Source organism: Thunnus albacares, chromosome 12 (assembly GCF_914725855.1).
Source record: "Thunnus albacares chromosome 12, fThuAlb1.1, whole genome shotgun sequence".
Lineage (NCBI taxonomy): Eukaryota > Metazoa > Chordata > Actinopteri > Scombriformes > Scombridae > Thunnus > Thunnus albacares.
The window spans coordinates 14,810,581-14,941,883 of NC_058117.1; the positions used below are offsets into that span (position 1 = coordinate 14,810,581).

At 40.4% G+C, this 131,303-nt stretch overlaps 2 protein-coding genes and 1 long non-coding RNA gene across 6 annotated transcripts; 1 reads left to right on the forward strand and 2 right to left on the reverse strand.

Moving 5' to 3' along the window:
- Window positions 1–3,858: 3,858 nt before the first annotated feature.
- On the reverse strand, window positions 3,859–34,351 carry ptch2 (patched 2). The gene is made up of 23 exons (XM_044367794.1): window positions 33,739–34,351; window positions 31,895–32,087; window positions 22,254–22,443; window positions 22,099–22,168; window positions 21,900–21,991; window positions 19,362–19,470; window positions 19,171–19,257; window positions 18,921–19,042; window positions 17,782–17,929; window positions 16,761–16,892; window positions 16,510–16,665; window positions 16,248–16,340; window positions 16,027–16,152; window positions 14,772–15,159; window positions 14,132–14,656; window positions 13,409–13,551; window positions 13,101–13,281; window positions 12,718–12,998; window positions 11,068–11,205; window positions 10,276–10,418; window positions 6,589–6,994; window positions 5,936–6,482; window positions 3,859–5,720 (listed from the first exon to the last, which is right to left on the reverse strand). Exons 1-23 carry the CDS (start codon window positions 33,883–33,885, stop codon window positions 5,686–5,688), a joined length of 4,452 nt encoding a protein of 1,483 aa, XP_044223729.1. The 5' UTR covers window positions 33,886–34,351; the 3' UTR covers window positions 3,859–5,685.
- Window positions 28,807–54,948, forward strand: LOC122993545. Its single transcript, XR_006406403.1, has 5 exons — window positions 28,807–28,819; window positions 31,878–31,881; window positions 34,851–34,862; window positions 35,057–35,059; window positions 54,884–54,948. It is a non-coding gene; the product is annotated as an uncharacterized LOC122993545 (long non-coding RNA).
- eif2b3 (eukaryotic translation initiation factor 2B, subunit 3 gamma) lies at window positions 45,207–83,332 on the reverse strand. 4 transcript variants are annotated; one of them, XM_044367795.1, is made up of 13 exons: window positions 83,246–83,332; window positions 82,990–83,163; window positions 81,932–82,098; window positions 77,405–77,562; window positions 68,057–68,216; window positions 67,523–67,634; window positions 57,797–57,886; window positions 54,385–54,521; window positions 53,880–54,073; window positions 53,622–53,684; window positions 53,253–53,401; window positions 49,561–49,664; window positions 45,207–45,454 (listed from the first exon to the last, which is right to left on the reverse strand). In XM_044367795.1, exons 3-13 carry the CDS (start codon window positions 82,077–82,079, stop codon window positions 45,402–45,404), a joined length of 1,368 nt encoding a protein of 455 aa, XP_044223730.1. In that variant the 5' UTR covers window positions 82,080–82,098; window positions 82,990–83,163; window positions 83,246–83,332; the 3' UTR covers window positions 45,207–45,401. The 4 variants fall into 4 exon arrangements, with proteins under 4 accessions (XP_044223730.1, XP_044223732.1, XP_044223731.1 ...); XM_044367797.1 differs by having other exon boundaries at window positions 81,932–82,084; window positions 82,990–83,313; XM_044367796.1 differs by having other exon boundaries at window positions 81,932–82,087; window positions 82,990–83,313.
- Window positions 83,333–131,303: the final 47,971 nt, after the last annotated feature.

Sequence of the window (131,303 nt, forward strand, 5' to 3'; positions counted from 1 at the left end):
ATAGAGGAGACAGATAAAAATGATAGAGAGCAAAAATGCCAAGATAGACAGTACATCTGGAAAAGGTATTTTTTCTTTCTGTAATGTGCAAACAGCACAGATGCTTACAGGGTCATTTGTTCACCATTTGGATCATTTCTCTATGACATCAGATCGTTAGTGCGCAGTCATAACAAGAAATGAATTCCATGGATTTATGTGATAATGTGATCAAAACCATTTCACACACAATTAAATAAATGAGAATACAGATGGAGTATTAGACACATCTTGGGAGCTTCCCAACATGACACAACATTCATAACAAACAAACAAATTCGTGTGATGGAAGAAGATTTCCCAGGTCCTTTATGTAATATATACACAGCCAGGCAGTGTCTACACACTAACTGATTGACTCTCTTTATGCCTTCACCGGGCGTCAGAGGTCAAGCTTAGATATAGAACAGCATCCCTGGAGGGTTTCAGTGTTTTTCTTCACGAGAGGTGGATGCTTGATAGCAGGTTCTCCAGTTAAAGGATGATTTCCCCGTCTCCCTGTTGCCCTGTAACTATAACAAACCTGAACATCCTCTTCCTAACCCAAATGTAAAAAAAAAGGTTCAAGTCAGTCCCATAAAACTGTAAAGTTATCCCTTTTTTATCTGATACACCCCTGTACCTTTCTTTGTGCTTTTGTGAAATTTAATGATCCCAAAGTTATGTGTGTGTGTGTGTGTGTGTGTGTGTGTGTGTGTGTGTGTGTGCAGCCAGCCGGTGTAATCCCATTTGTTCTTGATTATTTCATTAATTTCTCTCTGGGACATTTCTAAGACAATTAATGGCTGTTTTAGGACTTTTATGTAACCACATAAAATGAGTAATTTTACTGTCAAGACACACATAAGAAAAGCTGATGTTTTTGCTCAAAGCTGTCTATATTAGTTTGAATCGTTGTTTACTTGCTTTTCACCCAGTGCATGCTGGGATAGGCTCCAGCCTCCCCCCGCCCCCCCCCATGACCCATAACCGGGCAGCATGTTTTCATTTCCTTGTCACTGAGCTGTAACATTAAATACAAGATGTGCTCCCTGGATGACATCACTCGGAGGGAAACTTTGTCCGCATTAATAAACTAAATGAATTTAGCCAATACTGTTTACAACACTGGGGTGTGTGTGTGTGTGTGAGATTACGTATCAATAAATGAAACTGTAGTTCTCACCTGGAAGTACAGTGGATTATCTCAGCTTTTGCTGCCCCAGTGTGTTGTGCAACACAGGCGGGGTTTGCATATTGTCTTGTGCTGTCTGCTTCTATGTATGTGTGTATGTGAGAGTGTATGAGGTTTGGTTTAGAGGCGGACGTGCATGACAGTAACTTCAAAAGGCTGAGGTATCAGATTCAGACATAGGCCGCTTTGCTTGGGCTGACAAACGAGGAGCTGTTGTGTGGGAAGCGAAAGGAATTTACAGCATCTACCTTTCATCTACACAGGTGGGCCTAATGTGTGTGTGTGTATGTGTGTGTATATTTGTGTATGGGGAGGTGAGGGAGTGTATATGTGTGCATGTGTATAAAGTTTGGTTTATGTTTGACTGTTTAAGAATTTGTAGCGCACATAAACATAGTAGTGATATTTGTGGTGTGTGTGTGTGTGTGTGTGTGTGTGTGTGTGTGTGCGTGCATGCGTGCACAATGGTGGAGATTTGGACAGACGAGTCACAACAATGGTCCAGGAAGCCAGTGATTCCAGAGCCTTTCCAGGTGGTTCAATGCTCTACTTCAGTGGTTCTCTGTGTTAATTCCTTGTTCATAAAGTAAAGACGTAATAATGGAAAGATGTTTTAAACAGCAACATACTGTAAGACAGTGCATATAACCACATGTTTGCATCTCTCAATATATAAGAAATTCTGTCAAACAAGTAAGAATGTGACAGTGTGTGAGGAGTTATTTCCAAACTCCAAACGGTTTGTGTGTCTCAGTGGGTGTCAGGTGACTGACAGGAAGCAGAGCGTAATGTTATGCTTGCACAATATGAACATTGGCACAACAGTAAAACAGAAACTAAAAATGAGAAAATAGTTATCTATTTTAATTACATCCTACCTAAATTATTTTAATGATGTTTCCTGGGCAGTTGTCCAGTCAGTAAAACATTTTTTCACACAACAAAAAAAAAAAGTTGGCAACTGGCTTTTCCGAAGGAGGAAGAAAAAAAACCCTCATACCTGCAATTACAGTGATCCTTATCCTTTAACATGAGTACAGCCCATACACTTAACATTGTCTGGATTTGTATGTCAGGCAAAATGAACCATTTAAGTGCTGGATGAACATGACAAATGTGGAATTCTAAGAGTCATATGAATAGTGGTGGGGTTCAAATTTATCTTGATGGTGGAGGTAGAGAAAAAGTCATGGGATCAGTAAAATCAAAGTCTTATGGAACATGAATATGCACAGAAAATTTCATGGCAATCTGCTATGAGATATCTTAGTATTTAGATTAGTATTTTGGCCAAGGGGTGGTGCTATAGGAAAAGTGTCCAAACTGCAACAGGTTCATCTTCTGGTGACCATGAACGTCCAAAGCAGGATTTAATGGAAATCTGCCCATTTACTTTCTTGACAACTTAACATGGATCAAGGTGTTTGCCAAGGAGATCAGGAGTGTTACCAAATTCATCATCTTCTTATCACTGTAACATCCATCTTACATTTCATGGCAGTCTGGCTGTATATGTTGAGATCTGTAACTCTGGGCTTTGCTGTAGTTTCCTGATCAAACTCCTTCTGATGATAGTTTTTAAGTAAAGCAGAAAAAGCTTGAGGTTGGAACAACCATTTTTCTGGAGTAACTTCACTCTTTTATGTGTTGAATATCAGTGGATCTCCTGGATTCCGAAATGTGATGAACAGAAATTCAGTTTTCAGCACATTAAAACATTAAAACAGCTCATTCACAGCAATATTCACCATGAAGAGATAATAATGCAGGTCCTTTTTTCCCTTAAATTATTAAAGGTGTTTATAAGTGTATATTATTATTCAATTTATAATAATCAGATGTCACTAGCTGCTCTCCTTGCAAGGATATACTGGTGCAATGATAAAGACCTACTGATCATTCATTGTGATTTGTCCTGTATAACTTTTGTTCAACGACATAGTTGTGTTTGTCCAAGATTAATGACACCGAGAGACCTTAATAAGGGTCATTTTGAGCATCTAGCAGTAAATTCACTTAAATGATAAGGATATCTTGGGGTTTAAATAATCAGCAGACTATAATCAAAGCTTTTGTTTGACATTCCCACAATGCAGCTTGATAAGTTAGAATAGGCTGTTTAAAGATATTTATCCAGCAAACACTGTCAGTTTGTAAGTTAGCTCATCTGTATTTGTGATAACACTGCTGACCCTTTACCTCTATGTAGGGTCACACACCAAACGCACACAGACACAGACAAACAAACACACACACACTAGAAAAGACTGGCAAAGACCACAGGGACACTTTTTTCATTCAATTTATTTTGTTAGTTAAATTTCTATAGCAGGTGAGGGAACATAACGGTCACACAAGGGTTTTTCTTGAGCATAGTTTTCAGAAGTCACAGTGTTTTAGACATGGACAAGAACATTTAAAAAAAAATGACAATGAAGAAAGAAGGGCCAAGAGGAAACTTAAAAACAAGGTGTAACAGTGACACATTCCTACACACCTTCTCCTTCATGGTCCTCCAACTGCCCCCAAACAAACAAACAAAAAAAAGGCCTCTGCTCTAAAGTGTTGTCAACCCCTCCCTCCCGTGAATCCCCCCATCCCAAAATGCAAACAGAACAAAACAACAAAACAAAATCAAACTCGGCAACAAATAGATATATTTATATATAATATATATTTACTCTTTAAAAATAGAACTTCAGTCTAGATACTAACATCTGTACAAACTACAAAAATAAAATTTTAATATAAATAATTTATATGGCATGACATTAACAATTTTTTTTGAAATAAACTACAAACCAATGCAGGAGCTCCCCCCTCAACCTCCTCCCTCTAAACTCCTCACCACTGTCTGACAACACCTCCTGGCTGTCTACGGTCAGATCAAACTGTAAATGGTGCTCTGTTCATTTTGCTTAATTATTCACAACTGCACAGTAGCTACTTAACCTTTCTTTCATATTTACAAAAGAAACCGAAGCTGCCACTTAAAGAAATGACATAAAAAAAAAAGATCCGCATGATTTTCCCTGCAATTTAACCTGGCAGTGATGAGACCAATACTGAAGAACAACATAAACTTTGTAAAGCAAAGCCTAAGGATGAAAGAAAACGTGGCATATATGAGGTTTGTATTAAAAAGACAAGTGAGACATTAGAAAGTGAGCGCGAGAAGATGAGTCAGAGCAGGTTGAAGCACTAAAAAGACTAAACTAACTCTGTTAGCCAGAGCTGGCTTGTATATTGTAATAAATGCAAATAATACCTATTATTATTATTATTATTATTATTATATTGATAATTGCACAGGGTCACAACAACATTAACATGTTACAACCCTAAAGCAGCCAGCAAAAGAAAAAAAAGAAAAATAATAGTAACATTTTAAAAATCACTCCCTTTGCATTGGATTTTATAATTCCCTTTAAAAATAATACAAGCTGATGAACAACACGTCTGTCAAACACAACCTGACAAATGTGAACTTCACCTGCTGTAGAGCTTAGAAAAACTGCAGAATAAAAAAAAATCTTATCACAGCTCCTTCAAGTAGTTTAAAACTGCAGAGGACATTGGGGCACCCAGACAGATGATGATGATGGTGAAAACTGACAAACACAAGTCTACTAGTGCTTCTTGACAAACATTCTGTGTCTGGACAAGACTGGGACAAAACAGGTAAAAACATATTTACACCAAAGCAAGAACATAATACTGAGCTCTGAATGCTGTGATAACAAGGAAAAGGGGACATATTGAAGGCACAACGGTTACTACTGTTAATAAAACAGTATCTGCTGTGTAATTCTCTGCTTTTTTTTCTTTACAGTGCACACCGTGACTGAGAACGTCTGTACTTTAAATGCAACAGAGAGTGTGTCAGAAGCAGAAGATCTCACAAAGTTAAAAGTATATATAGACATGAGGGGAGAAAGAGGGGGTACTGCATTTTTTAAGGCAAATCACTTAAAATTATTTTGAAGTGTAGCAGCAAAAAAAAAAACAAAAAAACAAAAAAAAACATAATAATACAAATAGAAATAAAACACTGACCATGTATGTTCAATAGCCTAATATCTTAATAACATCTCACTTTTTGTGGACACTTTTTACATATAGCACATTTCTTATTCTATACACTGTGGGGGACAAAAATCAACCGCCCCACGAAAAAAATAATCTTTTACATCTGAACTTTTACACGAGAGTATACCCAAGTTATACAGTACTCTTTTAAATAGCTTCCCTCTTTTTTAGTATTAAAATATATACTCATAGATTTATATAATTCTTAAAACAAGTCAATTTTCTTAATATGTCCTTGAAATAAATCCTCCTCTTTTTTTTTCTGTGTGAAGTCTATGTACAGTTTAGAGTTCAAGACGTGATGTGACGCCGTGCGGGCGCCAAGGTGCTCTGGGAAGCAGCCAGAGACTCAAAAAGAGAGAAGGCGTGGTGTGTGAGAGAGTCTAGCAATCTTTGGCTGCCTGGATCCTCAACCCACCTGCAGCAGAGAAACAGAGAAAAGAAAAAAGTGTTAGACATTGCCGAACAAACATCCAAACAATGAGAAATTAAAGCTAGAATATCTACAAATAGTATTATCTCAATGAAAAAACACATTTTTTCTTGATTTGCTGTTATGTTAAATGTCAGCTCTAAATATGCGTATTTGGAAGATTACAACCTAAACCTAAGATTGAATGGTTGCAGACTCACCTTGTGTCTTGTAGAGCTGATGCTCTGTCTGGCCCTGTGTTGCTTCCAAGTCCTGGAGCTCTAGAGAGTCTCTCTTACATGAAGAAAAGTTTGTTTTGTCACCACAAGTCCTCTTAGCAGCCTCAAAACAGTCCGACTCACTGTCTGTGTCAAAACCTTCATGCATGTAGCCCTGGTATGCCGCCCCTGGCAAGGTTGGATGCACAGCCACCGTCACGGAGGCTGTGGCCGTAACCATGGTAACAGGTCCCCCAGTGGAGCCTTGTTGCGTCGGCAGGGCGGAGTTGCTATTGCTATAGTTCGGCCCTTTAGTCCTGTTTGGCTGAGGCCCTCTGCCGTTCTGAGGCCTGGGGCCGCTTTGACAAGTCCTCCCAGGAAAGTGAGCTCTGTCGCTGGGCAAACGTTGGCCCTGCTGCTGCTGTTCCCGCTTGTTTCCATCCCAGCACATAACTTGGCAGCTTAGAGGTGACTGTGTGTTGTGTGATTCACTTGCTGGTTCTATCCTTCCACCAGTGCCTGTTGCGTTTTCTCTGAATGGCTTCACCACCTACAACAAATAAAAAAAAATCATCATTTACTTTCAGAAAAACACACGACTTTGGAGAGCACTTATATAAGAATCTCTATTTTGTCAGTGTGGTCATGCAGCGTACCGTGAGCTTGGGGAAGGTGGGGTTCTTGCTGGCTTCCAGCAGTATGTGAGATGTAGCAGGTGGAACGCTGGTGTGCGTTGCTATGTATGCGCTCCGGTCACAGTACTTATAATCCTCCTCCCCGATCCCTGACGTGGTGGTCATCTCCGAGTAATACTCAGAGTCTGACGACTCTGAAAAAGCTTGTTGGCGAGCTGACCGGGGGTTGTGATGGCCCGTGTAGTACCCATGGTGGGCCATTGGCGGAGGCAGAGGAGGTTCTGGGGAAGGTGTGGGCAGGCGGCTGGCATTGTCAACTGGCGTGACCTCAGCTGGAGGGCCCATCATGGACAGGAGGACTGGCAGGAGAACCAAGCCATTCAACATCCCCAAAACAGTCAAGATGGCCAGCACAGCAAAGAAATACCTGAGGGAAGGGGTAATGATGGCTGTTAGTTAAGTTTGAACATAAAACTAAAAAATCAAACCTACAGTAGCTGCTGGCATCTTGTTAGCTTTCTGAAAAAAAAAATCGTTAATATCTCTTTTTTTCTCTGAAACAATAAGTGAGCAGCAATTATAGTAAGAAAGAGTTACTGAGCAATGACAGCAATCACACCTTGCTTGTTAGCTGGTAGCAGGTAGCTGCTAATTGTTAACTCAGTTGCTGCTTGCTGAATTTTAGCTGAGGTCAGGCAATACCAAAGCACTTCTGTGTTTACACTGAACAGGTCTGCCAACCCTTCTCTTCTCTCCTGGCTTATTGCTTGCATCAGCTATATCACACACACACACAGCTACACACACATGCATTTAAAAGTGCATATGCATACACACACACTCAAACACTCATACAGTGCCACAATATATACATTCTCATTTTCTTTTGCATCTTAAGGTTTTTAGGGTTTTGCCTGCAGTTCAGATGTAACAAAGTGTAAAAAATTTGACATAAATGTTAATTTTATAGGTTTTTCCTGCTCAAATTTTCTTATTTATGTGACAAAAAACATGAAGGATCACAGTGATGTTTCATATGGACAAGAACAGAAATACACACATGCGCGCGCACGACTCCAAACACACACACATAGTTGGCACATGAGGAAGGGAAGTAGCTCAGGGGAAGAAGTCAGGGAAAGCCCAGTGTTTGTGTATCAAAGGCAGGGGGGGCAAATCTGATTCCCCACTCAGTCCAACTAAAACATGCTTTGATGCCTCCACTGTTGCTACAAGACTTTCTCTTGCTCTGTTTTTCACTCAGTGTGCATGAGTGTGTGTGAGCAGCGATTTTTTTTTTTTTTTTTTTTTTTTTTTTTATGCGTGTGCGTGCATCTCAGCGGAGCTCTGAGGAGGCCAGGGGTGGAGGCAGGCCACAAGAAAGAGCTCCCCAAGAAAATTAGAGAGGACTCCACTTAAACACTAACAGAAAGCAGAAAGAGAGAGACAGTGAGATGCTAACCACCAGCCAGACTTAAAGAAAAGAGAGAAGGGGAGAAAAAAAAAAAAAGATTGTTGGAATGAAGAAAAAAAAAAAAAAAAGGAAGCCAACAAGGACAGGGATAATAGCTGTGGAGTGTTATGGAAACATGCCTCTCTCCTCTGAATGGACTACTACAATGATTATTACTACTACTTAACTTGACAAAGGTCACTCTTCAGGAAAAAGTTCATGGTTTGCAAGTTGGGTGTGATTTCATTCTCTAGGAACCTCACCACCATTACGCATTTTAGCCCCCCTACTCTCTCTCACATATTTTCCCTTTCCCTCTCTAACCAGTGTCCTTGTTTTCTTCCTTTATCAGAAGCATAACGCATGTCATCCTAACCAGTTTTGACAAAACACTTCAGGGAGATATTTTCAATTTTTTACTCTGTCTGCTCAAACCATGCTTTCCTTAAAACCACACACAGATATTCAATCAGCGTGCTTGATTGAATTAAAGCTCATTCACGCGCAGGCGCTGAAATCACAAATGGGACATCATCATTTTTACAGCGTTTTTCACTCGCTTATCTTACTCCGAAACTACACAAAAACGAGGGAAGAGCGAGACAGAAAGAAAAAGAGCGAGACATTGGTGGGACCTCCAACAGCGTCTCACTGTTAGGAATTCTGTTGTTTATATAAACTGTAATCTTTTCCATTCGTTGTCAGAGCCTGGGGAGTCGTGTGTGTATGTGTGTGTGTGTGTGTGTGTGAGAAAGACAGCGTAAGTGTTTACATGCCTGTACATATGTGAATTTCTCCTTGTGTGTGTGTGTCTGTGTGCACGCATATGTGCCCGGCATGTGTGTGCATGCATGTAACTGTGTGTGTGTGTGTGTGAGAGGACTCTGCGCAGAGCTGAATTAGGCGTGCTGTTTATTCAGTGCATTACAAGGCCAGGAGATGTTTACAGCAGTATATTTATGCTACTCCCCAGCTAGCCAGCTCTGGCTTGCCCCATTCACCCGACCACAGCTACAGCTACAGCTAAACAAGACCTCCAACAGAGATACTAGACGCCTCTGTCTCCCTTTCTCGCCCCGTCCTCTGAAAATGATCTCTCACACAACGACGGCAGAAAAGAAGAAAAACAAAATGCTGAAAACGTTTTCTCGGACTCTCTTAATCTCAATCCAACTTCCCATTATTTCTGCATATTTACACCTCCTAATCAATCCCATCCAACACAGCGGAGGATCCGCTCATCTAACATCCATCCTCCCACCCACCAGGACCATGTATCCTTGCAAGGAAGCCACCCTCAGAGTACTTCTCCTCTCTCTCTCTGCTTCTGTCTCTGTTTCTGCAGAAAAAAAAACTGTGCTTTTTATGTCATGGAGGACTGCTGCAGTCTGTGAGCTCAAGGTTGTGGTTTCGGGTTTGGGCCGAGACCACATTCGGCTGAAAAACATCGAGCTATTTGCCTTTTTTCCACTCTGACCATGAAACAGTGGTAGAAAACACACACATACACATGCGAGTATACACACGCATACACACACACACACACAATCTACATGCACACACACATAGAGGGCAGTGATGTCTGTTGGTGGGCTACAGACCATCTGACTGGCTGACCAGTTCAAATTTAGCTCCATTTTTTATTACGGCACCCAACATGGAAGGAGAGAATGCCAAATGGATGATAGGAATTTTTACAGATTCCCCTGTGTGAGTGTGTGTGTGTGTGTGTGAAAGAGACAGAGAGCGAGTGAGAGAGAGAGAGCGAGAGACACCACCCAGTGGGTAGCAGAACACTTCCATGTTTACGAGCAGCTGCTACACACCCTTGATGTTTTCCCCATTTGTTTTGCTCTGAGGCTGGAGAGACGGTTGCGTGTGTGCCCAGATTGACAGAACCAGGTGCATATTTGTCACTGTGTGTGTCTGTGTGTGTGTGTGTGCATAAATAGGGGTATAGCATTTCCACCTGCATGCACCCCTGACCCCCCACAAGGCTTTCTCCCATCCCCTGAGTGAGGCTAGACAACTGGCCCCCCACACACACACACACACATACACACAATCACACAAACACCAATGGTGTAAAACCAAAACACTGCGTCTCCTGAGGGTAACACATGGGCTGTGGAGGGTGGTGTAAGTACTGTCACTCACACACACAAAGTGAGCACATGTGTATTTCACCTGACTTGTCAAATGCACATACAAAGCCACACACACACACACACAGAAGCAAATACACTGCATCTCACCTCATGATGAAGTCAAACTCTGACCCCGCCAGCATGAGAACGCCCAGCAGCGTAGAGATCGCTCCGTCAACCACTGGGGCAAACATGTGCTCCAGAGCCACTGCAGAGCGCTTGTTTCTGTTGCCAATCGCTGTCAGGAAACCCTGCAGCGGAGGGGGGGTGGGGGGGTGGAGGGGGGGGTGGGGAAGAGAAATGAGTTGGAAATCTTGCCGATCACACAAAACTTGTGCTTGCGGCGAGGCCTGGCACGCTTCAGGATTCCTGTATTTGGTTTTGTTGGGGATCACTACATTGTACTACAAGACAGCACACTAGGCTAGAAAGAAAGTTTGGAGCTGCCAGCATGAATCAGGAAGCCAGAATTCTAAGTTTCCTAGTAAATCTTTAATCACACGTATTTTACGTAAATCACTTTCTGTTTTAAGCAGAGCCACAGGAGCTTGTGTTTTGCACTGATTTTAAAACTAATAAAAATGATTGCTGAATATGGCTTATTGCCTTTATAAAATGGCAAAAGCAAATCATTGAGAAAATAAAACATTTAAGCAATAATTAAGAAATCATATTAATAATTAAGTGTAAATTTTCCCGCAAACAACACTTAGAAGTAGCCATACATTCGTGGTTTTAAATCATATTACCAGCAACTCTTTTGTAGTCACAGGTTGGTGATTATTAGGTATGAGGACCTGAAGTATCAGGTTTCAAGTAAAGAAGGTGTTTACTTGCGGGTGCTCAGTCCTTCTGACAGTTAATTCATGTGTGTGCTCTAACTTGTGCCTGTGGACTTACCAGCGCGATGTGAACGGTGAACTCCACTCCGATGCCCACCGAGGCGATCAGGATGACCACGGGGATGGCGCTCAGCTTGATGCCAATCAGACCCATGATGCCAAACAACTCCACCGTCATCATGGCCAAGATAAACACCTGATGAGAAGAAACAGAAAGAAATTGTTACATACCGAGTGGTTTTTTTAACCGCAGATATTTGAGCACAACAGCACGAGGAAGCGGAAAGCAAGTAAATAGTGAAATAAAAGTAAAAGCATGCAAACAGTAAAAGTGAATTTATGTGTTTCCTTAGTGACTGGAGTTGAGCTCTTTTGCCTCTTCACCCCACACAATCTTTGACCCTGTACTCAGGATCTCAACCACATAGCATCAAATTACCCACCCTAAGGCTAATACCTTCCCCTTCTCCCTCCCTGCCTCCCCCTCCTCGCTCCATGCTTCTTTTTCTCTTCTTCCTTCCCAGAGGTGGTCGAAATGATTGACAGAGCCTGAGACAACAGAGTGCGGGCACTCTGTCACTCCCATAACACCTCATGTACATCTTTCTGTTTGTGAAAATCCAATACTCTTATTCTTTCACAAGACAGCAGCCCGATATTACTTATTTTAGTGTTTCCGATATTTTAATGGAACATCTGAGTAATGCAGTGTTTCTTTTTGTTAATGTTTTAATAGTAAATGTGTGATGTTACTGTAAACCGCAATACAAACAGCAACAACAAGTCTTAGAGAACAAGGAGGAGAAAGCTGTTCCCGGCCAATGGGAGCGTTTGATCCCAGCAGGGCCTCCGAGCTGGGGCACGGTTAAATTGGAAATGATAAAAGCCGTTTTACTGCTCGACCGCATACAGGCTGGGTGAAACCCTCATAGGCAGGCTGATGCTTGGAAACCATACGTGCACGTAGCTGTGCCTCTCCCTCTGTCTGAGGAGATTGTGTTGTGTTGCTGTCTCAATCAGTGCAGCTAGAGACGGCTACTTAAATTAAAACACATTCCAACTGAAACTGGAACTGTTGTTGAGCTACACTTTAGCCCCCCAATGGTCGTGGATATGTGGATGTGTGTGCATTTGGGGGGCCACCGGTCCCACCAGCTTGTGTGTGAAATGTTTTCCAACCGCTGAACACTCAGACTGTCTCTTTCTCTCTCTCTCTCCCTCTCTCTCTCACACACACACACACACACACACACACATGCACACACATCTCTGATGGATGGGTTGAGCAGGCCAAGGTCGCAACTGGGCAGATCTGTCCTGTCCCCAAGTCTCTCCCTCTCCCTCTGACAAAAGCAGCAAGGGAGTTGGAGGTAGAGGCTTCAGGAGGGCAAAGCCTTTCTTGCTCCTTTGCATTTCCTTTTCTAAGGCCGGCCCAGCCTACATTAGAATGACAAAGGTCCCTGTGTGTGTGTGTGTGTGTGCGAGCGCGCGCACTGGCCCTCCGCAGAGAAAAAGGGGCCCCCTAGACAGCGTTATTGAGCTGTGCTAAGAGGGGTGAGAAGAAAGTGAGAGGAAGATGAGAGGGAGGAAGGGACTAATGATGTTGTTGAGGTAGCATGAGGTGGAAAATGTACGACAAATAGCAAAAGATGGAAAAGAAGAGGAGGATATGATGAAACATCATAGACGAAACTGATTGTTGACTTACAATAATGCCGGCGGTCCAGGGGTTGAGCAGGAGAATGGCACAGACCAGGAAGGTGCAGGCCAGCACCACGCTGATTGCCAGCAGGAACCAGTGTCTGAGGCCGATGTACTGCTCCCAGAATAGGAAGGGGTAGCCGTTGGGGTAGTTGAACACACCCTTTCGGCTGAACTCGTCGCAGATGGCCCGCACGCTCTCGATGGCTTCCACGAAGTCGCTGGCCTGCCGAAGGCCGTTCAGGTAGAAAGGGAACTGAGCAAACTCCAGGGGCTCTGCCGCCGGGACTGCAAGGAAGGAGGGAAAGGGAGGTGGTACAAAAAGTGAGTTGCAGGTGACAGAAAGTCAGCTTCTTCTGATTGCTGCTATACATGTGATGAGACACTTACTGCGCAGGTTTTCCCCCGTGGTGTCATACTTGTCGTGAATCCACTCTCTGGGATGGGGGTAGAAGTTGGCCTGAGAGGCAGCATAGCCCAGTGGATCATTACTGACCCAAACTGTCAGGTAAATGTAAAACACCTCCGGGGGGATCAAACCCTCTGCATCCACCAGCCGACGAGAAGTTAGCTAGAGAAAAATGATTCATTTGTTGAGTTTTTTTCTTCAGGATAAATAGTATAAAGACAGGTCCACATACAGTAAGAGTGACATGTGGATTCTGTTTTAAAGTGTTTTCTGTAGCTCTTGGACATACCTGGCTGTAGTTGAAAGGCTCTTTCTTGGAACCGGTCTGGATGAGGAGCTTGTATGCCAGAGCTCCGTCTTCTGTGCCATTACGATAGCTGTCAGAGGTAATCCTCCCCGCCAGCCAGTCAGCATCAAAAGCAGCCTGAAGACCTGCGTGAGAGGCAAAACAGAAAAAAAGGTTATTGTGGTTGTCATTTATAAATATTACCTCTTCTTTTATCATAACTAACTTTTATCATAACATCATAATTACAAGAGCTGTCTGTCTATGTGTGCAATGATGACGAAAGTGTGGAATATCAAGTTTCCTTTTCTGCCGCTTTTTTTCAGCTGGCTCTTATTGACCTGTTAGCTATTACTTCCTCCTGACTGGGCCTCTGACACGTCCTAGCCTGAGGACACACACACACACACACACACACTCTCACACACACACACATGCATAGATAACCTATGACCCCAACCCGTCTACTGCACCACCCCTGAGCCCAGGTGGATGAGGGTAAACAGTGTGACTGAACTTTCAGTCACCCTTTGCACATTCTCACCCCCATCCCACACATCCATTCACTCCTGTCTTTAGTAACCAGCACACCTGAAAAAACCTGTTGCACCCTCTACCGGATTCTGACATCATCAGATATCAGTAATCCTCAGGGGGGAAAAGAGTAAATTATCACCTGACTCACTCAAAAAAAAAAAAAAAACATTACTGAGCCTGTATTCTTACCTCTGAGCCAGTCCTGGAAGTAGTGCAGCCACATGCGGGGCAGTTTGTTGTCGCTGTCTCTGACCACGTATTTAACAGAGTTGAAGGCATTGTGCAGCTGGATCAGCAGCCGCTGTGACCTGGCGTAATCAAATCTATCCATGGTCACCAGGTACATGTTGTAGAAGGAGAAATACTTGAACTGGGCGTCGATGAAATCGTACTCCTTGGTGTCGCGTGGCACAATGTCGGTCAGGTAGAGGCCATCGTGCACCATGGTGGTCCCATATAGGCTGAGGCCCAGGAGGCCTAGGAAGAGGACAACCACGATGGCTTTGCTCTTGGGTTTGAGGAGTAGAGGGGCATATTTCTCCCTGGCAAAGCTTGCCAGATTCCAGTGCAGGAACGGGAGTGGGACACACTCCTTTCCTGATTTGGAGTCCTCCACCTGAGCTAGAAGGTCCCGAGTGGAGCTGGAGGTAGGGGTGAAGAGCTGGGAGCCATAGGGGTCTGGCACAGAGGTGGTGGTGGGGGAAGGTGTGATGGCTAGAGGGGGTAAACACAAGGAAGTGTCAAACGCTGATAAATAGAAGTACAAGTGGAGACTGGTGTTTTGGAATCATTACTATACTAAAACATAATTGTGAGAAGCTTTATTCACCTTGAGCCTGGGAAGTGGGGCAGAGGATGATGGAAGGAGGGCTGGTGGAGATCTGAGAGGTAGGCGGCAGGATCGTGACGATATGCTGGCCGGCTGCGTCGCACTGCGTGAACGCCTGCACCGTGGTGGTTATTTGGGTGCTGGTGGTGATGGTTGATCCCGCCGTGTACTGGTGCGTGTGCGCTGTTGCTGTCGTAGGCGTGTGCGGCTGCTCTCCGGCGTCCGACAACTCATGGGGAGAGAGGTGGATGACACGGTCAGAGCAGGGGCTGTACAGGCAGCAGAGGACGTCCAAACGCTTGTCTTCGCGCCGGTGGAGGTCCAAACTGAGGATGGCAGGGAAGATGAGCAGCACCATGGCGAAGTTAAACACGACCACAATGGCCGCCTAGGGAGAGAAATGCAGACAGAAAAAAAAGAGAAAAAAAAAACGAGGTGAGAAGAGACAGAGAACAGCATGTGAAATTACAGACACCCTACCCCAGCTGGGGAGATTCAGGGCTCCATTTTTTTTAGTATCTCAGACCACAGCCCAGAAAGTAAAGAAAAGCCTTACTCTAAATCACCAGCCAGGAATACTAAGCAAGCCAGGAGGGGAGAGGGATAGAGAGACTGAGAGAAAAGAAAGAAAAGAGGGCCAGAACGAAAGAACTGCTAGAAAGAATGAGAGAAAGAAGCAGGGAGGGGGTGGGGGGGTGGGGGGGGATATATATGTTGCGAGTCTGAGCAAAACCATCACCCTTCACCACCACCACCGCCGCCTCCCCACTCACCCCAGCCCCTGAAGCTGACATTCTAACTGGCTGTGGTTTCCAGTGTGTGTATGTCTATGTGTGCGTATTTGTGTGTGTGCTTGTGTGTTTTCGGACCACCCACAGTTAGTCACAGATCAGAGCAAACCGCCTTGACGGGCCAGTGATATACTGATCCACTCCTCCCTCCCTCTCCCTCTAGCTCTCTCTCTGTCTGTTCATCACTCTCTTTGCTCTGATTATTCCACATTACGCACATGCACACACACACACACACACACACACACACACTTAAGAACATACACACACACAAAAATGTTGGCCCTGTAGGTGCTGCGGCAATAAAACTGGGAACAAAGGCTTTCCTTGCTCTGAATAAATGTCACCTCTCTTAAGTTATCTCTTTCATTTTCAAAGGAGCCTCAGGCCTCTTGGTGTGTGATTGTGTACATGTGTTTATGTCTGCGCGCTTGTGTGTGTGAGAGAGTGCGTACAAAACATACCTGCAAAGAGAAAGCTCTCAAGGCCGGGATGGGTACGAGAGCAGCCATAAAGAAAGCGATCATGTTGTTGATGGAAGTCAGAGCCACGCTGGTGCCTGTACGACGCAAACAGTCTCCCGTCCGCTCCTTGAAGGCAAACACAAACACAAGTCAGAGGAGAGGAGAGGAGAGGAGAAGAGAGGAGATGAGAAGAGAGGAGAAGAAGAGACTCTTAAAGGTACCTTAAAGGGGATGTTACTTCCGGCCTCTGTGAAGGAGTGAGCCAACAAAAACATGTCATCCACACCAATCCCTAGTGCCAGGAAGGGAAGCACCTGGGATGGGAAACGATGGGAGAGCAAGAACAAAGGGTCAGAATGAACATTTGAAGTGTGTGACATCAAAACCCGGGCTTTAAATCAAAAGAGGACTCCCTCAAAGATCTAGCCTCCTAGTAAACTGCAGTACACTATATCATATATGTGGTTTTTCTTTGAGTTGTACCTGTGTGGTAGCAGCATTGAAAGAGAGGCCGAGCAGGGAGCAGAGACCCAGTCCTGCAGCCACTGACAGGGCCACCAACAGCACCCCGGCAAGTCCCACGGCCCCCTGGGACTTGGCACAGTCCCACCTTAGCATGGTCACACAGGCATAGGCCAGCTAGAGAGGACACATACATATAAAATTATTACTACTAATCACTGGAATAAAGGATACATTGTAAATATTTTCATTAACTCAATTATTATCCTCACCATGAGCAGGTATCCTCCGGCCACCCTGATGACGCTAACGTCAGAGAAGGATTTCATGATGTCGTTGAGGGTGGTGGTGGAGAAAGCGTGGATGGATTGGCTGGAGTTTGTTGGGATACTCTGGTGGACCACCTGAGGGATAAATATCAAAATAATGGTCATGAACGCCACTAAATACTCCCATATCCAAAATGTCAGACATACAACACTTGTTTTTTTTTCTTCCCATAGTCCCACTAGTGCTTCCTCAGTTCTCTCCTACCACCTCATATTTTAGGGCCCTAAAACAGAAAAAGCCCCCTGTCCCTTTGACATGTGTATGTGCGTGAGAGTAAGCACGAATGTGTGTTTTTACATGTGCTAGCTATGTGTGTGTGTGTGTGTGTATGCGTATAACAACTGAGGAGTAATGAGCACAGATGCCAGAGGTTGTGAGGTCAAAGGTGAAAAGGATGGGATCACATGGCTCAGGAGGCTGCTTTCTCTACTCAGTGCCATGAATGGGCCGACGCTATTTTACCTGTAGGCGTTTAGTCATCACTCACAATCTCGAATGGATCTGTTCTTGTTCTTTAATGTGTGCGGAGGAGGTCCTGTGTCTCTGTCGTATGAGTCTGATTGCCCTCCCTCCCTTTCCTCATGTCCCTCACTTTTCTCCCTCCCTCTTTCCTTACCCTCACCGTGGTGGGTGTCAGCTATCACAGCAACAGCTTGTTCCTATAACTAGTGCTCTGACAGAGAGAGATGATTGGCCCACCACACACACACACACACACACACACACACACACTTAACTGCCCTGCGATTCGCTTTACAAGGAAGCTGAAGACTGATGGAATTCAGACACAGCAGAGTAAGTCCCATGCAACATATATGTGTGTGTACACTAAAGCAAAACAAGCCTCCATAGGAACAGGGGAAAGCCTCCTCGTTTTTCTCATTTGTTCTCTGATTCTGTAGCTTTTCAGTGAGTCATGTGCATTCAGTAGTACGTGAAATGTGTATGTGTGTTCCTTCGTACCTCCACAAACTTCCTCTGCCAAGACTCCAGGATGGCAGTGGCCTTTTCTTCATTCCAGTTGATGTCATGAATCTCGTAGTCGTCTTTAAAGTGCTCATATAGCTGCTTAGGACTCATCAACAGGAACATGGTTTGGAGAGCCTCCGCGCTGCAAAACACCCACACACATACTGTAAGCTTGGGACACATGAGAAACGCAGGCTCGCCCTGCAAACGTGGTTTATTGTGTGTCGAGCTGAGACGAAACCTCAACTGCTTCATCCATCTCAAAACTAGCACATTAAAAATCATCCAGTCTGGCTGTTTAGACGTTCTTGGTATCCCTAACCCTTATAGCAGCATGGCTTTCTGTGAATGGCTAAAGGCAGGTGTCATTTCTTCTAGGATTTGTCCGCCTGCCCGCCTGCCTGTCTGTCTGCCAATGTAAACAGCTAAAAGCAGGTGTTATCTAATCTGTCTGTCTGACGTTCTCTCGGCTGCGATCCCAGATGTCCTCAGGTTTTCTTGGCCTGGGCAGAGTGAGTAGCAGTACTGCTCAAATTGTGAAAGAGATGATCATAAATCACATCCAAGAGTAAGTGTGGCTCTTGCAGATGGGACGGGAATCCTTTTTCATTCAAGGCTCTATTGGGCTTGTGTGGGTCATGATCTGGGCTCTGACCCAATGCTTGTCACTCCATTTGTATTGGCCATGCTCTCAAATCCACTTGAAGTCAATAAGAAAAAAACAAAGCTGTCTTATTAGGAGACTTCAGCTTCAGAAAAATGTAAGTTTGATTGTTTTCCTCCTTCTTTTTCTTCTTCAGTACCTTACACTACAAATGTGTAGCAGGGTAGCTTTATGTGGCTGTCAGTCATGTTTAATTGGTCTATCCTGGACCAGGGTCATGCAGGAAACCGATCCCTCTCGGTACAAGGCATTCCTAGCATGTGTCTGTTGGGTTATTAGGGGTTACACAGATTCCACAGTCACGGCGGCTCACAGACTGGCTGCCTGCTCGGCTGGTAGTAATCACACCCCCGCCTTACAACATCTTCCAATAAGACAAGAGGAAACCTACTGCATACTGCGTATAATCACCTGAAGCTGTTTCCTTACATTATGTCTTAAAATCTACATCCAATAAATACAAACACACCTCAGCAGAGTCTCCTGGCTGCTCTTTACTCGCCCTCCCAAGATCAGCTCCTCCTGCCAGTGCATGAACTTCCGGCTGAAACCATGGCAACCACCCTGGAGACGCCCAGCAATGTCAGGACTCTGCACAGAAGGACGGCAGCAGAGAAATATGTTAGATGTATTTGTACATTTTGAGCCACTTTCTTCACCTACTTACTGCAGATTTGTGTATATAATGACTGAAGTTGCATGCTTATGTGTGAGTTTACCTCTCCTTGCTCCTTGTTGGGTGCACTGAGAGGGCAGTCGGGGTCTGAGGGGTCTAGACAAGGCCTGTTCATGTAGGCATGGCCCACCTACAGAATCACACAAAAACATCAGTACATGGGGAAAAAGTATGCAAGTAGGTAAGTAACTAAGTCATTCATTCAGTAAATCAGTGTGAAGTTGTGTGTCTCACCTGTGCTTTGTCCAACATCTCCTTAAATCCTTCCAGTGAAGTGAACTGACTCAGTTCCTCCATTAGCTTGACTGGATCGAGATTCATCCACTGGATATCTGGCATACCCCTAGAGAGCAAAGACATACTTGTGATTATCATCAACCCAAACATATTCTATTCATAATATGAAGAAGAAACTGTAAATATGCTTTAGGCTCTGTGCTCTCTAATGTCACTATATGCCGGCTTTGAATTCCTGCTACTGTGTGCAAGAAAAGCTATGATTCTTTCAGTTCATTTTAATTCTCTCTCCCTCGTTGTGCTGAGTTACGCAGGAGCATAGCAGCAGATACAGGATAAAATAGCGTTTATTATCCTGTTTCACGCTGCCACAATGCCCAGGGAAAAGGCACGGTGGCTGCCTGCTCGCTTCCATTCCTCCATGTCCTGCACTGAGTCATAACGATTACCTCTGCCTCCCAAACATCTTGATAAGGAGGGAGGGAAGGGGCGAGGTTGGGAGGCTATAAGGGAGGGAAATAGGTAAGGGATGAGAGGAGAAGCAAAGAAGGGACTTTCATACTGTTTGTTAAGGGATGTCTGAGGCTACAATCCTCCTTCTTCTTATGATAAATTCAGAATTCGGTCTATAAATCTACACTAAACTATTAAACAGTTTTCAGATGCCTTTGGCTTTTAGAGTCTATCCACCGAAGTGAATAATGCTTTGAAGTTATCATAAATTTGTAGCTGTATATCATACTTTGGCCTACATCACTAGCTCTCTCTGTGGTTTGCAAAGCCTTGTTTTTACTGTGTTTATGAAATTTTCAAATCACAATTGAACTGATAAAGAGATGTTTCACCTGTCTACAGAATGGCAGGATTATCTTAAAGTGTCATTTTTTACCAGTTAAGGATTTGTACTTGAAGTAAAGCAAATAAGAGGATTCTGTGATTCGGTGCAAGAAAACACTTAAGGATGGATGGACGTTTTCTGCGGTGAGACAAAGTAAGACAGAAGTCAGCCAGAAAGAGAGAGGAATAAAAGAATCCCAAAGTATCTCAACTCTGGGCTCAATCTCCCTCCAATGGCTCATGAAGAGAGCTCCTCTCCTATTCCCACATACCAGGGTCCCTTTTGCTGCTGCTCGCAAAGACACACTCCTTTATCAGCTAGTTTTTGCTTGAGTGAACCGGGCCTGGGCCCTTTTGTTTTTTCATAGATTGCTGCTCTTTGTTCTCCCAAGTTTTTTCTCTCTCTCACTCACTCACTCTTCCTCATTCTCTTTCCCAATCTGCCTCTCTCCCTCTTCCCTCTCCCTCTTCCCCTTTCTCTCTCTCTATCTCGCTCTTCTTTTTTTTTTTTTTTTTTTTGCATTTAAAACCAGGGCTGAAGTGAAGCGGAAGCTGACTAGGGGGACACTGGCCTCAGTGACCACCCCCAGTTCTCTTCAGCTTTGCAAGAAAAAAAAAAGAGTAAAAAACTACAATTAATAAATAACAACAGATGTTGAGCACTTTGTGTGATTTAGTGGAATACTTGGAAGACGTGTGAATCATCAAAGACCCCATCTCCCACTCTTTCACTCTGCTTTCACACAAGCCAACTGGGAGATGCTAAGGATGGGAAACTTGTGTTTGTTTCTGTATGTGCTGGCTTGTCATGCAACATACCGCTGTCAGCTCTACACAGACATATCAACAAATAATTTGTTTGCAAAGAAACATCTGCTACGGTCTAAACTATCTTTTATAAATGAGGGCCTCAATTGAAATATCACTTCTGACGACAAAAAAAAGCTCTCTTTCAGTGACTCAATTTCTCAAGAGAACTTCGGCCCAAAAAAAGGAGAAGGAAAAAAAAAACCTGAATCCGCAAATGCCCAAATACGCCCAGACTCCACTGTTAACCGTCTTGTAGCCTCTCTCTGTCTTTCTCGGGGGACTTGAGGCTTGAATACTGCCCATTTTATTTGTTGGACAACTTGGGAGCTGGGAGCCCGGGGCATTACCATGAGAATGCCGAGTGTTAGCCGTGAGCTGACAAAGCCGGCCCCCCTCCCTCCTCCGGGGCCCCTGCGCTGATGGACACTCACTCGTAAACTGAAAGAATGCTTACCATTGTCTGACCCAAAGGGCTCCCCTGCCACCACCACCACCGCCGCCTCCCCGCCCTCCGTTCTACCAACCCACCACCCAGTTGCTGCTGCAGCCATCTCCTCTCTCTCCATCCCTCCCTCACTGGCTGCATCTCTCCGTCACTTTCTCTCTTTGAATTTCTCTGTCAGGGCACCCCCCCTCCAGTCCCTCTCTGGGCCCTAAAAGAACTCTATTACTGACCGCTGCTGTCAGTCACAGCACCCACTGACAGACTACTGAAAGCCCAACTGTATGTCTCCATCGAGCATGTGTTAAAAGTTACGGACCCCTCCAAAAGCTCTAGACTGCAACGTCAGATGGAAGCAATGACAGCAAAGGGAGAGCCAAGAGTTTCTATGAAATGTTTTAATATGAAAAAAAAAATGAAGTTGGGTCAAATATTCCAAGACTTACGGTAAATAGGCGGAGCCTCCCTGTAGTTTTGCCCCTTCCCAAAAACAGTCCAATGGGGTGATTATCATACAGGGGAATAGCTTGTCAATCATCTGGGATCAGGAAACAGAAGGGAAACATGATTAAACATCACAAATCTGAAGTTCCTGGAAATATTAAATCAATGACAAAAAATGTAAGTGTTCCTTTGTTAACTTACCCTTTCAATCATGACATTTTCTATAATAGGGACTCCTGATTTATAGCATATTTTGTTAAGATCCCACGATCTATGAAGAAGAAAACAATTTTTATCGTTGACAATAATGTATACACAAGAAAACTCTTTACGTAACATGTCTGTGGTCCACTTACTTCCCAAACAGAGACACCTGGACCTTGCTGGCTGACAGGGCAGCCTCCATGTGAACCAGCAAAGCGTCCTGGGTAAGAATATTGGTGCCCTCCTCTTTGGGGGTCTGGATGAGCATCTGTGAGGTAAACACTGACTCCTCTCCCTGCTTCTCCCTGGTGTAGCGAAGCTCCTGGCTCACCCGACTGCCAGCTAAAGGAAACAAAAAAATAAAGGATTAATGAATACCGAATCCTTGAGAGATATAGACAGACACACTGTATATTATGCTTACATTAATACAGAATTTCCTCAATGCTTCACGTACAAAGACACACACACATTTGGATCCTATAACAAAGTGTCTTGCGTGCGTACATATGCACACGCACTTACACAAGAACACACACATATATCGACCAACGCCCTTGGCCTTCGCCAGTGTTGGTTTTGAAGGCACTTCACACAAGTCAGCGTCTGGCCAAGAGAAATGAGTAATACAGCTTCTCATTGGCTCCTTCTGCGAAACAGATGTGCCCTGTTAGAAAACCAGCTTTCTGATGCCCCAAAACCCTTCAACACTCTACTTCAGGGTAGCAGATATGGACAAAGACATTATGAATAAACGGAAAATCATCATGTCGAGCACTTGACTTGCTGTTCCTCTATTTACTATGTTCATCCATGAGGCAGCTTAGATGTCAAAGCACAAAAAAGTCAACCTTAACAGCATCATTAAAGAAGAGAAGAGAAGAAGGAGGAAAAGGAGAAACTGAATACTTTTTACAGTGGCAGAGTTGGTCGAGGGGGAACGACGAGTGGCAGCGGTTATGATGCACAAGTTGAGAATGAAAGACATCAAAGCGCTTGGAGATAGAAAGAGTAAGGTAAATAGATTTATAGAGATTTATAGAGAGAAATATGGATGTCAGAGGTGGTCACGAACAGAAAAGAGAGAGAATAGGATGAAAAAAAAAACAGAGAGAGAGAGAGAGAGAGCTATGTTGTGCTGTGCGGTAGACTCCAGCCCCCTAATTACAGGAGGTTGCCCTGAAAAGAGTTTGCCAGCCGGGGGGATCTGTGCCTGTGCCAAGTGGACATGAAACATGCCGCGCTGGATCACAGAGGGCCCGTCTGCCCCTCTCGCTGTCCCACTACATGACAACCCCAGAGAGAGAAACAGAGGGAAGGGAAGGGGGGAGGTGGGGGAAGTTTGGAAACAAGGGCTACCTCCTTCTTAATTCTAACTCTCGTCACTCTTTTACTCACTTTCACCGTGCTGCGCTCAAATCCTGGCTTCACCTCTTTTAGCATCTATTCCTCCTCTTAATACTCTTCTCTACTCCTGCCTCTGTCTTTCTCTCTCGCTCTCTCTGTGTCTGTCTCCCCCTCTCTTTCTTTCTTTCTCTCTTTCCCTCACACTCTCTGCACCTCCCCCCAGCCTGGAGCAGGCTCCTATAATTGATGGGGAGAAAAGAAAAAACAAACTATTCAGCCTACGCCGCGAAAGTGTGAGATCAGGTTAGAACTCTGGGCCTTGGAGACACAGTCCAATATTTCTAGGCTTCGCTTTCAAGGCTTTAATTACCTACACAGGGGCTTGAGAAAATCAAGACACCTCGTTTATTTGCAGTCAGGGGTGTCTTTTTTAAAGTGCCTGGCTCAGTGCATCCCAGAAAGAAAATAACTCAAAACGGGGCAAGTTCTCGTCAAGTCTAGAAGTTCTCATTTCAAAGGAACCACAACAAGAAGATGTAAAATGAGTCATTTTCTCAACGCTTTTGAAGACTCCTCTGGTTTAGAAAATGAAACTATTTTTAAAACAAAGATTTCAAAACTGGTTCTTTGAGTTTATGTGACTTTTATTAAACCCTTTTTACACCCATTCTGCTGGATGAATTGAACTTTTGTTCATACCGTCAAGCACATGTACAAAGAATCTGACTCGATGTAGAAACAGTCCTTCAGACATACAGTTCCCCCACGATTCCGTTTGAGTTTCCTTGCCACACAGATTTCTAATCAAAAAAGGCTACTACAAAATGGAACCCTTTCCGTTCGTGGACCTCTTTGACATCTGTTAAACCTTTTTTGACATTTCGTATGTTAACCTCTGCAGCGTGGGGTTTTGATCCCAACAGGAACTGGGTGGCTCGGAGAGACTCTGGCCCTGTAATTACAGGCCTCCTGAAGTAAATTATAGCTATTTGTGTCTCGTTCCTCCCATCTGGACCACCCAGGCAGCCAGTCCTCTCTCTTCTCTCGCTCTCTTTCTCGCCTTCTCTCCTCAACCCCTGGTCCGGCCCCAACCACCCAACTCTGAGCCTCGCAACTACTCTGCTCAGCTCTGCTCTGCTCAGTTCACCGCTCGCTCCAGATGGAGGACTTGTCGTTTCTTTTTCGGTCTGCCCCTCTTTCAATCTCTCGGTTTCTCTTCTCCTTTTCCTCCCACTTTCTCTCTTTCTGCCTCTGTCTTTCTCTTTCTCACTCTTTTTCAATTCCCCCTACCCTCTCCCTGCACTCAGCCTGCGCTCCGCACAGCCTTAAAGAGACAGTTCCCGGAAATTTTCCCACCCTGGGAAGAAAGCTCCTTTGAATGAGGAAAAGGGGGTTCCAACACCCAAGTTGTAATATTAATATATGAGATGTTTTGTAACATGAAATATTAGTCCATGGTTGGCAACATGATCAAAAATGAGAAAAAAAAGAAATGATCACAAATTATAAAAACTCCTTTTAAATCACGTCCACAATCCTTTCATTTGGGTGTTTGAGAAACTCGACCACCATCTTACAAATTTTAGCAAACAACCTCACCCCGTTGGATGCAACATATGAATTCATTTACTAGCTTCACCACTAAAAGCACTTTCACAACAGTTACGACACTGGTAAAGTGAAAAGCAAGCGAAAAATGTCATAACAAGCCCTGACATGGTTTCATGGCTGTGGGTGTACATATATAATGTTTGTATGAATGTGTGTGTGTGCCTGTGTGTATGTGTATGTGTGCACCGGTGTGAACACTGGACCCTGTCTCCACCAACCTCAGTCATTTCCTCTCCACCTGACCCTTCCATCCCCAAAAGCCGAACACCCAGAATCCCCTAACTCGTTGAAATATGTGTGGCTTCTCACATCTGGCTTCTAGGACCGAGCCAAGGCCATGCACCTTTAAAAGTGCTGTGATTTGAACTTATTCTATTCTCTTCTATTCTTTTCTATTCTATTCTATTCTCATGGCTTACAGGCCTAGTCCCCGCTCCAGGCCATGCTAGGTCAGACCAGGCCACCTTCAAAGTTCAGTGTGGTAGATTAGCTGGATTAGGGGGCCTCTGAAAGGCCCCATGCTGCTATGGAGGAAGACCCAAGACGAAGAGGGCTGAAAGTGACATGTATGCTTTTACCTGCTACATAGTGATGCGCTACCAAGTGTGTAAGAAGTAACCATCTCCTGATGTACAAAGCACGGACAGTATGAGAAGAAATGCACAGCTGATTTCTGCACAGAACCTCCATTCATGAAAGATAGATTTAAGGAATAAAACAGATTTGACCACCTGAGTAGCAACAATATAAAAAAGGACAAAAAACTATCCCTTGGCTGCCATCTTCTATCCATCATTTACTTTTTATGTCAACCGTTTTTCCCCCCTACAATGTCCTGCAATAGAGGTCCTTTATATCTTTTCATTTTCAGCAAAGGAGCCAAATGAGAAATTCATTCTCTTGGCCTGGCACCCAGCATCAAAAAAAAACCTCTTGGTCCTTTTGTCAGATGTGGACCCACCAGAATCAGGACTGTGCCCCACTTTGGGTCCTCAGCCCGGCCCTGCCCTATGGCATTCCCGAGCCAGGGCACCGCCTAAAGCAGGCTGCCCCCAGCAGATGGGCTGTTCCTCCATACAATCCTTCAGTACAGCTCCAGACTGAATGCAGACCCTTTTGTCATTCAACCCTTCAATTTCATTCAGATGTTTCCCAACAAACAGCAGAATAAAATAAAGAGGGAACTTTTTTTTCACAACAAAAGCAAATGGACCAAAACTTTCCCAGCCTGTAAAACAATGCCAGAGTCGGCTGTGGGAGGGTGAGGCTGGGGGCAAGAAAGAGAAGCTGGCACTTTGGTATCTTACCTATAGAAATACAGTGTGTGTGTGTGTGTGTGTGTGTGTGTGTGTGTGTGTGTGTTTTTGTCTTCACAGACACGCTGTATATGTTCATTAATCGTCAAAGACAGTTGTATTATTTTAGGCGGAGAAAAAAACGAATCAATATGTGGATACGAGAAAACAAAATGATGAGTTTCAATGCTTTTAAATCATGCAGCTCTCGCCATCTTGAAAAAAAAAACAAGCACCCTGAGATCACACCTTAAAAACAGTACAAAACAGCGAAAAACAACATGAAAAATCAGTTTCACTTACATTCTATTCAGATGTGCCAGTGGTGTTAGCCACCACACATAAATTTCCACCAGGGTTGGCATTTAGGCACTTTCTATTTCCATATGTAAAGGCTTGCCTCTGCTAATTATGCTAATCATGGGCAGTGTTGGCCACTGTGAAAAATAGTCACATTAGACACTCCACTGACCGCTAATACTGCTTAATGTGTGGTTGAAACATACATTCATCCCTGCCTGAAAGGCAAAATTTTTCCACGTTGCTGGTCTCATTCAGACAAGAAATGAATTTATTGAGCCCAAGAACCATTTCTTTTTTCCCTCCCAAGTACCAAGAAAATGTTCAGTCTCTCTCCACCTCTCTCTCCCTTTACTTTTTATACTTTCATGGTGTAAAGACAGAGGCAAATGGTGCAAACTCTAAGGTGACTGGTGTCGCTTTATTTCGCGCAGACCAAAGACAAAGGTTGCTCTTCAGCTGAGAGAGAAAGGGTGCCACAGTATATTGATTGAGTTTTCATTCTCCTGTTTTTCGGTTGCTTTGCAGCCTTTCTCAGGATGCTGCATTCAATGTTGCAAAGAGTCTGACAGTCCGGTGCCCCTTTGATAAAAGCTTTGGGTCCAAAATAACAATATGAAGGTATGTTTTATGTTTTAACTGTAAATGTGGCTGTTACTCAATATCCAGTAAACATGATGAATACTTTTGTTTTAAATCAAAAAGACAGGCAGAGATCAGTTTGTGCGTTTCCTCTATCATTGAAGCTAAAGAAATGTGTCTGTCATATGAACATGTATGTATCTATAGCTGCTCAATGTATGTTTATTTGTTGGGGGGTGGTCCTGGTCTGACTTGAAGAGTGTGTGTGTTGGGGTGTGTGTGTGTGTGTGGGGGGGGGATGCTGAGAAAAGGGGATGGAATGAAGGAGACTTGGATTGCAGGATGGAGGGAAAAGGGGGGGTGAAATAAACATTTAGAAGTGACCCAGGTTGACTCTGGTCTTGTTTGTTCTCTCTACCAGTGAGGTCCTGGGCCCTGAGCGCTGGGAGTTTATTTATCTAGCTGGGGCACCACCGCGCACTATTCACCTCCAATAATGCCTCATAGAGCTCCCTTTCTCTGTCTGAACTGGGGCGCTGTGTGCGCTCTGATGAATTATAGCATTTACCTGCTGTGCCGCTCTGAGGTTTGTTTAGAGAAACTGCTCCAAACACCAAAATGCCCACGTGTGTATTTGCTCATTTGTGCAAACGCAGAAGTGTTTTCACTCATTCTCACTCTTTTAATCAATGTTTCTTGGTCCCTTCATGTCTACAACAGGCCATGTTCAATGCTAGCTGGCTATGCTAGCACTTCAGTCTCTATGCATTCATGCTATGTGGAGTCCTTACGGTCTTTACCTCCCCCTTTCCTATCCTCTTTCTACATGGCCTCTTTATGGGACATGTGGTGCGCCTGCTATCCGGATAGGCCTTGTCTCACTGCACTCATATCTGGACACCTTGAGTCTGTGTACATGTCTATCATGCCTCACCCAAACTCTGCCAAGAAGGATGAGTTTAGTTAATGTAATCGTAAACACCGGCACTTTTACATGTGCTCTCTTTCCCAAACAAGCTTTTCAAATGGCCCTTTGTAAGAGGGGAATAATCTGAGCCGTTTGATTCGTGACTTTAAACAATCATCCTAACACATTAAAGAAAAAATCCCTAGTTTCATAGATTTTAAGTTTAGGCAACCAACTTCTTTCTCTTTAAAATACTCCCTCTCACAGCCCTTTATGGTGATGAAAAAAAAAATACTATTACTATTTTTTCAAGTGAGACAGGCAAAAACGGGCACAAAAAGTGTCAGCTAGCCATAAACCTTCCACCCTGTTCCTGCCCCAACCCCCCAATGTCTACTCTCATCCCTCTCTTCTTCCTGCACCTCTTTTTACGATCTCTCTTTTCTGCTTGTAGACAATACAGACTCAAGTCACACGTTGCCTCGCTCGCATCAACTTTCACACTCTTAAAGGTGGGCAGGCTGTATAACCCTGTATAATGACTGTTTACAGTGTGCAAACTGTATTTACATTGAAATGAGAGAAATATCATATAATTCAGGCACTTCCCACCAAAATGATATATGCTGCTGAAGGAATAAGGAAAACATCTGCATATAGTGTTGATAAATCAAGTGTCATCTTACTCTGTGATACAACATTTAAAGAACAGCTTACAAAACGAGACCTATGTAAGTTATTGAAGTTATTTTGATGGGTGATGTCTGTCTCATATTCTCTCAATGACTGAGCAGTAAGCCAGAAATAGTCCTTAATCCCCTTGTCAGACTAAACACCCTGATACTGAGGCTTTTATTCTCACCTACACAGGTGTGAGGACTGAAGGCATGACTGAAGGCATGATTAACCCTTTTACTTCAGTTGCATGTCCTTCTGGGAAATGCACACAATGATAAATTCCACACAATAATCTTTAGGGCCAACAAAAAATGATTCAAATAAAGGTAAATACTCTAGAAGTATGTTTGCTTGGGAATGCACAGCACAGAAGCTAACTATACCGACCTCCCATTCTGTCTTTCTCTGTCTACTCTTTCTAGACACAGACTGCACTGCTGTGCTCTGCTACACAGTGTTTTGGTCCTGTAGGAGGGAGGAAGCAATTAAAAAAGCCCTGGTGGCCTGACTTCACAGAGCAGGCAGACAGACAGGTAGAAATATAAACAGACGCACACAAAGCACAGGCAGACAGACGGGCACGCAGTCAGGAAATTCAGACAGGAAGACAGACGGCCGGGCAGGCTGTACGCACCGAAGGTGGCAAAGATGACAAGTGTACGTGCGTGTGTGTGTTTGTGTGGGTAGCTGTGGGGGCAGCTTCTAGTATGAATATATGATGGGAAGCATATGCCACTAACACATCCACAAATACACACACACACACACACACACTTTCACACACAGCTTACACCGTGTTGGCAGAGTGTTAACACATACGGTGTCAATTCACAGCTATGATTTGACTTGTTGATTCTGAACAAATTAGGACACAAGTGGAAAAGCCTTGTTTATGCTGTGTTAGGAAAGAGCTGTTTCATAAGATTACTTGTCAAATATGATGAATATGTATTAGAAGTTCCTTTTAAGTAAAGATATACATGAAAAGATCATTCTTGCTTATAGTGCGCAGTTCATAAAATTGAATGGTTAATATAGAAAACTATTTTAATATGAAATCAGCTGTCTTATTAGCGAGCATATCATTCCTCCCTCTTGTGTTCTGGCTTATGTGCAATGGTGCATGTGTGTGTGTGTTTTACTGTGTTTGTGTGTGTGTGTGTGTGTGTGTGTGAGAGAGAGAGACAGAGAGAGAGAGGGAGAGGGAGAGACAGAGGGAGAACTAACCTCTCCTTGTTACCGAACCACTTTACTCTCCATTGAGGCCCTAGCAGCTTTGTCAATGGGCTATTGGTGGAAACAAGGCAGGCAGAAACTTTAGAAACATGGCCACGGCCTCTTAAAGGCACAGCATTCCTTTTCAACCCCCCAGTTCAACTCTCTCAATCCCACAGCAAAACAACTGGCACACAAACATCTAAACATCTCCTTTAAGCAATGGCTCTGCCAATTAGCTCAAGAGGTAATCCTGAAGCTTTACACTAACCAGAATGAAACCAAAGAAAAAAGGAAACTGTGAATATTAAAACTCTTGTTGCCTGTTTTTGTAGAAGGTTCAGCCTTTTCCTTCCAGCCTCTAACTAATAATTTAAGTGACTACATTAATGGAGATTGTTTTTTAAATTGTGCCCGACTGAGGGACTTATTTAAATTCCTGTGCAAGTGAAGCGCACACAGCCTCCAAACACTTCTCCTGACACCGGCGGTGTGTGATTTCTCTGACACCTCCACACAGCTCCTGTGGGAGCCGCCTGTCCCCGTCCTCTAGTGACATGGTGGGCTTAAAAAACCCTATAGAGTCTGTTTATATTCACCAACTGCTGTGGCGCTTTTAGAGCGTGCAAAACAGGTGGGTAAACTTCAGCTGCATTCACTTATATTTTTTCTTCTTGTGAGGAGGAGAGGAGGAGGGAGGGAGGGAGGGAGGGAAGGAGGGAGGGGGTTTAGGGAGGTGGTGCCTGCTTGCCTGCCTGCCTGCTTGCCTCTTGTTGAATGGAATCCAAGAATAGTTAGGGACCACACAGGGAGCCGAGGGGGGAGGGGTCAGAGCCCTCAAAGATGGCTAACCATTCACACAGTCCATCTGCTGCGGGGATCAGCCCCGGCACTGAAAGCCTGGGGGTTTAAAAGGAATTTGGCCAGTGTGAAAAACCAAATAAAGCTGCTGCTGCCCCCTGAAAATGTACAGATAACTTCAACGTAAAACGCAAAGGGGGAAGGAAAAAAAAGAGAGTAGTGTCAAATGTAAAGAGAATTTGTGAGTTAGCTCAGAATCACAAACACAGTCATGCCTAAAGCAAGAAAAAAGATAGCATATGTCTGTGTGCCAGAAGAGGAAGAGAGAACATTGTAATGATATAGTGTCAGAGGTGTTTCTCAAGTAAACTGTGATTCATTGAGAAATGAACAGACGTGAAGGAACAACAACACATACTCCAGTTCACAATGCTGAAGACACATACAGACACAAGCTACTGTTGAAAACAAAGTTGATACTCTTATCCACAAGCAAATTGTTATTTGTACTCCTATTATGTAGTGGCCATGATGTGAAAAATGTACAGAAATGTGCTCATTTTCATTCAGCCAAACATTAAAAAAACTACTACAAAACAGCTCCCATAAATCCTGCTCCATGTTGCTGCTCCAGTCAGCATTTCAGCCAAACAAGTAGTCAGTCTGTCAGTCACTGAACACCTAGTGCCCTCCCATGGCACTGAGATGACACTAACATGGCCACCCTGCATCTTCCCACCAGCCACTATTGTCATTCAAACTCCAATTACACCCGGTGGAAAAAAAAAAAAAAAATCAATGTTCAAAAACTTTGAGCTGACTAATGTGAACAGAAAAATCCAGCCACAAACGTAAGAGTGAACTCAGAATGGTGGCGTAAGTGGAAGATGTGATGTTGTATGTGTGTGTGTGTATGTGTGTGAAACAGTAACAACACCAGACTCTGGAGCAAAAAGAAAAAAAAAACGGCTCATGCTAAGAATTTGTACTGCTGCTTCACATGAATCTTTGCTTCAAAGCAACACATGCTACACCAACAGAGATGTCTCAAACTCACCTTCCACCCATAGCTGCTCGATGTCTGTTTCGATGGCTGCGACTCTGAGTCCCACAGAAAGAGCCCCGAATACTAAGAGTCCAATAAAGAGAACCTTCCCACAGTGCCTCTGGATGTGGCAGCCCAGAGAGAACAGGAGGGCCTGGAACCTCGCCCGGATCCACAGAGGAGCTTTCTGACCTACCGCCTTCCCCTGGATTGAAGCAGGAGGGAGGGCGAGAAAAGGACAGTATTGTTATTACCATGTTACCGTTTATTATACATAAAGAATGAATCATTGCACACCTGTCCACAAAGGCAGGTTACATAGCTTGTGTTTCTATTTGTGCCTTAAGTTTGTAGATTTTGGAGCTCAGTGAAACATCCAAAACACTGGATCACATGTATATCTGTTGTCAGAGAGAAAGAGCTGTCTTTCTGTAAAATGAAGTTTTGTATAACATGATGAAAAGTTAAGGTGCTAACTAGCTAAGCACAGCTTTAACACCAGAGCTGTCCTGCCTTGCGCGTGCTGTCAGACTCACGTCCATCAGCTGAACTTAGACCAGACCTAGGACAGGATCTCCCACGACACAACACATTTAAGATGATTTAGGCTGCACAGTTGTGGCAATAATCTGCACTAATATTAAGTTTGTTTTGGGAAACTAGTTCCAAGTGGGTTCAACTTACAGACTCCAGAGAAACAGCAATGAAAAGGTCTAATAAGAACCGGCCAAACATCATTTTCATCAGCCAAAAACAAACCCACAACTCAATGAAAGCTACAGTTAGAGATGATAGTTGCAGTCTAAAAGTTGCAAAAGTAACAATCCTGTCTAATCTAAAAGATGTCATTCTATATAGACACTCTCTTCATTGAGTATGTAGTACAAAGTCATCACTATACATGAACTGCTGTTGGAAAAAATATTGATAGTTAAGTTTTGTTGACATTTTGAGGGTAAATAGAAGCCTTGTTCCATCACTTTTTCATATCTTTACATATAAACTAATCCACACTCATGTTTACAAACGGAGTTTCAGCTGACATATATTTCACTACAGTAACCTACATTCTACACTTTTGCTCTAATCTTTAATACAACTAACTGTTCAAATCTCCACTTCAGGTAAAATCATTCAGTCCCTGTGATCAGGCTACAAATGTCACTCCTGCAGACGACATTGCACTGGTGTTGTGGTTTCTCTCAGCAGTGCTGAAACACGTCCAAGCATCCGGGCGGTCCAAAGATGCTTTGTCAGATCAAACTCAATCAGTGAATTCCTTTACAGGACCCACCACATTTCCAAACAGACCCCGGGCCAGTGCGCTCTGCGCTGCCTGCACAAAGCCAAAAACACGCACAACACGGCTGAGATATGTGGGAACAACCCCGCTCTCTCACTCCCTCACGGTGGAGAAATGAATGAGAATCTGATGTCCATTCAAACAAAACAGCGAGGTTAACATGCTGCCAAGTATGAAAACACTTTATTCTGTTTTTACATGTCATCCGTTTCGTCTCAGTAAACACAAAGTAGCCTGTATGGTTTCTGTTGTCAACCTCTGATGACAGTTTCTACTCTTTTTCTTTACATAAAGAGAAAATTAAAGTGAACTAGTTAAACTGCTCTACTCCTGGTTTCACTGTTGACTCCCTCAGGGAGCTCCGGTGGTCCCCGAACCCCGGTCTAGGAGCTGCTGCTTCAGCCTACCCCTACGTTCCCACATGCGCCCTCGCTTCCCGATTAGATAACGACTAAATCAAAAGCTCCCTTTGAAGACTTTTCATTCATAGTTGCCGACTGAATGAAAGCTGCCCTCATAGTAAATCCACACTAGACTGCGAGTATTGTATCACCTTTGAGATCTGTTTAAGTGCGAAAGCAGCGTGGCAGTAGCTGGGTCTCCGGAGCAGGTCTGGGTTCGCAGGCGGCTGGGAGCGCGTATAACTCGGGGGTAAATCTCCAAAGACGCCGGCCCCTGGGACCCCGCGATCCGAGGCCATAGTCCAAAGAGGGTGAACGGGGCGCAGAGCGAAGCGACAGAGAATCGGTGCGAGTTCAGAAAAAGCGACAATAATCCAACATAGAAGAGGAGCGCATCCAGCACCGCCGGCGACAAGTTAGAAGAACGTTTTCTAGTCTTCCTTGGAGCCAAACAAGTCTCGAAACTCCATCCCAACATTATGCGCCGAAATCCGTATAGATCCTTCAGTCTTCATTCGTCCAGATAGTTTATGAAACGACGTCTCAGAGAGGAGTAGTAGTTGTAGTAGTAGTAGTAGTAGTAGCCTATGTCTGAGCCGTCCGTGTCAAGTCTAACTCCGATCCCGTAGCGGTAACATTTGGAGAAGTTCGCCTCTCGGCAATTCCTGAAAAGGGAGGTTTGATGGAAAAGTGCTCCGGCTCCCATTGGCCAAGGAAGAGGCAAATTACTTTGCAAACATCGCCTATTATTAGCTGCTAAGCAACAGCTCACCAAAGTGGAGAGAGAGGGGGACCACCCAGGCTGCTGCTGCCTGGGCTGGAGGGGAGGGGAGGAGGAGGCGGAGGACGGGGAGGAGGGGGGAGGGAGAGAGGAACTCTTTCAATAAACTCCGCACAGCCGCGCGCACGCACGCACACATACAGACACACACACACACACACACACACACACACACACACACACACACACACACACACACACACACATGCGCGCACGCTCACGCACACAGCTTGCTGCCTGCCCGCCTCACTTGCTCTCTGAACATTATTCCCAGTGGCCTGGCCCTCCAGTTTGTAAGAAGCAATCGCACATGCCATCTATTGATACAACAGCGATAGGCACGCACGCACACAATTTTCAGAGTTTCTGTTTCATCAGCAAAGGCCAATCAGTGAAAGAAAAAAAAAAGTTAATTCAGCTTTTCAGCCATTTAGCAGGAATGTAAACATGTGATTCTCTTTTTTTTTTATAGTAGAATTACAGATCTTTCAACACGTTTCATATCACTTCAGGGTGTGTTTGATGAGTTTTTTAGAGCCTCATATTTGGTACACCTCAAAAATACATTTTTACCCTTTGAAATCTTTGCTGTGAGTGCAGTTTGTTCTAGGCAGCTGTGACATGAAGTGTGTAGGTTTTTAGCACCAACAGCTGTAACCTCACCTCTTATGGCCACAAGCTTCTAAAAGTAGGTTGATGGGTTTTCTGACACCTTAGAAAATATAACCCCGTGTCCCTATAAAATTACCATTAAAACATCACAGGAATTATTCCACATATGCATCTCTTTCAAAACACCTCGGAGCTGCCTGGCTCAGAGTGACACCCTTATCTCCGTGAAGACTTTTGGAAAGTTTCCATGTCTTGCCATGCATGATTTCGTGGGTTCAGAAAGCGGTTCACCTAAGAACTATACGCCATAAAATGAATGAAAGAAAGAAAGACAGAGGCTTCTCAGGTGAGTCTGTTTTCTAATCTCTAAAGAAAAAAAGAGGTTAGAAGTGTCTTGGTGGTTTGCTAATGTAAGCCCCCATTGGCCCCACTCATGACAGTATGAGGGTGAAGAACAAACACTTTACCAGATTTCACTGTCACTGCTGTGTGGAACATTTGTCAGGTGGTTGGTGCTAATTTGAGGCCCTTTGGGTGACTGTAAAACAATTTGAAGTTGAAGTGAAGCAATTTGAATACAGGTGTTGGTGCTGTAGGTTCATTCCAGTGTTGACAGCTAGGTCCAGGTCCAGTCCATGTGACAGCTTGTTGTTGAGCTGTTACGTCCATCATTATCACCCAGAGAGCGATAGAAGGATGTGATGTTGTATCTGATGTAGTTAATCATAATGATGGAAAAAAGGCGCAGTGAGAAGATTCACTTAATATTTACTGTTGCAACTGTGACGCCATGAAAAAAAATGGAAAGTGATATAAGGAATACATATTTAAGTTTAAGAGTAACAGTAATTATCTTAGTGGTAATAAAGACACTTTTTCTAATCATTTATCATGTATTTGTAAACACTACAACGTGTCTTTAGATTGTACACTCACTTTTGGGATTATACCCATTTTCTAGAAAGGCAAAGGTGAAGCAAGTTAGAGCGATAGGCTGCATTTTCAACTTTTTACATGTTAAGAAACAAGAAAATCAAATTTGTTCATGGCTATTATCATAGATTTGATACAGCAATATACTTAGTGGAAAGATTTTTTTAATGGTAGTTTACTAGTTTTTTAGTCTTTAGGCTTTAATAAACAAGGACCATGCGCAAAAAACATTAATCTCAAAATGAGAAGAGATGATTTATGCCAGCTTTAGCTGTTAGCTAATTTCCATCTGCGGTCCCTGGCCAGGTACACACAGAACAATCTCCAGATAGCTACAACACTCTGACATAGTCTCTATCACACTAACAATTATACAGACAGTCTGTGCAAGTTCAAGCCTCAGCTGGAAGCATATTCCAATGTTTGATGGCATATATATACACTTTATATACGTTCTATATGACTTTTTAATAGGTCATGGGGTATTTAAACTAAACTGGCATTTACAGTATGCAACTCACAGTATAAGGTGTGAAATTTATATGAAAATGGTTGAGAGAATTTTTTTTTTGAATTGGCATCCATAAATCAGCAGTTTGTGTCCAACATGAGCTGCCTTATTTTGCTGTCATTGCCCTTTTCCTTCCAACGCTAAATATGAATAACTGCAAACAGACAACACGTAAAAGTAAAACCATGGACGCAGACTTTAATACTCATGTTTTTGCCACTACTATGAACAATATTAATCATCATAATCATTTTCATAATTAGTATCAATAATGATGAGGATTATCTTTAAATTATTTTTCTTATACATGCTTTTCCAAGTGTGATTTGGAATTGGGGTTGAGAGTAAAGATTACAGGGCTCAAGTTTCACCAATATTGATGGATAAGTAATCAATACTTTCACAGATGTTCGGTTAATGAGTAGACTCCCTCAATTTTAAGTATCTGTGTAACTCTTTTGTACCAACCTTCATAGATCAACAAACACAATTATCCAAGGACTGAGATACCTTTTGGAGCCACACCCAGACATACTTCAAATCTTTATTTTATAAATAAATAAAAGTGGGCACAAATGGGCAATATTAGATCTTTGGTTACAAAGAAAACAACAAAGATTCAAGTGTAGAGGCAGTTTTAAAACTTTAAGCATTTCTGCTGCTTCTATCTCTTGGTTATCTCCTGATGAAACAGCTAGTATACACTATTAACTCTATTGACTTGAAAGTAGGATCACAGGATACTGCTGTGAACTTCTCATTTTACCACTACACCGCCGCTCTTCAGTGATACACCTACATATATACTTACTCATCCATCTGTCCAAATGGAGGCGGCCATACGCTCTTATAATACGCTCACGTTCCTAGGGTGGCACTGGCCGGCCTGTTTTTCCGCTTTGTTGGAACTAGTTGGGCTGGACTGGGTTGGGTCGGGTTGAGTGGTAGAGGGAAACAGGCAGCTGGAAATGGGAGCTAATGTGGAATGTGAGGAATTGGGTTGTGTGGTAGGGGGCCCCTTCAAGCCTAACAAACTCAGGGAGGTCCGAGGCCTGGTCTGGAGGCCTTGGATAAATAAACCATCTGAGATGACCATGCGCTGTGCAGATATCTGCCATCACACCGCCCCGGCCTCCAAACACAAACCGCCCAAGCCCTCTCTCCCTCTTTTCCCGTCTCTCCGTCCTGTGTCCCACATGGTCCCTCTCCTTCCATCCATCCCCTCCTCTCTTTATCTTCTCAATTGTTCCATCTTCTCAACTTCTTTCTTTTCTTTTCTTAACACCTTCCTCTCTGTTTCTACTCCATTCCTGCTCTTCCTCTCTTTCCTTATCCCTCCCTCCCTATCTCCATTCCTCCATTTCATCTCTCCCCAGTGACTCCATCCATCCATCCGTTCATCCATGCATGCATGGCTGGCTGGCTGTCCGTCCGGGGTTCTGTATGTGCTATAGGCAGAGCTACGGAACCACTCTGGCATTCAGCTGTCTCACAACAGCCGAGACGCCCAGAGTTCAGGCCGGGAAAGTGTTTATTTATCAAAGAGAGAGGCTGTGAGGCTGCTCACAACTGCATTTCTTCTTTCTTTCTAACAAAGGACAAGTATAGGTGGATGGTAGACGATTCAGAAAAAGAGGAAATATATACGTTTTTCATTCTGGACCCACGAAAGAAGTGAGGTGAAAATAAAGCTTTCACATTAAAAGTACAGCACTACATCTAATATCATGAACATGTCTTGATTAGATTTAGTATATGTGCCGTAGATCAGCGGTTCCCATTCCCAGGCCTTTTTTGGCTTGTAACCCCTTAAAATGAGGCCGTACACCCTTGTGACCTCTCATCACAGGTTATGATGAGTGATTGTTTCATTTGAAGAAATTTTATAGGTGCCCAGAGGTGAAAGGATTTAGTATTTCACAAGAAGAAACAGAAATTAGGAAAAGTCAGGAAAAGATAACATACACATCGGCACTTTGCAACCCTTAGGTTGGGAATCGCTGCCGTAGATGATTTGATATCTATATAATGTACAAACAATCTATTTGAATTGAACATTTAAGTAAATGATTATCTATAGACCTTCTGTTTCCCCCTTTGAATATATGTCTTTAAAGTGTCATAAAGCTAATTAATGTGATTCCAGTTGGTCTTTATATGTCACTTGATATGCAGTAAGACGCCTGGATCAAACAGTCATAGCATATAATTTGTAGAAACATTTTAAAATTTGGGTAAGAATCAGATAAGTACACTCTAATTAACTTTTCTACACTTGCCAATGATTGTCTTTATATAATATAGTATTTAAATGAGAGAAAGAAAGTAGAGATCATAGCTATCAGTGTATCCATCGGTTTGAAATTCAAAATGAGTTGGGGCCTGAAGAGACAAAACAATCAGAATGAGGTTTTGGAGCATAAAAAGGCTTTTTAGGTGCACCAAACTGTTGCATGTTTAATGCATTATCCAAACCTCACACCTCTTATAAAGAAAATAAAACGATTGTGCAACCAATATCAGCGAAAAAACAAACTTGAAAAAAGTATCAATAAATGTTTTTTGATACAAGTCTAAAAAAAAGAGGCACATTTGACTGCAGTTTCAGGGTGACTGAAGTGATAATATCCACTTTTAAGGTGACAATCTAAATGAAATCATGCAGCCCTGAGTACATCTATGTGTGAGGGCGATTCACAATCATTTTTATCATGCAAACACAAGCAAGCAACACATCCAGTGCCGGAGAGACGGAGACATAACAAAAATTCCCTGGAAAATGTTTTCTTGAAATTGACATTGACTTTATCAGATGGAAGAAACCACAAACACATTTCAGGCCAACTGTTATCCAAATGAACAAATGATTTTCATGATAACCAAACAGAATATTTGGCTCTAGTCTGGCCGACTGAAAAAATAAATCTGTTCAAAAACACAAACAGTCGCATTTTTTGATGATGGGAAAAAATATACACCATAGATTAAATGAACCGAAACCTTTGACTTTTTCATCATGTTGTAAAACATCTTCAGTTTGGGTGTTCCATTTATATTTCACACAGTCATCTCACAGATATTTTTTGGGAATACCTGTAAGCTATTTTTCAACTCTACTGGTCTATAATTACACAATTTTCCCAGATATCAGTGAAAAGGCAAAAAGTTGCCCAGTAGCAGAGAGACACTTTCTGCATTGAGCACCTCTGTCAGTCTCAGAGGAGAGTTGAAGCTGCCACCCACAGTCTCACACAAGATTAATTATGATAATGCATTTCTTTACCCCTTTGTCATTGTAATGAATGGTTGCCTTTCTAGGGGAAAAACACACAAAACACAGAGAGACAGAGAAACACACTTTTCTTTAAGTCTTTGTTTGTGCGGTTGTAACAGAGGTATTGTCAGACACAGCTAGCAGGTGGTAATGCAAACTCAGACCTGTAGCTTTAAAAGAAAAGTGCACAACACTCACAAGCGTGTGTGTGTGTGTATGCATATGCATGTCTATGTGAGCAAACATGGCTGAAACGGTATAGCGTTTCAAAAAAGGCTCCGAACTATTGTGATCTGTTACAAATGATGAACAAGCTTATCAGAAAACCTTCTATTCAAATGTTTGGAGACAACACACAGCTGTCTTTAAATCACAGACATCATATTTAGATAAATTCTTGAAAATTGAACTCCTAATACATAAATCAGCTTTTTAAACATACACTTCCAGCTCTTTTTATTAATAAAAATGTGATCTATTAAAATATCTTTTACAAATAAAACGAAAAAGCTCAAACAGCAAACACCTCAAGTATCACTTTTACATGTTTTTGTTGAATTGAACACAATAAATTGATTTTAAGGGGGACTGACAAGTAAAATAAAGGAAATTGAAGGTTTGAGACATGAAAATGTGTGTATTTTTAATGATTTGGAATAGCCAACCACTTTGCAGTCAGTTTAACTAATAAGATTAGAAAGAAAAAGATCACCTGAGTGTGTAAAGCAGGTCAATCGTCTGTTTCTTCCTGTGATTTTACAGCAAAAGCGATTTAAGATGTGATCCCAATCAACCACCCAGTCAATGTTTAGTTAATTAGCCGGGGGCCTCCGCAGTGACAGACAGGGATATCTGGCTTAGTGTGTGTGTGTGAGTGTGTGTGTTTGTGTGTGTCAGGCATGTCAGTGAGGTTGTTATCCCATACATGGGATCTTTGTCTCCACACATACTCATTGTTGGCTGAGCAACATAAGCAACTGTTGTATTTCTAAAGCTTGTAAAAAGGGTGTTTGTGTGTGTGTGTGTGTGTGTGTGTGTGTGTGTGTGTATTCAGATGTTTAAGTTAGAGATGGTGCATGGTTGGGGTGGTGTTGGTGTGTGTGTGTGTGTGTGTGTGTTTGGGAGGGGGGTAGCATCTTGAAAGGTAGTGTGTGGAAAAAAAAAAAAGAGAGGGAGGGAGGAAATTCATTTGTGGCCGGAGAACACAGAAGACAAATTGAGGAAGTGTTGTGCTAATGTGTAGGGGTCAGCAGCAAACACACACAGGTTTCTGACTGACTGCCACTTGGGTGGCCTGCTCGCTCTCCCTGTCTCTCTTGCTCACCCACGATCAGCCCTCAAGCCATGAAGCCACCCAGCTACTCAAGCAAACCACCCCCACACCCCCACCCCACAACCCAGAGCTCAGACTCCACCCCACCTCTCTGTGCGCCTGCGTATGTCCATATCTCGCATATTTGTCTCCACCATCCATCCATCTATCCATCTATCTATCTATACTCTGTTGCTTGGTTGCTTCCCAATTCATTGTTTTACTTCATAAATTAAAGTTGAGGAAGGTCAAACACTTCCTCTCCAACTTTCTTAACTAATGTCCTGCTTACTCTAGATAATATACAGACTTTGCTTTGGACTGTTTTCACTTTTCCTTCTTCTTCAATAGAAAATAGTTCCTGTATGAGAGCCATTGCCAGTCAGATTTTTGGATGATCTGGATTAGCTGCAACATTGGTTCTTGATAAACACATTGCTGCTGCTTTTTTAAATGTATTTTTCAATACGTTGCGCACCACAAACAAAATTCCATCCACCTCTCCTTTGTATTCAGGTGGATATCTCAAAAAGTTGGCCCATAAAACCCAATTCTCCACCATTATTGATAAGTGTGAAGATTTGCTTTTTGTAATTTGGGTGATTTGACCATTTAAACTAGTGACCACCAAACCAGCTGTATCCTATTCATTAGACATAACTTTGGAGGGACATGTGAGACACGAAACGGTGTCAAAATAATACAGCCAAAAGTGTCATAAATTTCTTTTTATCTTGACTAAAACCATGACACCCATTTGAAACTTCCCCAACCAGCTCTGGGCCCCTTTCCAGACTGTGAAAAGGAAAAAAAACCCTCAATGTGAACAAGCCTGTTGAAACTCCAGACTTCTGTCAAGTTCTATAACATTAATGTCCTAAAGAAAGTGATGAAACACTCCGCACACAGGCATGAAAAACAACACACTTCAGCCAGAGACACACAATCTAGTAAGTGCAACAGAGAGAGAACTTAAAGCTGAAAAGTGTATATTTTGACATGAGCAAAAGAGGCTCATTTTAAAATGTCACTGCAAATGTGCAAGAGCATCTTCATTTATTTCATCCCTGTTGAAGCAAATCTTGCGGATGAATGTGCTGCCAACTAAATGGGTTATAATTGTTGCATAAAATGTTTCACTTTTCGGATCTCTTTTCTCCTCTCTGCGGTTGGAGATAGATTTGTTTGGGATGCATAATTAGATGAAAATCTTCTGTAGAGATGCGCGAAAATTCCACACTGCTACAGAACCAAAGACCAACAGACAGCCTGATATATGATCTGTGGCTTGACATCTGATCTCCAGATCTGCAAAGCAAACATGCACAATTGTGCACGCATGTGTGCGCACGCATAAATGCATTCACTCACGGCGGTGTGAGACAGCACTGATTAGTCGGTGTGACAGAGGATTAACAATAGTCGCTCACAGGTAAGTCTCTGCACACGTACATGCACACACACACACACACACACGCACGCACGAGCAAACACACGTATGGACTGGTAGGGCGGGTTCAGCCATGGTGGCGTTGTAAAGAGGGGACTCTGGGGTCTTTGTACAAATATACAAACCTCTACCCAAACACACCCAGCTGCCAGATCTCATCATGAGGTTGAGGAGAGAGGTCAGGGTGTGAGACCACTAAAAAGGTTTAACACAGTCAAGACAAAGAGCACAGACACAGTGAACCTTAACTGTGGGTTTCACCTTTTTAAATTCAAAATTCAGGTGACCTATGTGGTCTTTCACCTTCTTATCTAGTCACTCTTGTCGTGTGAGGAGACGGCTACAACTGGTTCCTCAATAAGTGACAAAATTCCTAGCTTGCTGTGACCCAGTTGGCAATACTCATTAGATGTGAATAATACTGATAAGAAAAAGATATTTTCAAATGTAGAAGTAACAACATGAATTAAGTAGTTGAAGCAGGTAAAGGAAAGCAGCCTGGGGTAAAAAATCAACACTGGTAAAATAGTAAAAGAGTGAAGTCAACAACAATCTTTCCATTTTCAAAAGTTTTCTCAAGGAGAAAGTTGAATTTGTATCTGAATACTGAAAAGTAGGACAGGAATTGCTTAAAGGAATATAAACACAGGTACAACAAGGAGGATGGAAAAGTACTGGACCCAGAAATATTTCAGTCTGTGAGCTGAAGCCACATCTACAGTCAACACAGTGGGAAGACAATTCTGTGGTGGGGCCTAAATGGCTAAATAAAGAATACTTTTGTTTCGTTAAGCTGTTCATCTTTTTCAGCTTGGGGACCCACATTTATGGAATGTATTTTGTTCAAATGAAAGCGAGACTCCTCGTTTTGCATCCCATCTAATAGTTTAAAAACTAAAATCTGCAATGTTTGGTAAGTTGTTTTGTCAGGTTGCACCTGTTCTGGTACCGTCCACGAAATATTTGCCCCCAAGTCAACAGCTCGGTCGATGGCATTTTTACTTTGCCACACAGCTGGATACAAACTATGAGGTGAGACAAATCCACACTACATACTAATCGTTATAGTGTATGGGTTAAGCAGTTAGTATACAAGAAATGAACATACTATACCATATTAAACTAACAGGAAATGATCCAATAAATTGGATGTCAAACAAACTGTGACAACGAAAGAGAAAACAAACGTCTTCCTAAAAATGTAATAATGATCTTTTTGTTTTCAAGATATTTTTGAAGTCGTCTCACCATCACCCACGTTATTTTCATTTTTCCGCCTGTCAGCAGCTGCTCCTATTTCCTTTGTGCATTGCACTGTGGGAGAATAGTGTACATCACACTCAAAAAAACAACTGTATTTAGTTAGTATGCATACTGTACTGTCTGGTTTGACTTTATTTCATCTTGTCACTTTTCGAGTGAGAGCACAATATAGACTCACGTCTGCTTAGAATTAGTATATAGTATGGAAGAAGGACACGCCGGATGTAACGAGCACAAAACTTGATGCTCTGCTATCTTTGTTGATGCTTAAAGGGGCTTTCCAACAATAACGTTTGTGGGCTTATGAGGCAGATTTACAAAAATAAATCTGCATCACATTTGATACAGAAGAGGCTGTTTTAATCCCTAGTATAGGTCAACCATAAAAGGACTGGATCCTACATTTCCCATGATGCAGCTAGATAGCATCTTTTGTTACACCCCCGGTTTGTAACACAGACTTTCTGTTAAGAAATAAGCGGTTATAATAATAGTTAATAATAGTTTGGAATACCAACCCAGGATAACTCTGATGACATCATCAGTGTTATTTCCTCAGACTGTAGAAAGGCTCCTTGCAGAGCTGAAGAAGACATTATTCAACTGTTGTTTTGACGGGCAAAGTAGTACCCCACATGAAGCCCCACTTTCAGAGTGAAAACATGCAGAAAGTTACAGATCTCTGAGTAAAGAATCTCTTATGTTGAGCAAAATCAAGTGCACCTTCATCAACAAACCTGTACTTTACAGTGTTGAAACATCATAATCAACATCATAATCGGGCCGCAAGAGACAGTCTAAATGACTCCTGCAGGACCACAGACACAATAGGAAACAGAGGACAGTAAATCTGACACACACAAACACACACAAACACACACACACACAGAGCACCCCTACAGACATCCCTGCCCTCATCTTCTTCCTTCGTGACTAAGGAACTTCAAACCTGTAATTTGAGAAATGCTCTGCCGAAGGAATGCAATAAATCTTGTGACAGCAAAGGGAGCAGAAAGGGAAAGAAGAGGAGAAAAAAGAAAGAAAAGCGTCAGGCGCGAGTAAGTTTCCTCTTCTGCTGTGTGTGTGTGTGTGTTTGAGGGTGGGGTGTCAGTGTTAACTGATACAGGATCAAGCTGGGTGGTCTGGGACCTACACATACACCATTTTTGTGTACAAATAAACTTAACCCCCATGCCATTGTGGTCACCCCTCCCACTGCTTTTCTCTCCATCTCTGGACTTCACAGCTGCACGGTGTGCGCGTGTAAACACCATGCACATTCAAACGTGTACGAGTCTGCGCTCCTCCCTCTCCAACAGGGTGACTTGAGTAATTGAGTGCTGCTATTAGGAGACAGTAACGATCAGATAATAGCTAGTGTGGAGAAATGATTACAAAGATCTAGCTCAAACTGACAGTCGACATCACACAAAGTAATTTAAATCATCACCATCAAAATGGTTTAAAAACACCCAAATAACAGATTCAGGGGTTTAAGCAGATCTGTCTTTATTCAGACACAATTTAAAAAAAAAAAAAAGCCTATGAGAAGAGAGTGTGAAACCATCAAGCAGCAACCATGCTTCTGATTGGTCGGTCAGCCGGTGAATTCGTTGTCCTCTGTGTTTTGCTGCTCTGTGACTGGTTAATGAGGTGATGCCACTTCTTCCCTGTGGGAGCTAGATCTCCATCAGCTGGTCTGTTCCAACAATGACCTCGTTAGTCCTCTCAGCTGAAGAAGAAAGAGAAATGAATTAAAATTATATCAGAAAAGAAAAACAGGAAATCAAAGGCGGGTTTTGCTGTTGTGTGTAATTCAAAATTCAGGTGTTTTTATGGTTGAGAAAGCTGGAGGATCCTTCAGATTTATAAAACCCTCCCAAAAAAGACCGGATAAACAGAAAAATGTGTATAGCATATTGTGGCGAAAATAATCCCATCTTAACCTTATTTAATATGATATTCTACCATTTTCTGCTACTACACACAACCACTGTCGGGGTGAAAAATGTTTTTCGTTATCCTGTTCACTGAAGGAATTTATTGTGGTGAATACAATCAGCAATCAGCACTTTTTTACTAAAAACACATTTGGAGATCAAAACTTGATATGTCCTTGAATTTTAATGTGATAACTTTCAAGTGAATAAAAAGCAGCTAATCACAGATAGACGGCAGAGTAACAAAATCACAATTTTCAGAGGGCATGTCCAGCTGTGGTGCGTCAAATGTGTGTTTAAAGTGGAGATGAAATGACAAATGCCTTTTAACCCTTTAAGATCACATCCCTGGTTATATTGTGCAAATATTTAACAATATATACCAAAAAAGTACAAAAAAAAATCAATTTCTTTGTATTCTTACATCAAAATCCAATCATGTTTCTTCCTGTAAAACAAAGTATGACGTGTGCTTACGTATGTTTGAACCAACCCGTTTCAACCATGACATCCGCGCGTCAATCAGTCTTCAACTTTTAGCGGCACAGAGCTAAGATTTATTATGACATGCCCACTTTTCAATGTTCAAATTAAATTCCTCCCAACTTTATGTCCTGCCTGTCTATCCTGTTTCACTCGAAAATCCATCACAATACAGAAGTTAGATACTCTCGAAATGCTGTTTCACCTGGACTTTAACCAACATCATATACTGTATATATATGTACTATTACTGTTAATGAATCTGCACTGAAGACCTAAAGAACTTAACTGCTGTTTTGGCACAATTTATCTGATTTATTACAACTTTCAAACACAGTACTTTACTGTTGACTGAGACTATACTGGCATCCAAGATTTGAGACCTGGCTTCCACACAGCACTGCAATAACAGACTGACCAATCCAACATTTTAATCAGGATTACAAACACGGAAGCTGTAAAAATGATCTTGTAAATTTGGTATTAAAAACTGCATTACCACACATGGATAACCCAAACTTTGCCAACAAATCTAAAGGCAACAAAATAATTCTTGTAATGGAATACCTATCCAGTTCATTGTGATACCATACTGCTATGGATGTAACACAATGAAAAGCCTGACAGCTGAGAAGTCGATCTACAGTTTATAGTTAACGGGCTACAACATGCATATCTGCTTTATGGTCCTTTAATTTATTTGAGATCAGTCCCAGAATCAGTTCAAGTGTGGTAAGACTTAGGTCACCCTGACCGCTACTTGAACCCAACAAAAAGAAATAGATGATGCTTGAAACCAAGTCTGCCAGCATTTTCTCGCTATCTCTCTCAACCCACAGCCGGTTCAGCATGAAGAAAGCAGCCGCTACTCCTCCTCACATCCTTCCATCCCTCCGCCCATCCCCGAGTATCGGTACTGATCCAAAGCAAACGGTGGCAGAGACTAATGTTCCATCCACACAGACAGGTTTTAGTGTGAAGGAATCTGTTGCTCGGAGCAAGTTTATCCTCCGCAGTGTGGAGGGGAGGACAAATGGAGCATGGGACAGGAGGAGAGGGGGGTGACTGGACAGAAAGAGAGGAAAGGTTACTCAATTCGGGTTGATTGATTTGTCAGTAACTAATATAGTGTTTGAATGTCTTAATGTGTTGACAAATTTCTCATGCTGGGCCAGTGACAAACATGAGAAGAAGCCCGAACTCTTGCCAGACTGAAAAACTAAGAAAAGAAAAAAAGCCATGAATAAGACTGAATTGTTTCTGAGTGTCATCTTCAAGAGACAGATGGAAGGAAAGGAAAGAGTGTGGATCTGTCTCTGTATGACTACTGTATCAATGCACGTATGTGTGTGTATTTATCAAAGCACCCAGAGCAGAGGTATGTATCTATTAAATATCAACACCTGGCAGACCTGTGTATATATGCGTGTGTGTGTGTGTGTGTGTATATTGTATGAGTTTGTGTGTGAACTGTCAGGGTGGTCCTTAACTGCTAACAGCTTCAGCAGTAGAGTGGGTGTGTGTAATGTCTTTAGCAGCCTACGGTCATCTAGCTAGATTGGTGGCAAGAGACAATCCTGCACTTTATTATGATATAAAGTAAAAGGGGGGGTTAACAACCATTCGAGCTAATTATTTTAAATGTATTGGACTACTACTCATTGCTCTCTTTTGTTGATGTGCACTACTTAACATGTTGAGTAATAAGAGTATTCTGTACAGACATGTCACTTAGATAAACCTTCAGGTGTGTCGTTAGCCCGAGATTATCAGAAAACATGAGCTAAAGAAGAAGGAGATCTTGCTCTTTTTGTAGTCTATATTTCATCTTTCCCTGCTCAGGGTAAGATAGACTTTAATATCCACCACATGTGTGTCCGCATTTGCCAGAAAGCTAATGTGCCAAATTTTTACAATAATGAACAACACTATGATTCAAGAGCAGCTACAGTTATATCCCCTATTTGTCCTGGAAGAAAGATCGTTCTTCTATTGCTCTTCCTAAGCTTTCTCCCGTTTTTTTTTTTTTTTCTTTTAATAAAGAGTTAATCTGTATCCAAACCGAGGGTCTAAGGATAAGAGGGTGTTATTTGATGTACATATTAAAAAGCCTTCTGAGACAAACTTGTGATTTGGGGCTACATAAATAAACTTGATTTAACTCCACTATATCAAGCAGATCCATTTTAACAATCTGTTGAAGGGCCAATTTAATAAAGTTGAAGAGATGAATTGAAAAAAACTGAAATGATGAGGAAAGAAAATGTGGTATGAAAACAAAACTGTGTGTCTGTGTGTGTGTTCACACACACACACACAAAAAAAACATATACATCAAAATGCAAATTTTTGATCCATCAGAGAGACAAAAGACGGAGCTCTGATACTGTGTGACTGAACTTTGGCTATACAGTGTGTGCAAAACAATTATGCAACCAGGGCTCCAAGTTTCCAGTGTTCAATAACATAATGTTAGCAGCTATCTGCTGGCCAGTAGTAAAACCGCTGCCAACAAAAGCAGAAGCACTTTTGTTACAGTGATCACTCACTAGATGCTTCAAAAAGTCTCAACTGTTTCAAACATTTTCAGGCGAGTTTAGCTCAAATTCAAACTGTTGTTACTTAGAGCACCCTGTTGTTCACTCAATTAGGCTGCTCAGTCTGGTAGCCGGGCTTGCTCTCTTTCTCTATACGTGCGCGTGTATATGTGTGTGTGTGTGTGTGTGTGTGTGTGTGTGTGTGTGTGTGTGTGTGTGTGTGTGTGTGTTTTGGATGTGGCTGGAGGCTGCTGCTGTTGAATTCCGGGTGGTCCTGTTCTGGCCCTGCTCTCTAACCTCTCCATCAATGTGACACACACACATACACACACACACACACGCACATACACACACATACGCACACACAGCTAGCTTTGGGGACAAGAGGATTAAGGAAATAAAAAAAAAAAAAATCTCGGACAAATCTCTCTATCACACAGACTTCAGAATTAAGAAACTTTCCTAGTTGGCTAGAATGCTTGGCACTTAACAACGAAGGAGGTGGGGGGGATGGGGGCAAAGCTGTTGTATTGAACGGTTAGGTGTTTCTGTTATTTTGTCCAACCTGTGTTTATCCCGCTCCTTTCATTTAGTGGTGTAGCTTTGTGAAAGCAACCTTTGAGGTCTAGTATAAGGCCCTCACTGAATTTGGGGATGCAAAATGGTCAATTACTGTATGTTTTCCTCCATTCAAATGCTCAAAAATCAAAAAAATGTACATTCACGTTGTTGAGCAAGGTATCATCTGCTCCCACTTACAGTGAGAAGAAATTAAATAGTACACTTGATCAATACAATAAAAAGAAATTAAAAATAAAGCATTTTGTGGCCATTTTTTGTTTGCTATGTGTGTGTGTGTTCATGCTAGTGGGCCTCACCTTCTGGTTCGATCCGTTGTCCGTTTCCCACCAGACAGTATTTGAGATCTGCGCCTCGGCCGATAACAGCGTTACTGCAGATCACGCTGCCCTGGATATTACACCTGGAAACCAAATACACAAGTAGCATTAACCACATTCTTATCATATTCAAAACTTCATGTATAATGTGCGTAGGGTGCATTATAATATTACATGGGTGGCCAGCAATGCGCCTTGGAGAGCCAAGAATCTTGTTGGTTTTTATTCATACCAATCTACTGATTAGCACTCCTACATCAAACTGCTGAAGTGATGAGTTGGAGTGAAAACTTGCAGACTGCTGGCTTGCAACCCTTGAACAGTCATCGTTTATTGGCTCTGAGATTAAAGATAGGCTAATTTACCTCAGGGATTAATAAAGCATAATTCATTCTACTTCATTTGATGCTTCCAATATTAAAAGTTAAATCAACTACTCGACAATATTCCTTTTAAGAATATTTAAACCTCATTTTCTACGTGCAGACCTGAAAGAATTGAGCCAGTCGCTCATTTCTGGTACAAACTGATAGTTTATGAGCTCTTGAGTAATTAAAGATGAATATTTTGCTGGGAGAGGTTTGTTAGTGTTAAAACATAATTTTCCGATTGCTACTGTTTGCTCTTCAGGGCCCACTGGACGGTCAAACATGTTTATGGTTCATGTTCTGTTTTCTTCCTTGGAGCTTGTACACACACACACACACACACACATACATACAGTTCAGAACATTGATACTGGGAGCTGCCCAGTACAGCCACAGCCTTCCGCTGAGCTTCTCCACTTGTGCAGTTGTGGGTTGAGTGCCACACTTGAGGTCAAACTCATAGTAGGGACAATGAGGCAGTTTCCCCGTCACGGATCCTCCCACCTGCTCTGGACCCTCAAACGTACCCAATCAACTGAACTTAATGACATGACATTAGCATATATATTAAAGAACAACAGCAGCCCACGCTGTGTGCGCCTGTGTGTGTGTGTGTGTGCGCGCGCATGTTAGGACATTGTTGGCACCGTGCTAAGGTCCCACCTGAGCTGGCAGTGCCAACCCACCATGCACCCTCACATTCGGCCAGACCATCACCATAAAATTCTTGGAGAGGAGACACAGACAGTCTTGTGTGTCCTGTGTCGGCTAACCGTGGAGGGCATGTATATGTAAGTGTGTGTGGGATAGAGAATGTGTGTATGTGTGTGTGTATGTGTGTGTTTCAGCAGCTTGGGGAGACCAGCGGAGAATGTTGGTCTTGCCCAGGCAGTGACGCACACACCCTTGGCCCTCTGCACCTCACACACAGACAGGTTTGTATTGGCCCATTCTATTCAGGTGGTTAGGCCTGGAGGGAGAAATGTGTGTGTGAGTGTGTGTGTGTGTGTGTGTGTGTGTGTGTAAGTGACTGCCTAGGAGGTGGTGGTAGTTGGTGATGGGAGATTACAAGATTCAGAGTTTTGTAACATTAGAGAGAGAGGGAGAGAGAGAGACCACCAAAGAAGCTTCAGAGCTGAAACACCACTAATTACTAACACCAGGGCTCCTCCTTGCCATGACCCCCCCATCCTCCCTCCCTCTCTCTCTCTCACACACACACACACACACACACACACACATACACACGCACACACACACACGTCAACCCCCACCTCCTGTGCCAATCCCCCTGTAAAGTTGACCCCTACTATCCCCCTTCCCAAACATGCAGCGCTTTGTCAACAAGCTCTGGTCAGCTCCAAACAAAGAAACCAGAAATGCAAGGGGTTTCTGCGACATGGCCGGGGTCTGCTAATCCCCTCATACTGGCTCTTTCTTTCCTTCTTTCTCCTTCCTTCTTATGTCCTCAAAGAAAGAAAAGAAAGAATTGCAATTTCTTTCTTGCGTGCTAGCTTGCTTTTCCCCTCGCTTCTTTCTTCCCTTCTCCCGTCTCTCTCGTTCTTTCATGCCTTTGTGCGGGCACCTAACATGGGCATGATGAGGGTCCCCATGCTGGCTGGCTGGGGTCCCTGAAAGGCTTAAGAAGAGATGGAGAGAGACAGAGAGAGAAGAGAGAGAGATGGCGTTGAGGCCTTGATGGAAAGAAAAGAGAGGGAGGAGTAAGAAATTGAGATAAAAGAAAAGGAGCCTGTGAATGAGTGCATTAAAATCTGGACTCGAGGCCAAGATGAGTCTCTTTCCACCGGGGCTTCTGGCTAAGAGACTGAGAAGATCAATCTACATGCTAATTCTACAGTAGCTACTGCGTCTCTCTATACAAGTCCTCTTTTGTTGAAACCAAGCAGTCAATTTTGACCACTTAAACCAATGGTTGATCATGACGCATCACTAATCAGAGAGTAAAACCAGCGACACCGGCTTTCTTTGCCCTTTCCCAGTTAAGTCATGATGTTGTGATTAAATATCTGCAATATCATTGATGGTCCTTCCATGATTTTACTCAACAAAAAGGTGTTGTTACTTTTCAGCAAAGAAAATTTGCTGAAAAGTAAATTTACTGCAGTGGAGGTTTCTAAGGATAAAAGCATCTCGTTTGCAGAATTTGTTGCAAAACATCTGTAAGAAATTTGTGACATTACACAACTTTATAGCTGCAACCAATTGTTATTTCCGTAAGTTAATCATTGTTTATGTTAATCCCTTTGTTATCTACTGAATAAAATGTCAAAAATAATGTCAATGAGCTATCATAAGTTAAAAAGAGTCTGAGAAACAGCCACAAAAACACAAAATGTTCAATTTATAACATAAGAGATGGAGGAAACCTTCACATTTGTGAAGCTGTGTTGGACCATCAAAATCAGAATTGATACATTTTATGGCATTTGATTGTGTGATTGATCAATCACTCATTTCCGCTATACCAACATTTGTGAGATAATTTCTCAAATAGCCAAGACTTTCACTGTCTGGAGTACACCTTTCAAAGACTCAGTGGGAAGAACCAGTGGGAACTCTGGTAAAGGCGAGTAAATTAGTGGTTAAATGAAATATATGGATGTTGTGTGTTTCAGTTCACCAGCTTTGTGTTTGTTTGGAACTGGCCTCTGGCTGGTTGCACACCAATAGCAGCATTGTTAACTCAGCGCTCCCTGTTTGACCCCATAGAGCACAGAAAACAAAACCTGTTACACCTCCCATCAACACACACACACACACACACTCACACACACGCACACACACGCACACACACAGGAGTGCAGTGATTGAAAAAATAGGCACCATTGCTGTCAGACGTAAAAATGAAAAGATTTAAAGGATAAGGGCTAAAATTAGTTTTCCAAGTTGAGACTACACATCCTTTAAAAATATAAGATTAGTTTTGAGTGGGTGATGGTGATGAGACTCAGCACATAAATCATGACACAAAATTTCAAGTCATGAAAAAACATGACATCTGGATAGCGATTAAAGATGCTTTTAAAGTTTTTCCTGGCAACATAAGATGATTCTTTTTGAAACCTTTATTTACTAAATTCCGCTGCTTTGTCGAACACACAGTATGCATGTACTAACTGAACACTTGAGAAACGCTGACGTGAGGATTAAACCTTAATTCATAAACATGCCTTCGAGGTGAAATTCTTTTTCAGGCTAAATTAATGTCTTCCCAAAAGCACTTCAAAGTCAAAGTCATCAACGAGTGTGTGCATGTGTGTGTACGGATGTGTGTGTTCTCACCCCTCCTCGATGGTAACCCCGTGCATGATGATAGAGTTGGTGACTTTGACCTTCTCTTTTACAGTGGTGGAGTTTCCGATAGTGGACCTCTTTATGGAAGTCTTATCCGCTACCTGGCACTGCGCCCCGATGATACTGTCGGATCCCATCTGAGGGAAGAGTGAACGCATACACGAACAGAAAGATTAATCACAGAGATGCACACGAAAACAAGCTTCTCAAAAGCTGAAGTGTAACTCTGAGAGAGGTAATATTGAGGGAGCTGTGATAAATTGAAGAGGATTAGCAAAACAGATGATTAAGATGGAAATGCAACATAACCGAAATCTGAACAAGTGAAGAATGATACTTCCTGTTTATTACACTTACCTGACATCTCTCAGAAATGACAGCAGATGGGTGCACTGCTGGATCCTCGAACAGCTTTGGAGCCTAGCAAGGAGAGGAGAGAAGGAAGAGATGAGATTAAAAGCCCATGGAATACTTGAAAAATGATTAAAAACACTTTAAATACGCCTCAAGAGGAACTGGGCCATTGGGTCAAATGTACAAAACAAAATAAGCATGAGAATCTAGACTCTAAATACCCTCTGGACATTATTTGGAGCACGCTTTTGTCCGACTCACCAGACGGTTTGCCTCTATGTAAGCAGCTAGGGTGTTGACGCGGTAGCAGAGGCCCTGGTCCATAATGTGAACGTAGCAGCGGAGCTTTCCTCCGTGGTAAGCCTCGCTCATGTCACCGCGATGGTCGTTCCAACAGGAGCGTTTCTGAGCCAGCTGGAGGAGAGGCTCGTTGCATGATGAGATGAGGAGCTCTGCTAAGAGGCAGGAGGAGAGGAAGGTAGAGCAGCAGTAGGCGTTAATATGACGATAGCTATGTTAATAGCTTTTTGGGGAATTTTGTGTTTTCTTTGGGCAGACTTGTCATTTTTCGGTCAACTTGTTACATGGTCTGTCAGTATTAACTTACAACAAAAGCCAATATCTACATATTCTCCATGCTGAGGATTCAGAGCGATCTTAAATAGGTTATAGTTCTGTGGCTATTAAATCTTGCTCTTCCTCTGATTTTGAAGTATGAAGTTGTCATGTGTCAGTGCATGTGAGTTTGTCTGTGTTTAACACTCACCATGGTTCGTGGAGCCGTCATTCATTTTCTGGTTCTGATCATCTGTGTTGTCTTTGATTTTATGACTATTGGTTGTTTTGGAAAACTGCTTACGCACCAAATACGGCACCAGCTCACCGCGGATTGATGAGATTGACCTGCGATAAAAGAAGAGGAAAGGTATAAGTCTCAACATGCCACAAATGTGGAGCACACTACAAAGTCGTCAGTATCACAGGGAGACAGGAAGCCATTGATCCTGGTATAATTTGCTGTCTTTAGACCTCATAATTGTTACTTGGTGCAGAAGGGGTAACAGTGAAACAATAAACGAACAAGTATATTTGTGAGTAAGCTACTTTCTGGATCAGTAAGGTGTTTTGAATCCAAGTCCGTCTTAAAACAATAGTCAGGTGCCCATTTAAACATTGAAACATGTTTTGCTTAATTCGCTTCTGGACAAAAATGTATTTACAACTTTACCTGAAGCTCATATGAAGCTTCAGCTGTCCGGTTACAGTCTTTTTAGTGCCAAATTACCTCTTTTTGCTACTATCCTTCCACCTCTGCTTAACAGGGAAACACTGTCAGGGGGAATTTCATATTGAAAAGTCTGTAACTTTTAAATACTTTTTTTTTTTTTCACAACAAGGACTCTGGATTTTGGCCCCCATCACTTACATCATAAGTGCATTAGGAGGGGATCTTTTAATGGCCATTGATAGCAGGAGGAACGATTACAGTGAGCAAAACCTGTTTAAATGTTCATATGCACAGCTGACTATTGTTTTAAGACAGACTTGAAAAATTTGCGAACCTATCGTTTAACTCAAAATCTTTGCCACATATTTGCCTTTAACTTGCAATATCATTGGCAAGTGTCCAGCTACTATTTGTGCTGGATTCCTATATCAGCAGAAAGGAGAAGACGTCAGCTGTGCCAGACAAACCAAAGCCACTGCAGCGAGATTATACTACTTCATGTCATGTCCAAAGAATACTACTGTCTTGGTAGTCTTTTAGAAGGTGATGTAACTACATCACAATCGTGTCACGAATAAAAATCCATCTTGTCAATTAGAATTGAACATTCATCCAGACCACAGTGTAAGTAGTTGTATATTTTTATTACCTTTACACTTTATGAATAGCAAACAAGAAGCCAAAGGGTGCTTATGTACCATTATAATTAAAAAATAATTAAGTAGAGGAAAAAGAAACACGTTTTAAAAATGTGGTGAATGATGCATAACGCAGTTGTTACTTAAAGTATGTTTTTAAAAAATAATATAATGATAATTAGCACCTCATTTCCTTATGAGGACTTAAGCAAATAAAGCTGAATCATGCTTTCAAACGTGGAGGTAATTTCCCCATCTTCATTTATTTTTCCTCCTCTTTGCACTATGCTGTGCTCAGCCTTCCTCTCCACCACCACCACCCCTCCCCCGCCACCCCCTCACTCGCTCTCTCTTGCTTTCTTTAAAAAGGGAGATTAGAATTTCCATCTGAATGACAGGAGAAAAACAACAGTTACTCTGTCCATTTCTCCTTCAGTGTGTGTGTGAGAGAGAGAGAGAGAAAGAGCATGGAAGAGCAAAGGAGAAAAGAGAGAGGAGCAAAGAAAGAGCTGAAGAAAGAAATGAGTCATCAGACAAGAAAGATGATATATGGCGGCTGCAGAGGGTGCATTAGTTATGTAATGATGTAAGATTTATATCAACATCTCTATGGCAAATTATTGTTTGTGTAAGTGTAATTCTCACCATTACCAAAAATATTCATCAGGGATGAAGAGATGGAGTATAGTTCAGGGAGAATAACAGCTTTTAAGAAAATTGGCCGATTTGAGTTTGTGTGTGAGTGTTGCCTTGGCTTTGGGTTTATTTATGTGTGGACTAAAACTACTATGGTGAAGACATGCTCCATGGACAATAACACATTTTCACAAACTGACCTTTAACCAAAACTTCCAAAACCGCTCCAAAATATATTTCAGAATACACATGACTACAAGAACTCATCACCACCCTGTTTTGAGTCACGTTATTGGGCATGCTTAATATTTTTGTTAGCAGTCTTATAATGCGTTACCCCACATCTCCTCTGAAGTGTATACACTGTTCCAGCAGTCATTGTGGTTGGGAAATGTGAAAGGTCTCTTGACAGACTTTCAGCTAGAGGGCCTTTAGCCTTAAGCAGAAAGCCAGGTTGAAATGTGTTTTGTGATCAGTGGAGACCAGGTCAGATCTTTACTTGAAAATGTTTTCAGACGACTGACTAGTTAACATGATCGTGGCATGATATTTTGTGACACAAAAATGCACATTGTGGAGCTTAAATATGGACTGCAGCATCAGCTAAATCTTATTAAGAGCAGCTTTTTTGGTGTTCTCCATTAATACAAGACAACGAGCATGCTGCATATAGTGTAGAAATAACATTTTTGGCTTTGATAACTGGAGTCTTTTGGCCACGCAGTCAAAGGATGAGATCCTCAACCAATGTTTGCAAACTTACCAGGAACTGCTGTTTTTCTTATTTTTCTCCTTTTCCTGGAAGTCATGCTACCGCTAAATATCACTTTACATTATACAATGTAGCTTAACATCAGCACTCACCACATTTACTTTGGAAATGACTACGCTGTTTGGAGAACAGTAGCCCAACCAGGTTTGTTCCTTATCTTTAGGAGGATATTCTTGTAAAAGGAGAGTCTATCAATTCCATTTTTGTATAAAAATCTCTAAGAACTTTCTGCTGTCATTGTTTATTTATAGTCACACTTCCTCAGAAAGTTTGGGAGTGTATCAAACCGCAAGCTCTATCTTGAAATAAAGTGAATCATGATATCTTCCTAATGCCTGTCATGACTAATACCAGCTCTTTGTGCTGAGCATTTAAAGGATAGGTTTACAATTACAGTTGGTTAGACCCATGATCAACATGATGTGCTGCTCTCATCTTGATCATATAGATCCTTTTTTTTTTTTTTTACTGTTTAGAGTTTAGCCATGCATCTAGAGCATGGGCAGCTATAGAAGGCTTCCTGTGACACTGCTTCACTTCAGAGGCTAAAGGCCTAACAGCCTGCCTCAGTGGCACATAGTAAAACAAATTAACACCTCGCTAGAATACCCTGCTAACAGGACCTTTCAAAGCCTTACACACCATGTTACCATTTTTAACACTTGCTACAGATTAAGCAGTGAATGTGAGTTCATGTTTGCATGACTCTGTGGTGTACGCATGTACTTCAAGTTTACATGCAAGTCTATTAGTCAATACTGCTCAGACGGCAGACATAAACATTGGTCATTTTAATCATTTAAAAAAAAAAAATCAGGATCAAAATTCAAGGTTGAGTGGCTTATTGTGTAAATATATGTGTATCTATTCATTAGAGCTCAGAAATAAGTAAAAAACAACTCACTTGTTCTCAGTAAGAAAGTCCACCACTGCTTTTTTCAGACAGTAGAGGTGAGCGTCCACTAGGCCTGTTTTGATGTGCATCCTGGGATGTCTGCAAGACACACAGAGAGACACAAGGAGGGAAATTTTTAGCAACGTATTCATCAAGTTGTCATGCTTTTGACATGAAATGAAGGAAAAAAGTTAAACAGCACAAAAATAAAACATAATTCACAAAGTCTGGAAAACTGACGCATTTAAGGAAGATTACAGTTTTTTTTTTTTCGTCAGAAAGTGACTTTGTGGACTCCCACTGCACTGCTTAGATGCACCAGTTTCATGAGGAACAGCTTAACTCTGGCCGCTACTTGCTTTGATTCTTTTCATCACATGCTGTTTTTACGTTTTATGTTTGCTTCTCATTTACTGAACACCCCTTTTAATTTACCTCCCCTTTGGAGATAGGACAGGAACATTTGATGGAAACCAGACACAGCTATAGGCTTACATAAAAGTCAGAGAATAGTGACATCTGTCTATTGTCCTGCGTCAGCTACCATAGATGTCACCCCGCAGAGCTGCTGCCAGTGAGACAGGTTTATGTTGACTGGGGTGGGGGGTCCATCTGCACGCACACAGACACACACACACACACTCACGCCCTGATGCATTCACACATTTATTCACACGCAGACACACAGTGGCCCGAGTTTGAAAATGTGACATTTACGAAGCGAGAGCCAAAGAAAACCATTTCATCCTCCAGGTTTCAATAAACAAATCCACCCTCACCCTTCACCCTCTCTGACTACCTATCCTCCTCTTCCTCTGCCCCTTCAATCATAATTCAATCAAAGGACCATACCAGAGCTTTTACATGTTTTAGCCCATTTACTACAAATCACATATACTATCCATTAATACTAACCATGGTTCAAAGCATGCTGCAGTGATTTGGATTTTTGAAGTTGTAAAAGCAGATTGATTTGAAAAGCCTGCATCTCATTACCACACAACAATAACGTAACTTTGACTAAATTAAAAGCAGACATGATGTTCACTGTTCACAGTAATGTTTAGTTCTGAGCAAGTTGGTTTATAATTCCATACTAAAATATGTAAACCGATGGCTGCCTGGAAAAGAGAAACAAACACATTTTAAAAAATCTGACGCCCTATGGTATGCACAGACCATCTGGGTTGTAGCCAATATTTAATTATAATAATTCTCCCCTCTGCCACTAGGACCAGCACAAGGAGAGGGTGTGATGGGAGACACCAAAACACTACTGTTGTGGATCATTTTGGAATCATGGAACTTTTGTACTATCTGTTTTTATTCTTCTTTTCTTTTCATATACTGTGTATGAACTAACTATCTAATCTGTTTAATTCCAATCTGTTAAATTTCAATCATGTTGATATTTTTATTTATATTTTGTTCTTGCTACTCTTATATAGCTCTTCATAATTGTGTATCCATATCAGCCTAGTTTGCACAGTAAATCAGCACATTTTTCATAACTTTCTTAACTTAGGTTGATCTACTTATCTACCGTTTTTTCTTTGCATTTATCTATTTATCTGACTGTACTTATTGTAAATACTTTACCTAGAAGGCACATCCAGTCATCAACAGTTTTGCATCGACAGCATCATCACTTTTAGTCGTTGCTACTTAAATTTTATTTTTGTTTTCTTAGATTTAGTTTTCTCTTTGCAGTGGTTTATTACATATTGTCTGTTATCTATTGGTTATATGGTGCTGCTACGACACATGAATGTCCCTTGGGATTAATCAAGTATCTATCTATATTTCTCAGTCTATTTATCTTATCATGCTACCGTTTGTTTCACAGTTGTGCTACAAATGTTTGACTAATTAAAAGGAAAAACCAACATAAAGTGTCTTAGTCGGGTGGTGGTGGGTTCCTAGAACTTATTATACTTCCATACTCCTTGATTTGGTCTTTTTATGATTGTGGTTGTTTTCATATACACATATATAGCAGACCATTCATTAAGCCCCCATGCCCGGTTTGGATTAGAAGCAAATGCATTTGTATTATTTCCACATGTACTTGCAGTATTTAATCAAGGATTTACTTTAATGCGTCATCTATACATTATTTTACATATATATAGATATATATATATATCTATATATACACGCAAAAACACGACGACTCTAAGTTTCAGGTGATTATACACCAATAAAAATATAATTATGAATATCATATTCAATTTCTGCCAATATATTTCCTCTAAATTCTACATACTGGTCCTTTAAAAGCTGAAACTCACCTCTGATCATTTATATACACACACACACACACACACCACACAACCACAAGAAACCGGTTTAAAAAAATCTCTCAACATAACAGTATTTATCGCCTGAAGTAACCACAGAATAAACTCTAGAGTTCTGGATTTCTGTAACCCACCAGTAGGTAGTTTTACAAGATCGGACTGTTTTGCAGATCATTTCCATCCAGCCACAGGTCGCTTCGTCAAAGCACACACACACACACACACACACACTCACACTCTTCCTTTATGATCTGGATTTTAAATGTGCACACTGAGCCTTATTCATGAAGCATTTGTACACACTGATTTGATCTTAACTTGGTCGTTTGCACAAATAATGAACATTTTCCAAGGACTTGTTTTGGCTCTAGTTTTAAATCAATCCACTTTTTTTTTTAATACCTCTGCACTTCTGTGCTGACAGAGCATTCACAACACTAACTATTCCTGCTGCTTAAATGTGAAAATATAAAATGCTTTAGTCTTATCTCAGTTAAAGTCCTTCTGTTTTCGTTTGAGAGGTAGTGTGCATGAAATGGTGTGTCTGATCTTGTGCCACCTCCTAAACTACTTGCATCTATCCTTTGGAACAGTCTGCTTAAGCCCATTGTTCCTCTATACATCTCGCCTCCCACCTTCGTCCAACCCCAGTCCTGTGTAATTTTCTCCCCCCCTTCTCCTTCTCTACGGTTTCCACATGGTTGAGGTGTGTTAGCTCAAAACATTCTGCACATGTGAGATTGTTTGACCTGGAAATCGCTTAAACGGTGTGAAAGAACTCCAGCAGAGCTTCCCCTCGTACATAACGGTTCCACCTGTCAGAGTCTCCTGGACACAAGCCTGCAGAAGTGGTTAACTGTGCATTAACTGGCTGGTTCAATTATAATTGGATAATGAGAAATTTTGTAAAAAGTATTATAATTGCTTTAAGTCTCAAATTTACATCCATACTTCCCCCATACAACCCTCCTGCATCGAATGCTTTTAATAACATGATAAACAACCATGTTTATCATGTTATTAAAAGCATGTGATATTTCTTTGGTTTGTTTTGAGTTTAAAATGAAGATAAAGACAGTCAAGCGGGGCAGCTGAAGACTTTGAGGTCATGTTTTTATTCATCTTAACTGCAGTGACCTTTAAGATATTAGACCCAGAGTATGTTTGCATCTGTTAGCAATGATGGCACACGACAGTGGGGCTAAAACTCAATCAACACAAATACCACATGAGGTACCTTCCACAAATTAAAAAAAAAAAACTTCCATGGCAAAGTACAACAAAGAATAGGAGTTCATTAATGTAATTACATAATTTATTAACAAAATGAAGTACATTTTAAACTGTTTGAAAGCGCAAGTTATGATTATGCAGCACTCTTAAAAGTTAGAAATGATTATCATTTATTTATTCAGTCATACATCATTTCGTTTGTGTCCAGTTTGTTAGTTTGATGGATATTTGTTTACTTAATGGCTTTTTAAAATTAATGAACAAGTCAGAACTGAATGATTTGGCCGGCTTGATTACTAAAATCCAAGTGTTGGCAAACGTGGCAGCCTGGTTGCCATCTGTCATTCTCCGCAGTCTGTTCGCAACATTTTTGATACACTTTTAATTCAACATGCAAACTTAAGGTAGGATGTATCTATGGTCTCACAGGTTGTTGTTTTGTGAAGTGTCAGAGTAGCCTTTTTTAAACCGGCAGTGACATGTGCTTTACGCTTATAACACAGGTTCAAATATGTGACTCAGCTCAGTTTAAAAAAAACCCAACATCTATTAGACGAGCATCGTATTAAGGGAATCACACATTGTATTTTGGAGACTGAATGCCCTAAATAAGCCCTGCAGCCTTGTTGGCTCTGTAGTGGAAACCTGACTAATGAGGGTATTAACAGTCATTCTGCTGTGTCTGACTCACCGTCCGCTGTAGGGTTTTAGTTGTAACTAAAGAAGACATTATGCCGTGTGTTTTTGTGTTTTTTAGAGCGAGAGAGATGTGATTCCTCTCTCCCACTGAGGACTTTAGTGGTACTTTAGTAGTCAGTCATTAATCCAACGGTTGAGTCATCTTTGCCTGCAGTGGCACTAAATTCCTGCTCCCCTCGACACCAAGCTCCACAGCACTCGCAGCAACCAGAAATCACATGATGCTGCTGTTAGGAGAAGCAAGATGTTTACCCTTGTTTGGGGAATGCAAGATGTTTGCTGTAGTTGGATTCTGAAAAAAAAAGTGGAAGCTAATAAAAGTCATTGCTCAATACTTTCCCCGTTTAAAAGAAATCGAATTAGATCAGCAGTTAAGACAATTTACATTGTTACATTGTGCTACATTTTGGTACAAATCGGTTTAGAGGTGGAAAAAAATGTGGTTTGTGTTCTGTTTTGTTTTGCAGGTGAAGACTTAATCCTATATTTCAGTGACATAAAATGTTGTACAGTATCTAAAGTAAACCTGCAACAATTAGTCAATGAACGGAAAATATACCGAGAACAATTTTGATGACTGAATGATCATTTTAGTAATATTTTTCAGCTAAAATTAGTTGGTTGCAGCTTCTAAAAAGTGAGGATTTTATGCTTTTCTGTGTCATACATGATAGTAAACTGAATAACTGGGTTTTGGAGTATTGCTCGTACAAAACAAGTGAAGATGTCACCTCGGGCTCTGAGAAATTATAATGAGTATTTTCTCTATTTTAAGACGTTTTATAGACAAAAATCAAGAAAATTGTCAGGTTACTCTATAATGAAAATAATAATTAGTTGCAGCCCTAAACTAAAGATTATATTGAATAAACCTTTTGGACTCTAAATATGTGGCAGCATAAGGACTGCTGCAAGTGTGCCAGTGTTGAAATTTTCCTGAATTGTGTGTTTTACCAACAAAAATAAACAATTCACCTGGATAAGCTATCATTGTTCTTGCCCATGTGACCCAATGATTTGTACTGGCTGATTGCTCCGCTAACATGCTCCACTTGTCTTTTGACCTCATACAAACTGGTTGTGGCAAGTCAAACTATTTTTGCAATTGCTTTTTGTCTTTTATGGATCAAAATCCCTCTCACTGTGATAGTTGCAGTTGCTAATGCCAGTAAGTGTATGCTTCTGTGACAATCTTGTCTTATAATCAACAGCTTATTTGCTATAATATAGCTATAATGATGGCAAGACATAACAGAAACAGGTGTTACAGTAGAGTGACTACTGTAACACATGTTTCTGTTATGACTGTTTGTTACCATGCTGCCCAAGACTTTTAAGGGCACCTGTTCCTATTGTTGCCTTCTCTCTCATTCACTCACTCCTTCATTTACACACATACAGACACACACTCACACACCTTGCCGCAGCTCAGTTATCCCCCGCTCTCTCTCCTGCCTCCCTGCAGGTGACAAACAGTGATGTCACATGCTGGGTGTTCCCATAAATTCCACTTGAAGCCCATGACACACACATATACATACACATACACACACACACACACACACACACACCTGGGAAATGTATGAATAAATACATTTGACAAACACCCACAGAGCGTGTCTGTGTGTGCATGCACATGTGTTTTTATGCTTTTGAATAAAATACCTTAACACAGACGAACACACACACAGTTTGATTTATGGCTTTCAGCATCTGGTTGTAAAATATGTGTGACCAAGCAATCCTCCTGAGTCACTCTAGTTATACTGCAGCCTGCTGAGGAGAGGGAGAGAGTTGAAAGGAAGGGAGACAAGAAAGCTAAAAAGTAGTAGAAAAGATTTTTTGATGAAAGGGATGAGTGGAAGAGAGGTAGAGGAGAAGTTTTTTTATGACATTCAGGTATCATGTGTTTCGTCGTTCAGTTTTCATTCACTTTCCATTAAATTTACAATTTCCCATCCTTGATCATTGCACATATTTTTTTTTTTTTTTTTTACTAATCAATGCTTATTTCTGTATACATGTTATGAGGTGCTTCCTTAAAGAAATTGTCAATTTTAAGCCTTTGGAAAATCAAGATTTTTCTATTTAGAGAAATGCTCCACTACTTTCATTGTGGATGTTTTACCATCCGTGAAAATGTATTTTAGGAGCAATAATCTAAACTGAAATGCATATACCCAATATTTACACACAAAAAGTCATTTTTTCCACAGTTCTGCTGATATTACCTGTTTTTATATATGCCAATACTACTGCCACTATTGGCCCCAGCACTGGTACTGCTGGTGCTGCCAGCATATTACCAATATCAGAGAACCCAGTACCAACACAATGTATATACAGACCGGTGACAAATTAAAGAAAAGCCTGAATAAATGAGTGGAAAAACATAACAAACGTAGATGCTTCCACAATGGTGCACTGCATGGAACAATTAAGCAATTAACATCCAATCATGCTCTGTGGCATGTGTAAAAATGCTGAGCAAGCCCAGTTGATTCTGATTTTGTATCAAGATGGAAAGAGGAAAAGATCTGCGTGACTTTGAAAGAGGGTTCATCATTGGGGCACGGATTGCAAGAGCTACAGTCACAAAGACTGCTCAACTGGCTGGTGTTTCAATAGGAACAGTGACTACAGTGACATCTGTGTTTATATCTATGGGAAAGACATCAGTTTACAGGGTTGGAAACTGTGGTTGACAGCTCACATTTGATGACCGTGATGTGCTTGCATTAGTGCAATATGTAAGGAAAAACAGAAGAGCAACTCTTCCTCAGGTGACTGAGAATGTCAATGCAGGATGTGATCAGACTGTCTGCAACAACAGTCCGTTGACAATTACATAGAGAGGGATATTATAGCAGGGTTGCAGTGTATAAACCCCTCATTACAAAGATGAATGCACATTTGAAAGTTCAGTGGTGCAAAAACCATGGACACTGGTCCACAGAGATGTGGAAAAAAGTGATATGGTGAGATGAGTCATGACCATCATATTCTTGACAAGTGGGCGAGTGCATTTGTGGAGTTACACCAAGAGAACAGTACAGGCCTGAATGCTTGACCCCTACAGTGAGGGGATCTGGTGGCTCTATTATGCTTTAGGGGGCGTTTTACTGTCATGGTTTGAGTCCACTTGTCCCCTTAGAGGGAAGGGTCACTGCAAATCAATACAAAGTTGTTCTGAGTCATCACCTTTATCCTATGATGAAACATTTCTATCCTGATAGGAGTGGTCTCTTCCAGGATGACAATGTCTCCATCCATAGAGCACAAAAGGTCACTGAATGGTTTGATGAGTATGAAAATGATGTGAATCATATGCTGTGGCCTTCACGGTCACCAGATCTCAACCCAACTGAACACTTATGGGAGATTTTGGATTGACGTGTTAGACAGCGCTCTACACCACCATCATCAAAACACTAAATGAGGCAATATCTTTTGGAAAAATGGTGTTCATCCCCCCAGTAGAGTTCACAGACATGTAGAGTCAATGCCAAGACGCACTGAAGTTATTCTGGTGGCCCAACATCTTACACTTTATGTTGGTTGATCCTTTAATATGTCACCCATCATATGTACGTTGGCTCCAGCAGAAATCACCTGTCATCTTTCATTATCACAATGTTAGATGCAAACAAAGAGGGAATGTTTACATTTTCTCGGTAACTGTCTGTACATAAAGGAAAAGTCAATACAGGCCAGGTCACATATTTGTCCATGAGCACCAGTCTGAAGGTGAAATGTCACCATATTTCACCTTTGCAAACAATGACCATTAATTAAGGACACTCATGGTTTTCTATTTGCAGTAAAAGGTAGCAAGAAGGAGAGAGCACTACTGCTGATATCTCCCTTGGTGACTCAAACTCTACCACGAAATACTGATGCTCACACACAAAGCACAACAATTAATCAATCCCACAACAGACACGCACACACAAAGCTCTCCTACAAACAAAGATGCAGTGCCTGCATTTTGTGAGCTCAGAAGAGTGCTTCAGAACAGCTTCAGTGCATCTTGGCATTGATTCTACAAGTCTCTGAACTCTGCTGGAGGGATGAACATCATTCTTCCAAAAGATATTCCCCCATTTGGTGTTTTGATGATGGTGGTGGAGAGTGCTGTCCAACACGTCGGTCCAAAATCTCCCACAAGTGTTCAATTGGGTTGCAAAGGCCATAGAATATGATTCACATCATTTTCATACTCATCAAACCATTGAGTGACCCCTTGTGCCCTATGGATGGGGGCATTGTCATCCTGGAAGGTGATCACTCGGAACAACTTTGTATTGATTTGCAGTGACCCTTCCCTCTGAGGGGACGAGTGAATCCAAACCATGCCAGCAAAATGCCCCCCACACAGCATAGCAGAGCCACCGGATTCCCTTACTAGTATTCAGGCCTGTACCATTCTCTTGGTGTACACATGCACTCGCCCACTTGTCGAGAATATGGTGAAGGATGACTCATCTGACCATATCACTTTTTTCCACATCTCTGTGGACCAGTGTCCATGGTTTTTGCACCACTGAACTCTCAAATGTGCATTCATCTTTGTAATGAGGGGTTTATACACTGCAGCCCTACTATAATATTCCTCTCTGTGTAATTGTCGACGGACTGTTCTTGCTGACGCTGTCTGATCACGTCCTGCATTGACATTCTCAGTCACCTGCGGAAGAGTTGCTCTTCTATTTTTCCTTACATATCGCACTAATGCACAAGCGTCTTACTGATGTCCTACCCATAGATCTAAATGCAGATGTCACTTTAGTCACTGTTCCTACTGAAACACCAGCCAGTTGAACAGTCTTTGTGACTGAAGCTCCTGCCATCCGTGCCCCAACAATGATCCTCTTTCAAAGTCACGCAGGTCTTTTCTTCTCGCCATCTTAAAACAAAATCAGAATCAACTGGGCCTGCTCAGCATTTTTATACATGCCACAGAGCATTTGTCACCCGTATATATATATATATATATATATATACATACACACACACATATATACACTGTATATGTACTGTATATATGTATGTGTGTGTGTGTGTGTGTGTGTGTGTGTGTGTCTGAATATTTCCCTGTGCAGGGAAGCATGCAAGCAGCTGCTCCGGCCCCCCTCTTATTGGACAGAATTTACAGTGGCTTTGGCTCCATGAAGTATTTACGAGCTCCCAAAACACCCGCTCTCACACATACACGCATTTTAGGACTCAGAAATGAAAACCTACCTAGAGTACTCTTCCTGTAACAAAAATCCCACACACCCTCACAGAACCTTTAGCCTAAAACACACTGACTGATTAGAAACCAAACATGTCACAGAATGCTATTATTCACTTTGAGCAACAGACATTATTGTCATTCATGTATACTTATTACTTGTACAATTGTTAACTATAAGTCCCACATAATTGTATATTAAAAGGTCTTACTAAACTTATCAATTAAGAAAAATGTAGTAACATTTGTTTTGTCCCTTTTACTTACTTCCTCATGATGGATTTCCTAATTGATAGCCCGTCCTCCAGATCTGCCTCATTGGCCATGAACAGCAGCCTCTTCCCTGACTGATCTACACCCACAAAGTCTCTTTGCTCAGCTGGGGAGAAAAATACAAAATATTTCATTTAACTAATTAATAGAAGCTAACAATAAGTGCAAATTTTGCAATTTTCTACTATGCTTTTGTTGGGTTAAAAAAGGTATTACAAGCCTGTTTCATTTGGGCACTTGGCAATCGCATCAAACAATAACAAATAGCAACTAACAATTATTTTCATTATGTATTAATTTGCTGATTATTTTAACAAGAAATCATTTAATAGAAAAAAAATGTTAGAATTTTTTTTTAAAAATGCTAATTTTTGACATTTTCAAATCACTTGTGCTGTCCGACTAACGGTCCAAAAGCCAAAAAGCCACAGATGTTCAATTTAAAACAGCAGGTTTATCATTTTTGACCATAAATGGCTAAAGTAATTAATCGATTATCACAATAGTTGACGATTCATTTTCTGTTACCTGTTTTTTTCTTGCCCTTCTGGCCTGGGACCGTCTCTGTGAATTCATGGGCTTTGCTCATCAGCATGGCCAGTGTTGCATTGTGGGCTCTGAACAGATCAACCACCTCATGAAGTGCCACGTCTGTTATCAAGTCACAACTCACCACCAGGATGTCCGTCTGAGGAAGGAGGTTGAAAAGAGAGTAAAGTAAGACTGATGTCCAAACCAGCCTATTTATTTCACTGTGTAATAGTAAGGTTTGACAAAATGACCATAACACTCTGGACCTGCCTTGTTTTGATAGAGCTATGATTGCTTCACCAAGAAAAGAGATTTCAGGTTTTCAAAAATAGGTTCCTAGCTTGGACTCTGTCACCTCCACACACACACCCACACCCACAAAGACACAGAGATGCATGACATATAGTTTAAATGGTGAGTTATGTTTATAAAGTGCGGTTTGCTCACTCATGACAGTCATCTCCGCATGCATGTAGACTATGCATAAATATATGTGGAGACAACGCTCCACATAAACACCTCAGGACTCGAGAGCTTAGACTGTGTTATTTTCAGTATTCATAACAGAAATTGGCCCACTGAGCACGATTTTGAAACAGAAAGAGAGAGGGGAGTAACTGTTCTTGGTCAATAGTGAGCTCTCCCAAATTTAGCATTGCACACTCACACACACACACGCACGTAGGGTCTGTGTTTACGTGGCTTAAAGTTTTTCTGACAGTAAGTAATAAATCCTGTTTTCGTTTTATTGTTTTTGTTGAAAAAGTTTGTCTGTTTCTCGTCAGCTGCTCCATTTTCTGTTGTTTAACGAGAAACTTCATTAGAAAAAGTTTGTGCATGAGTTGTGTTCTGATTATAATTGATCCAACTTCAGTTCATTAGGGTTGGGCAATCGTCTGTATTTTCATATTGTCATTACCAGAAATCACCTCCTGTGGGGGGTTCAGCCCTCCAAACGTCTCTGTGATCACTCATTTAAACTGTCAATACCACACAGCTGCTGTCATTAACCTGTATTTTCTTCATTTTGTCAGATGAGGATCATAAAATTATGACTTCAGCTTCAAATTTCATACTACTTCCAACGTGCGACGACAGAAAAATATCTAATTGAATGACAATTTCAGGGGTTCATCATAGTTAGCAGGATTCATGCTGCGGGTATCAAGAATGTCGGAACAAAAAAAGTTCTGAAGCAATCTATCAAGTACTGTAGATGTATAATAAAAATGTAAAATGAGTAAGTGAAAATATCGACTTGCTGGTTGTATTTGTTCACATCATGGCGACCCATCCAATAGTTGTCAAAGTATTTCACTCTGAAAGACAAATGTCACACTCATGATGGCAGTAGAGGGAGAGTCTGCAGCTTCAAAATCAATAGGCTTCATCCTCTGGAGATCATTAATGTCTATTCAAAAATTTCACACCAACCCATCGAATATTTTTTAAATATTTCAGTGTGGACCAAAGTGGTGGACTGACTGACCTACATTGCCATCTCAAGAGCTATGTTGCTAGCATGGCTAAAAATAAGAAGGGAAACGTAAATCAAGACCACCTCTAACTTTGCTAACATCCAAAATATTTATCTAGGCCTGGTTCATATTTCTATCATACTCCTGGCAGAAATTGACACTATAACACATAAATAACGTCCAACCTTCCTCTTTATCCCTAGAACCAGCTGGGTTGGTTGGCTTTGAGCTCTCATATGATCCAACAATAGCACTGCTCTGTCATCACGCTGACACAAAGAAAACAAGGATCTTGGTGCTTGATTTAAAAAACTAAAAAGACAAAATACACTTTTGTAAAAAAAAAAAAAAAAAGAAAAAAAATCTCAAACAAATGGTATATTATTTAAAAAAAAAAAAAAAAAAAAAACGGGACAGAAAGGGAATATTCTTCAGCTATTTTCAGTATCCCAACTATGCAGAAATGTGTAAACCAATGTAGGTTTAAACTGCGTATCTATAGACTGCTTGTGAATTCCATTTAGATATCACTTACACAACCACCAACGATAGGGAGAGAAAAACCTACATCAGTCATTTTAACTGGCCTCCACTGACTTACATGTCTCTGTGTGTGAGTATGTTTACATGTGTGTTACATGTGCCCACATTTGTGTGTCTGTGTGAGGTATCCATCTGTCTGTCCAGTGATGTGGGCTGTCAGCATAAGGACTAATCCCACCATTAGCGCCAGCCGCCTTAATGACAGAGATATCTTTACTCTCTTTGATGGAGGAAAGAAGGAAAAGAAAGAGTGACAGAGAGGGAGGAGGAGGAGGGGGGGCAGTATTAAGTATTAAATTAACAACCACTGTCAAAAGAGAAGAAAGAAAAAAAGAGGACACATTGGAAGTATAAAAAAAAAAATCAAAGATGGATGGAGGGATACAGGAGAGACTGAGGAGAAAAAGGGAGGATGGATGGAAATGCCAGAGTAAACACCTGCCTGTCATGAAGTTAAGCCTAATGAACAATAAATTAATAAAATTATTAAACCCTAGAACGCAGCACTAAACATCTTTCATCTTTTCTGTCTTATCCATTTTGAACTGCTGACAATGAAATTGGGGAGGAAATATGAGTTAACCTAAAGCACTCTTCAAACTGCTTTATTCAGCAAAATATGATAATGTTATGGAAGTATGGATGGATTCATGTTGGGGGAAACTACAAAGGATAAAATAATTCACTTGCTTTTATTATTATGATTTATTATGTGTACTGCGGCTGAATGTGGTGTTCTGTGTGTGTGCGTGTGTGTGTGGAGGGGGTGGTATCAGAGGGGTCAAGGGTCATGTAGTTGACCTAGAGGTAACTCAGAGCATAACCTGGTCTGGACCTGGTGACAGGAAGCTGCCACAGCAAAGCTGGTGGTGTCTGCAGGAGATCTGCAGACACGGAGACTCTGAGACCTTTCAACCTTTCCCAAGTATGTGTGCACATGCACACGCACGCACTAGGGTTGTGCCATATCATATTGTTCACCATAATACCAGTATCATTTTTTATACAATAAAATTAAATTTAAAAAAATCATATTGTGATAATGGCAATATTCTTACTTGTTGATGGTGGAGTTGTTAGTTCCAAAAAGGGGAGTGAGATCATTTTTGTTTAGTTCTTAATGAATATTTGAAGGTAAACTGTTACGTTTATGCTGATGTATAAAACTATGACACTTATTTGTATGTCCTTGAAATTAATAATAAAATATTTTGCAGCATTTTGTCATATCAACAAGAATATCATTGTTGCAGAAATACCCTGATATATCGTAACATTATCTTAGGACCATATTGCCCACCCCTAATACACACGCACGCACGCACGCGCACACACACACACACACACACACACACACACACACACACAAACACACACACACACACACGAACAGACAAATGGACGAAAACATGCGGCTGCAAAATCCCCACACACTCAGGCGACAGCGGAGTGGAGTCAGCTGGAGAGACAGAGACACTTTGGCCTTTCAACAGCCAGGATCTCTGGACAGGTCAGGACCACACACACACAGAGACACACACACACAGACACACACAGACACACACACACACATTTGTCCCAGTGCAGCTGACATCAATGCAAAACTACTGCTTAAAACAGTCTTGACCCACTTTAAGGATACTTGGAAACTTTCTTTGTATGTATGATGCCTTTTTTTTTTTTTTTTTTTAACCATTATCAAATACTGCGAGTATCGTGTGAATATTTCTCTCCTCAATCTATTGAACTTCCTGTCACCTAAACATACTTTCCATCACTGATACAAAATAGAAAAAAAAAAATTATAGCTCTACTAAGAAAAACATGAAAATAAAATAACCGGTAATACTGCTAAATTCACTGAAAATCAACACAGAAATCTGCAGCTTTATGCAGCTTTCAGTTATTTTCTGCTCATTTTTGTGGTTGGCTGGTCCATAAGGGCCAGTCACTCTGACTCTCACTGATTACTTTATTTAAAACCATGATCTGCAACTCCTAGCCCACAACCTCACACAAAACAATTGTTAACTACCTGCAAAATAGTTAATAGCTTCCATGAATATAAGAAGGTCAGACCACCCTAGAAAACTCTGAACTGCTTGAAGGTGTTGACTTTACTGTTAGCAGGCTATCACACAGAAAAGAGGCCTACGTTTTAAGATCCCCTACAGACATGTATTAAGATATATAAAAACACTCTGCTTGGAAAAATAATTTGTGTCTGATATGTTTTTTTCCACAAAAAAAAAAAAAAAACGTGAAAATCCATAAAATGACATCTCTTCATTCTCCCTCATTAAAATTTCCAGAATCTATAAATATGCAAATATTTTTCATTTCAGAAGTTTAACTGCTGGACACAAGATGTCTCCTACATCACTGTTAAATCCATTCTCAGTGTTTGTGCACTGAAGGCTTCAAGTTTAGGCTACACATCACACTTGTATAAGTTGCATACTGGTGCACGCTTGGCTTCCAAACTAGTTGTGATGTCACAAATCCTGCTCATAAGCCCCCCCTAAAAATCGGATTTTCACTGAGCTCAGAGAAACTTTCCACTTTTCAGCAGATGAATGTGAAAACAGCCTTCAAGTGTCAAACTCTGCATATATGTCATTCTGCACAGTGAGGCTTCAACTATAGGAACAGGAAAAAAAAGATATTTTTGAGTGATGGTGGGGGGGTGTGTTGGGGATGCATTGCTTCAGGTACCAGTGAGACATAAAATACAATCAAGGAAGTCCAATCTGAGTAATGAATTAATGAGTTTGAAGGCTTAACAGACGCTTAACGTTTAAAATACTGTGAGACAAGATTTTACAACTCTGGAAAAATGTCATGGCAGCAACTATCTTATCTTTCTTTGAGACGATCGTAAGAGAAACGGTAGGAATACAGCATTGAAATAATTTACCAGGACTGTACAATGTGTGCATGTATTAGACTATCCAACACAACACCTTGCAGGATGATGTCACATTGAGCCAGATTCACAAAGACCCTGTGTTTTCTCCCAGATTTATGCATTGGCACCACTGCTGTGTTGCCAGACTGCCCCAATTCAAATGATTAATCAATAATTATATCTCATTTGTTTTCTGTACAAAATATAATTGTAAAAACGATCATTTGTGGTTTAACAGGGTGTTGCGTGCTGGAACTATTTCTTGGCCAGGCCAGTGACTTCCTGATATTTTGTTTTTGCATGGATTCCAGTCTTTATGCTAAGCTAAGCTAGCTGTCTGCTGGCTCCGACTGCGTATTTCAAAAAGTGGCAAAGCCGCACACAAATAACTCTAATTCAAGACTAATTCATTTTAACAGATGAAAATCAATGTTTAGGCAATCTGCCTTCTTCGGGATAAAAAGGCAGTTTTGGAGAAGGCAGAGGTTTGTTGAAACATTGATCTTCATCTGTTAAAATAAATTAACCTGAGTTATGAGTGTGCAGATATCCACTTTTTTTTTGTATGCCTGCAAGCCAGCACATCACTAGAATAGGTGTGCTTATTCCCTCCACTTTTTTTTAATCCAGCTACATATTTACCATACAAACCCCTCACATGAAAAGCCTCAGCTCCATCTCTCATGTATCTCTCTTCACCTTTTGTCATGTGGCTTAAAGGTTTACTAACATATGTAGACGAAAGGTGAACTTTTGAATCAGCGACTCCGATGTATATATGGTTATTTTAGCTTGCATACACTCATCCTGCCAGGTGATTAAACCTGAGTGATAATGAAAATGTCAAAGAGGCTTTAAGCATACAAAGCGAAAAGTGCATGTAAAGTACTCCTTTCACTAGTTTGGCTTATTGTGAAAGACCAGGGCAATAATCAGGCGTATCCGTCCACTTTTGTGTTACTTCACCGTTTGAACTAAGACTAAACAAAATAAAATATGCTGCATGTAATCTCTCTTTTCAATAATCAAGAGGAATGACCTACTCAGCTCACCCAGAATGTACACTGATTCCTGTAAGTATTTAGTTTGATAGGTTACACCAAATCCCCTCATGGGAGGGTGTTTGTGTAAAGAGATGAGTGAGTGTGTGTGTCTATACTGTACTCATACATCAGTTTGACAGTTTGAGTGATTTCTGTGCTGGGATTTGGCAGGCCATGGTTACGGTCCTTCACTCATCACCCTCCAGTGTGTGAGTGTGTGTAACTCAATGCCTCTAATCTCGCTGGCTGCTCAAAGGATTAGGAACTCGACTATTCTCAATGGGAGCATGCTGGAGCTCGTCCTGGTTAAGTGTGTGTGTGTGTGTGTGTGTGTGTGTGTGTGTGTGTGTGTGTGTGTTTGTGTGTGTGTGTGTGTGTGGTTATACTATGCATTTAATAAAGGACTCTTGAGCAAAGCGAACAATAAGAATCTGTATGGACCCATTCAAATGCCAGAGGAAAAAACACATTAAACTCACTTGTCACAACAAATTTGGCGTTTTAAGTCTCTAAATCTGTTTTCAAAAGCGAAGCCGACTGATTTCGCTGTGAAGATTTATGTCTTCAAATGTACTTTTGATGTGGTATACTCTTAAAGATGCAGTGTGTAGAATTTAGCGGCATGTAGTGGAACGGACTTGGCAGAAATGGAATATAATATTCATAAGTATGTTTTAATTAGTGTATAATCACCTGAAAATAAGAATTGTTGTGTTTTTGTTACCTTAGAATGAGCCCTTTATATCTACACAGGAAGCGGGTCCTCTTCCACGGAGCCCACCACGTTTCTACAGTAGCCCAAAACGGACAAACCAAACATGCTAGACGCCACTAAATCCTACATACTGCACCTTTAATAGACAAAAAGCACATTTAAAGACATTTTTGAACTGAGACTGTTGGTTTCAGGAGTGTTTCAGTCAAATTATGACCTTGAGCATCAGTTACCTTAAATGCCAATTATGTTTCTTAGTGCAGTACAGTAAATCCTCACTTTATTAGTATACAATGCACTGCAGTGACTAAGAGTCTGAAAATACTCCTAATAGATTAAATATTGAATGAGTCATGTCAAGCTCATTCCTCAAGAGACTATTAAATACAAAATGAATCCAAAAGCTTGACTTCACTGAATACCATTCTGGTTTAATTCATTTTTGTACAGTTAGCAGTAGAGCTGCAATGATTAGTCGATCGACAGAAGATTCACTGGCAACTGTTTTGATAACAAATTAATCATTTTGAGTCATTTCTTTTAAGACAAAAAAAAAGTCTCAATTCTCTGATTCCAGCTTTTCAAATGTGAATATTTTCTGGTTTATTTAGTCTTCTATCGTAGTAAACAGAATATCTTTGAGTTGTGGACTGTTGGTTGGGACATAAGAAGACATTTGAGGACGTCACCCAATAATTAATAAAATGAATCAAGATAATAATTGATAGATTAATCGATAATGAAAATAATCCTTAGTTGCAGCCCTAATTAGCAGCTTTATTTGACTGTCCTGTGTGCTTACAAGTTCTGACTTTTTTTCCCCCATCAGCACAGTCTATATGATGTATTTATGCTTTTTGGAACTCAAAAATCAATTTAGAGTTGCAGCGATAAGAACAGCAACTCTTAAGTTGATCTATATTTCATCCACTCCCTGAATTTGTGGAGAAACCAAATAGGATGCAATAATTAGACTGTATAAAATAGTTTTCTATAAACAGCCAACTATATGACAATCATTGATAGTCAAACAGTAAACAAGAGCAACTGTGTTAGAAATTCACAGTTAAACATTTCTAAACCACACAAAACCTCATACAAACACATCTTCTTTGTCACAGGAGGTCAGTCAGAGCCATGGCATATACAGAGGAACGACACATACCCTCACATACCCAAACACAAATGTTGCACAGATGTGCTGGACTACAAGAGGAGAATAAATGGCGCACTGGGTAAACTGGCAGCACAGGGAGTTTGAGTCTTAACCATGACCTCATCTGTTTAAAGAGAATCGGATGAAGGGAGGGATGGAGGGATCAGCAGGCAGGATACAGAGGGGTTCTGGAAATTGGGGTTGGGGGTCAAGGATACCATGTCAGCATGTGCAAATGTGTGTGCCAGTGCATGTTTGTGTGTATTTTAAAAAGGTGAAATGAGGCACTTCAGCAGCCTTGGCCATCCGGGGGAGGGAAAGGCACGGATCAGTGGTCACCGAGCAGTACACACACCGCCCAACTAAACCTCCCCCACAATCTTTGTAATTTTTCTTCTGTGTCTCCATCTCTTTCAGCAACTTTTTCAGGGGGGTTGGTATTACACACACACAAAAACAGTCCCAGTCATTACGAAACACTAACTTACAGTTCACTGGCAATTGGTATCATGCAGTGTCTCGCCTACCACCACAGATTAACGCTATACTCAATGTAACTGCTGTGATGTAAAGAAGATTATCATACTCAAAAACGTCAACATTATTTAATTAATAGGGCTGGAATACTTTGATCTTTTGAATAACTCTTTTCATTAATTCAGAACAGTCTGGTTTCAGTTGGTGTCTTGATTCTCCAAGTAGACCATAAAGGTCAGAGGGAACTGGCAGTAAAGGTAAATTGGACTGGACTATAAATTTGATTAAAAAAAAAGACAAGTGGTAAAAAAATAAAGTTTGATTTTTGGGGGATGATATTGCTATGTTGAACGTACCATTAGAGCTAACAAAGCTTGGATTAACAATTCACAAAACAATTATTCTGGACATTAATTGAAGTGAAAAAACACATTTAAAACACAGGACATTGGGGCAGCAGGGTTACAGCAAACCATCTTAAAAACACTGTAATTACCTGTGTCTTCAAGCTGTATGCAAGTAAATGTTGAATATGAATGTAAATCTTCGTCATTATGTGTTTATATGTTGATTATATTTGTAATAAGATGTTTTTAAATCTTATGGCAATGCAGAAACCTGATTGTATTTGAATGGATGCAATAAACCACCTAACTTTACCTAACATTTACTTGTCATGGACTCCTTGAGACTTTTAAAAAATTCTCCTTAGCAATACCAGTGTGGGATTTCATCATGCACAAAACAAGGTTACACCCCACACATCATTATTTTGTATACGTCAGTGGGAATATGATGGGAATTGAACTCCCTTTTGAATACTATATACATTTTTATTCACTTAACAACATACATTTTTAAGGGGTACATTCTAAGTTTAGTCACTTACTTTTTTTTAAATTTTCTTGAAATATATTTGTGCTGAACTGTATCTGAAACTATATAACATATATACATATATATATATATATATCCCCCTAAGTAGTGAATGATTAGTCCCCTCAGGTCGACACAAAAACACACACCTTGATCTTATGCTGGATGTGTCTGAGAGCATCAGCGGTACCCATGTCTCCATCTTCCTGGATACACTCTACATCGAGTTTCATCTTCACCTCCAGCTTCATTTTTTGGTCTGTGCTCATCATCTTCTGGACCTCTTTGGTGGTGATCACTATCACCTCTGAAAACAGTTTAAAGCATGTAATTATGAGACTTTGTATACAGCAGATAACCTGATAAATGTCAAGAGCACTAACAGAGAACTGGAAGATACTGTAGGTTTCTACTGTGCTATTTACTTTGTAGTTTCTTTCAAGTTAACACAATCCCTTTCTTGCTTCTAAAGCTGTGTGTCGATTTATCTAGAATTATAATTTCCACACGAAAATCCCTAATAAATGCATGAATCATCAGGAAATAAAAACATGTCATGTAGTCCATTATAGCCTTATGTCCATTATATTTTGTTTTTAATACACAGACATGTTTAAAAGTCTCGTATGACTCTATTTTAATGGAAAAATAATTACAAAGCCAAAGTCAATTTTATGTAAACCTAAATTTCTAATATTGCTCAAACAAAGCTGATAACATTGTATGCAAAGAGTAATGCCTTAATCAATATAAAGATGCCCAAGAAAAAAGGAGACTAATTTACATTAGCTGTCTATGACCACTGCTCCACTTTTTTTTTATAAAATTGGCAATAACATTACTGGGCCACTTTATGAATCTAAAACATTGCAAAGTCTGTCTAGTTTAATTACCCTTGTCTGCATAAAATGTTTTCTACCAGGCATTTGCCCACTATAGCTGTGTCAGCCTAGTAAAACCAAATTGCAGGGCTTTGGCTAGCTGGCTGCACACCGTAAACTGCTGGCCACACAGGACGATTATGTATAGAAACATAGTTTTATTTAGGGTAGTGAGGAGCTACAGGCTTTTATAATGAACAGCCCTGTTTACTGGCAAGACCAGCACACTGCAACAAATCCCTTTATATGCCCAGAGTTTCTGGACCTCTACTGCATGCTGCAGCACAAGAGGCAAAAGTCTGGACTGTAATTGTAGACAGGAAATGCACACCTGACAATGGCTGATGATGTGCTGACAAGCTGGTGAAAGTACATCTAGAAAAAGCAGCACAGTTGTAAATTTAATACTAAATAAAATAAATGAGCGGTGGAGTGTTCCTACTTCCTAACAGTACCAAACAGCATGACTGCCACTGACCATGACTGACCATGAGTGGATGGAAAGTATTAAGATTTGTCCTATTATAATGTAGCTAGTATCTTTGCACATATTTTCTTTAAGTAACTGATTCCTTTTTACTTTCAATGTGTTTAAATAACAAAGATAAACTTTATTATTTACTTGAAAATCTGTCCAGATGTTGTATTCTCTCTTTGAGAATTACATCTGCATGTGTTTCAAACCTGCACAGGAAAGTGGAGGAAATGTGGACTAACTATAACATTACATTCTGCAATTTATCACAACAAATTGCCCGTAGAACTGCCGTCTGTAGTTCCCTGGTTGCTCTGTGACTTAAACAGCCGCAATGAACAGTGAGGTTAGATTTTCATAATTGACATGAATTACTTGGGTGTAATTTTTAAACAAGTCAAAATATTTTAGTTTGTATGATCATTTCTATCATCCTGCCTTTGTCCCAGGAAAATGATCAAACGCAACAATGTCTGTTTTTCTAAACATTTAAACCACTAACAGTCACAGTCATTATGTTTGAGTACATGCTTTTTTTCCCCTTAATGGTTCTCTTTTCCACATTAATGCTAAAATGAAGTTTGCGCATCTTTGATTCCAAGTTTTCCAAGTGGGCCACATAAATTTACACAAGGCTGTATTTTTGCTTCTTTACATTTTATGTGGAAACCAAGAATACCAGAGCATTGCTGGAACACTTTCCACCCCTGCCACTGACACGTAGTATGGATGACACGTAGTATGGACGGAGGGCTCATAGCTCAAATGCTACCACTACCATCAGACCCACTTAACTCAATGTAAAAAGGAAATGTTTCAGTGACCGGCCTGGCTGACAGGACGTCGTATTTGTAAATTATTCTTTCATCCATCTTTTGTCCAATAATTTGTAATGACAAGAAAAAGTAGCTTTAAAATGATTTAAGATTTCTAGATCTACTGTACTGTTCAAATTAATAGGACACCATCTGATTAATTATAATATTACTGGAACCAGTAATAACAACAGGAATGGTAGTAATAGGAGTGATATAGTTACTATCGTGACAGAAGTAGAAGTATAATTTTAAAACTAGAAATACCGCCTTGCAGTTGTTTGCCTCTGCCAACTGGTGAAGTTGCAGTTTACACCCATCTCTGTCTAGACTCATAATATTTGTAGTGAAGACATTGAAGGAATTTAATTAAAAGGTATTAAGTGTATTTTCCTTGTATGTATTCACATGCTTTGCCAATAAAGCTGATTCTGACAGAACACAAATTTGTAGTCAGTAGACGATGCTTCAGATATGGATGTTGCTGCAAAGAAGCTACAAATTCTAAAACGTGGATGCTTCACACACATCTTCAACCCGGCAGCACAGAAGATCTTTAAAATCACCACAGTTTCAAGGTGGACACCCAAAATTAGTGTCACTGATTCAGTATCTGATCAAATGTGAAATACAGTCACAATCTCCCCTTCTGGACTGCGTTATGGTGTTGAATAATGGCCTGAAAAGTGTTTTTGCAGAACATTATGATGTCACAGTGAAGTTGACCTTTGGGATATAAAATGTCATCACTTCATCATTTCATCCTATTAAACATTTGTGTGAAACTTTGAATTATTGAGTTACGGCCAAAAATGTGTTTGTGAGGTCCAAGTGGACATTTGTGCCAAATTTGAAGAAATTCTTTCAAGGAGTTCCTAAGAGTTCATGAGGATGGGACGGATGGACAGACAGATGGACGGAAAACCTGAAAACATATTGGGCGTCATTCACAAACAGTGCGTACACACAAATCTGTGCTGAAAACGTACAAGCATTTTAAGCACAAATCCAAGATTCATCAATATGTTCTTAGCTTATATATCAGAATTTCCATATTGGAATGTGACAGCGATTAATTTCCCCCGTCAGATTTGTAGGGGTGGGAATCTTTGGGAATCTCACGATTCGATTAAATTCCGATTCTTTGGTATCAATTCAGAATTGGTTCTTGATTGAGTGAATAGAAAAAGGGAGGGGGGATTTTTCAGTCTCTTGCTCCAGTATATTGTGTGCCGAACCATTCATTGGTGTCCTAAGTCCACTGAAATACAATATGAAACATAACTGGCAGATAAGATAAATGGTCCGCAGCCTTTTTATATTAAAAAGTTAACTGAATTAATGAACTCATTAATGATTAATTATGAGAATAACAAAATGAGGGGGAGGTGGAGTGCTCCACTGTGTTGTTATTAACGTTATGTCTCCAGCAGTGGAGAGCAGCCTCTCTGCTGCACCGTTAGCTCTGGGGAAAGCCATCGTTGTCCAAGATGCTGAGTGGGCGCAGGGTTTTTGAGGTGAAACAGACTGAGCACCAAGTTATTTTCTTCATCTCAGAGTTGGTTTAAGTTGTTTAATGTTTAATCCTGCAGTGTGTGTTGGTCGGCCAGTCTCGTTTGTTACTGCTGGAGTTTGCTCCACTCTAGTGCGTGGGCGCTGTTGACTGTCCGGGTGCTGCAGCTGCACTGCCTTTTACGTTATTAATATTTAGAAAGTCAATTTCTGACATTTGTGAATCGCTGCAGAATCGTCCATGTCTGCATCAGGATGCATCTTAGAATCAATTTTTTCCACCACCCCACAGATTTGGCCATGATATATGCAGCTGGTTAACCAGCAGCCTGTTCAGTGTTCCTCACAGCCTGATAGTTCAGTGGTAGCACAGGGAGATGCTCTGCCTTCAGTACATCATGGCCTGTTGTGGATTGAGACAAAACACGATGTGCGCCTGGCACAGCAGTAGAGATTTATTTGGATCAATTCCAGAAATCTACACATTTACAAACTTTTTATTTTGTTATGGACATACTGTGTGGTAGTGAGGCAACAGGTATGCAGGCTGTACACAGGATTTACAATCAGGCTACGAAATCTGCCTATTTTGGCTTCTACTTCTGAAACTATTGTTTGCATTTCACTAGCAGTAAAGTTTTTCTACATTTTTACCATCACGGCCCTCTTTGCAATGAGTGACAGCTCTCTGCACTGCTGCAAGGCTCCAACAGAGCTTTCCTTACATAGAGAAATGGGGGTGTGGTAGTATGCTAATTACCGATAGCAGGCACGCGTCTGTCAATTTAGAATGATTCTGATTCACCAACATACGGACAGTGGTAAGAACAAAATTGGCCGGTGCGCATGTGTCATGAATCCAACAGTAATTTTGCATGTGCACTTATTTTGTGTGCAAAGTAAGAACATTTCTACGCACATATTAGTGAATGAAGCCCAACGCCTCCAGTGAAGGCTGTTGCCAGCAAGGAGGCATAAAAATCCAGCTCTCACCTTCAAAGCCGACTCTCTCCAGCAAGTTAAGCGGGTACCACATGAGGGGCTTATTGCCAACAGGCAGCATTGGTTTGGGAGTGCTGTACGTCAGATCAGTCATACGAGATCCCCCACCAGCTGCCATCAACACCGCCTGGAGCTCCATAATGTCTGCTGGGGAATGGCTAAGAAAGAGAGAGAAACATAGAGAATCAAAGTTATACAAAATACAATTGTTTATATATAAAGTGACCAGAACTAACATTAATATGTTTATCCACATACAAGGCTACATAATCTGTACTTACATGTGTATATTTTTGTTTCGCTGATGTACTCAGATTTAATTTAACACTCATTGTTGTTGACAGGTTGAAGAGACTCAACACAAAAGCTAAATGCCTATTACACATTGAAGAATATATGGTCAAAAAGTGCATACATTCAACCCCCAAGGGGTGAGCATGAAAATTCAAAAGAATAGAATTGAAAGGGGTATTTTGATTGATTTGGATGTGCAAAACTCTTTTTGTATATGCTGGACTTTGACTACAGTTACATGTACCTCAACTCTCTGTTGTGAGCAGTGTTTTTTTCCTCTATCTTTATATTGAAGTCTATTAAGATATGATTATATAAAAAAGATAAACTGAGAGTTTACTGATCCAAGGAGGGACATCTGGCAGCACAAGATGACAATGAGAGATGTGTATGATAGGAATATGATACAGATCTAGATGCAATATATACAAATAAGTGATAAGCAGAAATCTAAGTTAGAAAGCTACATAGGGTTCATTAACCTAAATTATTCTCCCCAACCATTAAAAAATACTATAAATACAAATTACGACCCCAGCAGAATTTAGAATAATTGTTTCTACGTTACGTTAAAGGTAGGCATGTCATCAACACAACAACCATGGCTGACACTTCTCTTATACAACTTGCGGTGCACTGGCATATGGTGTAAGTTAAGTTGGCACACTGCTAACTGAATACACAACATGGTACTGCCAAAACGGTAATATCATAACGCTAACCCCCGAATGCCTAAAAAATACGTCTAAATGTACCTGTCAGTGTCTCCTGGATCCCTGCTGATCGTCTGCCACTGAAAATGACAGCGACGGTAGACGCATGTAGCTAAAGTTGCTGTCACTGTTGTTAGCACTTGGCTAATGGTTAGCACAGAGCAGCAAACGATACCGCAGCTTCAGACACAGCTCACACCCAGCTGGACACTCCTTCTGAAAAGCAAACACCTCTCAAGATAAGCGGCACCGGCAGAAGTTTAATTACTCGCTGAATACGCTGATAGAGCTCACGTACAAGAAGCTAACAGCTCGCATCGTATGATGACACCTGGGTGCTTTCAGTGAAATACGTCCGTGTGGGGAAACTACTTCCTGCGTAGAGTGGTTCCTACAGAATAGAATAGAATAGAATAGAATAGAATAGAATAGAATAGAATAGAATAGAATAGAATAGAATAGAAATGTCAAGAATGCAGTGTATGAAGACACATTGTATGTTTAATATAATACGACTTTTACACTTACACTTAAAACAACATATTGTTGTTTATTTCTGGACCGCAAGAGAAAAAATAAATACATGAATAAATAAATAATAATTAGAATAAAATTAAACAGAAAAAATAATAGAGTTTTAATTGTCACTGAGTGGAGGTTATAGAGAAGAGAAGAGAAGAGAAGAGAAGAGAAGAGAAGAGAAGAGAAGAGAAGAGAAGAGAACTGGTTTTAATTTATTTATCATCATGGCTGATATGAAAAATATTATTAATATATGTCTGAGGCTGACACTAACACATTCAATTAATCCAAAGTAAAAATATTTCTTGCAAAATATAGAACTAACACACACTTGAACAGTACTACATACATAAAACATAATAAAATACATTGAACATATGATTTAAATATGTGAAACACATGCTAAAACCTGCCACACAAGCTCATATAAAATGCAGTGTAAATAAAGTGACAACATTGCATTAAACAAAGGATACAACCACTCATCACCATGCAACCCAGTCATTTATAATTAAACACATCACCAAAACCACCAATTCTTATATGGAAGAATCATCAGCTGACATATTATGAGCATTTAACAGTTTAATAACATGAGAGATTAAAAATAAAGTCACACTCTGTTAGACCTGGCATTTGGTACTCTCAATTTCTGTCAAGAGGGGGGAGATTCAAACTCACTATAGATGCAGAGGGGACTCCATATTGAGTGTAACTTTAGAAATTTCTCAGACAACTTTTGTCAGTTGCTTTCTGCAACTGAGTAACCAATACAGAGCTTTTAGTGTGATTTTTTTTTTTTTTTGGACTGGAATAGACATAATTCCTCGAGTTCACACACACACAAAGTGGTGTGAGCAGATTAGCAGCCACAAGCCACCCAGATACTCCTCCAGACGTCAAGCTTGAAAACTCACAATTCACAGAGCTGAGACGTAACAGCAAATTGAGCTCGGGGAATGTGGCTTTGGTTTTGTTTTCTCTGGCCAGGAGATGAGCTTGACTGCTCGTTGCTGCTCGCTGGAAGCCAGAAGAGTGAGAGAAAGAAGGGAAGAAGGAGAGAGAAAGTGATAAACAAGGTTGTCTGTCTGTCGTTGCCTGAATGCCAGAATACTGAAATAAAATCATAATGGAAGGAGGAAGCCATGGCGGGTCAAAGTGATGGAAGAGGAGGAGAGAGGAAGTGAAAATAGGTTAGAGAGACAGGTTCCTGGAAAAGTGGTCTGTAAGTAATGGCGGGAAAAGAACTGAGGTGAGAATGAAGAGCTGTAGAGGAGGGAGACAGCTGGAAGATGAGTGATCAATGAGTGGAGAAAAAGAAAGAATTGGAATGAGACATGCACAGAGAATTTTTTCTTGTAAGATCTGACAAACAGTAGCAAGTCTCCATGGTCACATGTCCTTCACATTCTGGTCATTGTTGTGTGGTGATGATGTCACCCTGTAAAAGTTCAGTCATACATTAAAATACACACATGCTCAACTCCAGTTTTTTAAGGCTCTTATAGCTCAATATGTCTGATAGTAGTATCAAGATACTACACATGAGATAGAGACACATCCACTTTTACTTTTTTCCTTTGTTTTTTTATGTTTCATTACATGATATGCAAATCACAGACTAAATGCTGTGGATACAACAATATACACTTGAGTAGAACATAAACTAATCTACAACTGTTATATTAGAATGAATTGACTAATTCAGCAGGTAAAGCTGGACATTAAACCATTCAAAAACAATTTCTGTCAAACACTTCCATCAAATGTATTAATGTTACATTTAAATACGCACTTCACCAATATAGTTTTGCAATTCAGTTAAGTTGGGGAACTTTCAGGACACATGTTAAATAAAAAATGGTCAAAATGATGCTTCTGATGATGGAAATACTGTATGCTGACTTTTATTCCCTTGTATGACTCAGACTCATAAAGCACTGGATCTTGCATTTGCCACAATGTGACCATAGCATTTATTCCCATAGCAGCAAAGCTCAATGGATGGCAATAGCGGTCTGTCGGTCGGTCAGCCCACTACTTGGGTTTACATTTTTGTTTTTTAAAATCTCAACAACTATTGGATGGATTACCATGGAATTTACGGTACATGTACAGACATTCATGGTTCCCAGATGATTTGTCTTAATGTTTGGAGATCCCCTGACTTTTCCTCTGGCCCCACCATGAGGTTGACATCTGTGGTTTTGAGTGAAATGTCTTGACTACTGTTGAATGGAATTTTGGAATGGAATTACATGAACTTCAGTGAAGCCTTGACTTTTCATCCAGAAACCATCATTAGGTAAAAAATCAGTGTGTCCAATATTTTGGTTCACCTGCAAAACAAATGACACTTATATCAGCATCAGTTGTACTTTGTGTATAGTGCTAATTATCAAATGTAAGCATGATAACCTTAGACTATATGCTAACATGGCATATGTGCTAACATGGTGAACATGATGAATTTCAAAGCACCAATTTGTACAATTTAATTTCTATCTTTGTAAAATAATTATTTTTAAATGCATTTATTTATATTAGTGATTTATAGTGTGAGGACTGTGACACTATTTGTTTTTAGCTATACATAGTGAAAAAAAGGACAGTTTATTGCAGTCACTGGGATTTCCAGGATGTCAGTGAACATGTTATATACTTAGAAGCTGTGAAGCCTGTCAGTCATTTCAGCTACCTATGACAATGATTTGAGTGAGATAGCGTACCTGTGATTGGCAAAGAGTTAGGGAGGATGTTTTGTGTTGTTCCTGTTAGTTTGGGGAGCGAGAGTTAGACTGTATGCAGGAGCCAAGAGAGAAGCAAGTGCAGAGAGCACACAGTAAAACCTACAGTAGCCTGTGTACTGCCCGCTAATAAAGTCAAGTCAAGTCATGTCAATTTTATTTATATAGCGCTAAATCACAACAGAAGTTATCTTGGGGCACTTTTCACATAGAGCAGGTCTAGACCGTACTCTTTAATTTACTGAGACCCAACATTCCCCCATGAGCAAACACTTGGCGACAGCGGCAAGGAAAAACTCCCCTTTAACAGGAAAAAACCTCGAGCGGAACCACTCTCTAAGTGGGCGGCCATCTGCCTTGACTGGTTAGGTTGAGAGAGAAAGAAGGAGGAGTAGAGGGGAGAGAGAGACGCAGAGAATCACAACAACAACAATAATAACAATAACAACAATAATGATAATAATAGAAATATGATTCATATTAATAATAGTAGGCATGGGCATCAAGCAGGACCAGGGCAGCACGTGGTCCGCAGCTATGGTCCATGGAAGCCCGCGATCCATAACCATGCAATCCACGACCATGATCCATAGAAACCTGTGAGACAGGAAAGCACAAAAACTCTGGGGAAGAAGCCAAGTTAGTAACATGCATTAATGGTACATGAATGCGTAAAGATGGAGGAGGTGGAGGAGGAGAGAGGAGCTCAGTGCATCATGGGAAGGCCCCCGGCAGTCTAGGCCTATAGCAGCATAACTAAGGGCTGGTCCAAGGCAAGCCTGGGCCAGCCCTAACTATAAGCTTTATCAAAAAGGAAAGTTTTAAGCCTACTCTTAAACGTAGAGAGGGTGTCTGCCTCCTAGACCGAAACTAGAAGATGGTTCCACAAGTGCTAGCGAAACCAACTAACGTCTTGCAGCCTTCTTACTGAGAGACACTACAATATAAACTTGACTCAGGAAGGATACCAAAATTAATCAATATGATGCTCTTATACCAGGAGATGGGAAAAGTTGTCTCCTAATGCAACTGCAATGTAAAATACATGTAAAAGCAACATATGAACCATCAGATAACCCATAAAATTAAACTGCCAGCATTTTGGACATTGATTTTTCAGCACAATCGCAAGTTTTTTTTTTAAAAAGGCCACATGAAATAACTAATAGGCTAATATTTATAAATGCATTAACAGAATTATATATTAAATATAATTTAATTCCATGTAACAGATTTTCATTTCCAGTGTGCTCAAACAACAAAAAGCTCTTTATGGTTTTCTGTTTCTCCTCTTTACCCGCCCGGTTTACAAGGTGTTGTCAGTGTGAAGGTGGCATCCTTCTCTCTTCATAAAAAGGGGGATCTGGCAAAAACGCGATGCTGCAATAAAAGTCAACCCAAACCACTGACACTTAAAGAGATTACTGCTTGGCTGGTTTACCACAGAGCACTGGTGTGTGCAAGACATTCCACATAACTAAACTGGAGAACCAGGCTGCTTTTTACTGGTGTCAATGAAAGCTCACGTGACAAGATGCAAATGTGTGTGTGGATGTTACAAAAGGTTCGCCGTGGATGATAGTGTCTTTATTTCTCTCACATGCCGCTATAGATGTTTTTATTTCCTCAGAAAGACAATATTGTTCTATTATAAGAGTAAAGTTTGTGTGTATAAAAGAAGGGGACAGATTGTTATCTTATTTTCCTTCTCTCTTTTCTGTGGGAAATCAGGAGAGGAGAAAAAAGAGCCAAGAACAAGGGTGAGAGACTTCACAGGCAATTGAAAATCCACTGATCCCTTGTATTTTGCATATCGTCAAAGCCTGGCTAATTTGTCAAATAAAGACATCCGTCTAAGCAATGAGTGGGGGGCAGATGAAAAAGACACAAACACAAAATACTAGAGCTCTGAGTCTGAACCAGATGGAGATAGGCATGCAAACAGACGTGGAGAAGAGTGTGCAGGTCTAGTCACAGAGTGAATTGAAATGGAGCCCTAAGATTTCCTCTGATTTCCTCCTCTCTCCTTGGCCCTGTTGCTGCGTCTTGTAAATCATTCTCAATTCACTGAAACAAGCCAGTTGGATTAGCTTGGTTTAGATCATAAACATTTGCAGCACAGACCACCCAGGGAGAGAGCAGAGCCAAGGCAAGAGTGTGTGTGTGTGTTTGTGTGTGAGTGTGCATCCACGGGTGCGTATGCAAAGCCTCCCTCTGAGTTTCGAGGTGGGCACTGCAACACACACACTCAAATGTGGTCTCAAACACATACGCCTGCGCGCACACGCGTACATACACTTATGCTGTGGTTTGTGTTTGCGCCACTTCCAGGGCCAGTGCACTGTGGGGCCCTCACCGCTGCCGTGGAAACCAAAACAGGCCCGTTCACCCAATGTCAGAGATTAACAAACATACACACAAAAGCCACAGATAAAGATGTCTCACTGCACTGTTGCTTAACAATACTGCAGACATTCATTTAGTGTAAAAAAAGACATTTCTTTTCAGATGTTCATTCATTTTTTCATTCATTGTTCACCCTGAATATTCAGTTGATTGGCGGATTTATACAGTGTATGTTTTTAATTACTGTAAATGTGAATGTATTTTTCTTTGTTGTTTACTAAGATTCAGAAATGCGAAACCATCCTTTTGTTATGTAAGATTTTACAAGATGCGGGTCACTGTCTTGCTGCAGCGAAACCTCAAAACCAGATTTGTTCACCATCCCTCCTCAAAACCAGCTGCAAAACGTTAAGTGTCATTGACCCAAACAACTGTGATATGAGGCATGTTTTCCAGGAACTTTCACAAATAAATGCATTTTTTTCTTTTCTCCCTAAACTTTAACCGTCTGCGTCACCAGACCTTGAAATTCATTCTTTTTCACTTGAACACAGTTGAAGTAATTCTTCTCTTGTTTCTCTCCACATGCAGGAGGGATCCGAGAGCCAAGCTGGTGTCAGAACCAGGAAATATCTGGGTTGGGTTTTGAAGAGCCAGAGTGGGAAAAATTGGGCAACTCCCTGCCGCAAGGCGCTGGCACGTTTCTCTGTGAGCTGCTTGTCTCTCTAACTGCGTGCCTCTCTAATGCTCTTACTGTGTGTGTTTTCCATTCACCTGTCTGTTTGCTTCCTTTGCTCTTTCTGATCTTGTATCTTGGATACTTATATTTGATGGCAACACAATTATGTATTCAAAAGCTTATATTATGAAAGAAGTGAGCACCGGCTCTTGTGTAGCAGTACCGAGTTTACGTTTCAGGTTATATGGTATACATAGGAGGGTTGTAGAAAGGCCCCTGATACAGCATTTGTTTGTGAAAGGTATCTGCAATGCAAAAGCAGTCATCTCCTCATCATACACACATAAAGTGAAAAGTGTGTTTTGATGATTGCGGTAAAGACAGACAAAAAATAAAATAGAAATAGCACAGATTGACTTTAGGCCTGTGTATTGGGCTGCTTGGTAAGTGTGTGTGTGTGTGTGTGCTTCTGTGGCCATGTTCTGTCTGACGGACTGTCCACTGTCTGGGAGGTCCCTCAACCACACTGGGCAAAACCACATACACACACACACACACACAGACACACACGCACACAGACAAACACACAGTCTTAGACAGATACATATAGACGTTGCATTACTTACTTTAAAGCATTAAACCTTTCGTTCTCTTGGGAAAAAACGTCTTTGAGCTTTATTTCAGATAAGATTATTTGAAAAAAATTGATCACATTTCATATAGAATGATGTTGATTAATACCAGTATCAGCTTATTACACAACAGTGTTGAACTGTTCAGGGCCACCAACTGAAAAGAGCTTGAGGGTGTGTGATGTGATATTTTCATAAAAGTCTACTTTTCTACTGTCTTTCTTACGGAAGAGGATTAGGGCCACATGTGAAAAATTTATTTGAGTTCTGAGAATAAAGTCAGAATTCTGACTTTTAACTCAGAACTCAAATAAGTTTTTCACATGTGGCCCTAATCCTCTCCCGTACTCTCTCCATCTGATGTAACACAATATTAGTTCTTAGTCTATGTTACCAAGAGCTACTCAGTGGATTTCTTTACAAGAAAAATCCTCCTGCACGCAAGAAGTGACACTTACACTTACATTTATTGCAACAGAAACAGAGTTTTGTTACTTTGAATAAAATTATAATGCCAGTATATTTGGGACAGATATTATTTTCCTAGAACTTGATCTCTAAGAAGTCGAATGCAATACATTTTCAGGGATGAAAATATAATACAAATAAGGAATTGGGAATTATCATTTTAATATTATCATAAATTCAGACACTTCATGGAAAAGCCTTCTATGGTGCAAAATATATTCCAAATCCAAACTCCTCTTCTGTAGAGTCCAAAGGGCCAACGAGCACAAATCTCAGATGCTTTGGAAATTCACTGCACTGTCCTTTTGAAATATTTCATGGGTAAGCAATGACTCAGCAATGGGTTTCACTCTTTTTATGTATAAACCTGTCCCGTTTTATGAACAACACACCCAAAATATTTGGTCATGTTCGATTAGTCTCTATCTGGTGGCCTGCATGTGTAGTTAAACTTTCCCTCCCTTTCAAACATACTCATACACACACACACACACAAAAATCGTCTTTTCAACCGAAATAAATGTTTATAGCATTCCAAACATTTTGTGTGTGAGACAGTATGTGTGGTCCTGTCTGCACCTAGCATGAGGTTTGAGGTTAAGGTGTTTGTCTGCTCGTGTGTGATCTGCGGTGTGTGTGTGTCTCTCTCTCTCTCTGTGTATGTGTGTGTGTGCATGCGTGAGATAGGCAGAGAGAAGAGGGGGAGGTGAGGGAACACCCATGCTTGCTTCTAAAATGTTTATGTCTTTAAAAAATGGAGAAAGAAATAGATAATTAAGAAAAAAAATGTCTGGGGTAATTTACTGGATCTGAACTGTTGAACTGTTTGGGAACACCGACATAGAAATTAGAACATTCTAAGGGCAGATAAATGTAGGAAAATTCATAATTTTTCTGCTTTTCTTTGTCTTATCTGATTGTAAACTAAAAGTATTTTGGTTTTGGACTGTTGGTTGAACAAAACAAGACATTTAAAGATATCATCTTTAAGGCTTTAAGAAATTGTGGTGGGAATTCTTCACCATTTTCTGACATTTTATAGACCAAACTAATAATTGATTAATTGAAAAAATAAAATAGCAGATTTACCGATAATGAAAACAATTGTTGATTGTAGCCCTAATGGAGAGAGAAACACACACATGTACGGACACTACAACAAACTGCAACAGAAAAAGGCACAATACCTACTACCATCCAGAAATGATAAAAAAAGAACTGAACCTACATAATAGTCCTACGTGAAATGAATTAATTTTATGCTGACTAAAATCAAAACATTACAATGCTGGTATTTGGGCAGCAATGACACATATAGTTTCAAAAAGACTTCCATCAGTCATACACAAGAGCATTGAAGGGACACTGAAGTTTTATTCTCGAATTCTGGCCTCAGGTTTCTATCAGTTATGGTATGCAAAGCAAAGGGTTAGCCGGAGCACACTGATGACATGTGGTGTTGACAGTATGTACAAAAATTTTTTTTTTTTGAATAATTATTGACATCACACGTGAAAAATATCCGTAGACCAAACTCATCCACCAAATTGACCCACAATTAGAAAAAGAGCACTTGAGGGAGGTTCATATTTTCAAATTCCTTCCCTGACTCATTTTCCTTCAGCACCAGCACATTTAAACTTCAACAACACTAACATACACAGCTGCAGCATTGACAAAGACCCCAGTGGATCCACTGGTGGACACACACATGCAGACACATGATTCCTACACAGCTATTTGCCTGTTACTGTGAGTTTAAGTCTCGATTCCTCAGTGACACTTACATTAAATTAACTGTACGGGGTGTGTATAGAACTAAATATATGACAGTGTCATAACTTACAGTAACAAATACTTTGCGGAGCAGCATGTGGCTCAATGGTCAACACAGTCCCCTCATAGCAAAACGATCCTTGATTTAAAACCTGCTGGTGAGCTGAGGGAGTATCTGTGGGTTTCCTCCAGTTGCTTTAGGTCCTTCAGTTGCTTTATGTCCACAGTCCAAAGACATGCAGGTCAAATAAACTACAGTAGTGACTCAAAATGGACCATAGATGTGAATGTGTTTGTCTCTCTGTATTTTAGCTCTATGATAAAAAAACAACAACATCTGCCCAGGGTGTAGTGCTCATCTGTAACCCTGGCATACTGGGTGATGGTGCTCCTTCGATTATTATCCAACATGCAGTAATAAACTAAGGCAATAAATATGTTAAAGATGTCTACATTATGTACAGTGTGACCCCAGAATAAGGCATTGACCGTGTTTTTTTTTCTCTTTTTTGCATACAAAACATACTCATGCTGTAAAACAATAATAACCCAGCCTCGATTACAGTAAAGTCATTCAGTAACAAATAGCACACCATGCCTTCCCAGTGTTTTACAAATCTCTGTGTTATTTCCCCAAACGACTGTAACGCCAGGCGCTATAAAATACGTGGAAACAGTTGTTTGCATTTAGAGACCATTATACGAGTAAATAGCACAACAAACACACATACATTTAGATATAGTCACACATGCACAGGACCACACAGGTATTTGCAGATGCAGGGACACACAAATGATGATACAAATGATACCTTTACCAGCACTCACTCTTTATAACCTGTAATGAACTTTTGTGTTGCTGGTTAAAGCAATGGTTCAGCGCATTGCTGTCCGACCACGTCAGCAGGTAAAAGTGTTTATAGCTGTTCCAAACGGACACACTTGAAGGCGGAGTGCAGAAGAGAGGGGCAAGACATGATATCCGTTTGAATATAGTATCACAAACAAGTATAAGGTTTTGTTCAGGTTGCTTATAGACTGGAAGCAGAGTCGAAATCGATTCTTTTTAATCATATCTACAGAAACTGAGGAGGGCAGTGATTGACTTAAACTAGCACAGAGGGTTAGTGAAGGGAATTATTGCTTCTGTATTGGTCAATAATATTCTGTGAACAAATCATGACAAAAAAAATGTGTGTTGAGGAGTGTCTCTTTGTATCTATTACATGTAAATACATCAGCCCACACGCATTACCTAACACTCAAGAACAGACAAATGTGTGTGTCTTCAAGTGAATGAGAGACAGAGGGAGGAAAGAACAATATCTAAATGGCTTCTTGTGTCTTGTACAAAATACTGTCATTTTGCGTAGGAGGCTGAGTTTCATTTCAGGGAATTTTGTATCAAAAAGAGTGTGGGCACATGCTTGCACACACACAGACACACATGCACACACACACATACACACACACAAGCGTTTGCTCCAGATGTTGAGAGTATTTAGTTTCTGTGAAGGTAGTGCAGCCTCACATCGGAGAGGAGATAAATCTCAGCCCCTGGACAGCAGTGAAGACACTTTTAGGGGCCTTCATAAACCCACCGTGTTCACTTTGTTCCCACATGGCAATATTCACCGATGCTGTTTGGAATGGCACTCATATACAGAGAGTATTAGGACAGGAGTAGTACACAGGGCCAATTATTTTCAATGCTACCCATCAAATTTTATTCTCTGCTTTGGAGGAGAATATGAGATGGAAATGTTGCACCACATAAAAAAACACAATACTCAGGCATTTTCAAAAGGCCCCGGCATTATCAAATGCTCACTAAGCATTTTATCATGAAGTGATGATGACGAGGTTAGAGGATGATGTTGCATTTATTGTTATCAAAACCATGTGAGGTGGGGAAACATACTCCCCGCTAAATGCAAAGTTGACAACTTTACATCTTAAGAGCAGCCACAATGGAGTTACAGTTTTAAAAATTCCTACAACAGTGGTTTCCAACTTTTTTGACTCGTGACCCATGAAAAGGAAGGAATGTGTACTTGTGACCCCCCCCACTCACCTTCAGTGCGGCCATGAGGTGTTTGTAGATCATGCAAAAAGTGATTTTTCTTTCTTTGTTTTTTGTTTTAATTTAAAGATTTTCAGAGGCCATGAGGGGTGAAAATATCCAGCACATCACACAAAAAAAGCAAAAAATTGAAAAACAAAGTCATATAGAAAATGTTTTTCCTGTCTCTTTTGATCCCCCAGACCATCCCAGATGTTGAAAACCACTGTCCTAGAATGTCTCACCCTGTTTTAAAGGTAAAAGATATTTGGTTTAACCATAATTATTTGATACTGGGTTTGGTTGCTACTGTATAGGAAATACAGTAATACAGTTTCTAATTTTCTTTCTTTTCACATGAAAATGTGTTGCAACCAATGCATTTCCTACACATGCACGCAGGATCCTAAGCAGTAGTGTTCACAGTCACTACAGTAGCTGACCATGGGTGTCTGCAAAAGTACTATGATGGAATGTGACCATGAGGCCATTAAAATGACATTTAAAAATACATTCGTTATTGTAAACTGTAATATGTGGCAAAAATCATCAGATCATATTGAAATGATGATGCTTTCAGATTTGTGGTGTAGCAGTGTGATATCTTCATCTACAGCTGCACTGACAAAACCCAGATAAGAGATTCAGACTGGAGTCACGAGGCACAAATCTTCAGGAGACTGGGAAGACCTGGTGCACAAAGGGGGTGAAACACACAATACCTCAAGAAACAATAAAACACGCACACACGCACAGTCAACCAAAAAATATAAAAGTTAAAGAATTATTTACCGCCCTCGCACCTATTATACTATATGACTCAAAAGCACAGGTGTAAATGTGACAAATGCAACTTATCCACATAAAATAATCCTGATTCCTGCTTTTTATAGTCACAAAGTTGAATTTCTATCACTGTGAAATGATCAAAAGAACTTCTGGTTATATTCTCTAATCTACACTGGACTATCCAAAGTCACAGGCCCCACACAGAGCAAAAATATTGCAACCTGCATTGGATATTATATTGTATCAGACATTTCCAAAGTAGCCTTAGATCTTCCTTCATGTGGAGGATTCAGACTCACCATTGTGGTTGCATGAATGACAGCAGTTTCCTGGTCTTGACCACTAATATAGTTGTTCCCCCTCCCATCTTGATATGCAGCCGTTTTGTGCCAAGGAGGCGTCATCAATCATACCTTCAAATGCGGTCATTCACACACATGCACACACACGCACGCACGCATACACACACACACACGCACATACACACACACACACACGCACACACATACACACATGCACGCACGCACATACACACACACAACCTACTATGTAGTCTAATTTACTAAGTAAAATTAATTGAAATGATGAAATCTTTACTCATTTGGCCATTTAAGTGTGTTTTGAAGGAATAAGCTATAATTTAGAAGATATGAAATTGGACATGCTGACTTTGAGCACAAATTAGGTGTAATGCTCATAATAAACATGGAGACTTTGTCATTGACAAACATAAATTATAATAAAAATGTATTTTTCACCTCACTTATCATTTTGACCATATTGGAACTGAATTTTAGGGCCAAGTGCTCTTTCTTTTCCTCCATCATTTCTTTAATCACATCAGGGAACACTGGATGAAATAAGCAATAGGCAAGCCCTGGGGTCTCACTGTTGAAAAATGTGGTCATAAAACTCTGCTGTTGGCCTCTGAAGATGTTGTGCTTCTGCTAGAACCAGTGAATGAGCACCATCTGCTGGTGTAGTAGAGGTAGTGACTGTAATTCAGTAATGCATGAGTGAAAACATTACCTTCACTGTGTCAGCAGTGGACGGGAGTGAACATGGGCCAAAGTGATGTTGAAACTCAGTCCTAATGTGACCTTCTATGGCTTCCATAAGATTACATGGTTTAAATGTAGTAGTGTATTTCAGTATACACCTTCTTCACCCTCTTCCTTTATGACAAAAATGTCTTGTCAGGGCATTTGAGCCATGACAGCATATATTGATTTAAAATTTGTGATCAAGGAGAAATTTTTTTCTAGCAGTTCATCTTTTTTCAGTTGAAGACATAATGCAGCTCCACAGGAGGGAAGATAACTTGATAATGAGGATGGCTCCATCAATCTCTCCTCTGCATTTCCTGGTTTCATAGTGCAGTATGTGAAGTCAAATATACACCAGATTTGACTATAATCATTTAGCTCCAATTGGACAGCCTCCCCCCCAAAAAATTACACTTAAAATGACAAGAAATCCTACAAGACGTCCCATATACTTTTGGCATGAATGTGAGAGTTCGGCTACAGCGAGGAAACTTGCTGCTTCATTATTAAAAAGTGTGTGCTGTCTGCTCCGAGGGGGATATTCTATGGACATGATGTGACTGACCTTGTTGCTTTCAACCCATTCACACTCCTGCCTTGCTTCACTGGTGGATGTCACAGTGTCACCCACAGGGATGAGGGGGAGAGAGAAAGAGAGAGATGGTTGGTAGACATTCCTGCACTGGTTGCTACTTACAAGTTCTGCATTTACACACACACACACACACACACACACACACACACACACACACACTCTCTCTCTCACACACACACACACACACACAATACCCCCCACCCCCCCAAACATATACGCAGCAAGTCACAGCATCCTCACGTAGATCGCTGGCAAAGCCAAAGCGATGCAACTGCTACTCCATTGTCAAGCCCCTTAACTCCCTCCCTCCTTCTCCCTCTCTTTCTCCTCACCCCCACCACCCCCCAGTCTCTACCCCAATCCCTGCTAGCTGGCCCCCGCTCTTTTCTCCTGGTTGTCATGGTTATGGCTAACAAAGCCATCACTTTTACCAATTTCCTCAGAGACAGGTGCTGGCACAATGACTGCTTCCTCGCTGGCTGAAAGGGGAAGGGGCAAGAGGGGTCCATGGGAACTCCAGGCGGACACTCTGAGGGCTGTCCAAGTGTCCTCCTCCCCGGGCCCTGCCGAGAAAAGAAGGCTAATTTGTTGTCCCTGTTTTCCCAGGGAGGGGGGATGCAGGAGGAAGGAGGAGGGAAGGGTAGGGAGGCTGGGGGTGGAAGCAGGGCGAGCGAGTCAGAGAGAATGAAGCAACGAGAGGGAGAGAGAGAGAGAGAGAGAAAGAAAGAGAGAGTATATGGAAAGGGGTGTCCACCAGTTTTCAAAACAGACCGCCTAATATCAGTCTCCTCTCGCTTTCTGCTGCCAATGGGTGGCAGAGTCCTCCTTTCTCTCCTTGTTCCTTCATCTCCTCTTGCTTCTCCCATTCTCCTGCGATGACTCCTTGGGACCGGAAACAATGGCGAGTCATGGCATCATGACTGCAAGATGTTTCAATTTAGCTTTCAGCAAGCATTCACTTCCCTCTTTGTGTGGAGATGTGTGTGTGTGTGTGTGTGTGTGTGTGTGTGTGTGTGTCTGTATCTGAATTTTCAGTGACAAAAAAGTTGAACAGTAAAAAGATTTTTTTTTTTTCAATTTTCTTGCCAAATATCTGTGTAACAAAATATATTAGTATTTTTTTTTCTGTATGGCTCACTTTCCTTTAAACTGTTACAGCTGATGCCCCTAATAAAGGTTATCATATACAGCATGAGTGAAAAGAATACATACATGTTACTGTACAAACTTGGTCAGTCTTGATTTGAGAGTGTTACACAAATATTACATTTTTTTTATATTAAGCTATTCTTGACAATTATTTTAAGCAGAGTTGCCTCATAATAAACATTAAGATGTTGTTTTGAGGCAGATTTTCACAATACTACTTAATAAGCTGATGTTTTCTTTAAGCCATTGTTTACTGGTTTCTTTCAGCTCCTGGCTGACACTCTGAAAGAGGGGCTGTCTGTTGGCACAGCTACAAAGTATTTATTGCCCCTCTAAGGAGAGAAGCCATTGGCTTTCAGTTTGAGGGAAGTGTACGTGTGTGTCTGTACATGTGTGTCTACGTGTCTGCTTATGAATTTGTGTGAGTTTGTGCATGTGTGTTTGTGTGTGGGAGCTCTTGTTTGAATAGACCATATAAAACCTTTTTTGTCGGTGGCACAAAACTTTTTGAGGCAGCATGTAAAGCACTTACCTTCTGTAAAGGACATGCCATTCATTTGCAAAGGACCTTAACGGCTGTTGTATTGGTTGGTGTGTGTCCATGTGTTTGTGTGTGTATGTCTGTGTGTGTGTATGCAAACTGTAGATGTGCGCAATAGAGGTCTAAGACCCTGTAATAGACTACTGACACTATCGGAGTGTTTCCCTGCCCTTTGCCCAGTGCATGCTGGGAGAGGTTCGTCTATGATCCTGACCAAATATACAGTAGAGGCCAGATGGATGGATCTAATCTGTCAAATTGTAGAAATTTGTTATATGAAAGATATGTATCTTGGTTTTCTGATAGTTCTCACTTATCTGCTTTATAATTTCTGTTCATCACACGATTGTGTGCATTTGCACTGTGCTAGTGACAGACAGCTACAACTCATAGTTTTATATGTTTAAGTGTCACGACTGAATTTGATATAAGAAACTGCATACATAAAATTATTTGGTAAATTAGTAGTGCAGGCCATAAAATGTTTTATTGTCTTAGGTTGAAAACCATACAGTTGCTGCTGTTCACCTCTACCAGAACGGGTGGAGCCCTGTGCGGCTATACATACATAAAAACAAAACATTTACATTTTCATACATGTCAAAAAATATCTTCAAGTCAACATGTAGATTTTTTTTTATGTATCTTAAGTTATTGTATTGCATTCACCTCATTCAGGCTTTACTTTCTGCTACAGTGTATTTTTTCAAACTATCACTGGGGGGCGCCACATTTTCAAATTCACAATGGCCTTAACATGGCATTGAAGGGACTTCCCCTCCTGCATTCATTATTTTCTTCTTAGGGTCACTGGGTAAAAAAGGGCTTAGTTTAAATATATTCAGTTTTAGCTCACATTCAGGTATCCTGTTGGTGATGCCTCATTTTTCATTTATAATTTGACATTTGAACAGGGTGCCCTGAAGTTTACACCTTGGTTGCAATGACACGCATCAGCTGACCTACAGGAAGTTTCTCAGATGTCAGGGAAATCCTCATGTGTCATACTCATATCTATCTTTAGCAACCTTCACTGTGACATGAGGAGTGAAATACTGAACTCAAGAGTGAAACGGGGTCAGGAGGGGGAGTCAAACATGGGCTGATAGTTCACAAAACACTTACTCCTACACAACTTAAGAAGCATTTAATAGCATTTATCAAGCAAAGTTGTGCTTTGCAAAAAAAGGTGAAGTTGAAAGATGCTGAATCAGTTAAACTGATATCAGGCAGGCAGAGGGTCATGGTCTGAAAAGGCCTGGTCACCCTTGATAATCATTATATCGTGATTTCTGTGACTCATTTTGCATCCTGTTGCCAGGGGTGATGGTTTGTTGACATGGCATGTGGCATTTCATAATATTTCACATGGTACAAATACTTGTGTCATTAACCTGCTGAGTTGCCACTTCCCTTCAGTAAGCTCATTTTAGCTCCTGCTGTGGAAAGGTTGTCATTGATACCATTACGCACTTTCCTTACTTAGACCTGACATACATCCTCTCTGCAGCCCGTAGTTACTGTTGTTACAAAATCACCAATCACTCTATGATGGGAAACAATCAATAATTTCTTTTTCAAGCAATGTAGTAATTAAAATGATAACAATCAGTAAATCATATTAAAACAATTCATTATCTTAAGAAGTTGGGTAAGCTAGAGATCATAAATGTGACCTCATGAAACAACATCCATCTCTCAATTAAGTACATATACTTCTTTGGAAATACAAAATGAGATTTCACTTATTTCACATACTCATAATAATGGAAGAATAAAAATAAGACTAGTATTTATTTATTTTGACAAAATGACCCTTGAGACCTTTTATCAACTTACATGCAATGTTCTGGTTTTGTCCATTAGATGTCAGCATAAGACCAATTTTGAAATGGCTCACAGTACAGAGGAAGCCAAGTGCCTCAAAACAGACATTAGACATGATTGACATATTGTATTAGCTAATAGTCACCAATAGAGTCAATATATTAATCTAACATGAATCTTAATGTGCCACATTATGACTTATGAACATTCAAATGTGTTGCTATTTTACAAAACAAAGTTATTTGCATGCATTCAGAATGATCAAAATCATGTAAATCCTTTATATTAGTTGTCTTTTGAGCTTGATGAAAACATTTTTTTGTGTGATTTAACCTAAATGAAAAATCTTTAAAGCTTAGTTTCCATTATGTTAGCTTGTATACGTCTAACCAGCCGGAATTCTACTTAGCTGCTACAGTTGATCCAAAATCTGCATCTCTCAACTTAATAATAATCAGTTGTTTAACTCAATATATCTTCTCTAGTTTATGGAAACTCCCTTTAATCAAACTGCATTAAGAATCAAATCATATGCACTTTGTCAGTTCAGTGAATTCAGGTCAAGCTGCTGCTCTCTTCCAAACATTAATTTAATAATGACTAATGGGAGACATCATTAAAATCTGAGCTATGTATACTAGTTTGTATTCAGGTCATGACTTTATGTTGGTTATTATGGACTCTGATGTGAATCTCCAGCTAGCAGGAAGACATACAGGAAACTAACAAACTCTCTGTGTGATTTATTCTCAAAGGAACTGCTTCAGGCTTTTTCTATTCATCATGTAAATGTTGATGGTCTTTAGAATAATACGTTTTTATCCATTAGGGGGAAGCATTGTGCAAGTCATTTCTCTGTCTATCCAAGTATCCTTTGGGAGTGCAGATGTGCTGGTTGAACCCTGGCGTCCATCTCCTCCTTTCTGTCTCACTCCTCCTTCTACTGAACTGTAAACAGATCTGTTTAATAGCCTCAAAATGAGCACAGCGAGATGGTCTGATTTCTCCAGAACAATATCATGCATTTATGAGCAACAACCCAACTCTTTTGGCTAGTTTACATCCTACACTCCTTTGCAACTCTTGCTCTAAAAATGTGTTTTATTCGCTCCAGTGGTCCAGAACATGATAGGCCCAAACAGTAACAGCTGTGGCCAGCTGTGACCATCTACTGTAAGATATTGTTGATAAAGTGGGGACCAGCTGCTGGTGAAACGTATATGTCATCACATCACCGGTTACTATCTCACTAGATCTTCATGAGTTTTAATGAGAGTCTACTGAATGTTGCCAGCGCAACTGGCCTACATACACAAATTGCCTCGCATGCTTAATAACTTTCAGGAAATTAATATTCACCAGTTCATGGTTTTCACTAACTGACCTGACAATCAGCAATCCATGCAAATACAGATAGCTTCTTTCTTATACAGACAAGAATTGTCAAATATGAAAATGATATGATTTGAACTGAACTGTCCAGAAGCTTATTTTTAGACTTTACAGTGATGGATATCTGTCAGTATTCCGGTATTGTGTGGAGATCAGTATCTTATACAACAATCATAATAACACTGAATGATGTAAAGCAGGCGGGGAGGGATAGACCGCACTAAGTGCAGATTTTCTGCATACAGTATGTACATAATGTTCATGATCGTGAGAAAAGAAGATCATCAGAGTCTCCTCCTGTGCTTTCGTCAGGGCATGAGATCCAGTTATGTCAGCTGCATGTTCCGTCCGTCAGAGTTTCATGCTGGTGTATATTTTGGACTAAAAAAGAACAAAAGCGGAGCCATTTTACTTTTGTCATTGTGTCGTACTGTAATAACCCCTCTCCTTCCTTTGCTCTGACCCTGCAGAGTGATTCATAGACGCAGACAGCGCGAAGCTAAAATAGCAGCATTCAGTCAGTCACCCACTCTGGAGATTATCTGGTTGTTGCCCTGCAGGACAAGGCAGAAATATAGAGTGCACATGGACACACACACACTCTCTCTCTCTTCAAACACATATTTTCTTTCAATTATAGCATAATGCATGCAAATTTTGTGTATGATCTGTCTCACTCTTTAAAAAAAATAACAGAGCACCAACTTTTTTCTGTTGGAAGATTGAACGTGGCTGAGGTTAGGATTGGCAGTTCTATTTATGGCAAATTGACAGTTTGGTAAAGTCCAGATGCGTTTATGCCTGCAGATTAATCTGCAGATTTACTGTGCCGTGTGGTGATGTAATCAGTGATGCGTTTCCGACCTTTTTAATATGGACTTTTGTGTGCCAAATTTGCCTTTTCCATTCTTTGCTTTTAATCTATTCATATCCTGTGTCGATGTCCTACTTTTAGTTATGCATTGTTCTATTCCAGTAAGATACACAGCAGGGAAGGGATTCACGCACAGGCAAGCAATAATACACTTACACAAGTCACACACTCATAGATTGTCTTTGTACTTGCAGAGACTAAGTGCTGCAGATGTGTCAGGCAATAACAGTGAAATGGGGAGAAAGGAGCAATTGGTTTATTTCTGGGGAGGTTTTGTCTTCACAGGTGCTGCACAGGTGTACAGAACATATAGTATGTCCTCAGGTGACCAAGACAGAACCACTGTCAGTAACCAACTGATCTGGAGCGGTTCTTTTCCGGTTTGCTGTCATGTGTACACAGGTAGACTGAGAGAGATGGGGTCAGGTAGTGAGGACAATGTCACAGATGGGTCCATATTACATTAAGCTGGACAAATAATCACTATTTCCAAAATTTAAAGATTTAAAGGAATGTGTTGTTTCTTTACAGTGTGGGTGAATCATTCAGTGTGTCCAAACAGTTGTGTGTTTAGTTATCTGAAATTAGCAGGAAGAATTATACTTGACAAGAATAAAGCTTTATTGTTCTAATTCTCAGTTACATCCCATACTTGGTTAGCTTCTGTTCACTTCTTTAGGGTTTTTTTTCTTCCACAGCTCTTCTTTTACCTTATAATTTTAATATTATACAGCATACTTTTGCTTCACATGTAGCCCAAGGAATAAACACTAATAAATAACTAATATACAGAAAGCACATAGTGATAAATACTGATTTAAGAAATAACACTCAACCAATATGAATCTCTGTTTAATCTCTATCAACAGGAAGCAGGGGGTGCTGCTGCAGCAAAGAGTAGAAAAGCAAACAGGAAGTCTGTGTCTGTTGCCTGGAAATTTCAGAGAATTTTGTCGCTTTCTGGTATTCACCATGTCGTCGTTGTCAGCTGTTATTTTCTCTTCTGCCAGTCAGCTGAGTCCTCATAGTTCTTCAGCTCTTAATATTCTTTTTATTCACTTTCATCACAGGTTTGGACATTTCACTGGAGATATATTGATTAATTTAAATTGATTCTAGACTGTACCATATATCTTTTCACACTGCCCAGTATTCCACAATATACATAGAGTACATAGTGCTGCTTTTCTGTGCAAGGTAGGCCCTGCCACATTAAGTGTTTTTACACACATACACTCTCTCTCTTTGTACACACACACGCATCGCAATCGAGCCGCATCACAGTCGAGATTGATCGCTCTATCAGCTGGCTGTGCTCCAGCTGGCTCTCTGTTCTATTATCCCATGACTGCAGCAGTGTGATAGAAATAATGTTTACATCTCTGTGTCAGTACTGTTTGTGTATATGAACGTATGTATGTGCATGTTTATGCATCTAGAGTATCTAGAGTCTTAAAGAAAAGCTGCATATTTGGTCCAACACCCATAAGTGTCATTGCTAGTACCCCTCTCATCTTGAGGTTACAACATCATATTAGTGCCAAATCCTGTGTTGGATTATATCTGTAGATATTGCGGGGAAACTGTCTGTAACAATAAAGTTTTTAGTGGAGGAAGTAAACAGAGACTACAATGATTATCTTAGCCTGCATCCACTTCATCTTGACTCACTTTTCCTCTAAACTGTGTGATTATATAATAGAGCGTTCAGTAATTTTGTCAGATGCCTTCATACAATAGCATTAAAGGCCTTTTCACAATGCTCTGGGGATGGTTCAGCCTGCCAATGCCCCTGAATTGTGTTAATCAGAAAGTACTGCTTTCACAATACTCCATCTGTTGTCATTTTCCGTTTCTGGTTAAATCCATTCTGTTGACATTTTAGATAACATTTACATTGACAATTGAATTCATTGTAGCACATGTGGTGCTGTGCATTTTTAATCCAGGGGTGTATCCAAGGGGTTGTCCAAAAGGCGTGTATACAGGGTGGCCAGGGATAGTTCTTGCCAACCCTTGAAATCTTACATTTACAATCATACATTTGGCAGAAGCTAATCAAACACACAGTATATCAAGATGAAGTCAAGAATAAACAACTCTTGAGATATGACAGGTGCCACCCCACCTAGTGATGATTGGGTAATTACCATAACAAACATCATCCTCACTCTCCTCAATCTTCCAGATCTTCCTGAACTCCATCAGGGGAGGACTGGCCATTTGCAGAGTGTGAGTTTTACCTGTGGACCAGTGGTGAAAATAGAAGCTCTAGTATGAAAAGATAGCTGGATATTTTTCTTTGGTCCTCAAGTTGGTATGTTTAAATTTTTTTGTTTCGAAACATTTATTGTGTTTCTGCTGTCATTAAAAACAACTTCATGTGTAGAATGAAAGCTTAATTTGAAAGACTCAAAAAGTCACATTTATACTTTTCTCTCTCTTTATTGTTGCTTTGTAAGCTGTGAGTTAAAAATCCAGCACATTTTGTTTTAAATGACAGACCTCAACCATGAACCATTATGATTAGAAAATACTGTGTTATGCTACTATACAAAGACAGTTCATGATGATGAGACACTCTTTTATGTGAATGTTACATAACACATCAGTGGTGCTGTTGACAAGCAATTTAGCTGAAGGTCTATTAATGTGAAACAATAACTCTAAAAGCCTCTCCATCAGTGCTGTAATGAAAGTAGTGTTGTCACTCCAGTGCACTCTCATACACAACAGCTCTGACACAACAAACTCTCTTTATCTCTAAAACATTGACACGTGCACAATCACAAGAATGCCGATACAGTACATGTGTCCACCCATATACAGATGATCACCTGAAGTGTGCACATTCTCAACAACAGATTGTAGCGTTCTGATAATATGCACAACTCCTCTATCTTCCATACGCCTCTGTGTTGCTGGCATTGTCTCAATAGCTTAAAGAGCCTTGTGTATTGAGAAGGGTATAATGTACCTTCCATGTCATTTCTAAAAGATCAGCATTTCCTGAAAATCTGTGAAATCTCTTTGCAATTTTAACAAACCACCCATACCTGGTTTGAGTATGCATGCACTGTAAATTGCTGCTATTTCCTGATTACAGATTCAGCCCTTATGTTAATTTCTTCAGTGCATCTGTGAGTGAAATTATAGCAGTTAATTGAAATAAACTCGGAGTGAATTGATAGGCTCTGCAGGACTCTGAACAAAGCCTTCAGAGTAAAATTACATGATTGCTGTTTGAATTACTTTCTCTGGAGTATAGAAAGGTATCTTTTTTATTTTGATCACCAGTACAAGTGTCGTTTGACAAGATATCAAAAGTCAATACACTGAGAAATCTGAAGGTGAGACATGGTATGCACACTTTTTACTTTCTTTAAGATTTTTCCCGATGAATGTCCAAATGTTCTAAAGAGATGTAATATCAAGAGAAAGCTTTAAGATGAGAGTAGACACTGGCACCTCTTCTGTCATTGAAATGCCTTTGATAAAAAAAAGGAGCTATTACCCAGAAAGTAGACTCTGGCACACTGTGACTGTCAGATATGCTGTCTTAAGCTACAGGGGTGGGTTGAACTTATTTCAGACAAAGGGTTGTTCACATAAGTTTGAAATAGTAAATGTGCCTCTAACTCATCTTCTAGTCCACATTTTACAACAACAACATCAATTTGTTGTCGCACCAACAACAAACTTTTGTTTATGTTTCCTCAATATAATGACCATGTGGGGACAATCAAGGCAACACATCAACAACACAAAATCCCACTGCACGCAATATCTCCTTAAAATCTCTTCTTCTAACACACAAACACACCTCAAAGCTCACAGGGATGTTTACAGCTTGGTTTTGGGCGGCTGCTCTCTGTTTCCCTTCTAATCTCATTGTGTCTCTGCTGGCCTCTGATCTTTGGCATTTTCGACATTCCAGCCATCTGCTGGTCTCTCATTTGCCTGGCAGCACCCCAGCAGCACTAAACTAAACAGACTGCCAGTAGCCTCAGCTTTTATTTCTCTGTCTGTCTGTCTTTGTCTGTCTCTTCTGTCAGAAAGAAAGAAAGAAAGAAAGAAAGAAAGAAAGAAAGAAAGAATTCTTGTTCAAACTATTACATCCAATGTAATAGCTTTTACAAAAATTCAATTTTATCAACATATTCCATTACATGCTGTGAGAACACCACACAGAAAGTGTTGAACAATAGTGTGGTGGGCATCATGACATGTCAATGAGCTTACCTGATTAAATAAAGGTTGTATATATAAATGAGTGAATATCTTGTGGAGGAATGGTGTTCATCCCTCCAATAGAGTTCCACAGACTTGTCAAGGAGCACTGAAGCTGTTCTGGAGGCTCGTGGTGGCCTGACTCCATACTAGACACTTCATGTTGGTTTTTCCTTTAATTTGTCACACATCTGTATTTTGCTTGGTTTTAGCAAACAACACACTGTGTCATAGCCGCAGAACGAAATGTTTTCTCAAAGACGATATTAATCTGAAAGTGAGAGTCAGTGGGTGGAGTTTTGAAGCAGGCGAGGGGCAACAAGCAGTTAAATATCACTTTGAATGGGTCACCACTACACAAATTAACACAACAAGAAAGAGTGATGAGCAATGAAACACTGCTGTAATGTCAGACATTTTCCATAGAGAAAAGGTTATGTTTGTTTCCTCTCTGACTTGTTGAAGTTGAGATGCAATGCTGTGGTTGGGGAGGCAGGATGTTAGAAGGTCATACAATGGTTCTATCACTTTCACAATCTCTCCATTTGGTTTTATGTTTTCTCTCACTTTCTTTGACATTCTCTTTTATCAGAACTTTTTTCACTCTTTTTTTCCAGGTAAGAATAGAGCAGTATCTGAGTTGTACCATGTTTGGGAAGAGTTGATTTACTAGAACTGTTCTCTGAGTAACAAAACCACACCGGGATAGACTCTTAGCAGCCTGATAATCAGACTGAACTGCCATTTTGTTTCACTGTTTTAATATCATATACTATTTAAAAAAAACGCTCCACTTTAGAGCTGCACTAACCAAAATATTATTTTAACAATGGATTAAATGACAATGTGTAATATGCAATGGGTCACTTGCAGTGACAATCAACTGAGAATCGCGAAGCGCGTTTTAGCATCTTTCAGTTTATTGTTTTAGTTTTACAGCTCACAATTTTACTGTTTTGGTTCAGTCTAGGGATACACTGATCCAACTTTTTCAGTTCCGATACCGATATCTGGGCCGATACCGAGTACCGATCCAATACCAGTGTTTAATTAATAAGCTGTATGCCTCACTGTGTGGAAGAGACTGGGATCATTCTTTTATGTGTAAGGCAAAATAATTGCTTCTCTAACTTTGCAAAACAAAATGTAAGAAATAAATACATAGATATAAATTTAGTGAATTGTTATTTGTATTTGTGTGCATCTAATACCAGATCGGCCCATTGTCAGATACCTGATCCAGCGATTTGAATCAGTATTGGACCAATATCCAATATCAGTATCAGTATTGGTGCATATGTAGTTCAGTCCAGTTCACATTAGACAGCTGTTTTCAGAAAAAAGCCCTGATAAACCCATTGTACACTACCTGTCCAGCATTAAACAGCAAGCTGTGTTCAGGCAGAGTGCAAGGCCAAACAGTCAACTGTACATACACCAACCATGTCTCTGGAAGTGTACTTGTGTGTTTGTGTTCAGTTCAGCCTCTGACTAAACTCAGAATTTACCAGAAAGTCAGGTTCTTTCTGTAATTTCTCTCCAGTTACTCCCTATTTTCCCTCATCTTTGTATGTTTATGAAGCAGATTCATAATGCCCCGGGATACATGCAAAGTTTTCGCTAATTATGAAACATTTATAACTCACACAGACATGTCTTCATGTCCTGGGCGAATTCACGTCTACTCGCACCTTTGCACTGAATTTATATGTCACACCACGTCTAAAATTCACTTTAGCTGTGTCTCAAATCACATACTCTTGTTAGTACACTTTCATGTAGTACACTGTGTACACTATGTACTTACTGGCATAGCGCGCAAATTTCTACAGGGTAGTGTTGTCTCAAATCAAACACAGCCATTGTGCACTCACCGGAAATGATGATTGCAGATTAGCATTAGCTAGAGTTAGCATTTGCATTATCGTTCGCACAACCAAATCATTACAGACTAATAAATTAACCCAAAGAACATACTGATGGCTTATATCCGACGACGTATAGTGGTGCTTAGTGCCAAAAAACACATGTATAACTTACATTTATATAATTTAATTATATAATTTATATATAATGTGGCGATGTTCACCGTAGTTACAACGTACTCGGCCACCATTTCCAGTTTGAAAAGTGGTCCCTCCCCTTCGCTATGTAGCCAAGATGACGACCATTGAGGGCGAGAAGTGTCCATATTTCCACACTCAACTTTTTGACCATTTTGAGTGCACCATCCGGGTACTCACAGTGCACTGCATTTTTCCATACTTCCCAGTGTGAACGCACTTATGCTCTCAAAATGTTAAGTTTAAGTACAGAAGTATGTGATTTGAGACACAGAATTTGCTTTCTGTCTGAATACACGGTAGTCATATTTCAATCTAATGTCAAGCGATTTTTAAGCAAACTTTCGAAATGTCACAAAAAAGAAAATGCAAATTAGGCGCATTTCAATTAACTGGTTTGGAGCAAATAAACTAGGCTACACAAAACGTAGTTTCGTCAGGAGTTGGTGGGATAGGGTACTTAAGGCATGGCTGTAATAAACAGCTGCCTTGGCCATCTACAAGAAAAATGGAGAGAGGTCTTCAGGAATTTGTTTCAGTTGGGAAAGTTGTAGTTGTTCTTTGATGTCAGCTAGCATTTGCCATGTTTTGCGCATTATGGGAATGCGGGTATCCAGACACCAAAAGCAGAAACAGCTGATCAGTCATGTGAGTTAAATGTTTGCTACATCAGAACTTATTCAGCAAAGGTGTTTCCATTTCCCATTTAGTGCATTAACTCTTTTTCAGAAAAGGCAAAAACCAACATAAAAGCGAGCATAAAAAGTTTTTTGCAAAATTGAGAATGTTTTTTAAAATTTTGCTGTTTCCATCAACTATTTCTAATGCAATACTTCAAAATGTGCATAAAAATATGTAGATGGAAACACGGCTAGTGGGTAGCTGGTGAACATAGAGGTGTTTTCAGCACCCACATTCTTCAGATAGCCCGAAATACGACTCCAGACAAATGCTCATGTTGCACCATGTCTGTTGAATGTGTAAATGGGCAACTGATTGACTTTATAAGGTGATTATATGCCAATATTGTGTTTACAGCTAGGTCTGCTGCCCCCGGTGGCCAAAAAAAAAAATCACTAAATGCAATGCTAAGTGAAATATCTAATATTTATCAGTGAGCGTTACGGTTTAAAATTTTGCATTTTCTATTTAGTATCTTAACATTATAGAAGACTTGTCTAATGAAGACTACATTATTTTTCACCTTAACTTGTCTTCAAATGGGTAAAAAAATATACAGAAACATCAGGTTTTAGTAAACATCCATTTACAGAAAATAATCAAGATCAACTTATCTGAGGCAACTAAAGTAGTCTGAGAATTTTATCTGGCAATGCTAGAAAGGCTTTCAAAGGTCAGTCTTCAGGGGACTTTTTACACTACAATATTTGAATAACACATGTTTTAGAGTGACAAGCTTGAGACAGCAGACACACTGACTAACACACACATACACACAGACACACACACACACCTTTGTGCAGTTGCTAAATCTGACCACATCAGCGTCACTGAAGGGCATAGTTCACTTCCTCTGTGCTGTTTACAGCAGCCAGCAAACACACTGCAGTAGATCAAGGTGCTTGCATTTGTGCATATTATGTTTGGGGGAGTTTTTGCACATTTGACTGAGTGCTTACATTATGACATGATGAGTGTATCTAATGGAAGAGAAAGTGAGATGAATAAAAGAAGAAGAAAAATGACAGAAAAAGAGAGTGGGCAAAAAAAAAAGACAAAACAGGCACGCCTATTTACGAGAATCACCTATTATGAAGTGAAATGTGTGAGTGTGAGAAAGAGAGACTCACAGCGAGAGAAAAGACAGACAGACAGAAAGATAAAGTGGAGGAGGGAGAGGAAGAAAGGGGGGGGAAAGGGCTGGGGTTTCCTTGCCTCTCCCTTCTGCAGTCTAATCAAAGTAATGACGCAGGCACAAGAGAAGATACCACACACATATGCATACACAACCACTTGCACACACACTGCACACTGTACCTGCCCCAAACCATCACACAGCATTTCACAAACCGCCCACGGCTCCTCGACTGCATCACTCTCTCCTTTGCTTTCTCCTTCCCTCTGGGCAAGTTCCCTCACATCTCTCTTTGTCTTTTTTTTCTCCTCTCTGCCTACCTCTCAATCCAGAGCCTCTTTTATCCCTTCCTTCTCTTTCCCTCCGCCACTGCATTCATTTATTTTTTATCAGCTTGCCCTCTATAAAACCACTTCCGGTAAATGGATTGTGTGTGTGTGTGTGTGTGTGTGTGTGTGTGTGTGTGTGTGTGTGTGTGTGTGTGTTTGTATGTGAACTTACTTAGTACCTATAAGTCCCTTTTGTTCTGAGCTGAAAGACATTCATTGCAGATGAACAAACATCTGTGATTCTTAATAGGATGTGTGTGCCAACATGCCTGTGTGCCGCCCTGTACACCTCAACCATCACTCACACTACATCTTGACCTCAAGGCATTTGCAAAAAAACACTTTGTAAATGTTCTGACAATAGCCTGTTTGTTAAACCCCTCCTCCAAACAGCTTTATAGTTTAGCAACCATAACTAGGCACCACCTGCCAATTTTTGGATTTCTCAATGTGCTGACGTGATGTACATTGTACTGTAGTAAGAGTGATTCTTTTTTTAGCCTTGCCAAAACCAAAAACACATTGCTTACCCCAAACTGTAAGGGATGGGCTGAACCACGTGTTTGTTGCTCTAATGTAAGCCAACTCAGCGTTAGTTCCAAGGCCAAGGAGCATTTCATTAGCTAACTACATTTTATTAGGCTACAGGTTGGGTTAGAATAAAGCCCTGCTCATAATTGTACATTTACTATGTAGTATTTTGCCACTGTGTGGAATGTGGTGGATTATGACAATCTACCAGAGTGCAAGCCATTAGTGCCTCTGTCCTGCTGTTTATTAGATTTGGAACTTTACATGGCCACTCCAACAACCCGTGCCAAAAGTTGTTATCTAAGATAACGTTACATTTGCCAAACACATCAGTTAGTCCTCATCCTAAAAACCTTTTCTCTTGGAAAGTGAAACATGCTGTTTGAAAATATGATCAATAAAGTATAAATCTAACCTCTAGTCTTGCTGTGTCCGAGTACGTAAACTAAACAGTTTCTTTATTTCCTTACCTTTTACATGGATTGTCAAGTGGTGTGGCTGCTTTTTGCCTGCAGTGGGGCAAACAGCTTTAGCCTCAGTTAGCATATCATGTATTTAGCCATTTAATGTATACACCTTTTTACAGGCCTCTGGTGTTACAGTGAATGAGCTGGAAACATTAAAACATTTAAGTCAGGCTTAGTAAACAGTCAACTGTTAAAAAAAAAAATTGCAGTTTTTTGGATTGTTTTGTCCTTGTTTGACATCCTGGGTGATGAGAAGACTTGAATGAAGCATATATTAATAATTGGTCCCCTGTTGAGGTAAACTTGTTACTTTTGCCGATAAAGTTTTACCTTGAATGTATGTTGATATACTTTGTAAAAAATCAGCGTCTGTGAACATTCTGAGAAGGCAGATTTGGTGAAAGGTCATGTAGGTCACAGCTCTTCTCACCCACAATATTTTTCATGGTGTGATGGCAAGGATGCGTCAAGGCTTTTAAAAGTGTGTGTTTGTAATGTTGCAACATTTATTGTGTAACCACACAGCACAACCTGTTGGTGCTTTGGGTGTGTCAGTGATGAATAGTTTTTGTGGTATGCCTCACATTCACGCTGATAACACTAGTACTGTTTCCATGAGCAGATGAACACACCACAAGTGTATCTGAGGTGCAAATCTCTTTAATGTAAGCCCCTACAATACAAATATGATGTATTTATCACACATCAATCGTCCATGACCAGTGAGTGCAGGCATACTGCATAAAGCACTGTCTAAAACAAATTTGCCTGTGTGTCATGACACCACAGTACATGAATAGTCAGTATTTTTAATGGCCCTCGCATAAAAGTGGTCAGATTTCTATGTAGGTTTTGTTTGAGGAAACAATCAAAAACAGGGTTTTAAAAGGGTTTTTTAATAGACACCATTGGGGAATATTTTTTTAAAATTCAGGACTAGAGCTACAAGAAATGGCAATATATTGTCAAAGCAGTTGTAAGCGATCCAACAAAAAGTATACATTTTTCTGCAATATCCAGTACAGGAGTTTGTTTGCTAGTCTTGTTGAGTTTGACACTACCTTCTCATTAGATATCATCTGCACGGAGGATTTGTTTTTTGCTATTATCTGACAACCATTGACATCATTTGATTTGACACTGAAGCTGCGTCACTTTGCACACAGTTAGCTTAAGTTGAGTAAGAGTTCTTAAAAGGCTGATCGATACTGCAAATACAGCAACAACAACAAAAAAAGTTAATTTATCTAGTTGGACAAAAAAAATCCTAACTCAGGGTCCACTTATAAGTCCCCATCTCTCACATCTTCCTCAGTGGATGAAGATATCTCAGTTGTCATCACATGACCTATGATAACATGATAACAGGTGGTTGTTATATATAATGTATCTTGGTTGTGAATCTCCTTCACAATCTGCAACTCCATTCGTTTTACTGAAACAAAGACGGCAACTGGACAAATCAGCAATTATCTCCATCTGTCTTTCTTTTAAACAAGATTAAACTTGGACCAAAGGATTTGTATTAAATTAATCTGTACTGAAGTGAAATGACAAAATTAGACTTTTAGCTACACCTTGGCCCACAGCCTTCTGCACCCACTATTAAATAACAGTGATTTGTCAGTGCTGACCTACCGTACTACTGTTTATCTGTTAGTTACAGAGTCCAACACTGTTCTAATAGGGCTAGATATAGTAGATTATGTATTTGCGTATGATCCTTAGTAATCACACAGAGAAAGCCATTGTTTTTTCCCAAAATCCCTTTATATAACATTAATGCATTAGTCTTAATCTCTCTCTCTCTCTCTCTCTCTCTCTCTCTCTCTCATACACACACCCCTGTTATCACACTGTAAACTAGTTTCTACCTGTCAAAGTGTTTTATTGGCCTGACTGCTCTGCACTCCACTACTTGGAATGAATTCAAAGCATAATCTGTTCCCTTGATAAGATCTGAACCATGCGAATCAGCCGCAGTAATATTATATTGTTGCACATGCTACAATTCCAGAGGAATGTTTGGACATTTATGTTGTAAAATAGCATGAAAAAGGAGGGGATTTCCGACTTAATATCCTCTCTAAACAGATATGAGGATATAAAAATGGAATTTACGACTTAAGAAATATTTGATTTTGAAAACTGAACTGTCTTGAATGGCTTGGTTCAGCTTTGTTGGAGACCAGTGATATGTGAGTATTTGTTTTAGCCTTATGTATGACAAAGTCACAGTCATTATTCTTATCATGAACGACAGACTTTTAGTTGATAAGACAAAGATATCGACTCTAGATGGGTACGAACAAAGAACCCTTCAATTAAACAAATTTGGTAGCAAATGTAGTAACAGTAGTGGATGTTTTAGCCCACAATTAAAGCATTTATCTTATGACATCCTTGAAAATCACATATTATCCCAATCTATCTCTGAAAGTAGGTCCTAGTTTTAGTTTTAGTGTAATTTGGGGAACTGGACCTGAGTAATAACACAAAGAGATTTTGATGGGGATTTGGGCAAATTGGACCAACAGGGGGAGTCAAATCAAGAGCTGGAGTGCAGTTACACTGTTGGAGCACATTCAGGCATCTTTTGGTTTAGTGAAAGAAAATTGGGAAATTGAAAACCTTACTTATTCTTGCAAAATGTGTAATGGAGCTTGTACAGTAGCCTATATTTCACTTAAAAAAAATCAAAGCTGTCAATGATTTGTTTATAGTTTTTTTTCTTTTTAAAACTGGGGTAACCCATGATTGACCTAAATGACATGAAACCTCACAGTTCTAAAGAGATATTTTCATCTATATATAGCCTTATTACCATTACAAATTACTGGTTTACTCAAACAAAACAAAACAAAAAAGCATGGTTTTGAAATGTGATTCATCTAATTAGTGTGATCAAAGACCAGGATGCGCAACAAACGTTTAGAGCTCACAAGAGAAAGAAATAAGAATCTGAATAAATCTGTGACATCCATGCAGCCCTATGTGAGAGACACAAAAAGCCATTAAAATGACAAATAAGCAAAGTGCTGAGTATGCTCAAACACTGCATTGTCCGTAATATGTGAAAGAGCTGTATGTGATACATGCTGCATGCACTCACACACCCAAGGGAACTCTCACCTTCAAACAAACAAGGCCATACATGCACACGCTACACACACCAGACATGGACGTGAAGGGTGTCTGCATTTAAAACAGCCATATCCCTCAGAAGTGTGCCAGAGAGCGCGAGAGAGAACAACAGCACAGATTAACCGAATGAAAAGAAGCCTCCCTCCTCCCTCCCTCTCCACACACACACACACACACACACAAACACACAGACAGCCCTGAGCCCTGACCTTTGAAGGAAGGCGACAGATGGGTCTTTTTCTTTGGCCAGGTCCCCGCTGACAGCTGTCCAGGATACAGGGAGGTGAGGTGGGGAGTATGTGTGTGTGTGTTGGGGTTGTGGGGACTGCAGGGAGACGGTCAAGGGTCAAACATCCCCTGTAAGAAAGAAATGAAGCACGGGCAAATTTATATGGACGTGTACAAAGCACACACGTGCAGGCAGGCGGGCAGGGCCTCGTGCCTAATCTTGCATTCATGTAGACACATCCATATTCATAAATGCTGTTTGTCTGTCCATCTGCCTGCCTCCTTGACCCATCATCATTTCTCTCTATCTTTAATCAGCCTATTGTTTTGTCCCAGATTAAGTCTGGGCTCCCCCCTGCACCCTCCCCACCCCCCACCCCCCCCCCCACCCAATCAGCTCAGAGAGATATATCCCAGACAATGAAGAGCCACTCATTTAAACCTTGTAATTCCAATCCATTCAAGTGTTGAATTTCTTGTATACATAGGTCAGTCCGTTCAGGATGTACACTGTTCCCCCTCCATGTGCAGGGGTTTCCCTACTCTCCAGTCTGGACATGCCTGTGCATGTACCAGAGAGAGGGAGTGGGATAGAGAGAGAGAGAGAGAGAGATCAAAGCAGGAAGAATGTAGCTGAAACAGACTACAGCCAAACTGCATTTATTCTAGTGAAGGTCTTTTCAGACTATTCTGTGCTTTGCTGTCAACACCAGTTTTCACACTTTCTTCTGTGGATTTATAAATCTTATGAGTAAAGTTAAGCTTCTAAGTTTGCAACCTCTGTTCAGCATACCTTGCATTTTAGAGTTTTGACAGACAGTACATTAGTGGAATATACTGGTCTTAATTGTTGTTGTTGTTGTTGTTACTATTCCTGTATTCCTGTTGATTTTATGTTGCCTCTTTAGTGAAAATGTGGATTGCTCAGTCTCACGTCTGACTTAACAAGTGAAAGTTGAGCTTGTCTTAGGTGGGGTGGAGTTAGATAATGATTCATTCATACCTAGTTTGAGAATCACACTCAATTGCTGAATTTATTGAAAAAAAAACAGCAGCGATTCAGAGGACTTAAATCAGGTTTATTAAGGTCACTGCTCTGTGTTACTTAAATTCTATTTTTATACTGGCTACAGGTTTGGCACTATCAAGTCTCAGTCACAGCATAAGGAGCTGTAATTGATAAGCCTCAGTGTAAAACAAACGTTCTAACAAAAATTATAAAAAAAAAATTAAAAAATTAAATGCACATTGGATTTTGCATACAAGTTGAGCAGAAAAAAGTAGACAGGCACTGTGACGTTTTTTTAGTATTGCTGTGGCTTGTACCACTTATTTACTCTCAGGATATTAATAGTTCATGATGAGGAAGTAAAATAAATGTATTAAATTAGTATTGAACTGGTGGTGAAGTTGTCCTCTCAACCCTTTCCCAAGACTATAACTGAAGGATTTCTGTGGACTTTTTTATTAAGGTATTTTTAAGAAGCTATTTATGGAGTCTACAGCTTCTGCTACTACCTAATGGAAAACCACACAAACAAAATTTTGCTGAAGTGCAAGGACCAGCTGAGTGCTTCTGGTGACCCAGATACACAGCAGTGTGTTTTTAACACAGCTTCTCTAGAATAAAACACATGTAAATCAAACATGTACATTTTTGTCAATTCTATGCCCTTGTTTTTGTTTTTACTCTTCAAACCACACCACTTCCTGCTTCTGTTTTTTCACTCTGTCTAATTTATATAAACCAAACAACAAAGTGGGTTAATGCTGAAGTTTCCATTCTGTGTTGCTAGGCAAGATATTCTCAAACAGGAAAAAGCTCAGAAAGCATGTATTACAACTTGTTCCTCTTTATTTTATAATCAGTGAGTATACTCCATTTACCCCAACCCCAACAAATGACTACCTGCAATTTAGTTTTTAGCCTCTTTTAGCTATTTTTTTTGTTTGTTTTATGTTCATAAAGTCTCTGTACAGCTCAGTCTCACTGCTTTTATCAACCCAGATTTCATAAGCAGGAAGCAATTGTCATTGTCATAGTGTATTCATCCACTGTGCAATGTTTCGTTTGATAAGCCTAACAACTCATGTATTAGTCAAACCGGACCTCCTGGATTGTATTTCACTTTCTCATATTTTGCAGTAGCCATAACAACTTTAGAAAAAATAAGTCAGGATGTCCGTTGACTTATTACAGCTTGTAATGGTGTCCTTCTGCTCTAAGTGGCCAATAAATGAGAGATTAATGCAGCTTTAAGCATAGAGACACACAAACACACACACACACACACACACACACACACACACACACACACACACACACACACACACATATTTTACATCAACAGAACTGTTCAATGCTTAGAAACAGGAGCTTCACTTGAAAACACCTGAGGTGGTTTCAGTGGTGTTTTATATTAGTTCAAACCTTTATGTAATAATATGTGTGCTTGTTATTCATGTGTCTGTACAATATGTGGATATGTTTTGTAGGTGTGTGTGTGTTTTCTGGGTGTGTGAGAGAGTGTGTCTGTTTGCCCACGGAACTGGATTTTAATTCAAGGGCACATCATAAAACAGTAAGGTTACACAATAAAACAAATACAAAAAAAAAAATATCGACAGAGAAGGTCAAACAAGTCTGGAGCTGAATTTCTTTCACCACCAGGTTGATATTGAAACACTGAGAAGGGTGAATAAGAGAAGGGAGAAGATGACAGCCGCAATACATCAACATTCCTACTGTGAAGAGCTGCACCCTCCACATGTGAAATAACTTCAGATAAAACTAAAAGGAACACCAATACCATGAAAAAATGTCTCCGTCTACTGATTCTGGTTTGTATATTTGTTACACTTATCACTGACTATTGACACAGGCTACATTAATGGAGAACTGTTCAACTCAGTCTCTCAAGCAACATGTTTTTTAGTCTAGTGCTGCATGTTAGTTCATAACGCCCTGCTCTGACTGGGAGAATCTCATTTAAGATTCATGTCTTATTTTAATCATAAACATCATAAACTGTTGCACTATCTCATTTTTAAACTTCTTACTTTCCAACTTTGGTTGATTTCATATATTTGTAAATCTCAGATTCAGGTTAATGAAATGGCTGATGACAACACAATACCCAATAATAAGAAACAGTAACAAACAGTTGGAATTGTGGGTTATTACTCAATCATACGAGCGTGGGAAGGTGACTTGTTTTTTTCAGTGTCCTTTGTCTGATTTGTTTTACTGATGTCTATGAGATAAGCACTAGGTATAGGTTGGCCTTGAGCCTGTGTGAACCCCTTGAGGCTTGTCCCAACCTGGAAATCAGTATCAGTGCCAGTGTACCTATAGCAGTGCACAAAGAGATAAATGGGATGTGTGTCATGATTAGTGCTCCCTTTGAAGAATCGGTTAATATTGAAAACTCAGAAAAGAAAAAAAAAAAAAAAAGCCCTGGAATACTTTTTATTTGAACAGGTGGTTTCTTATCCACAACTTTGAACAAATGGACTCTTTAAAGTCTGTAGGACGGGGATTCACATAAACACACAGCATAGACAGACAGTAATCACACATAAATCTCTGGGTATGGAAAAGCAGAGCAACAGATGGGAAACTGCAGACTTCTCTAATGGTACAGATGAAAGTGACAATTGATATATCCTCCACACACACACACACACACACACACACACACACACACACACACACACACACTCACATACGCACACACTAAACATTCTGTAGCTGTCTATGCAACTGTGAAAAACTGTGCACAGGTACATACACGGAGACACACATTCACACCACATGCACACACAGCCCCTCAAACTATTTATTGGACCAATAGCGCAAGACAATTTTCCCGCATTCCTCACTAACTCACAAGCAGAATTTCAGCCAAGGAACAGGTGGCTTTTTAGCCAGCTTGCAGTTAAAACGTTGACTCATCTCTGCCCTCCAAACCTTAAAAGCAGAATAAACATAGCTCTTATATTTTCAATTTCCTGGTCTGACCAATATAGCCTGTTTTATTGGGCCTTTTCAATTCAACCTCAAAATGTTAAAGTTTAGTTTCACTTTTTTGGTATGTTGCCATTTTTTTTTTTTTTTAAGTTCTTCAAGTTCTTTAAACTTAGAGTAAGAATAGACTTTACTTTTAGATTCACTTTAGATTAACATCCAATTTTACTGCTGCAGAACAATATATAATTTGGTGTTTTTTTATTCAAACATTTAAAATAGCATTGGATTAGATGCAAAAGCACCACACTAGGCACAAAAGCACAAAAGCTATTTTGCAAACTGCTCTGTGAAAACAGCTGGTTTGGTAGTGTATCGACACATTCCTCTGGCCCCCCCCCTCTATCTTGTCTTCTCGGGCAGGCATGCTAAACAGACAGGTGTGAGCCTATTGCCTCCACACATGCACACAGCCGGGATTGGGATTTCAATAATGTCATTCTGTGGAACTGAATAGGAGTCAGTAGGGGCCCCGGTCTGTCCTGCGCCTCTGGTTGACAGACGAGCAGTCGCGTCTTTGTGCTGAGCCGAGGGGCCCCGGATCACTCAGCAGAGAGGAGGAGGAGGAGGAGGAGAAGGAGGAGGAGGAGACGGTTGGTGTGTTTGTGAGAGTTTTAGCTGTGGCAATCACCGGAGCCTGTAGTCATAAGTGAAGAGAGGAGGAGAAGGAGGGAAAGGAGGAGGAGCAGAGGCAGTTACGGTTTCTGGGGCTGAAATAGTGGCAGCCGTGGAGGCTTAAGGTCATGTGTCAATTCAGTGCTCGCTGCTTTCGTCATAGCAGATGGAGTTTTTGGGGTTTCTTTGTTTTTTCAACTCATTGTCAGATTTTGCTTTGCATACACTTAACTGTTTACACCTCTTTCTTTTCCAGTTTCTATGTGCCTACTGTGCCTGCTTAAAGTAAGCGTGTTTGTTGGCATCTATAACCATGTATATTGTATGTGTGTGTGTGTGTGTGAGTGTGTGTGTGCATGGCAGGTGGGTGGGTGGGGGAGCACCAGACAAAGCTTTGCAGTGTCAACTAGCCACAATACCCCAAAGCTGCTGCTCCTGCTGCTGCCTTGCAGTCTGCTCTTTTCAAGGACCTTTTTTTTCAGCCTATCTGCTGCAACCATAATAAACACCTCTCTAGAAGGATTTCTAAACCCAGTCTGCTAGGGGTCATATGAATATTAATACATGGCACACACAACTGCTGCTGTTGCTTGAGCTGCTCCAACGCATCCCCCATTACAAATCTTAGGCTGGTTTTCCAAATTCTTTGCAGCTTGAAGCACAGCCATTTACTGTATCTAAAAGGTCAGTCTATTGAAATCACTACAGCCCCAGTAGTTGCCAGTGCTTTCTGACAGCTTGTTAAATGAACTAATGTTGCCAAGCATGAATACAATGCCAGCTGTAAGACTGGACAAGATTTTGGCAGATTTCAACCAGCAACAATTTGTTCAAACTTAAAGTAATAGTTTGTAATTTTGGGAAATACACTTCATTGGCTTTCTTGCAGAGTTTTACATTAGAAGATCAATATCTCTCTTGGGTCTGTATGGTAAATATGAAGCTGCTGCTAGCAGCCAGTTAGCTTAGCTTAGCTAAAGACTGAAAATACAGGTAAACAGCTAGTTTGGATCTGACCAAAGGAGACAAAATCTGCTTACTAGCACCTCTAAAGTGGAAAAATTAATTTTTTTGATTTTACCGGAGATTATAAGTCACCGCTCCTAACCAAGAAATAGTGTGACACATAACCCCACATAAAACCACGACTCACACCTTTAAAGGTGCTGGTAGGTGGATTTTTTCAACTTTAGATAGAGCCATCTGTGACCAGTCTTTGTGCTAAGCTAAGTTAACTAGCTACTGGTGGTACCTTAATATATAATGGACAAATATAAGAATTTTTATCAATCTTCTCATCTAACTCTTGGTAAAAAAAAAGAAAAAAAAAAAGAAAATAAGTATATTTCCCTAATACAAGTTTGAACAAAAATACAAATAAAATGTCAAAAATCTGTCTAGTAGTATCACTTTAAGTAAAAGTGTATATGCTCATTATAGTTGCATAATTCTACATCTCTTCAGCCGAGTAGTGATTACCAGTTCTTAAAGTCCCAGACAGATGAATCATGAGAGACAGACCTAATCTGAATGTGAGACTTTGGGGAATGTTAAATATCTGAGATTGTTTGATGCATACGCACAACAGTATTCACACGTACAGTAAAGCAGGTCATCACCAGTTATGCTCCTTCTAAACCACATTTTTAAATATAATGTGCTCACAAGAATTTGCAGCTTCTCACACTGACTCAGATGAGTCACCGCACTTGCAGGGAGTGACTAAAAAAGCAACGAACCATACCAGCTGCAGAGGTCTCACGTTGCAGTTTGTTTTATTAAAGATATGAAATATTTAGACTCCCCGTAAGTGTGATTGTGTCAGAGCTTGGCTTGCTCAGAGAGGATCACAGAAGAAAAGCAAACCATTACAATTCATCTGAGGAGCAAGGAAAACTACTTGACTGACATCCTCTTTGTGTGTATATGCTGAAGGATGCACAAAATAGAAAGGCAAAGAGAGGCCTTATGAGATGAGAGAGAAAGTGATAGTCAAACCTGTTAATGGTGCACTATTGTCTGCATCAGCTGACACATTGAAAAATTAAATATTACTTTAAGAATACATGTATGTACATGTGTGAATGAACCATAAGAACACACTGATCCACTAACCAAAGTATGATGATAGCAAGGACGACAGGTGTGACGGTAACCCCATTATGTAGGCATATCACGTCTGAGCTGTGACATCATTGCGCTGCTCTCCCTCCCTCTCCCTCTCCTTCCCTGCTTTTTTTTCTGTCTCCATGTCTTGCCCTCTACTTGGTATTCCGCGACTGCTTCTACTCCAAGAGATGCAGCTCTATTCCCAGCTCGGTTCGAGTCTGAAGTATAGGAACAAGACAGGGAAGGTGAGAATGAAAGTGCATGAATGAAAGAAAATTTTGTGCTGGAGTAAAGGTCAAAGCAAGAAAGGAAGACGGGAAAAGAGACAGAGATGGACAAAGGAGAGAAGAGACAGAAAGACAGGAAGTGATGCAGAGAGAGGAGAGAGTGGAGACAAAAGGAGGGCTGGATGAGAGACAGAGAGAAAATGATGCACCCTGGCCTCCGATTTTTATTCACTAAAGAAGTACCTCTGGGAACTGCCTGTCTGTGCCTGAATGCATGGATGGTCGGCTGGCTGCTTGTAAAGGAAGCTATTATATGTGTCTCCTCTCTCTCATGTCTTGCTCCCACTCGTTGGCACAGAACCTCTGTGCTGAGGGAGGCATGATGTATACTGTCATACTGTCCTACTCCATCATTCATGCATTCTTCCTCGCTCTCACCCCTTATACATTTTCACAAGTGCACAAAAAGCTTTTAGGAGAGTGGGCCAAATATTGGTCTCCAGAAATTTTCAATTTCGTCATCCTCAGTGTGAAGATGTGCTGATCTCAGTACAGTTCAAGGCACAAAAATGTGTAGCATATTTCCCTGATTGCACCCCCAGGGCAGGGAAATATGTATGAGTTCACAAAAGCAAGGACAGTCTGTGGCAATATCTATTCTCTCAGCAATGAGAGGCCACTCTCATTCAGATATGCAAGGACACTATTGTACCTATTCATTTAGGAGACACACTGCTGCACTGTTACCAGTAAAGGAATGTGTATCGACAGTCATGATTCATTCTAACCTAATTTTCAGCCTGCGTTGATCCGCTGTGACAACAGATGCATGACGTACTTCATCTGGAGCTTGTATTGATTACATGTCTGTTATTCTCCCAAACTATTGATCTGGATGGGGAACCTTATTGCTTTGCTAAATTAACATATATTTTAGGAGTTGAACTCAAACTGGGATTGCTGCAAACGACATTTATTATAGATTGAAAAAGTCACATTTAGTATATCAAGTGGAAAGAGGAATATTGCATTAGTTCAGTGTTGTGTTACTTAAATCTGAAATTAATTTCTTACAGTGAGTAAATTGCAGGAATTTCTAAATACAGCCACAGTGAGAGAAGTCTGAGGATTAAAAGTTTAGCACTGAGCTTCATTGGGGTCATAATGTGAGGAATGGTTTGATCACTCAAGCACAGCTAACAAAATTAAAGAACATAAAACAATTAGTGATTCATAACGAATTAACCTTTATTAACACCGTGCCAGGTTTGCGATTAATTAGCCGTTTGAAATTAGCTGAACTTCATTGTACGGTTTTGTACCTTTTGTTCTCTAAATCTAAAATATGAGCAGGCCGACTCTATGAGCACGTGTGTTCTTTTCTAATATTTTCTGTCAGCTTTCATTTGGGAAACCCAAGGATAGTTGGCTTGTTGGAGGGTTGTTGGTGAAGGAGTTTAACAAGGACAATTACTGCAGAGGGCAGGAGGACACTCATACAGTTTGCTGTGTTTGAGCCAAGTCTCATCAATTGATAAAGAAGTCACTGAAGGCTCCTGGAGAATGGGATGGACATACGAAAATACAGTATGACTCTGTTTTCTGTGATTAATGTTAATGCCAGTATGTTAAACATTGCATCCCATACTCCTCATTTGTATATGATGTGGCTAATTCTGAATGGGAATGCCATGTCTTTGACTTCATGCTAGGCTAAGTATGTGAATATACCTGATGAGCATCAGTGCATGGCAACATTTACGTACGATCCTTACGTCATTTGTGTCTGGCCACTTTGTGTAGAGTCATGCTACACACACACTCACATCCTACTGACCAAATTACAGCTGCTATGGCAACTGGATCATAGTCTCCTTAACAGGACATTTTTCCCTTTTGCCTTTTTCCTATGAACATGCTGTGGGGGTGGAGAACTGAAGCAGCAGATGTTCAGATACATTTTCTGAAGTTTCATGCTCATTTTCCATGGAGTTTCTACAATACTCTCAATATTGCTTTGGGGTTTTCAAACTGTTTTCTCGAATCTGTTTACACTACCTGATTTGGTTTTTCAGTTCTCTATTTAGAGACCTGAGGTTTAACCTCTCCTCATTCCTAGTTATGTTTTACTTTGCAAATCTTGAAGGTGATACAAAAGTGGTGTTACTGACACCAAAATCCAAAACAGCCATAGTGTGATTGTGGTCTTGGTGATTCCATTTGTCAGGAGTACTTTGCACACTGGAGTATCATTAAAAAAAAGCTAATTCAGTTTTTTCTTGGTCAATCATGTGACAAGCATATGGCCTGTGATTTAAAAGCTAGTGCAACAATTATATTAGTACAACTATTATAACACCGCTGTATTAGCTTTTTTGACAAATAAGTGACAAATATGTTTCTTTATTTTGACTTGTACCTGTAATTACTTTAATGTCATAGTACAGCGGCAAGATGCATTAGTACTTGGCAGCTTCTACAGTAGATGTTGTGGGTGTTCATCCTTGTCAAGAATGTCTTATTCTCAGTGGGCAGTTTTATGTGACTCATAATCGTCTATATTATTGTCCCTATTCTTACATAACTTGTAACTAGTTTTCACAGCCGTCTTTACAGAGCTGGTGAAAGTACTAGATCTTAAAATAATTTTCTAGAGAATTACCTCAGCCTCTTCTGATGAAAACATATCAGGTGGTTATTATCAAGGGGAAATATATGTCACTATCATCATTAATTAATTTCTACTGAGACTAAGGATAGTGAATATATACAGTGCTGTTTCAGTAACTGCAACAGATTTCAGAATCTGAGCAAAAATGTCGGGTTTGTATACATAGCCATAGAAAAAATAGGATATAATACCCATTTTGTTTTTTGTTTTCTTTTTTGGCATATCTGCATTTTTCTCGTTCTGCCCTAGACTTGCAACCTGTCCAGACTGTACCCCACCTCTTATCCAATGCATGCTGGGATATGCTGCAGTTCTGCACAAAATAAGGAAGTCAATAAAATCTTACAGAAATTGTTGTAAATGAGAATCAAAATCAAAACCCAACTGCACTGCATAAATAAAATTTTGAATTACGAAGTCTTTGTATTGTGTGTTTCTCTTTATGGTATCAATATTAGGTCCACTGGAACCCATTTACTTATTTATTTGCCAAAAAAATCTAACTTTCTATAATTCATTTACAAGAACAAAGCTATTTTATTTTCTGGAAATGTTCTAAATGAGAATAATTTTGTCAAAGTCTTTTGTTAGATTTTTATTTTTTTATTTTATTTTATTTTATTTTTCCACCATACCACCACTTTGTTCCTCCAGGGGCAAAGCACACATTCATCACATCGTAGAAAAACAGACATTTCCAGTAACATCTTACAGTGCCATTCATTCACAGGAATCACAGCTGGGGTCTAAATCCCCATTCCCAAACCTATAACTGAGGAATTCAGTTTGATCATATGCTCATGTCTGTCACTGCTTTTTCCCCGTGCTGCATTGACTCTGTTTGCAAAGCAGAGCTGAGCCAGAAATACCCTTAATAACATTAACTATAACATGTGTATTTTCCACTTCATATCCCCAGCATCACATTTAGAGCCGCCTGAGAGAGTAGCTGTGAAGAGTTCACACCAGCCCACCATAGATCATCCGCTCTGCATGAGGCCAGGCCCACGATTCACCCAAAAGGTGTTAAATACAAACACAACACAACATAACACAAAACCCAGCAACACACACCCACATAGCCTGCTCTTTCAGTAATAAAACAGTATGGGGTGTAATGTGTTGTTAAGGCTGCAGGAGGTCTGCTCTCCAGGGAAAACACTTTTAATATTACCATAATTATTCTTTAAAATAATTAAACAAATATTAATGCAGTGGTCAAATTAAAATAATAGAATCAGACAAAGCACATACAAAGCTGAAGAATCAGATAAGGAAGAACTTGCAGTTATGTTATGCAGAAATGTTGTAGAAACATGCAAACTGCAAAAGCCCCTTTCAAGACATGGAATCTGTAACATTGCTGGCTTCATCTATCTGTTGAAGCAAATGCTTTTTGGCATTCAGACATTGGGTGTCCATTACGTTAATGGTTTTATCCAAACATGACAGGACCGTTACAGACCGAGCTGCAATGCTTGTGTGATATTTGGCACCTGATATGTAAGAGGGAGCGGTAGGCCCTGTGCCACATGGGGGGAAAAAAAGTGCATGAGAACACATTTTTTGACTAATCTGACTTGAGGACGGTCTCCTAGACAACTTAAGAGTTGGCTCATTCACAGTACTCCATGGTTTTGGTTTTTTTTTAACAGGTCTGTGCATACTTGATTCAAATTAAATGAGACATTTATTGCAGTGTTCTTAGAAGGTGGAACAAGATGCAGATTTTATATATTTTCTGTTTATTTAACTTAATGCTGCTGTAGCCTTTATGTCAATCAGAGGACATTCAATTCAGACTTGAGCTGTGTTATGTAAATGTTACCAAGTCCAACCTACTAGAATTTCCTTACTATTTATTTATGTATTTTTACATAATAAGGTGGATGTCTAAGAGGGGATTTTGTTTGCACCAGTAGCAAAAACAGGATTTTCCAAGCTACTGTTTTTAGCTCTGCACCTGGGACTATACAGGACTCAGCAAGGGAGATGATTCTCAGGATGAAATAGTGAAGACCTAGTTTCTGGAAAACACATCAGAGAGAGAGAAAGATAGAGACAACAAGAACCAGGCAGAGCAAGAGAGAAGCAGCTGCTCACTGGAGAAAACATTAGGGGCACTTCTGAACAATGTAACTATCCCATCTCCTCTCTCTCTCTCTCTCTCTCTCTCTCACACACACACACACACACACACACATACACACACACACACACACACCAATCCATGAGCTGAATGGGAGAAATGCAACAAAGACAGTTACACTGTCTCCAAATATTGACCATTAAAGTTCAATGATTAAATTTAACACATGCTTCCAATGTGAGTTTTAGTTATAAATGTTAACACACACATGATACTGTATGTAGGAGCAATGAGCACTCAGAGGATATGAATATGGATTAACACTGGGTGACTCACCAAGACACACACTCCCTGTGTGATTATGGGTTGTCGCGTTACCAAGGCAACACATCCTGTAATGTGTTAATGTCTCATTTCTGTATGTGTGTGTGTGTGTGTTTGTGTGTTGGTGGGTGGAAGGTGACAGTAATGTCACACTTACCCCTAGTTGCAGAGAGTCAGATAGCACAGATATTTTCAATGTGACACGGGGGCTGCATACTGAGGTTCACTGGAAAGAAATTGCTGCAATGAAATGACTGGACCTTTACAGTGTGTTACTAATTTTAAAATTGATACTGACTTTCAAAGATTTCTTGAAAAAAAAATGTTATAAAAGAAAGCTTGGATATAGGCTTAAATATGCAAATATGCAGCTCTAGTCATACAAATGGCAAGCCCTATAATCAAACTGAATTGCATTTCGTTTCAGCCTATTTCATTAATTTAGCCTGACATTGTATTCGTGTAAGTACATTTCTTGTTGAGAGGGACGTTATTTTGTTTTGCCTTAACAAATCAGTAGTAGTGAGTGACATATCCCTCTTGTTTAAGTCATTTTCAGTTGAAACCATAGATTGTATATAAAGACGGACGAAGAAAGATGCGGCGTCACCCACTGGTTTGCACTGGAGCCAGTTTGAAGTCCAGAGTTTCCAGGACTTTCCAAATAAGCACTGCGGGGTGTTGCCTTTCAGGCTCTGGAAACACACCCTGCTACCTCAGACTGAAGCTAACGCTAGCTTACTGGGAACACCAAGTGGTGCACACTACAGTAAACAGTCAGGCCCTGTAGAGTAAATCATTATGGCAGGGCATTCATTAGAACATTCTTTTATGAATACATATCCATATATTGAAGATTTCTTCCACAAACTTGTACAGCTGTGTTAATCTCATCCATGCTTATCAACATTTTTCTGTAATATTTTTCATGAAAGTATGCTATGTAGGAGGATGGCGCCCCCATTCTTAACCCGCCTACTCAGATCTGATTGGTCGAATGTTTCTCAATGGCGCACAACACCAGACCAATTGCTGATGTGGGTGGCAATTCAGAAATAACTTAAAAATGTTATTTTCATTCCCTAATCTGTTGTTCTTTTGAAAGGGTCATTTAATATATTCTTACACCACATACAAACACACGCTTATGTCTGTGACACTGTGCAACTTTCACATCAGTGTGAAAATTGTGCAAGATAAAACAATGACAGTGTACTGTAGCGTGAAATCCAGGCTTGAATATTAAGCTGATAGTAGATATAGACTTGTCAGTTTTAAATATGTGTGCATGCAAGAAGTGTGTGTCAGTGTCTATAGGGTCTTTAGTATAGTGCAGTTCACAGAAATGGTTTCATCTGTATATAGTCATTCCTTGTGTATATTTCCGAATATTGCTGTGTTGTTATTCTGTATAATTACATTCAGAGCCACTAAACCAGAGTCAAAGTCCTTGTAAGTGTAAACATACAAGAACAAGGACAAGGATTCTGGTTCTGATATCAGTCTGCAATCTCTCTCTTGTTCTCAGGGTCACAGAGGAACATGGCTGTTGTAAATGCAGACAGCCTGTGTATGTGTGTGTGTGTGTGTGTGTGTGTGTGTGTGTTTGTTTTCATACTGTATGAAGTCACTCAGTATGTTTTCACTCTGAGTGAAGACGCATGTGATTTATCCATGTGACATGTGATTAAGTTAGACTGAGTTGACACTATATGGAGCTATAAATTCCACAGGAGTTCCTTTGAACTACCGTGCTGGTGGGAACAGATTAATTAATGACAAACTCTTATGAAAGTAAAACACACACAGAGACCGACACACACTTGACAGATGCAGATGAATATTCAAGACGGACAGGAATATTCATGACAGAGCTAAATATTCACAACAGAACAGAATACAGCCTTTCATGTAGGACTGAGTTTCATCTCAACAAAGATTAGCCTGGAATTTCTGCAATCCTTCAGAGTGGGAGTGGTGACTGCTTACAGGGAAGAGTGCAAAAAAAAATTTTAGGGCTTGACAGAGACTTCAGGAACTGAACTCTGTCCAAACCTTTACTCATACTCAGGGTTAATTAATAACATTTTATAGAGATATATATCTGTGTGGTTGTAAATACCAAGCTTGTAAGACTAACAAGAATGATTATGAAATCATCCTGCGAATCCTCTGTTTTGTGTTTTTATTTCACAAAAGTGGTTACCATGACACTGTATATCAGTGTTGTCTGAACAGCAATGTGATGATCATTATGTAATCCATTGTGTGGGAGAATTAGAGGTACCTTAAAGGGGACATATCATACTTTTTGTGATTTTCTGTCACTTATAAATTGTTATAATATCGGATGTCTATATTAAACATGATTAGAGTTTCAAAACTTGAGGTGAACATATGTAAAAATGCTCCCTGAAAGTCAAAAGGCAGGGCTTCAGCCTGCTCTGAACACTTTGTTTGCAATGTCACCTCTACTTCCTCCTCGTGATGACGTCAAATTGTTCACTCATGCCCACAAATGACCGTCCATTCCGTAGCCTTTGTTGTTAAGGTTGTTCACATTGTCTATTGGCATATTTTGGATCGGATTCAGGCTTGAATATGTATGGATGTATATGAGAAGTTTCCATTTCGAGTAAAGAACAAGAAAGCTGCAGGAAGCCGAGATAGAGCTGACCAATCAGAACAGGCTCATCGGAAGGGGGGCCTTAAAGAGACAGGAGCTAAAACGGCCTGTTTCAGACAGAGGCTGGACTAAGGGGCTGCATAAAGAGCCAGTAAAAGATAAATAAGGAGTTTTTTGAACTCAAAGATATTCCAATAGAGCCCCAGAATAAAAAATTGTGGACCTGGAAATGTACATGATACATCCCCCTTAAGTGTTTATTAGGGACAGCATATACCCTCATAAAGCATAAGTAAGCTTTTTGTGACCTATTAATTCATGTTAAAGATATTTGAATTGTAAATGTGTGTTTAATGTTTTTCATTTATCTTATCTAGGATGTTCTGGCATATATGAATGGGATGTAGTGATTATGATGTCATTGGTAATTCTGGTATATAAATCTTTCACTTCCTTCATGATGGTATTCACCTGAGGAAGGAAGGAAAATGTCACTGATAAAAATACATATAGAAGCTCTGATGGCATTTTTCTTTTGTGTTCACATCTGTTATTGGTGACAGAATATCTTTGTCTTAAAATGTACTGTACTGTCAGAGTTGGTTACTCTGAAAAACCACAAAGGTTCATAGTATCTTCACCACCTTTTGTCAACAGTCTGAGAGAGTTCAAATGAGGTTCCTCTGATTCACAAAAGTTAAAGACAAATAAAAGAAGGTACAGAAACAGAGTAAAGTATGAGTCAATGGTGTTGTTACGGATGTGTATGTGGAGAATTTATTATTTGATTTTAAACAGGCCGAGGCCATCTGTTTGTTCTTGAGAGCTGATAAGGATCTGATGACATTCAGACTTCCCTCAACATTTTCATAGTTTCACTATCATCTGCTTTTCACTTACCCGTGCCCTCTCAACTTCCCTATTCTTGTTCACTGGAATCTCAGTAATCAGAGAAAGGTCACTGTATAAAATGAAGTGTGTGTTGTAGCATAAAAACTAAAACCTCAAGAGAGGTAAACTGAAACCTCAGAAAAAATTTACAAAGATTCTGGTTAAATAGAAGCTATTTGTAGTTATCTGACCAAAAAAAAAAAAGTCATAGTAAGGTTAAGAAAGTCATTCTTTTAAAGGAAATGAAAATTTGAGCTACTTATAAGATGTCTTATGAACCCATGTGAGGATACGCCGGAGTAGATGAAAACAGACCAATAAAATTTCATGAGCAAACAACATCTAGAGGCATTTATAGCAATAAATATCAGACATATCTGTGAGCCATCTTAAAACACAATTCTGCCAATTATTGCTATTTACAGTCTAATCTGATGTTCAGTGATGAGCTATGAGTAGTTTTGATTGCCTTTAGACATGTTTTCCAGCTCTGGTGGTGCAAATTGTCCTTTAAATGTTATTTC

Bases quoted from the DNA above. Each gene is read 5' to 3' on its own strand.
- ptch2 (XM_044367794.1), bottom strand. From the start codon at position 33,885: ATGGCCTCGGATCGCGGGGTCCCAGGGGCCGGCGTCTTTGGAGATTTA. The intron at 15,160-16,026 runs GTATGTTTTGTA...TTCTCTCCCTAG, and splicing joins TGAGAGCTTTCTCTTTGCAG to GCGGCCATTGTGGTCGTGTT. The intron at 10,419-11,067 runs GTAAGTCCACAG...CCTCCGCTGCAG, and splicing joins TCACCGTTCACATCGCGCTG to GGTTTCCTGACAGCGATTGG.
- eif2b3 (XM_044367795.1), bottom strand. From the start codon at position 82,079: ATGGAGCTCCAGGCGGTGTTGATGGCAGCTGGTGGGGGATCTCGTATG. The intron at 54,074-54,384 runs GTGAGTGTTAAA...CCTGCCTCTTAG, and splicing joins TGACGGCTCCACGAACCATG to CAGAGCTCCTCATCTCATCA. The intron at 49,665-53,252 runs GTGAGAACACAC...TTTGGTTTCCAG, and splicing joins GGGGTTACCATCGAGGAGGG to GTGTAATATCCAGGGCAGCG.